Here is a 128,997-nt window from a genome sequence, read left to right as displayed (position 1 = left end):
TAACCCAAACACAAGAAACAACTGGAAACAGCTAGCTGTTAAAAATGATCAAATCAAACACTGAAAAAAGTTGTGGTCACAGTTTTATGCTGTAGCCTACATTTCTGGTTGAGACTAGTTGCGGCCTAGCTAGCTTTACCGCTATCATCTCATTTAATTGTTGACACGAAGGCTAAAATATATTTTAAAAAAAGGTTGAATAAAGGAGCTAGAGCTAGCAGACAGTTAGCTAACCACAGAGTCTATAAAGGAGAGGAGGCGTTGTTGCCACTAAGCTAACGACCTTTGGGCTGTATTCTAGCTAAATGCTATCCTTACACACATTCTGCTTTGATCATCACTCTTGACAAAATAGCTAATTTAGAGAAATGTTCAGCTCTTAAAGATGAAATGTGTGTTTTAGTTTGTAATTTAGAACTGTTTTACATTTTTTGTTTTGGGCCTTTTAGCTTTGGTTAAAAAGAAAAGGCTTACATTGTTAGTCATCATCATCAAGAATGGGAAGGATTTGGTGGTATGGCCCTTGTTAATTTCTATTTTTTCATGTGGCTCTAATGAAGGCAATGTTAAACGACATCAAGGAGAAGTGTGATAGTATTGGGAGACAGACAGCTGGTTCTGCTCATATAGGATTATTCTTTGCTGTATATACAACATCTGAAATGTGAAAGGTTGGTATTTGTTTACTAGATGTCAAAGGAAACAGGTGGCTGGAAATCAAAAGGCTAGAATATTCAAACTGCATCTAAATAAAAACAGGTTGGAAAATCAGTATGTGGGCTATAGAAAAAAACTGTGAAGAGCTTGATTGATCTGACTGGGGTTTCAATCAGACTCATGTCGCCTACATATGATTATCCGGTATGAAGACATAATGAGGAAACGTTGACGGTAGAACAATAACGGCAACAACTGTAGAGGCTAAATGTGTCCACAGCAGGTTAAAGCGTGTTATACAAACTCTGCTATGACACCTATAGTGAAGCTGTAATCATGGCAAGGAAAATGTTGAGACGTCAAAACTCCCGATACAGCTTCCCCCTGCTTTCACGTTAGCTTTAAATCCGCCCACACTGTGGACTAACAGGTTACTTAATACAGAGGTTATGAGCATAGAATTAGCTGACTCTTCAGCTAAGCCTACTTGATGTAATTTTTTACCACTTTGCATTGTGATGTGTTCAGGTGGATATACTCGATGAGAGCTCAGGCCACCATTCATGTGAACAATACTGTGCTGTTCATTCACAGCCATCCCTCTGAGCAGGGCAAAGAGGGAACTCATTAAGGAGCCGCACAGCCTTTCTGCCAACCCCAGAGGTCTGTTTAAATTTTGCACCTGCTCTCCTGCCAGTTTCATCTTTTATGAGGGGAAATTGCTGTATTTGTTTCTCAGCTAAATGGCTACACTGCTCCTTTAGTTGTTAAGATTAGCCCAGATATAGGCAAAAAAACATGAGGGCTCATTAGCTCTGCAAATTAATTTCATATAGGACAATGATAAATGCATTAATTAAAGTACTATGATCGATTCCTTACATTTTACTCAACCGCTCACAGTTTAATTTACATACTTAATATTATAGGATTTAGAAAATATGTATTAAAAAAATGCATGAAGAAAGGGAGGAAGAGAACAAAACGAATGTTTTACACATTGTGTTTGCAGGCAGTTAGCTTATGAGAAAGAGCTCATGGATTGTTTCAGTAAAAGGAGAAATGGATTAGGCTACAACAATTCAGACAGAACAATTTTACAATAATCCTTAAATATTAAATAATGATAAACCATAAAAAAGTTTCCAAGACATTCGCCACTGTGGTCATGTTAACATGCAAACGTTAGCATGAAACCTCACAGAGCAGCTAGCATGGCTATAGACGCTTAGACACCGTCCAAAACGACTCACTACTTTTTTAATAGCATTTTTTTTTCAGCAGGTAATGTACTACCATTATTCTGCCCTTCAAAATGAAATATCCAATGCTTGAAGATTTATTTATTTTTAAGTGCCGTGATTAATGGTGCAGAGAGAAAACATTTTTTTGTTTTTTTATTGTATTTATTTTGCATGTGAAATAACTATATGACCCTCTAAATTGAACTCCACGGATAAGTGAGTAGGGAGTACGGGTGAATAACTTCAGACACAACCATAGCTTTGTTTCAATCCACATCAAATGTTATTACAAATATCCACCAGAAGTCCATATCTGAAACTGCCCAAATACACTTGACAAGATTACAATGGCATAAAACATTTTTTTTTTAAAGTTGAAATCCTGCAGAAGCTGGAATCAGAGAATGGACACATTTCTTACATTACAAGATTGGATAATCAGCTATTGAAAGACTTGACTTTTCATTTTCCTTTAATTGACAAATGGAGCAGCTTACATCAGCAATAGAGACGTATAAGCACTCTAGCATTTACAGTCTACAGGGACAGCAACAAGCTTGAGTGAACCAGTTGAGCTCTAATGAGCACCCTGACCCTGATGATACATCCAATGATAGATCAGCTTCATTATGTATCCATGCTGCTGTGGACAGGATGATGGTGATGGCCTGGTCACTGATCCTACATTAATTCAACTCCTCTGTGAGAGCTCTCAGATAAATTCAAGACCAGGGTTCACTCTGTTTTTCTGCTGAACAGGATTTTTGTGCATCTTTAGTGACACTGAGCTCCTTTACTGAGCTCAAAGACATGCTGCCAGCTGTGTGCTTTTCTGCTCCTGTCATCAACCTCAGCCATTTACAGTATTAGCCTCCCACAGGATTTATGCTGTAGCGCTAACAACCAGTGTAATTACGAATATGAAAATGTGCAAAAAATTAGAGCAAGAGGATGATGTGCAATTGTAGGAAATATGATAATGAGGCCTATTTCCAATTAAAAGCAAAAAGACAGAGCGTGGGTTGAAAATTAAGACGAGAGAAACCGTAATGAGCTAATAGTTTTCTGTATTTCTCCTCTAATCAACCATCAGTGGCAGCCTCTTCGTTGCACACTAATGAGTTAAAAATGGCTGAAGTTGTGGAATAAGAGCTGCTTTCTTGTCCTCCTTGTCGTTACCATGCATGCCACTTGCTGGAGGTTAATTCTGGGGGGAAATTTGCCGCAAGTGCTTGGACTGCTCAGATACGATTCAAAGTGGAAACAGAGAAGAAAGGAGATCCTTTTGGCCTCCCAACACAAGCGTGGGTGACTCCTAATTGAGCGGAGAGGCTGTTTTGTGTTGTTGCTCCTGTGGAGAAGCTCTTCTCCCTGGAAAAGCAATTCATGCCGCTGCAAAAAAAAGGGCAAAAGAAACACTAAGAGAAGCTCAACAGCGTCCTTTAACACTGGGACAAGCTTTTTGTGAACAAAGTGTGTTCCACAGCTTGTCAAAAGATACAACATCCCTTGCTCTCTCTACAGCTGAACCCTACTTGTTGTGTTAGGACGGTATATGTTTAATGTGTTTTATGATGGAGAATGGCTTCACCTTCTACATTAACACTCCCACCCCCGTAGCATATAAGGACTAAATTCATCTTTTTTTAGCCATTAACTTCTCTCTGAGTCGCTGAAAAATGTTGGACTGAATAATTAGCTGTTCCAAGGTTCTTCTTCTGGCTTTATTGTTCATGCATTATTTATAGTGGCATCTGCCTGAGAGTTGTCTCTGTACCGGTGAAGCTCCTTTATGTCATGCTGCAGGCAGGGCGATAAATGCTGCCAGTCTGCTGCTGTGTCCGTCTGAATTCAGAGGAAAAGCCAATGCTCAATCAATGATAAAGCATTTTAAAAAACAAACAAAACCATATCATTGCTTACTGCAATTTGGGAGGATTGGAATTGACAAGTTGCTGGTATGCCTTCACAATTATATGTTGATAATTAGAATTCATTTAAAACATTATATGTACAGTACACAACCATTTATTTACACTCAGCATGAAAACAATCGAGTCATGTCAGATAAAGTTCCGGCTAGCCATCAGGTAGCCTCAAATTACTTTTATATAGATGAAGTTAGAATGGTATATTTAGCTATCAATAGGTGGATGAAAACCTTATAGTGAAGAGAAAAGCATTAGTGTACTGTGCTATATTTCCTTCAAAGGTACTATAAAATATGATCCATGATGGTGCACTTCTTCTCTAGGCTGCAGAAAGTGAAGCTATGCGAAGATCCTGCCAATGTATGCTTTTTTCCGTACACTTTTTTTCCTCGTGCACCACTGAGAAAAGTTTGAACCAAAAAATATTTTGTAAAAGAAAAAAATGGATTTTAATTCATCCTGCAGATGACATTTTAATGGTTATCAATCCAATAGTTTTTAAGTATAGGGAAAGACAAAATAACTGTTAGTTCCAACTCAAGTGGCAACCTCTGGCGCTGAAAAACAAAGCCTTAAATTAACATGTTTACAGCCCGATTAAAAAAACAAAAGAGGTCTGATTAGCTCATGTCGACTGGCACACGCTGTACGGGGGTTAAATTTTTTGACATGTCATCTGTTTTGATTTCAAGACAGGATAAGGAGGATAAGCGTTACCCTCAATAAGGTGTGTAGCTGACCTGATTGACAGGTGGGCTCGGTGTAATGGTTTGTCGAAAGGCTTAAAACCCTCAGCTTCAGCTCTGAGTCTGTCATTAGGTTGACTGAAAGTTGGGCTGAGACAGCATTTCCAGCATGGCGATAGCCATCAATGAGTCTCTAAACCCCCCTGCAGTAACAGATGGGTGTCATCTCTCAAGTTCCGTCCATTAATATTTACAGTCTATGGTCCAACCATACAATAGTTGTTGAGAATTGCCATCCCTGGAGCCGCACTGCAAGTCTAGTTGAAAAAAAGAAAAAAAACTAATGTAAACGTAAGAAAAAAATATGGAAATGACCACATATAAAATAATAAATCCAACTTGCATATTTCTTGAAAATACAATACATAATGTAAGTGGTTACAGGCTCTGAAGATCTTTCAGATTATAATTCAGTATAATTCAGTAATCCTTTTTTATATTCCATATATAATATTCTGTACATAAAGAGCAAAGGTAGCTTGTTGATAAGAAATACCCATTCCTTTCTGTCAACTGGAAATTGAAATGCCACTTGACAACAATGACATCCCCTATCTGTTTATCTGCATTGACCTTTTGCTCAGAGACAGGAGGCAAAAACCTCCGTTTACCCTTCATTGAGTAAACACTTCAGGATGGCATTCACATCACTCTCCAGTAAAAGTATTGTCAGGGGACCTGTTATTTGAGTGTAAATTATTAAAACTGAAAAATAAACTCTGCAAATATAGCTGTGCATATAAGCCAGTTGGAAATATATTTATCCTGCGGAAAGAAAATAGTGGTGTTTATGAAACGAGTGTGTTGTGGGGCCAACATGATTCACCATGTTCACACAGGAGCTCTTCCTGACATCACGCACGCCATGGAAGCTTAAATAATATAAATTGTGTATACATCGGGAATCAGAAAAGTCCTTGTCTTTTCAAAGATCTCACATTGACCAGAAACTTAACAGACAATGAATAATGAAAATGTAGAGGGACATCTGGCCATACAGTTCGGCAACCAGCCATTTCAAGCTAACTTTACCAATTTACCCCTTTTCTATCAAACGGTCATGCTAGATTTTAACAATTAATTGTAACACTAGCTGTAATAGTAGCTAATGAAAACGTTTTACTTGAAGTTTATAACATTACAGTATGATGTAGTGTAACATGGTAAAGTAGGAGAGGTGTGTTGCTGCTAACTGTAATGTTAGCTTGGAATAGGTTTAGCGCTAACCAGCTGGTGAGTTTTACCTGAAACACAGCAATGTATTTCCAATTTTTTTACACTAGGCCTATTAATTCGCTTTTCAGGTGCACTCCAATCTAAAGTGATGAAATGATATTGATTTATAAAATTCCCTAAGCTAAGACTTCCAACAACTTGACACACGGGGTGTTTAGGCTTTCTGTCTTTAGCTTGCCGTCAGAGCAAATTGGCTGCCAAAAAAGTGAATATGTTGCGGAGTGGATGGACCTGCACTAAACTCACAGCCTGACCAAACAGAGCCATATCTTATGTTCACTTCTACTAGAGAAATAATGTAAGGTGCTCAGGTTCAACCTGGCATTGATCAAGTCTTTGCTTTAGGCTACAAATCACTCACCGCTGTAACAGCAGGGCAGGTACTGTACAATATAAGGCCAGGGCAGCTACAAAAAAAAAATCAAGGACGAGCTCTCGCCTGAGGAGAATCTCCCTCTTTGATTGTCTTCTGGTGTGTTTGATTTTAATGTTGGACACGACGGGTGCCTTTTCGTCTTTGGCTCGACTGTCCCAGAGCTGCATGTGAAGGCGCAGGGAGAGCCGAGCCTCCTCTCGGTATTAACTGTCTGAGAAAGAAGGAGGTGTCAAGGACATGCTTGGAAGGGACTGTGATCCTGTCTGTGAACAAGCTGTATTTAGCATGTGAGGCATGTGAAGGATATTTGTGTTTGTGTGTGTGGGAAGGACGCTGTTAATTTGTGGAGTTGGCAGCGTAATGGATACAAACTACAAAGTCATATTGAAATGACCTTAATCAAGGAATTCATATAGAAGAGATAGTGTGGAGAGCAAAAGTGCTAATAGCTTTTTTCTCAGTTGAAAGAACCCAACAGAATCTAATTTATGTGAGATGTAGTCCTTTTCTAAAGCCATAACGTGACATCTCAATGTGGCTCCCTGTTTTACTGTAATATCCCATTGACACTGCTGGAGATTAGCATTATCAGCAGCCACAACAACCCAATTTGTTCTCATTGCCATGGCAGACGGGGGGAATTAAATGTAATCAGCCAGCTAGCATATTTAACTTAGCTATACCCCCTGTGAGCTGTCTCATGCAGATCCCCTCGGCATTTCAACCGGCTTGGTAATCATCCGTTTCTTCTCCTAACCATGCTGCTGGTTTCTAGACTCACGTGTCTGACAGTTTAAATAGAGCTGGTTGGCTTCAATGGACCTGATGTCTTTGTCTGACATTCAAACAGCAGGGGGATCTGTTTAACTTAGGAAAACTGAAAATACATTCATAATCACAGGATCATGTGTATTGTCATTTTTGCAGGATTGCTGACACATGCTGGTATTGCAGAACATTCAAATGGTTACACAGCTGCTCAGTGTGAACGTCTTTATGCAGGTTCTGTTTTTTTTGGCAACCACAGATCAGTCCAGTTTAAGGAAAATGGATGGATGGGTAGATATAGTATAATCTCTTGAAGAGGCTTGGAAATCCCTCAAACATATTGGCAACAGTCGTTTATATCAAATGTAAATCAAATCAAAGAAACACAATTGGGACTATTTTCAACAGTGGATTAATACACACTTGTTTTAGCCTTGTTTAAGGCTCTGAATCGCTGCCCACATATTTGATTTTTTTTATCGATTATGATATTTCTGGATTGTGCCCACTGAGAACCAGGTGGGGAAACAAATGACCAATCAAAGCTCTTAAGGGGGCGCTGGAGGCGCAGTGGTAAGTGTGCGCCCCATGTACGGAGGCTAAAGTCCTCTAAGCGGGTGGCCCAGGTTCAAATCCCATCTGTGGATCCTTTACCGCATGTCATCCCCACTCTCTCTACTGTACTATCTCTCCAATAAAGAAAAAATAATAATAATCTTAAAAAGCTCTTAGATTGGATTTAATTGGACAAACATGCATTAATTGCTATCAACCTATAGCTACATTTAAAAAAAAAAAAAGCGTGGACAAAATCAATGCAGCTGTCGAGCTTGTTGGTGGTACATTGACAGAAATAACAACTTGCTTGCAGAAGCTTATTGGTAACATATGAAAACAGATAGAGAGATTCCAATTTAAAGTAAAACTAATCAAATCAGTTAAAATACTCAACTTTTGTCCATTTAGAGTTTTTCTTTCTTGCTGCTTTTCAGTTTTTTTATACTTTGAATTAAGATTTGTAAAAGAGAAGAAGACTGTCAGCATGTTTTTTTTAATGCCTGAAAAAAATCTGAATCACTCACAGCTCTGTGGTAGCTTGTATTTTAAGTAGTAAAACTTGCCTGCATGGCTTGTTTTCTTCTTTGACGGCAACAAAATAAATGTGTTCATCTATTGGAGCTGAATATATTTTCTTTGCCTCCCCTAGATTCGATATTGATTTTAGTTTCCTGCTGTGGATAAGTACGCTAACACCAAACAAGATTGAAGCTCATTCAAGTATTTATGTATGCCGATAAGTTTTTGTGTTTGGAGATCGATGATGATAAATCATCAAATGATAAATGCCAAAGCGAAAAATAACACACTGGCATCAGGTATTTTTGTTTTTGTGGAGCCACATGCTTCAGCTTATCTTATCATATTTTTATGTCCTGCTACTATTGTATGCAGAAGCAGCATGGCTCAGCACAGCAAAAAGACGGCCCTGCATAAGCTGCGGGTTCCCTGGGGCATCTGTGTGGAGCTCAACCTGAAGGCTCGCCTCTTCTCTTTCTGCTTCTTTGTTTTGCAAATGTTGGGGAAGGGGGGGAAGGGGAGGGGAGGTAGCGCTAAGATGCTGCAGAGACTTCAGGGTTCTGCTTGGATCAGCAGCAAGGTCCAACAGAATCCATTTTTTCTGCATCTACTCCATCCTCCTCCTCCTCCTCCTCCTCCTCCTCTCCAATTACTGCATCTCTCAGAGCATGCAACGCCCCGATTCAAATTCAGAGTCTGCTACAGCGGTGTGAACCCCGGCCACTGTTTGATGTGTCTCTTCATCAGTGATTGGAGACCACAACTAACGGGCTCCTGAGAATGAAAAAAAAAGGGTCTTTTTTTTGTGATGCAACTTCCTGAAATATGGTCTTATTAGTTAAAGGCATCAGCTTGGAATAAAATCAAATCCTCCTGTCAAATAGTCTTAATAATTTCAGACTCTTGTTTCAGGTTGGAAAAAGGCTTATTTTATATGATCTTTCCATTAATCTTGCTGAGCCTTAATAGAAGGAGTCTTGCCATAAAGTTGAATCATCTGCATTGTCTACAGTCAGCCTGATTAATTCTGCATTTCAGCACAGTGCAAATGTCTCAGATGGATGCACACTTGACAGTCGGCAACTCTGTGGCTTGGGCTCGAGAAAAATTTGCCCTTCAGTGTGCAGAGACGGCTGCAGATTGTGCTGTGTGCTGTACTGCATTGCAGGCAAGCGTCTTACCTTGTGAAAAAACATGTGTCCTTTGCCTGCAGGCCCCCAAGCGCTCCAGCTCGGATGATCAATTTGATCCAGCTCTATGTTGCTCGGCTGCGACTTAATCCCGTAATGCTCTGGTGTTTGTTGCAATCAGGACACCCGTTTTCTCTATGTGGGTTTCTTATTTTTTTTCTTTAAATTGCGATGAAAAATGGTACGCTTCTGTTGTTTACAGGGCATGTAATCAAGTCAAACTGCCTGTAATACAACCCCTTGATCGTGTCAGCGTGTGTCAGAGCAAACATGGTGCAGAAATCTTAGCCCTGTCACAGTACCATTACAGAAAACAGTGGAGTTGTTTTCTATACATACAAAGGGGAATCATTATTGATATACAGGGGTGTGAAAATGCACCCTTGGCTGTTTCTTCTGATTCCAGCCTCATGTTAAAGTGAAAAGTCTATGTTTTGCCACTCTAAAGCCAGCAGGTTCAGGCTGAGAGACTCGCAGCATCATTTTGGAACACTCTAATGCATTTCTAAGTGGTTCAGTCTGTGGTGGGCCTTCGCACATTAGTGTCTCTCCCCATTCCTCCCGACGTTTTCAAAGATATCGGTGGGGAACAAACAGAGAGAGACATTACCTCCACCACTCAGGGCCCAGCATGCTGACTCCGGCTGCCATAATGACATGGCAAAGTCGAAATGCACTCCCGCTGCTCCCCGGTAACTACAGAGCCGCTGAGGGTGGATAGTAGATTGACGAAGAAAAAAAAAAAAACCTCAGCCTGTGTGCCCTTTTAGCTATGAATTTAAAGTTACACACTAATACAGAGATACATTAATCACAGAGACTCTTATAACTTTTGCGGATGGCGTGCGGGGAATGATGAGCTGACAAATGTCCTGCCTGTCAGAGAGAACACACACCCGAGTGATGACACGGCAGAGTGGAGCAATCAGCTGAGGAGAAGCGTCCCGTTCATTACAAACATGACCCAGATTATCAGTCCATCCATCAGCCCGTGTTTACCCAGTCACAGCCGGAGTAAATGACTTCATGAAGCTGCGATTAATGACAACTGGAGGAAATGCAAAAATGTCCAGATCATCGTTTAACCCCGAACTAATACCCTGCTGCTTCAGTGATGTCTCAACTGCAAATATCACCTGCGGAATATCAATGAAGAAGGATGAGGCATGCCGTTATTGCCCCGAGAGAGAGCTTTCATGTGAAAAGCGGAGCATCTCGTATAACGTCAGAGTTCAGCGATATTGTTTTTTTCTAAGATAGTTCAAACACACTGTGAGCTGTTAGGACAAATCTGTGCAGACATCTGAAAATCTGCATTAAATCAATAAACTCGTGGTAGACATTTGAGTTTGCAGACATGAGTATCTTAGACGAATATTATGGCTTTGTAGATGAGCACTGATATTGCCATTGAAGTTCTGAAATTAAATGGTGAGACAGCCGAAATCCAAATGCCATCATTTATAGTAAGATTTTCTGCTCTTTGTGGCAAAGTACAGAGACCAACAAAGTGTGTTCTGGGTGGAAGTCAGAGGGTGATCAATGCGGTTCAAACAGCACAGGACCTTAGCACAGGAGTCAGTCAGGGGTTTGAGTCTTGAAGTCAAACATATTAATAGTATTTTGCACTGAAGTCAGCGTTGTAGTTTCGATGTGTCCTCGGGAAAGACACTTAACCCCAAGTTGCCCTTGCTGCTTCGGCGATGAACATGTATGAATGGGATTAGTTACTTCTGATAGTCACTTTACAAAGCTGTGTGTGAATCGGCGTGATGTAAAAGCGCTTTGAGTAGTCAGATGACTAGAAAAACGCTATTCAAGCTCAAGTCCATTTACAAAGTCCAGAGATTCCATTTAGCAGTTATGAATATAGTTTTTCAGAGGGATTAGTTTTGGAACCAGAATTGACATAAAGGTTGATAAATGTAACTACGTGCTTGCCAAAAAGATTGCCTTTACTCCTGTTAATAAATCAAAGTGTAGAATGAACAGTTAACCTTTGAATAGAGCCACACCAGCTGACTCCACCTGTAATCAGTCTTTGGGCAAAACCAGCATCAGTAAGCTCTCAGCTAGATAATAAGTAACCAAAAAGATATCAGTCTGTTTTGACTTTGTCAGTAGATAAGGATTAACTTAACGAGAATGTATACTATTCTCTGTGAATAAGAAATATGATGTTCTGTAAAGGATGAGCTAATCAGCTGTAGATGATCATGGTCTCATACATAATAATTATGTCCGTGTGCGTATGCAGATGTTTGTGTGGAGGTGTTGTGATCTCTAAAGTCTTCTGTCCTTTCAAAAAGCTCTTGACTCCGGCTGGGTTCGATTTCAGATGTTTCCTCCATTTCCAGCACATTCTTAACAGCAGACACGAGCTGAATCTGTGTGTGTGTGTGTGTGTGTGTGTGTGTGTGTGTGTGTGTGTGTGTTTAAGTGTCCTTTAGAAGATAGACTGTACCGATCCTGTCATATTACAGGGACAGATGAGCAGCGGTGATAGAGCGAGCGAGCTGCGTGCACGTGATGGATCATTGCAGCGGGGCGAGCAGATGCAGATTTTCACCGTGACATTTCTTTTTCTCTGCGGGCGTCTCGATGAAGTGAGGTCGAGCTCCGGCGGCTCTCAGCTTCAACACTATAACAGACTCTCACAGCCTTCATGTTTTGAGTTTTTTTATTTATCTTTTGTAAATCCTCTCTCTGTAGATTTATTTTACTAATAGATCACTGCTTTGTTTGTATGTCGAGTAAGAGGAGTCAAGGAGGCAGGGCGTCTTCTGTGAATAGCACTTGACCTCTAATGTTGATGCAGTGAAGACACGTGGAAATATAACAGCTCCTCTACCATTTCAGACATTTTTATATAACATTGGGATCATTTTTTATTGAAACATGCAGTACTCCTGTTTTCTTCTACTACTAATTTTGTAAATGAGCCACAAAGACACTTTCCTTATAATGTCATGAATACATTAAAGAGATCCCAATACTGGAGTGTGAATGCAATGCAATGCAAAAAGGATCAAACAAATGAGAGCTAAGTATTTTCCAAGGTTACTTTGGCTACTTGGAAATATGCAAAACCAACAACTCAGAGAAGAAATCTCAGCTGTGCAGCTGGATTGTAGCAACAGGTTTTCGAATGCAGACATGCTGCCCATGTCTCTTCTTTTTTTCTGTGCTAAATAAGTAAAACATCAGTCCTCAAATGTCAGGGGACTTGACATTTGTATAGCCTGAACCAGTGAGGCTTCATCAGAAAATACAAACTGTGAGAGGACTTGAGAAATAATGGTGAGAGAAGAACAACGAGGCATGTTGAAGGCGTGAAGTGTGAGAAAATCCTCCAGACAGCCACAGCTGAGAAAATAGTATTTAATTATTTATTACAGTACTAAACAAACAACCGGCTCCATCTTTACTCATGTAATGTTGCCTTTAGTTCTATACATTTTCAATTACAGCTTTAAATGATCTAATCTCTTGACTGTGGACACACATTCTTTCTGTTTTGATCTAACTTTTTAACCATTGTTTTCCAACTCTGTCAAAGCAGATTAACCACCCAACTCTGACCAAAATGTTTTATCTGCCATAACTAGACTAGTTCCCCAACCGTGGCTATATTTTGTTTTCTTGTATCCATTTTTTTTCCCAGTAGAGCTCAGCCTTATCCCTCCATCATGTGCTGCAATTGGCTCTTACTGCAGTACTTTGATTGGCAAGTAAAGTCAATAGTTATACCTGTATAACACAGGACTTCAAAACAGGAGACTGCTGTTCTTGTACCGTGTGAAAACCAAACTTCTGTATTGACTTTATATTTCAACCTAACCATGATTGTTTCCAAAACCATTATACATGGTGAACTGTGTGGAGCAGTTGTAGTTTGTGAGGTATAAGTACCAGCATTACTTACTACTTATCTCAGATTTGGATACTGTAAATCATTAAGTCATTTCTGAGACAGTACAATGGTGATTTCCTGCTTTCATCAGTGAAACTGAGTATTTCTCTAGAATGACAGAGCTCATTGGTTTTGGCAAACCTTGAGGCAATGAGCATCAGCCAATCATAGCGCAGTACTATAAGCCAATGACTGCCCATCAGGAAAAGATTTGGTAGCGATCATAAAGAAATGGTGGGGATGGTGCATGTCGCTTACTCATATTAGAAAAAAAGCAGAGCTATAAGCCCGCTAAGAAGCAGATTGACTCAAGAGGTGGACCTCTTGTTTTAACAGAGGATCCAATGCTGAACTGCCCTAAACTGCATTTTGTCTAATGGTCAGCAGGGGGTGGTTTCAATGATAGAAGGAAAAAGTCAGATCGAATGCAACAGGGGTTTAACGTGACCCCACTTTCTTTATTAAGAGACTATTTCTGTCATAATTTTATGCTCTCTATTGCTTGTTTCAAGTTCTCTTCAGTACAGCTTTTTTTTAATTTAGTGAATTATGATCTCGTTCAGAGTAAAATTTACCATAAGGAGTGGTATTCTTCCGGGTGTGTCTACCTGTGATGAACAAGTAGATACCATGATGACCTGTCAATCAAAACATAACTGGGTATATCAATCCTGTGGTCCAAATATGGTCAATTCTGGTTCTAGAAACAAAGATGGTGATGGGCAAAAATCTAAAGTTGAGGCTTCCAAAAGGAAGGTTAACAATCCAATTAAAACCCACTTCTTATAAACAGTCAGTAACAACGATGGTGTAAGAATGAAAAGCTGAACTCACCCCTGTGGTTGTTGCAGAGCTGGTGTGTGTGGAGTGAACATTTTGGCAGCAGGGCTCCTGATAGGTGTGCACATGTGACGTCGGGGTCGGGTGGTTCAGGGTTATCTGTGGTATTTATGTCACCAGCAGACGGGGGCTCGGTCTGGTTGAGATAGACGTTAACTCGGAGGAACGCAGTCAGGCTCGCGGCCAAACGCTGTCAGCTTAATACCAGCGAGCGGCCCAGGAGGAGCAGCCACAGCATCTGGATAGTCAAGCTCCATTAGCCTCCAGGCTGTGTTTTACACCGGCTGCATTACAGTCCTGTTGACAAATGGCATAGAAGGTGGTGTGCGTGCTATGAATCACATAACTCAGGGGACCTCCACCATGAATAACATACCCCTGGTCTCCCTGATCTTTCCCCCCTCACCCTGCCTCCCTTCTGGGCTGTTGTCTGGGCTCGTAGCACCAGTCTGGCTGGGATTCAGTGGGACAGCATTAGTTCTCAACCTTGGTGAAGGACTAAAAAAGCAGCCTGAGCCTGGTGTCCTTGCTGTCACACTGCTGCAGGGAGAAGATAAGCACTGAAGCCTTTAGGACACACTATGAGGCCCCTATCCCATTGGCCCCTGCAGCAAAGCCAGCAGGACACTCAGAGAGCACTCATTTTGGGTGACTCTCTGATTCTTTACCTTTTTCAGTATCTGATTTAAGAGCTTGGCAGTTATTTAACTCTTTTTTTTTTTTTTTTACTGCTGTGCCACCCTGAAAGTCCAACGTTACAGCAATAACCTTTAAAAAAAATGCCGTGTAATGATGCAGATCTAGAAAGAGGAAGGGGGTGTTGACATATTCAGAGTCTCCTGTGACCCATCAGAGAAATCCTGCAGGTTCTGAAGACCAACCTGCGATGTTGCGTCTCGTATATGTTGCACCTGGACATTTTCACTGCTGCAGAGAAAACATTTACCTCCTTTAGGTGAAATCTAAAGTCTGCCAGCGACTCTGTGATGAATTCCCGCCTTTAAAAGCCTTCTGCCGGCTCTTTGGCTCGTCCTTGTGCGGCCTGTAAATTGCACGGAGTGATATATTAAGTAGACAGGTATGTGCGGGAGAATTAGGTTTATTTACTGGGTTGAGTTGCAAAAGTAAAACCATGCAGTGCTATATTTCTCTCCAGCGCAGCGCAGCATTGAATGATGAAACACATGGGAAGAGAGAGAGAGAGAGAGAGAGAGAGAGAGAGAGAGAGAGAGAGAGAGAGGTTGTGGTAGGTATTGATGTGTAATGCCCTTGGACCGAAGCCAAGACAGTGAAATGAAATGAAAGGAAAGCAGTCACTCCCCCTGTTAACTCAAGGTTGTACTTAACAGGAGCTATATCTGTCTGCCTTGTCAATGGTACGCTGAGTAAATGTACTCTGCGTGTCTATGAAAAAACCTTTAGATCACATCCCCCTGTTGACTTTGAAGATTCCCAACAAATTTTCTTGTATATTTCCAATCCTGATGCTATATGTCAAAGCTTTGCAAAACTTCTAAGCAGGCAGGAAGCTGGCATTTTTTTTTTTTTTTGCATTTTTTTTCTTGTAAGCACAGCCGCAAAATGAGCCTTTTCTTTTTTTTAGAGATCAGGACCCCTGCCAGCTCATAGAAGTGGCAGCGGATCATCCTCGGCTAATAGGCGCTCATAATCTTCTGTGAATGTCTTATGTCGTCCCCGGAGAGGAGCGAGACTAAGGCGTGTATTTGCAATCAGCGTGCATTAAGGGCTGACAGTTTAACTGCTGCCATAACTGTAATAAAACAAACCCCTGTTTGCATACTGAATGAAAACTGTAAAGTGTTTTTATAAATCTCTTACAATGCCTCTCTCTCTCTCTCTCTCCCTCTCTCTCTCTCCCTCACTGCTGCTTGTCCCCACTACAGGAAGTGGAGGTAAGTTGAACAATAAACTGACTTTCATTTGACATCTTCTTTATGTTGTAAGTGTCACCTGCTTTATGAGTAAAAGTCCATTTTAGAATAAAAACCGGTCATTCCACCTCGTTGTCTATACATTTCTTTATGACTAAGGTGAAATTCATTGATTCATTCATGCTTTATTTTTATCTTGAGGAATGAGCGCACCTTTTAAGTGACATCTAGAGTACATTTACAAGAAATTAAACTCATACACAAAAAAATGAAGCAACAAGAAACCGAACGTGCAGCGAAAAGCAGAGCACAGTTAAGAACATTTACATTTTATGTGCAGAGTAGTTTTGTAGCCATGGTTTAAAATGGACCTGCAGGGATGATTGTGTTGAGTTCTAATGTGTTGTGGGATATTCTAAGTGCACGGCGTAAAAAGTATTAGGTTTTTCTCCTAAATGTAGTGGGGACTTGGAGCGTTAGCTAATCTTGAATGCTCCGAGTAATGACTGTTTAATGAGGAAGTGATAGTGTGCAGAGCTGATATGTCCTTTGCGACATAAAAACCAATGACATTTGAAACAAAATTAAACAGATGAATAACGACAAATCTACGTGTACAGCAAAATAGTATTTACTGCTTCCCAGAAAATAAGCAGAATTAGCCTTAATAATAATAGATGGTTTCAGGATTTGAACTATATCATTCTTTTTACACTCCTAGCGATCAATTCACTCCAGTTAAACAAGTATAAACACAAAAATACCCCCTTAACTCTTCGCCCTCTGCACAATATTTAAGATGCCTTTGGCTCTTCTTGTTCAGCCTGACTTGAGAGCTCCGTCTTCGTGCACCCTGGAGCAGAATAAGACGAACAGACCTGATCCTCAGGGTCCTCTCTGGGCCCCGTGCCCAGTAGTAACCACTTTATAGTTGATCCTCTCCGTCCTGAAACACACACACACACAGAAATGGGTCAGAATGGATACACAGCAGAGGGACACCGAATTGTATCATCGTTCCAGCGCAATGCCGCAAGGGACACAATCTAAGAAATGGAGTTAGTTTGCAAATATTCCCTCTGCAGCAGTGCAGGAGTAAGTTAGTCCAAGTCTTTTATGATTCTTTAAGTTCTCAGAGTCTTTCCATTTCCTGCATAATTAATGCTAAAAGCAAGTTCTAGAACCACAGTGACTGAAAGCAACATTTTGGAAGGGGATTTATGTAGAACATTTCAAAACAAAAAAGGTTTCAAAGTCTAATGGGCAGGCAAGTTCTTGTAAACATGTAAACACTTTCTTACTTTCATTTAATTTCACAATGTGTACTTCATGTTGAGAACAGCATTTGATAGAATATTGTCAATTCAGGGTCTTTATAGTGGCTGTCCTTGACTTGTACTACTTTGCATGATTCTAAAGTAGCATTCGGCTATTAAAGATTGGCAAAAATATAGAAAGCAAAATATTTAGAAAATCATAATGTCTGTAATAAATATTTTTAAAAACTTCCTGAGCTACGTAAAGCTGTGTGATTTATTTTTATGAAATTCCTATAAGTTGTTAAAAATGGTTTGTGAACTAGAGAGGCATGAGATTGTAATTATGCTGTATGGAAAAATTTCAGGAATAGTTTGACAGTTTGATAAAGACTGTTGCCACTCTTAAGCTAGTTTGATAATTATTCAGCTGTAGACTCAGCTTGGCTCAATATAATCCCTGAAAACCTGCGAGAAAGAGGCATCGGACGCATAGTGGTTAGTGATCATGTACCGTGTACATAGCTGTGTTACTCCATGCTGGAAGCCCGGGTTCGAGTCCTACTGTCCCCATGGCTCCTTTCCCGCGTGTAATTCCCCACTCTCTCCCCGACTCCAACTCTTTCCGCTGTTCTGTTCCTACAATAAAGGCAGAAAAAGGCCCAAAATAAATCTTAAGAAAGACAAAAAAACCGGATGAAAATAGTTTTGGGCCTGCAGCTGTGTAATGGCTCCAAAGGGCCTATTCAGACTACCGATTCAAGGCACAATGTTTACGTCCCTGTAACGTTCCGCCTTCACTTTGAATGTCACTGGGGCTTTATGTGGGGGATGAAGTGTTCCCCCCTCTGTGCTGGCATCACACTCTGAAAGGGTTATAGTCTACATAGCACAAAAAGCCAATTCATTAACACCTCATATATCTTTCTTATGTATATGTATAACAGATAATTTGTCATTATACAGAGCTAGGCTTTCAGGCTTTATGCTAAAATAAGATTTTCAGGGTTTGGAATTGTGTCAGTCTTTTCGTTTAAAAATCGACCAAAACCTGTTATCGCCGAACTTGGTGATTCACAGTTTTCAAGTTTCCACTTGACATTGAAAGTATTTTACAAGAAAACAAGTTTTTCATAAAAAATGTAGTGCATGGGAAAAGATAGGGAAACCTTGGATGCCACAAAGCTTTTAAAGAGGATCTTGCAAATGTCTTACAAAAGTCTTTTCCAGAGTTTCTTGTAAGAGCACACTGAGTCTGTCTGATCTCCTCAGAGAGTTCACACTGAGTGTACAGGCCTCTGGGGGTAAAGTCACCTCCAGGAGTAATCCTATAGTGGGGAACAAGAAGAAGGATCATTTATGATGATTTCAGGCTGATCCCTGGCTCAGGTGAGGACATCAGGTCTGAAATCAACTCTGCATTTATGTTAGTAAGGCAAAGGTCTAGCCTTTAATGATCAGACAGAAAACAAGTATATAGCATGATCTCATCTGCAAATCGTTATAAAAGAAGTAAATGCACATTTTACACTTTTTAAGAACTGAAAAAAGTGCTGCATTTTTGTTTGAATTAGAAAGTGCACACAACAAAAGATCTATTAAGTATTGTTCAAAACTTACATTTGAAAGAGAGAGATGAAAACAATTCATTGATCGAATATTTAGTTCTATTAAACAAAAACAAAAACAGAAACAAACAATATATCTGGGAGAAGTTAACCAATATATTCAGCCAATGTTTTTTCAATCGTTGAAGATTTTTGAAAAGTAAACTAGAGGGTCATCTGCAAAAAGGCGAACTACTGTATAAAGGAGAGATATTAGCAACAAATGACTTGCGCAAGAAGAAGATACAATCTCTTTTTAAACATGTTTTCAAATGTTTTGTTTTGTTTTGAAAAGCACTTATTAACATTCTTATGCCAATATATTATTTATCTGAACTTAAAGACTAAAATATAGCTCAATCATTAAATGGAACATTAAGAAATCATAGAGTCAATGGACGTCACAAATTTGAATGAAACTATAGGTTGAAAATGGTTTTGAGTACAATGATGATTTGCTTTCCTTCCACTTGCTTTATCTTGAAACATTTGTATTCAATAGCAGGGCTGACTATATTTTAATCATAAAAACCATACTTCACATTTACATTGTCATTGGTTGTGTGTAATTAATTTTCTGTATTATAATGCACCTCTGTTAACTTCCATTATTTTGCTCTTCTACAACAGCATTCTTCTTCCATTGCTTTTCCCAACATGAATTATTTAATCCATGAACGCAATAATCTTTTGTCTCCAGGATGACTACATCAAGAACACAGAGGAGAACATGGGCTCTGATGAAAGTAAGTCAGAAAAACAAAGATTTTGTGTGTGTTTAAAAGGATTTTCTGAGGACAAATGACGAAGGCTTTGCGGTTTTGTTTGAAGTTAAGTCTGTTTTCCACTTACAGCCTTGAGTGTTTCCTATTGTACTTTATGTAAAGACAATTTGCGCAGGCTTTCAATATGTAAATTGTTTTACTTAAATGGCACGTTTCTAATGCATAGACAGAAAATGCTGTATTTTACATTCAAACAGCATAATCAACGCTAAGTGCTGTCTGTCTTTATATATCGGCTCTACACAGTAAAATAGTAGAACTCATTTATTGGAGTGCCAGCTTCTCTTAATTGCAGCAGTTGTCTGAGGTCATCCAGTGTGTGTTGAGCGCTGGTCGGTGGTTTCACAGCTTGTAGAGGCTGAGAATGTTGTTGTGATTCAGGGAAAGGAGAGGCTGAGCCTTCAGTCGGATCCATTAGCTTGAAAAGCCGCCTATAATTGCCTTTGTTGCTGAGGGCTCAGCTCAGAACTCCCACCAGGCGCCACTCACCTCCAGAGGGTCTGTTTCCTGTTTGAAATAAAGTGTCACTTTTAGAAAAATCAGCTGTGGAGGATGAATAAAGAATATGTGTCAACATTCAACAGCATGTTTTTTTCAGACAAGCGTTCCTGTTGTATCGAACAGAAATGAAAAAAGATTGAAGAAAGCACCACATTTGGTCAGTTTAAATGGTCAGTTAACAAAAAAGCATTTCAAAATCTCAAGGCATTTTTTTCCCAATTAACCTGCTGGCTTCTCTGAAATCCACTTTTTTGTATTACATTCATTAGAAAATATATTACAAACAGAAATTGCAGAAGTCCAAAACATGACCTGGGTATCCTCTAGGCAAAGAGTTATTCCAAACCTATCTTATATATGTCTCTCCATAATTCTTTAATGTTTAAACAACCAAAGACCAAATAAGCCATACAAGCTATAAAAGTCAAATTTGACAATGATGTTTTCTTAGCCTGTTTCTTCAGCACCAATAGGACCAAAAATTCAGTTGTTGAACGTGTAAGATTTAAAATAACAAAAAATCACAGAGGTTAATTTAGGACCTGTTTTTTTTTTTTAATAAAACAATGTGTGAATACAACAACACAGACACAAGTGTTCAATAATATTAAACAGATATAGCCCAGTAATAGTCAAGAACAAATGAAGACAAACCATTGTTCACGGATTTAGTTGTACCATTTTAAGTTGTGTCCTAAAGAAACCAACAGGGGAGTTTTGCAGACCAAAATTCTGGAGGGGCACAATTAGAGCAGGAAGCACGAGGTCTTTAATTGAAGATAAAGGGAAAGAAAATAATGATGCAATTATCTGCAATTTGACATACTTAAATAATTTGGTGTAGGTTCTCTTAAAATTTTTACTAAATTGCTTTTTTTCATCATCTTAATATGTAGGAAAATGTATTTTTAAATTATTTTCATGTAAAATTAACGTTTTAAGGACAACAATCCAAGGATAAGACTATCCACAACATATATTAATTAAAAGAAGACAGATGATTAAGCTGCCTATGAAAGAAACCAGTATGTAACCTGTAGACAAACACTAATATGTGTTAACTATTCAGTTGTTAAGTAGTTGTTGGAGTTGTTAAATACAGTGAATATGTTAACATGAATCAAACTAGATTGCACATTTGTCTGGTTGACAGGGATAGGGCTCTTTGGGTGAGCAGTGTGTACTTGCTGATGCAGGGTCAGAGGTCAGGCATGCTACCACAGCCACATTGCTTTACTTAAAAGACACTAGTCGTGTATCAAAGGAGTAAGATGTTGGAGAAGCAGCTCAAGACATCATTCTAGTCCTCTGTTCTCCCAGCAGTGGGAATAACTAATGTAGTCTGAAGAAAACGCCTCGCTTGCTGTAGTGTGGGCGATGTTCATTTGAATACCATTGATTTCATCCCCGTCCCAACTCCCATTGGGACTAATTCTGCAGACCTAATTGATCCAGGTCCTCTTCGTTGCAAATTCAACGAGACAGAAAAATCTCAGACGAGGTGTAGGACTATCTGCAAGCCCCGGATTGAAAGCGAACCTAAAAGTAGACTTCAGACACCTGCTGTGCTTGAATTGATAGAGACATCAGCTCAGCTCTGCAGAGGCTGCCTGTTTTTTTTTAAAGGTACCATTTCAAAAAGATACCGCTCTGACTTCTCCGAATTGTTGCCATGTTTGACCTTGACATCCTTTGTGTAAGCAAAAATCATAAAGCTTATTTTGTGCAGGGAGAACATTTTTAAAAATGAAGATAGTTGTTCTTCAATTTGAACAACTTCAGAATATAATTCAGACATGATCTTTCAAAAACTGTTATTAGTGGCCAATTAGCATGTTGAATCCGCTATGATTTAAAGTAAATAAAGTTACAGCTTCATTAGCGTCGAATAAAAGCTATGGGCCGCTCGAACACTGCAACCACCAATTAAATCTGACGGTATAAAAAGTCTTCTAGGTTGACAGTAATTGCAAATCCAGTTGAAACTAATTTACTCAGAGCTGTCAAATGGGTCTGACTTGCTCATGCTTTTAATATTTATCGGGGCTAAATCTTTTCGGTGTCAGACAGCTGGTACAATTTCTCTGCAGCCCAATAACGGCTCTTTTGCGGATTATCTTTTCTTTCTGTCCAGAGCCACTTATAGGTAAAAGCTCGTCTGACAATTTGAATGTAGAACAAATGGTTGATGAAGGCCTTGATGGAGGATTCTGTCGTATCTCCAATTCTTTGTCCTCATTGACGTGATGTGAACACAGACAGCAGGGAGAAAGCTCACCATTGACCACATAGCCTATACACACAGTGGTAATTTTCCTCTGCATCAAGCTCAGGTTGGAAGTATTCTGACATATTGTTATAACAGCAACTGAAAAGAGAGTTACCTATAAAAAACTTAGACAAATTGGATTATATTCAAAACAACATAGCTAACAACAAAGCTAACATTAGCCTACTATTTGATAGTGTTGCATCATAAGATAGGAAACATACATAATAGAGTCCTTGCTATTTGTAATGTTTACTAGCTAACACTATTGTGCTAGCTAATGTAATAAGGAAGGGTTTGAATGCTGACATTAGCTAATGGGTTATCAGATATGTAGCCTACTTTTTACACATGTTGCTGTTCATGACATAATATATCTTAAATCCAATAGTAGTAAGGAATCTAACAAGTTGTAATAATTTGACCTATTCCTCCATCAACATACTGTCTCTAATCATTAGCGGCATATAGGTAACAACTAATGTTAGCATTCCAAGCTATCATAACAGTTAGAAAGGTGTTGCTTTTTCTATTGTATTTTGTAACATTACTTAGCGGTTTTTGTTAACATTTAACAACTTCCTACATTAGCTACGTCAAGGTTAAAACTAAATATTTGATAACCCATTAGTTAGGCTACTTTCACAACATTTAGCTTATATCCTGTTAGCTATCGTTGCTGAAAGCTAACTACCATTCCATAGGAAAGGTGAAGTACTTGCTAACTAAATTTGCGAGCTAACAGAAATGTCCTAACTTTTAGTAGCCTAAGTAGTTGATTGATTTTTTTTGTTCATTGTCCTTAGGGATTAATTAACCTGGACGCATTACATGATGATGACGATCAGACTTTGTGAGCCTATCTTTTGAGTCCAGACATATGAGGATAATCCATAGAGCTTTGCAAACTGTGTGTGAAGTCAGAGGATAATGACTGTGAATATGGTGAACTGATGAGAAGGCATCCATGTTCTGTGTTTTTCCCCCCCAGCATTATGATAAAAAAAATACTCTAGGAGAGAGTGGACACGGGCTCAGTGCAGCCCACCTTTGTTGACAAGATTTCAGGTGGATTTAAAGCCTATGATGGCCCTGCCGGTCCAACGTGCAGGATATAATCAAAAACCAGAAGAGCAGGCGAGGTGGAAAGCACACTTAATCTTCAATGCAAATTACAGCTTGTGTTTGGTTTTCAAATTCAGTATGTAGGAGTCTTATAAGAATACCGTGTGAGAGCCGTCTATGATTTTAAGCGCTTGCCTGGAGGCAGACTTGAAGGTGCTCATAAATACTGAACATATGAAAAGACGGCGCATTTGAAATTATGCTAAAAGTACCAGGCTTAGTTTCTATGGGAACATACAATAAAGCAATATTGTGCACTTCTTTTATCATTACAAAGGAAATATCAGCCAGTGAAAGGTTAAGATGAAAATGATTAATAGGATTATTTGCAGTGAGTATGAGTTGTGAGTCATAGAATTATATTCTTAGTTTCCTGGATACCTCAGTTTAAGACTGCTAAATTTAAAGATGCTATAACCCATATGAATATATTAATATAAATATTAATGATGAGGAACTAATCTACTGACCTGTGTGTAATATAAAACAGGGTGTTACAATTGACCAAGTGAGAACAATGATTACAGCTTCTCTTAGCTATGCAGCCTTTAACAATTTTTAGTTTGTTTTGGTTTTACCAGAAGCAACCGTTACAATTTTGTGTCATTTTCTTCAGCGCAATTTCCGGCTGCATCAGGAAACTTTTCGGGAAAAAAGGGTCAGCATTACCTGCTCAGCACTGAACTGCTGACAGTTAGAGTTAAAAGCTTGTTGGCGAACATAGTGGACGATTTAGAGGCTTAAAAGCTCCCATGGTCCTTACCTCAGTTGGAGGAGACCAATGAAAAGTCATTTTAGCCTCTAAATTCACATGTGGAGCTGGAGCAATTTTAAAATGTGACTGTGGTTCTGACTCATGGTAAACACAATTCATACAAAGTGAGAATATTCTCAGAAATGAGTAATTTCTAAAAAAAAAAGATGTCTTCCTTAAGCCAGTGAGGATTTTTATGAATCATATGTACATCTTGATCTTAATTGAAAGCCATCTTATTCCTGGAAAGCATTCATTATGTCTCACTATGGTAACAATCCAGATTCAGATCCACATTTTTGATGATTGAACTGATACATAAAGAGGATTGTGGAGCTCTGGTACCTGTGTGTGCTCTGTGAGTTGGTTCTTCATCATAAATGAAGTCTTTTCAGTGAGGCGTGTGGTGCACAGACAGACTCTGCTTTCTGTGGGAGTGGACAGCAGGTACAGCGACTGCTCAGTGGCCTAAAGATAATAAAATGGCACAAAAGAGAGGGGGAATAAGGTAAAACAAAAAGAACCCATAAAAGTTGGTTCCCTGCCACCATAAAAGTTTATGGTCCATGACTGTTAACAAAATGAAATGCTAAACCTTACATGACAGTCCCTGTAAGATGAACCAGGAGAACGCCTGTGGAAAGCCTGAGTGATGACTTTAACTAAAGAGAAATGATGTGATCTGTTGAGGCGTACATAAACTATGAGACATCATTACTCTCTAGAGTATAAAAAATCACAATAGTATGTATGGCGACAGTTTGAGGTGAATTTGAAAGGCTTTGTTTGTGTCCTAAATCTAAAGAGAAACGGCAGACAAATGTACCAGCAGCAGTACAGCCTGAGTATAACTCTCCCGCTGGGGTTAAATTATGACTGAGCAGCTATCCAGATAAAGAGAATAAAAGTCAAGCTGTGACAAAATATGGTTTAAGAGCGACTTAAAAGTTTTATTCAGGAATCAATTTTTCTGTGAAGCTCTTTGCTGAGCTCAAATGCTTCTTCTTGTTTTTGTCTTGAGTTCATTCCCAAACCAGAAGTAGCTTTTACTTGAATGGATTTTCAATTCAATTACTTTAATAGGAGAATGACACTCATTGATATGAATTCAGTGTCTCTTTAATATTTACTAGTCATTGCTTTTGATATGGGTCAGTTACTTTGGGAGCTTCTTTTAATGGTCTATTTTGGAGTAAGCGATTGTTTGTGTAGCTCTGTGGTTGAAGCTATTTTACAAACAGCACATGGTTTCTTTGAACCATTTGTCTGTGAAGGTAAGCGGTGGGATTTTCTGCATATATTATAACAGCACTTACTGGTAAAGTTTAAGCAACTTAAAATAATCGATATTCCCGTCACTACCTTCAGCTGCAATCTCCCCAGGCTGAACTAACAACCATGCTGGCTCCTTTGCACTCGCCGACAGAATCAAAATAATAAGCTCTGAACTAGGGCTGGGCAATTAATCAATTTTCAATTTCAATTACAAGTTAGTCTTCCCATGATCATGAAAAAGATAATTGAGATTAAACAATTACTGTGCTGCATGCTGTGTTGCCCTCGTTTTGTCCAAAGGCTTTGTCACGCATGGTAAATGTTTCAAAGAAGGTTGTTGTTACAATTTTGACCACAAGAGAACATCATGACTGCCTTAAAATCATAGTTAATTTATTATTCATTTATACTGCGTGTATTATTATTTTCAAGCCAGTCTCAAGTGGACATTAGAGGAACTGCAGTTTTTGCTTTCCACCTTGGCATTTTTCAACATTGGAGGTTGCCACTTGGCTCTGACGACATGTCTTTTCAGCACCCTGTGCAGCAGTGCTGAAGCATGGTTTCTATGTGGTACCATGTCACATCAAAGTATGCTGGAGTGGATCACAAGCTAGCTGGAAAGTTGAGCAGAACTCCCGTCTTTTTATGAACTCCAGTCCCCTGCTCAAACTCATACCTGCTCTTACAGAACAAAACCGCACCACTCGCACTGAGCCTCTTGCAGGTATTTTCGGATTCCCTCTGAGTTGTCATGTCATCCACTGATTCCATACAAGTCCACTGTTCCCTCACACCGCTCAGCTGTAAGCATCGGAGTATCACCTCGTCTTGGGCTTTGCAGGGATGTGGTTGGCAGCAGCTTCGTCTGTTGACCGTGTTGACTACAAAGCAGCTGCTCAAAGCTGACTCAGGATTTCACAGCTTAAATTTCTCTGGGCAACCGCCGCTTGTCACTCACTCTTAGATTTATCAAAGCTGAGTTTTTTTTCCGAGGCCTCTCCGGCAGGGTGGTAAATGAACTTGGACTGTGTGACATCAAGTTTCTGATGGCATTGACCAAAGGCATGAGGAAGGTGGAGGACGCGGTTCTATTTCCATCTCAATCCATCAGTAGGAAAGAGGGTGGCATTGAACATTTCAACCCTCCAAAGACAGAGAGGGAAGAGAGGAGGGGGAGGAAGAGAGCGAGGAGGGAAGAAAGGGGGGGGGGGGGGAAGGGAGAACCAGGGAGACAAAGATAGAGTGCGTGTTTATGTGTGACAAAGAAAAGGCAAGGCAGGGAGAGACAGGGATAAGTTGACACGAGGGAAGTGAGATGTGACAAACCGAGAGAAAGAGATGCTCAATCAGTGCTGTCAGGTTTTCTCGCAATCACAGACAGCCAGTGGAGACTGCAGGTTGTACTACTGACGACGAGCTGCCTCGCTAATGACAGCAAGGCGCCCATGTTTTCAGCTATAAAATCAATGGGCTCATTTGTGCACTCTGCTACAATTTTCAATACACATTGAATAATATTTATTGCACACAATTGTGTACAAGATAGTTTCATGAGGATGGGAGATGATATTTAATGGTGTTAATGTACAGAACTTGCACAAAAGCACATAAAAATGCTACTTTTTTGCCACTTACTTCCGATCAAAAGCTGGTACGTGTGCTTGTGAAAGGATGTGTTAAAAAAACAGCCATGAGCTCTGTATTTTTCTCCTGCAGGTGACAAAAAAATAGAGAATTACAGAAAAACACCTTAGGTTGGACTGACATTCTGGTTTCTTAGTGTTTTTCTTTTGTTTTTGCAGCCGTGGACACCACCAAGGACCCTTGCCAGAACGTGAAGTGCAGCCGCCACAAGGTGTGCGTCGCTCAGGGCTACCAGAGGGCCATGTGTGTCAATCGCAAGAAACTGGAGCAGAGGTAGGCGGGGTGTTTTGCCCTAAAGCAAGAGGGAGAATTTTATTTGTTGTTGTTTGTTTCCAGGACATGTTGCCACTCTTCAGATGATTGTCATGTGTACAGGACAGACGTTTCTGTGCTATTCATGTCAACAACCTACTGTAGAAGTGTGTCACTTAAAGGTTTTCGGTGTCTGCTTGGAGAGGTATTGATTGAACTCAACAGTGGCAGATAGTGTCAGGTATCCAAAGTGATGTCAGCTGAAACAGTCATGCTAAGCAGTGACTAATAATTATGGGAATGGAAAATGACTAAATTGAACACATACAATTGACCCTTTGTTGGCTCTCTGATTGCTGACCACCAATCAGAGAGCTCCCTCACATAGCAACCGTTGCTAAGTTACTTCCGGTTAGATAACTTTTCGCCTGGGCCGAGTCTTTTCAGTGCGTCGCTGTGAAATTGTGATCTTAATTTTGTTACTAAACATGCAGCTAAAGGGTGTGCTTGGTGAGTCACTTGACTGCTGTCTGCAGAGCTCTGATTTTACCAAACTAAAATGAATACCACTTAATTCACAGCACTGAAATGTTTAGCTGAGGTTAAATATTTTGACCTTAAAGCCAATTTGTATAACCAGATATTTCACTTTACTTTATTTTTTGATCTAAATCGTGTGTAATATTTTAATATTGGCAGTAAATACAGGCTGGTTAATTTTTTAGTTTGAATTCATAAACCATTCAACAAACCCGAAATGTTTTTGTTTATGTTAGACCAGTTTCTTTTAAAGTTTAGCTTAATTTCATTATACACCAAGTTGGACCTCATGCCGTAAATCATTTTTAAAGTAAATTGTTTTGGGGTTGTAAATTCAGAGGTATTTAAATTCTCACATGAATTATTAAGCATTCATTACATTATGAAATCGGGCATTATAATGGACAAAATGAATTTGGATGCCTCGCTTCCAAAAAGCAATCTTCTTTGGGTCCAAAGAGATACAAGCTTAATGGGTAAATGTCAAGGGTACAAACCTTATGATTTATTAATTCATAACTAATACCTGGATCATCATGATTTAATCTAATGCATGATATATCATGAACTCCTGTGACTCAGTTTTGATTAATAATGAAGCCGCAATTACTTGGTTTAATTACTTCAACCTACATGGATCAGTAGTTAGTGAACTCATACATTTATGCACTTAACTCTGATTCAAACTAACATCATTGAATAAGATGAAAGTGGACCAAGGCTCTTCAGCTCAGTGCGTTTGAGAAAAATAGCCCATAGAGTTTGAGGGGCTTTGATCAGCTTCTTCTGATATTCTGTGTTTCTGTTTACCCCCAAACCTTGTCTTAGGTCTTTGTTTATGCATTGGTGTAGTGTGTTTACAATATGACCAGAACTGAAAGCAGAGTTGATCAAATCCTTTGCTCATGTGTTATACCATAAATATGATTGGCTGAGGGGTAAAAAAAAAATCCATATCTGCTTTGTCGGCCAAATATAGGATTTTTGGACAGCTTGGATATCTCCCACATGACCAAAAAAACTGCAAAGCTGTCAACAGTGTGGTGCCAAATTGGCTGCCATAGTCTAAGTAAATAAAACCTCAAATATATAACACAAACATAGTGATGCCTTTTTTTTCAAAAAGCAGCACAATATCCCACCCAATTAATTTGCACCCACTTTTAACATGATAAAGAACGGTTTTATTAAGTAACATAGAATTTACATTGTGATTGCTTATTTCTATATTGACAATAAATCCAGCTGTATATAAAGGGGTGAGGAGTCAACAAATACAAATGGATCGACTCCCATCAGCGACACGCTGAGTTCACGCCATTGGTTTTGTTTCCCAGCCTGCTACTTTGACGCTTTCACTGTGAGTGAACCTCACAGTGCTCTCACAGTGTCTTTTCAAAAACAGGGGGGGTTAAGTTGTCTTCAGCTCTAATTGAATTCACTGAATGCTACCTGCTCAGCACCAAACAGCAGACAGACAGCAAATAGCCCGGGAACATAGCAGAACACTTAGCAACTGAAGGACCAAGAGACCAAAAATAGAACATAAGGAGAGTGAATATGGGCCTCAAGATGTCCAGAAACATGACTGCTAAAGTAGTTGCTATGTGCCTGCTGGATGTATGAATATTAAACAACAGTTTGCTAACAACCTTGTCATATCTACTTAAAAGGTGATAATTTGCTGTGTTCACAGTTTGTTTTCACTGTCCCCAAGTGGCAAAACATTTTTCATCACGTTGAGCTAATATGGACTGGATTTCCATTCATTTGGTATGAAAGAGACCTAGCTGTGGTGGAACCGTCTTTGAACGATATTACATAAACAGAATGATTATCCTTAGCTATAGTCGTTTTTATTTTGAGCCCCCCTAAGCATTATATCATGTGAATGCAGTTCAAATGTTTCTTTCCCAGTTCTGAACCACCACACAAACCAACACACAGACACACACACACCTGTAACACTTCTGCATTAAGTCTCATGATGTGTGAATCAGGAAGCAGAACAAATGAGGTAAAAAAAAAGAAGAAGAAAGGTATTTCTGTGGTCAGAGTTGAAGTCAAAGTCAGGGTTACCATAGTGAGGTTGAAGAACAAAAGGCTTTGATGAACAAAAAGTATTGATTGAAAACAGACCGCAAGTCTTAAGAACAGGTAAAGACGAGCACAACTAGAAGAAGACAAGAAAATGAAGGCTATGTCGGCAGTCTGACAAAGACTGAGTCAGTGCAGAGCAGTGTGTGATTTGACGTCGCTTCACAAACACTCCGAGACACATGCACGCACACAGCACTATTTTCGCCCCGCTGTCTCTGAAGCTTTCCCCCCTCTGTTTCTACCTCCGATGCCAGCTCAGCAGCGGAACATCTTTGCCCCACTATTTCACTTCTGTGACATTCACATTGATGGTGGGACTCGACAGAGGTGTAACAGTCCTGCCTTAATGCAAAATAGTAAAATGGTAATGGTTTTCTAGTCTTTTACTCAAATCACTTTTATAAGGTGCTTGTCTTTAGCTTATAAGCTAATATTCAGTATACTCAACAGTGGCCATTTTTCCTCTGACGTCATGCTGTAAGGAGGAAAGCTCCATTTTTGTATTTAAATTGGAAGTTATCACACGACTACTTGATTGATTAGCAACTACAGAAAGCTTCAGATAGTGTCAATCCAGAGGGACACTGGGCAACACTTTAACTTAAAACAACATTATGATAGCTCTTAAGTTAGGCTATGTACAGCTGTATCAGCGTAGCATTCAAACAATTCCAAGCTAACTGTACTGTTAGCTAGCTAGCATAACTGTTAGCTATCGTATTCTGCAACACTTTCAAATCTCGAAAGTGGATGAGTGTTGTTATTTATTTATTATTTGTTATATTTGACCTTGACCTTCATACAACTCTTGATTTGTTAACTAATAAATGTAGAAGCTTTTAAAAAGTTACAAAGTCTTATTTTGAAAAAACTGAAAAGAGTTCATGTTGAAATGACCTCAAATTGAATAAGCATTTTGATAAAAGGGGAGTTTTAGAAAAACAACACACAAAGACTTATGAGTTGAAGTTTTACACATTAGGCTTTTAAACCGTGTCATATAGTTTTTATTATATACTTTGGTTTAAAGGATTTCAAATGTGTCTCCTTCACAAAGACCCTTTTTAGTCCTCTGATGAATCCAACTGAAACGTATTTATCAGCTCCCTTTGCCCATTCATTCTGCCCTGACTGAAAAACAAATGAGCAAGGTTGCAGTCTGAAAAGAATTAATGGAGTGAATTATTACTACCTGCAAAGTCTATCTGCTGAGACAGGCATTTATCTTTCTCTCTTAAGTGCTTCATTTACGGAGTCACTCCAGAGATGAGAGAGACTGTGTCGAATAATGGGGTAATAAGCACGAACACAGGCACGCTAAACCATCCCAGCGTCATTAAGAAGATACCTGAGAAGTCGTGCTGCTTGTGCTCACTGAACATGCAGTCAATCACCGATCGAGCGGAAAGCAGGGGAGATGGATTTTAAGAAATGCATCCAAGTAATAAGTCAATGGAGACTTTTTCTTCCCCTTTTTTTAATCAAGGATCTTTGAGTTCAGCCCATTGAGCAATTTGCGTGATCTTACTCTTGACAGAAACAAGAATATGTTAAAAAAAAAAAAAAAAAGTTTCTCTCTTCATTATTTTTTGCTTTATTAAGACTTGTGTGTCAGGATGTAGTCTGAAAAGGTGAGCATAATCTGCTGCAGGAGAAGAGCAGTTCCTCTGCTGTTCTATCATCTTTAGAGGATAAATTCAACCGCCGTAGAAGACTGATCTGTTATTCTTCAAGCCAAAATACCTCTCTGTCAACAAGTTTCTCGGAAACAACTTTCTACAAAAGAAATAGTCTGAATCTAAACGCTGTTGACAGAGTGAATCAAGGTTACCTTTTCTACAGAGACTGTGAATTTTTAGCTTCACTGGCAGCATGAATCCAGGGGAGGTGACGGTCGTCAGTCATTCCATCACTTTGAGCTAATAGCTCAACAACATTTGGAGTAATTGCAAAAACATTTTGAACAAACATTCAAGGTCCTCTGTGTATAAAGCACCCTGACAATGATCTCTACATTTACTCTCTTGCAGCTGTGAGAATTATATTTTGGAATTTTCTAATGAAATGTCTGGAAATCTTTAAGTTTGTGCTGCAAAAATCATTATTGTTCGATTCATTATTCATTTAAAAAAAAAAAATCTCTGGATTTTATTCCAGCATCATCTTAAAGTCAAAATCTTACCTTTTCTGATATTTTGGTTGATACCCATAAATGCTCCCATCAGCATGAGCTTACTTTATGTTGCTAATTGGCCAATATTAGCACACTACATTTAGATGTGTAATTTGTTAAACAGGTCGTGTTAAGCAGGTTTAAGCCTCCAGAAAAGACTACCACTTCTTAACATTAAATTCCTGGTGGTAGCCTTGTCACTGTGAGCTTGTTGGCATGCTGACGTTAGCGTTTAGCTTAAACATTTACAGCCTTGTGGAGCCGCTGTCCTGTGTCAATTTGTATTTCCTTGTATTTTGTTGTTTGTAATTTTCAGAACTGCAAGCAAAATACACAACAGTGATCTTATCTTGGAGACATAATGTCTGTATAATTATTTTAAATGATTTTTTCTTACTTTTTCTCTTTCATGTTCAGAGTAAAACAACCCTTGCAGTCAGAGGCCCATGAAGGCTGCAAGCCTTGTCCTGTTGCTGCCTCCACCCCCGTATGTGGCTCTGATGGACACAACTACGCCTCCGAGGTAACGAAAATATTCCCCTCCAGCACACCTGTTTGAAAGCATTCACTTCTATATCAGATCATATTTCTTTTTTTGCTTTATTACTGAAGCCTGTCGCCATAAGATCCCTTTGAAAAGAAATGGAAAGTAGCCGTGTCATCGCTTTAAATAATGAGAGGAGCCCAGTCAAGTGCTGTTTCCTGCTGGGCTGACATATACGTGGGCGCAGCGGGGCAGCACAGTTCATCACTGCTCGCGGGAGGACAAGTGCATCAGCTCAACGCGGCCGCATGATTAATGACTGACGCCGTTTTGAGTGGCATCACCGAACACTGGCCGCTGCCAGGACTCTTTATTGATTTATGTATGGTTTTTAATTTTGACCTTGCATGAGAAGGCAACGGAAAATGACGACTCATTCTTAGTGCCTTTCTCTGAGTGCAGTGTCTCATCTGAATGAGCAATCTCTTTTTTCCTGCGGTCACCCCATCAATATTTTAACTGCATCCCTCTCTCTCTTTCTCTCCCTCTCTCTCTTTCTCTCTCTCTCTCTACAGTGTAAAATGGAGCAGCAAGCTTGCCTCACAGGCAAAGACCTGAGCATCATGTGCACTGGCTTTTGCCCCTGCGCCACAACCCCTGTTTCCGTCACAAATACAGACTCAAAGCGTGGCAAGTACCATTACTTTACCTGCTCTTATGAAAACATCTCAATTAAGTGATTCACGCCGTCCTTTCTCCACTATGCCGACACATGACTTGAGTTCAAAGAAAAGAAAGTTCTGATGCATACTGTCGGCAGGAATAGCTTCCTATTTGCCCACAAAACCAATCAACCCAACGCTCAAGGTTTTGGATCAATACTCAGCAATGTCCGAGATTACTGTTATCCAAACATCCCCCATGTGGGTCAACTGCTCTTTCAATCATGTAGTAATTAATTATTTAGAGTGTACACTATCTATCATTGCAGCCAAACAGTATTGATTGTGCAGGCGCTTGGGTATGTGGAAATGCCAATTGATCAAAAGGATGAAATTCTACTCCTGCTTAGCCTGCGACTGAAAGTGGATTTATATTGGATGGCAGGAATTTTCTGCTGAAGAGATTATTGCAGAATATTTTCTTTGAAAGGATCATAGAGTTGTAAATATGGCAGCATGAAAATTCCACCTCTAGAGCTGTACATCAAGGGAAACGTTTCATTCTGCGCACTATGCTTCTGTAAGAGCCGTATGAAGCAGCGCCGCTTTGTTGGAAGGTGAGTCAGATTGCTGTTAAGTGTCTGCCAGGGTTTTGAATACATGGTTTCCTCTTTTTTTTTTTTTTGCTCCCTTAGAGAGCTGCACAGGCCAGGACCTGGCAGACCTGGGCGACCGCCTCAGAGACTGGTTCCAACTCCTTCATGGAAACGCCAAGCAGAACAACTCTGGCAAGCTGAGAGCTGGCACTGCTTCAGGTTAGAAAACTCACAAAGCGGCTTTAGTCTCTCGAAACTTACAACTCAACAGTCTATGCAAAGAAATGTGGTATAAACACAAAGAGACTAAAGTGCTATGCTAATTGTTTCTGACAGCGTTGGACAGGAGCCTTGTGGCAAGCTGCAAGGACTCCATTGGCTGGATGTTCTCAAGGCTGGACACAAACAGCGACCTGTATCTGGACCAAGCTGAGCTGGCTGCTATCAACCTGGACAAGTACGAGGTTTGCATCCGACCCTTCTTCAACTCTTGTGACAGCTACAAGGACGGGAAGGTCTCCACGGCGGAGTGGTGCCTCTGCTTTTGGAGGGAAAGTAAGTAAAGGAAACTCCACTGAAGAATCATGAAGGCTCAGTCTATTTTAGGTCTTATCTCTGAATGGATGAATTAATAGCAAGGTTACGTCACAGGGGAGCAGAGGGTTTGCCTTGGTTTCACCTTATTTAACCCAACGTACCATTGAGCAGAAAAAATAGCATGATAGAGCTGCTATGAAAGGGTCCAAAGAACAAGTATTTAACAAACTGATTAACTGGGTGTTTATGACTAATTCGTTTTGATTGAGAATAAGAGTTACTCATGATAAGGCATGTGGCAGAGTGTAGCTGTTTGTCAGGGGGCTGAAGATCCGCCTCAGCTCCAGCTCTTTGCCTGGTTTTCGGTTGAAGCGAAAGTTACTCAGGTTGAGACATTTCCAGTATGGCAACCCCCATCAGCAGGGTTCAAAAGCGCCCTTCAGTAACCAATGGGTGAAGTCACTGAGACATATGCCATATTTATATTCAGTCTACGCTAGAAACTGGTTGTGATTAGCTTAGCTTAGCATAACGACTGGAAGAGGGTGCGAAGCTAGCTTGGCCCAGATCAAAAATAAGAAAAACTCCTCCTAAAACATAAACTTTTATTTCTACAGTTCCGATCCTTTACAAATCAAACAGAGTAGATACATTTGTTCTTTTAGTTGTGACCTTTAAACAAATGTTACGATGGAGCTAGGCTAGCTGTCGTCTCCTGTTTCTGTCTATATTCTCAGCTAATTGCCTTCTGGCTCTGTCTTCAGATTCATTACAGAGATATGAAAGTGGTATCAATCTTTCTATCAAAGTCCCTGCAAGAAAATGTTCAATCATGTTTTCCAGAAATGTCAGACTATTCCTCCTGGTCTGAAAGCCTGCAGGCGGTTATGTTACAGCAGTATTTGCCAGACTAATCAAAACCTTTAAAGCACATTCTGGTTGTCTGTTGCTTCTCTTCTCTTCAACCTTTTGGCAGTTTGCACTCATGCTTGAATTCTCCCTACATGCGTCTATATTCCACCAACTGTCCAGGTCTGATGATATTCTGAGACATGATCAGCCACTCAGCCCCCCCTGCTGAGAACAATCTCGGCGAGGCGTCTTTGATCTGACTCATCTGTCAGATTGCCAGAATCGCTTTCTGGCAAATCGAAAAATGTCCTTCTTCGCAGCTTCTCTGAACTCTGCCCACAACCGAGTTTTGTCTCTCCAATTTACTACAGAAAAGAAGACTTCGCCTAAATTTAACGTACCCCTGAAAATACTTCTTTAGCTAGACAGATTCTTTTGTTACTAGTTTAAATCAGTGCTTTCTTTGGATGTGGCCACAACAGGCACCAATGACTTTCAGATCACATCAACATTGAGGAGTCACCTCAGAAATGTTTGAACAGTGTTTTAATGTCCTTCCCAAAGATGCTGGTGAAAGATTGAGAACAAAGTTTACCCTCACCCGCTTGCTTTGATTCGCCTGTACTGTACACATCCCTTTGGACAGCCCAGTAACAAAAAGCATCATTGTGCTCAGACCAGACAAACTTAAAGAACTACCTCCTGGTTCCTCTGTCACTGATCATGTGGGTGTTGAGGTTCCACACAAACATAGTTGTCTTGCAATATGCAGTCACACAGATGTTTCTTTGGCGAAATAGCTTCAAATCTAATCTTTTAATTTTCTTTTCCCTTTTACATCTAAATGCACGATGGAAGAATGTAGATGGGTATATCATGTTTTAATTGCTTATTTGAGGTCATATAATTCCCCAAGATTTAACGGTTGTAGAATTCATAGATGTCTTTTCAAACTCAAACCCTTTAAAGGAGTAATCTGTAAGATATCTACTGAATTAAATCATAAAATGACCTTACTATATCTTCAGACATTAGGGAAACATGCTATGTTGAAGTGCTGGCTTCTCTGACAACAATGCAGCAGCCAGTATGTCCTCCTTCTATGTTTCGATTCTGGTCCTGAATGGTCTGTATTTGTTTTGACCAGAGAAGGTAGGCGGTTTTAAGGCTCCCACACACGGCCGTTTTGGACACCCCTCGGTTTGCCGGGCAGTAACGGTAACCCAGGTGTAACATAACTGATTCTACACAACCTATAAAGTCTTAGCAATGTGGTAGAACTAATCCAAATATTTTTTTTAAATGGAGAGAGGTTAGAAAGCAGAATGGTTTCAGGATTCCCACGTGAGCATCAACTCTAGGGAGAAGGGGATGGGGGGGGGACAGTTCTGTCCAATGTTTTGAATTTGGACTACAGTACCACTTTTAAACTCTAGGTGTGAGAGTTACATATTGCGCCTTTAAATACAGACTTTTAGTACCGGAAACACCTTCAATACAACCTAAAATGTGTGACTGGTTTACAGCAGCTACACCAGTTTGTGTACCAATTCTTTAAAGTTGTTTATTTCCAAAAAATGACTTGATTTACCTGATTTCAGATTTGAATGGCATGTTCTCCTCTCCATTAATCTGTAACCCTAGAAAAGTTGTACTTCTCTTTATTCCAATAAAAACATTGAAAGCTTTGTTCGCTTTACGGCTGCAGGGATGTCGAAAGCACTTTCTCAGTTATATGGAAACACTGTATGCGTGGTTAAGAGAAATGTCAGACACAATGATCCCAGAATAAATCTTAAAAAGCCCCTTGGTGTGCTTGAATATTCATGTTGAAATGAAGTGGTCTAAAAAAAAGCAGTATTCCTGACATTTTGTGTGTTGTTAAGTGTAAAATGATCAGTTATCTTCATGGACTCAGTCAAACCTTCATTCACACTCACAGGGCTATTGAAGCTTTGCACATGTGCTGTATCTACATCTGTGCTATTTGACCTTTGCAGAGCAAACACAGGATATTTCTGGCAGTGATCTCATTTGCACACTGATTATGCCATCGATCAGGCATTTAACCTGCATGCAATAGATTTCACTGGCTCCCTAATCAATTTTTCATTATGAGCTGGTGATATTTAGAAACTGCTTCACACTCAGGCTTGAAATTGTAATGTTTAAATGATAATGTTTGGACATAAAACGTCACACCACACGTTTTTTAAAATTCCTTTACAATGAGGTCTCTATAAAGAGATATTTTTATTTTTTTAAGGGCTCATTACAAACTGTTTCATCTTCTTTGTTTCTTTTTTCCATCTGTTGTATCTGGTCAGCTTGTTCCCTTGTCTTTCTCAGACTATACTCAACACCTAAGCTCTCAACAGTCGATTAGGCTCTTGAGGGAATGAAATACAAGACTTCTTAAACAAATCAATACATAAAAAAAAGGTTAATAATGAAGAGCATTGATTGGGATAATGTTCAAGCAGAACAGATTGAAGTAAGTTCTGTCTGTCATCACTCTCTTTTGTTTGATTCTGACAGAGCCGCCGTGCCTCGCCGAGCTGGAGAGGATCCAAATGCAGGAGGCAGCCAAGAAGAAGCCAGGTAAATGCATCGATCATTCAAGCAGGGGCGTGTCCAGAGAACGACCTGGGGTGGCATGGGCCCTCCCTGAGAACTGATTTGCAACCCCAAGTGCCAGCCCATAAACTAGTACATGGTATCTGCTTGGTTAGAGGCAGGACTAATGATCAGACAAACTGATTGCGTTAGGCCCTGTGTCCACCTAGCAGGTTTTTTTTTGTCGAGCAGAAAAGCGCTGTCTGTGAACATGAATGTGACTCTTTCACACAAACACTGCACTCCTGAATTTTTCTGACATTGTCTGGGTGGGCTTCATGTGTAACTAAATCTGATCACCTTGACTTTATGCAGATTTTTTTCAGCCAACCCCCCTTAGTCTGCATTAAGTCAGGATGAATTGATGTGTGAATACAGCAGGTAATAGCCTGGAACATTCACTGCAAGCAAGTGGGTGAAGCAAAGACGTCATTCATGTTGAGCAGAGTTTCATATTTTATACTCTATTATTATTATCTATTTATACTATATTATTTTCGACTGTTGAGTTTGTCCTGTAGACAAGTTATTGTTCATGTTTAAGTCTAGCCTAGAAACAATCACCACTGTGGAAAACCAATAATCTAACACTGTGACGCATACAGTATATGGAAAATTTCAGGAACCTAACGTCCTGAAATTTAATTTGTTAATGTGTAAAAGGAGCTTATGATACCTTAATGTGAGTACTGATCTGATTATTTGAGACAGAATCTGTAAGAGAGTGCTAATGGTATAATACGATGTGCGCACACATACTGTATGCCAGCAATCACCTAGAAGTCTGCGCTCAAAGTGGGCCACCCCAGTCAAAAAAAAGGGGACACAACCTTCCATACGACAATCGGAAGATCAAGACATGTTTGAGTGAACGTTTTAAATATAACCCTTGCATAAAACACCTTTAAGGCAGGAAATCGCCACTGACTCATTCAGATCCTTTCAAAGTCAGAATGTGCTACCATGCGGTGCACCGTCTAGTAGCTGGTGTGTGCCCCCGCACTCGCTCCGGGTCTCAGGTGTACTTGCGTAACAAGGTGCATCGAGCAGGCGAGAGGAGCAGGACGAGGCTCATTTAGGAGATCAAAAGTGCACGGCTATAGAGGGATTAGACCTTAATCAGGCTGATGGTGGGGGAGGGAGGATGCAGTGGTGGGGGGGGGATTAGCTCTCTGAGAAACCCTATTCCATAGTATCTTTTATTTATCCCGCTCTACATTCTGCACAGCTGCTTTTCAGTTTTCGGCTCAGAACACAGAGATGTGAACTTCCATCCCTGAAGCCTACTTGTCTCATTGTTTGTGTTTTTCGCTAGATTTCAGAGTCGGAAGGGGGGAGGGGGGAGGGGGGAGTCAGGAGGGGTGTTGGTGCTTGTTAGAGAACTTTGCTTCGGGTTTGACAAGAGGGTCCTGAGGGAGGCTAAAACAGAGCAGCACTGTCACCAAGGCTGTCCCTGCATCTCAACACGCCACTCTTAAAAAAAGAAAGAAGAAAAAACATGCAGACACTCCGTGTGAAATAACATCCAGCTGCATATGAGAACTTTTATAAAACAAATAGCGAAGCTTTCTCTGTCTCCATGGTATTCTCTCCATCTCTATCTCTATCCTAACTAAGAAGTCAGCATGAGGCTGCTACATGTGCTCAGTCTTCAAGAATCATTCCTGTGTGTGTGTGTGTGTGTGTGTGTGTGTGTGTGTGTGTGTGTGTGTGTGTGTGTGTGTGTGTGTCCTTGCAGGGACATACATCCCCAGCTGTGACGAGGACGGCTACTACAGGAAAGTACAGTGTGACCAGAGCCGAGGGGAGTGCTGGTGTGCCGACCAGCATGGGGGAGAGATGATGGGCACCAGAATCCATGGGAATCCTGATTGTGGTAATAGAGGGGGCACTTTAGGAAACAGATATTTATATTTATATCAACGTACACAGCAGGAAAATCCTTCTTCTTAAGGACTTTTTTTTGTTTGGAACTGATCATATTGGTGTCATTTGGCTCTTTGATAAGAATAATTGAGTATCATCTGCATAACAATACTTTTAAAATATAGTTACCATTGATGAACAGAAACTCTTTGCATTTGCGGGACAAATGATGCCCTTTATAACTAAATATGATCTATATTTATCTTATTTTGAAGTATTATAACAAAATCGATATTTGCATACGTTCCCTTTTGCAGATGAAGTCGCTGGATATTCTGGAGATTTTGGGAGTGGAGTGGGATGGGAAGATGAGGAGGAGAAGGAGGCGGAGGATAACGGAGAGGAGGCAGAGGAGGAGGAAGAGGAGGAGGGCGAGGCAGACGATGGCGGATACATCTGGTAGAACTGTCTGACCGCTCATAAGAGAGAGAGTCAAGTCGCAGCTGCTGGTCTGAAAAATCTACAGGGACGGCTCTCTCCTGACAGCAAAGGATTTTGGGATGGGACTGGGGTGTCATGGAGCTGTTTATCATCCTGGTGCGATACGTGGTGCTGGTCCAGTGATTACACAATGACCAGTTTTTGTCTTAGATATGTGTAATTGCTTCATTATCCTCTCTGTTTTTTACCGACAGAGCTTTTTGTTTTGCTGTCCTGAGAAGCAGGACCCACCGACTACTGCAAAATAGGTAGCTATAAAGTCCATCAGAGTTCCTTTCTTGTCCAACGGCCATCTATGCATATAGAGATTACCAGTAATTTTGTATCGTGCAAAAAATTCTCTGAGTATTACAGACGCCGTCACACTGGGATCGAAAGAGATCAGAATCAAGTGAGGATTTGACATAAAGGGAAATATGCTTGTTTGCTTTTTGATCTGATGTTTGATGCAACCTGTGGTTTAAATATGAAGCTAAAGTTAGGAGAAGCGTAGCTCAGTTTAGCTTAGCATTGTTTAGATCTTTAAAAAAAAACAATCCAAGCATTGAAAGCTCACTTATTAACTTTTTCTCATACCTTGTGTTATCAGTACAAAAGCATCATTTTGTACATGCATGCATGTTGTGTTTTCTTGAACTGTTCACTTTATACAATACAGGAAGTCTCTGCATCGGGAAAACGAGAGAGAGAGATGATCCACTAAAACACTACACACATTTTTTTTTTTTTTACAAATCAGACATTAAAAAAAAGGTGTTGGAGAAAGGCTCAAAAGATACTTTGAGGTGCTTTCTGTTACTTTTGGATAGAGCTATGCTAACTGTTTACCCCTGGTTAAGTTCATTAATGCTAAAGTAAGGCATTTACCAGCTTTCAAGGGGTCGCTTTGGATGATGAATGGAAAATGATCATCTTTATCTGAGTTTACTCTTGGCTGTAGAAAACTCTTATTTGAATCTTACTGCTCCCAAACATTAATTTCAGTAACTTTCAGTAACAACCTCACTATACACTAAATGCACAACTAAATTGCAAACAGACAACATAGCATCAAACTGGTCAACGAAGCGACGCACTTAGTTGCTAAAGAGATGGATACTTTACCCCAGGAACTATATCAATAATTACATATATTAATGACGTTTTCCTTATGGTTGTAAAAATGACCCCGAGTCAGTGTGAGAGTTGCTCCATGCATGCTTGATGTGTAAATGATAAAATATTTAAATTAAGATGTTTACAATACGGCTTCATATCAACCACACAGACCGAGTTCGATTGAGCTACTTATCCGTGTCAGAGAGTTAATGGGCATATTTCCTAAATGTCAAACTTTTCCTTCAAAGCCACTCTGTCTAATGATGTTATGTATTTCCAAACTGATTCTGTAAATAAATCCATTGTAAATTATCAAGTTAAGCAGATTTCAGGTAACAACGGTTTCAAGCTACCTTTACGTTTAAGGTGTAGCTTACAAAGCTCATAGAAGTTTTTCAATATTAGCCTAGTGTACATGCTTTACAAATTAAGTGGCGACACAAACAGGACCTACATTTCCAGTTGGATTTCTTTGATTGAAAACCTGTAGAATGTACTTTAGTGACCCCAAACTGCACCTACAATAGAATCCACTAGCTGCTGTCCTCTGCTAACTCTGAAAACCACGTCAAAGAATGTGCCATAAATATGTTTTCTTCTGTTTGCGGCTTAAAAAAAAAACTGTATTTTGTGTTTATAAAAAAAGAAAAGTGTGCATTACTTGAAGTTCTTTGTGTATACTTGAATTCACATTGTAATTTTTTTCTATGAGATTATCGTTGCCATGTCTTCATTCATGCTATTAGTAGGTCAGACATTTAGTAGTTTTTAGTATTGCATGTTAGGAAATAAGAATGTACTCCTCGGCTGAGCACTTTACTAATAAAGGCACATGGAGCCAAGCTGTGTGTTCCCTTCAATCTCTTCTATCACAGGAATGAAAGATGGTCACCCAGAGAGAAATTAGATTGAGTTTATCGCTCCTGCAACAACCAAGTCACACTCTATCATCCCCTGTATTTAATTATGAGTTTTTTTTGCAATAATCCTGCTAGAAAAAGAAAGGAATGCTGTGCTCATGGGTGCCTGGAGGGAAATTAAATGAATTTGATAAAGGCAGGTTGATTTTCACACTGTAAGGTAGCGAGGAGAGGATATGTATCACAGACTGCAGCTTTCCGCTTTCTCTTACCTCAGGAAATCAAATTTCTTTTTTGCAACTTTAGCGTAGGCGCTTTTAAAACAGATGTTGAGCACTCTTTCCAAGAAATAACAGTCTTCCTTAAGTAGATTATACTTCTTTTAAACTTGAGTGTAAATATTAATCATTTTCTGTTCTAAAAAACTTTCTCAGGAACTTTGTGTCCCCACCAGGTGTGCTAAGCTGATTACTAAAGCGTATTACGGCTAAAGCTGCTAACAGCCGCAATTACATCTGATTATGTTTAACAAGGCATTAAGTAAATACAGTTTCATCATCAACAACAATAATGGAGCCTGCTGTGGTAAACAAGAAGCAGAATCTGAGTCTCTAGCAAGCAGGTGGGGATATTAGCAGGGGTTGTTTTGGTGTTCAGATTTCACCTCATCCTAGAAGACCAAAAAACAGCCACATGGCAGACTACTAAATGACCATCAAATCTGTAATGAATGGACCTGTACTACTTCATTTTAGCACAAATAGCAGTGCAAAAGTCCCAAATTAAAGTGCACGACTAATATTCTTACGTCAAACATTGTAAAAAGTAAAAGTAAATGCTGGGTACATGATTGTATTTAATTAAAACTCAGAAGAATTGTTATTAGTGCTAATGCTTACATCACTTAACTGCAATTTATTCAAAACTAGAACTTGTATCATTTAATATCTAAATTACATGTACGACAGAAAAAAAAATTGTGTTATAGTTATTGTTTTTCAAATTCAAAATTTAACATAAAAACCAGTAGTGCTGCAAAAAAAAAAATCCCTTTGAAATGTAGTGTAGGAAACTAAAAGGTTTCTTTCAATTGAATTCCAGGAACTCTAAACAGTTTTGTTAATGCAAAAGTTGTCCCCAAACATCCTGGTACACCATCCATTAGACATAAGGTGTTATTTACATTTTAACAAGACCAAGAGTCCAAAGTCATACAGCCTTCTGTGAGATAGACTTCCATAAACCAGGCGTTTGAGCTGACTCCTACTGTCTGCATGCTAAGTAACACACTTGTGCTTAAATTGACCTTGTTATAACAATTTATGTCAGGGAGATCATAAATTTGTGAACCAAAATTCCATGGGAGTCCTCCAAACAATTGTCAGTCTATCTATCCGGTAGATGTTGAGATATTTGCGGTGACAGGCAGACAGTGAAGGGCAGCTAAGAGTTATGCAGTAACTTCTCTTAAAGAGTCTAAATAAGCCTAGAAGCAGAGTGATACATACAGTGCAGTTTGTTGAAATAACAATGCACATCAATAATTAAGCTTGAAGATAATCAATTGTTATGGCAAGTGAACAAAAAATTTGGAAAGCGATTGTAGAACCAAACCTTGTTTCACCTGCTAAAATGTTTTTCCCCCTTATCTGTTCATATCAATGAAAAAGTAATGAGCTTGAACTATTTAGTAATATCCTGCTTTTTTAAAATTACATTTTCTTTATTCATAAACAACATTGTAGTGAGCTTCAACATTTTGGTTACTTATTCTTATACCGTCTGGAATTAAGAGAGGTGACCCAGGATAGAGCCTTGGGGGACACCACAGCAAAGTGTGACACAAGAGGACAACTGTCCTCCAAGCACAATAGAGACAAGCCACAGTATTGGTCAAAGCTTATGACCTATTGTGTCAGCTTGTTTATTTTAAGATACACCCCCCCTCAGGTTTTATTCACTTTCTTTTTCTTTCAGGTCCAAAATCAGATTCTGAGCAAATGATTGGATGTGACAAGCACCGAACAATGAGCAAAGGTCATTAATGCAGTTTCTTTTTACCAATGAAGAGAGACACTGTTGATTATTTGAAAACCCTGCATTTAAAAAAATGACACATGGCGAGTTGAGTCCAAAAGAGGTTGATTTTATTACAACACTTAAACACTCATCAAATAGCTTTATCATAATGTGTGGATGTTGTTTTCATGTTTAAAGTATTTGCACAGGCCAGTGCTACATATAAATAATTTAAATTTATATTCAGTTATAAATAACTCACATACATTATTATTACAGCTAAAGGACAGCCACTGTACAAACATTTACAACTGTGTTATACATCATTTACAGGAGTTGTGCTACTGGCACAGAACACTTCTAAAAGGAAAAGCAGTTTGTTTGCATGCATACTCTCCAACACTCTTGGTATAAATCAGTTTCATATCTTCTAATCTTAGTTACAGTTATACCTGCATTTTTCAAAAACAGAAATGTTGTCCGTAAACAAGTGATGCACAAAACAGATAAAAGTGTCTGTTCCCCATAAACATTTCTAGTTTAGCAAAATAAGGATACAGGCCATAAAAATATGCATGTTCACATAAAAGGGCGCAAAGGACAAAAATATGTTGGAATCCATAAGATTAAAACACAATTTTAATTTTTCACAAATAAAGTTTAAAAGTGCACTCTCATATCTTTACAGATAATCAAAAAGCACACCTTCTGCCTGCAGCACTCAACCATGCTACAAGCTGAATCCATTTCTCCATATTGCTCAGAATAGAATAAGGAACTAAATAAAAAACAATATTAAGAGTTGGTGTTCATGAACAGGCTCGTAAATAAGGTTGTTATTACTCATAAAGAGTGGAGTTAGATTGTCTCTTCTACATTACCGTTGGCCATTCCACTATCTGCTGTTTTAAGGGAAATGCATCGGTACTTCCTTCATATTATAATAAAACAAGAACAGCCTGTTTAAGGTTTCATCTGAGTTATCAAAACTCAAAATGAAGAATTATTTTAGTCAAACTAACACACCTCATATTAGCTGCCTTCAACGCAACATGAAACAGCACTGAACAAACTCCATCATGACACTGACACTGAGGTGCAGATTATCAAAACTCATCAGTGAGTGGCTTCATCTGGCTCAATTAATTCCATCCGTTTTGCCTGTATTTGTGCGATGTTCTGTCTTTTCTCCTTTTTTTGATTCATTTCCGAATGATTTTGTTTTGACTCAGTGTGAAAGAAATCTTTTGTGCAGTCTAATTCTTTCCCCTCGTAATTCTTAAGTAATTACCATACATCTTTGGCTCTGTGCTTTGAAGGCAGTGGCTTCTATTAAATTAAATTAATCATGTGTGTTTAGTTATTTATCTTTTTTTTAAAAATCTCAACCTGACCTTATTTATATGATGTCAGAAAAGCTTTAAAATACCCAACGAAATAACGACTAACTTAATTCTTTAGATAGCTCAGTTCCTAATGAATCCAGTAAAGGGCTGTCAGTCTGTTCCATAATAAATAAAGCAACACGGATATGTACATATCTACATGGTTGCATAATGTATGACTTCTCATTTACATTTCATACAGATTTCACATTAATAACACAGAAAGGACAGACAGTTCACCATGAACCACTTTTTAAAAGTTTGCATAGAAACCTTTAAATCCTGAATAAATGCTTGAAGTATTCAAAAGAAAATATGCTCTTCATTATGCTGTTTGAATTTTGGGCTGAGTGACACTATCAAAGGCTCGAAGTCTTTGTCATGCTTTGTGAAAACGTGTCAAGAAAAATCCCCTCTGGTTACACTTCAATCCGGCGTGTCAGTCGATGTACTGTGATAACCATCTGAAACCTTCCCCGTAGCCTTGCTTTTTCAACACGCTGCACATGAAAATCTCCAGCGGTCGGGCATTCAGCTCCTTCAGGGAGACATTTCCCTGTCGATAACAACACAGATAAATTAAGGCTCAACACATCAGGTACCACACAGACACACAGTGATTATTACTCTCTGATTAAAAGACAGGCTCTGTGTTCTACCTTTCCTGTAACTTGACCATCAAGAGCAAAAGCGCCTCTTAGTCCTCCTTCACTGATGGCCTCAGGGCGGTCAATTTTATTACCCAACACCAACACTGGGACATTAACTATAGTCTCATCTCCTAGAAGAGCCTGGGAAAAAAAAGCACAGTCATCGACATCAATCTACTGTTAACAAAGTACAGATAGTGGTCCGTGGTGGAAACAGCTTGTATTGGTGGTGTTTAAACTTACATCGAGTTCAGTCTTGGATTCTGTGAGCCTGTCGTGATCTGCACAGTCTACAAGATAGACGACTCCGTTTATAGCAGGGAGGTAGTTCTTCCACACTCTTCGAGCTGCCCGCAAAGGAAAAACAGATTGTGAATTAGCTCACCAACAGCAATATGACAGGAAGCTGTGTCCTTAAATGTCCCTGTGTACAATAGTTAAGAGATACTTGAGTAGTGGTATGTTTCTATACAGGACGTCTCAATGAGTACATTTGACTAAATACCCATCCTGACAGACATCAGCCTAGATAGAACATGTGTTGGAGCTTTTTCTTATTTCAGGATTTATATTTGTGTTTACAAGGAAATACATGTTTGTTTTCCATGATATGTAAAATCCAGTCACAGTTACAGCATAAGAACTCATCCCCATTCCTATGCCTTCTCTCTTCCTGCTCATTTCCTGCAGCATTGGCACATCCTTTATATTTCCATTCAATGTGCTCAATGATCTAGGCTCACTAGTTCCATTAGAGCTGATCTGAAATCACACATCGACACTGCGATGGCTGCAGAGACACCATGTGGCAGCAACGAGAACTGAGATTGGTCCTGCTTTTCTTCAGCATGTTTACTGATCACTATAGAGATGACTTGTGCTGAAGGCAACATGGACAAAAGAAAAGGTGATGATGACTCTACAATTGAAAGGTCCATCACTATTGGCTGAAATGAAAAAGAAGTCACCTTGTACATGTCCTCCCAGATCAAATGTAGTGAAAGTCATCCCACCGATTGTCAGCTCTTCAGATGCTTCAGGGAAAGATTAAAAACTGTTTTTAATTCAGGTGCTTTTTGGTCTGCACAGAGGAACTTGTGAGGCTGGAAATGTTGAAGGAAATACCGATATATCACTATCACAATGTCAACACATGCAAAGATATCAGGCAATTCTTCAATATGACACATTTGCAGTACAGTCATCTGCTACAAAAGATGTGTAACGGGAAACTAGATGAAATAACTTTCCCAAACTAGAATCATTTAGTGTTGTTGGTATTCTTTAAGAACAATCACAGCACTATTTCAATCCTTCCTTACTTGGATGCAGCGTCGGCACGTGTTGGCCCAGTCGGTCATCTTTCAACATGTGTAGAAGAGTTGTTTTGCCGGCATTGTCCAGGCCCAGGAAAACCAACTTCCCACTCTTTTTGTAAAGACCTGGAAGAAAGATTTCACAAATGAAAGAACAATAACCTACATTTTTAATCAAAGGCTTAATGCCCAGAGGGCGAACATGACCAAAATATTAACATTTCCCTTCTACAAATACTGGTGGTGCTGCTACTTCTATTCTTGCAAAACTGAAATATTCTCCAACACTTTTTACTCAGTGCAAAGCAGAAGACAGAACTTACCTAAGAACTGTAAGACACTACTAAACCCTTTGTAGATCCAGTCAAATAAAAACGACATCTTGTTGGTTTCTGACTAAAACAAGAAAGAGGAGAGATTAGCAAACTTCATTTGAAACTATATGTGAAAACAAAAGGAGCATTAATTTGGTTGAATATTTATGTCACAATGCAGACTATACGGGCTGTAGCCGCTGATGTTGTACTCGGCTAATTACACTTCTCATGACATAGTTTAACACTTGATGTGATTGAGTGTGAAACCAAACTAACATTTTTTTTTGGCTGAAAAATAATTGAATGTATGTTTTGTCTGACAGGAGAAGTCTCCATTTCATTGGAGCTGATGTTTCAGTACATACTTCACATATAATCAGTACACCCAGCTCTAATTATAACACATTAGATTGTATGGTAAATCTTTTGTGCAGTCTAATTGTTTCCCCTCGTAATTCTTAAGTAATTACCATACATCTTTGGCTCTGTGCTTTGAAGGCAGTGGCTTCTATTAAATTAAATTAATCATGTGTGTTTAGTTATTTATCTTTTTTTAAAAATCTCAACCTGACCTTATTTATATGATGTCAGAAAAGCTTTAAAATACCCAACGAAATAACGACTAACTTAATTCTTTAGATAGCTCAGTTCCTAATGACTCCAATAAAGGGCTGTCAGTCTGTTCCATAATAAATAAAGCAACACGGATATGTACATATCTACATGGTTGCATAATGTATGACTTCTCATTTACATGTCATACAGATTTCACATTAATAACACAGAAAGGACAGACAGTTCACCATGAACCACTTTTTAAAAGTTTTAAAATACCCCCCAAAAAATATATATTTGCACCTAATTACATGTAAGAATGGGGAATAGAATACCAGAGTTATTTATGAACTAAGCTAAAAAAATAAGTCAGAAAAACATGCCACAGTATTATTTTAGAAACTAGGATGTAGTATTTTGCAGATTAATAGTCCAGCTTTCCAGCACACCTCTTGGCTAATCATAGCAGAAAGGACAACTAACAACATTAAGACAGATGGAATCCACTTAGGTGGTCCAAGGTGCTACTACAGTGTTCACCCTTACTCTGTGAAACTTAATGGAACTGATTCAATTTATTTCAGACATAGCAAATAAAATCAAACGTATGAAAAATACAAAACAAAATGAAAAGCACGAAAATACAATAAACAAAAAAACAATGTTCAAATTATTTCACAAAAAAAAGAAAAAGAAAATTACATATATTCAATTGATATGCCTGAAAAGGAGTATAAAACTTATTTAATCCCACCCCTTTTCCACAGCTCAATAATTAATATTTATTAAATTAAATTCCTGTATAAGCTCTCTATATATACAATTTGCTATACTATTATTACTATTATTATTATTATTATTTATATATATTTTTTTCCTTCTTAATGGAACTGAGCCACCTTTAACTAAATCTATTTCTCCTGTGTTTATCTCCTATAACAGTGTCATAGCTGTCAAACGAGTATATGGCGTCTTTACATTAAATCACACAAAAAAGGTTTTAAGATAGATGTGATGTCACAGTTCAGCTCACACCTGCTACCTGCAAGCTACCTGCAAGCAAAATTGTGGCTATTGTTTGCAAAGCTTGGATACAACAAAAAAAAAGCAAGGTAGTGCATGCAAACACCTAGGGGGTTGCACATGTTTTCGACTGTGATAATGCATTCAACCATTTGCACGCAACAGGTTCTGTTAAACGATGGACCTGTGGTGAGACTAGCTATCTATAAAGGTAGAAGTCATCATCGCTCCTGGCAGGTATGATAATCACATTTTTTTTTTTTTTGCTTTGCAGCTACATTACAACAGCTAGACGCATGATGTTTACAGGTGTCAAGAAAACTGTGAAGCCTCTACTTTAGCATGCTGTAGTATGCTTAGTAAATCCACAGTGTTTACGGCATACCTTCTCTGAAGCACATTAGCTAACATTAAAGCTCTGGTACTTTCTAGAGTCTGACATGTGTGCGTTTAAAGCCACACGGAACTCTCGCACAGTTCATTTTAACGACTGCCAATGACACAATATGTTATATTGTCCTTCTTCATCTGAATTTGTTCTCTACCTTTGACGTTAATTGACTTACCCTCTCTGCACGCCCCGGTAGCCTAGCGCTCGGTGGTGTTGGTGGTCTCCTTGGAAACAGTCAATCTCAGTTCCGCTTCTGCGTCTTCTTCTTCTTCTTCTTCGTGACGTAGCGTTCAGTATCCGTGTACTGCTGCAGTAGCGCCCTCATCTGGACGGCGGGGAGATTATTCCTCCAGTAGATAAATTATGTAGCCACTCTTATTTATATTATTATTATTATTATTATTATTATTATTATTATTATTATTTAACTCTTATCTTTGTAATATAGCAATAAGTAAGGTCTTTTTACCTGCTCTTTTGTAATGTTAACAGACAAAGAGTAAGGTATTTTACCTGCTTTTTGTAAAGTGTCTCGAGATAACACTTGTTATGAGTTGACGCTATACAAATAAAAAATTGATTGATTGATTGATTGATTTACTAGTCTGTGCTCCAGCATCGTAGGAGAAATGTGAACTGGTGAATTCGTAGTACTTTCTCAGGGAATGTGGAGGTGGAAGTGTTCAAAACCTTTACTCAAGTAAAAATAGAAATACCCAACTGATGAAAAACTTAACCACTGTCCCGAAGTTAGAAACCTACTTAAAAAGTATTTGGCTTAACAGAAAAAAATTAAATTCCTATCAAATTAGCTCTGAAGTTAAACACATACTTTCTTAACATCACATTTTATAGTTTTGGATTAAATTCACATCAGAAAAAGAAAATACAATTCACAAAATCATGTGATTATTTGGTGTTTTTATTGTAATGTTCTCTCAAGTCTGAAATCAAAGTACGGACCCTAAAATTAATGAAACATTGAAGTAACACACAAAAAACAAGCAATTTTTGACAACAACAGACATAACAGACAAAAAAACGTGAACAAAAAAAGCGACTAAATGTGACATAAAGCGACATAGACCCAGTTCATTCAGATCATGGAGTGATGTGATGTGTTGAGTTCATCAGATCAAGTTAGGAATGAAGGATTTTCTTCTTACTACTCATAGTAGAACCATTTGTCAACTGAAAAACAACAACAACGAATGACATTTTATTTTCAGAAAGTAACAAAAAATAAAAGCTGAGATTAAAAAAACAGAATGTACAAATGCCCACCTGAAGTTGGAATGGGATCTTCAGCTCCAAATTCAGATGCCTGTAAAAAAAAAAAAACATCAGATGGTGTTATTTTCTGCTGATCATGAGGATTACATGTACGTTTCTGTGATATAATTCAGAGAGAAATCATAAAGTACAGATGTTGCAAGGCTGTTTGCTATATTATAAACGCTAGTATCCGGTTTGTGGAAAAACTGGTGTAAATTGATAGATTCAGTCTTCAGAATTTCTCTGGCTTTTTACAATTTAATCGTGCTCTCCTCTTGTTGGAGGACTTTTGTGTGTTGCCAGTCCATAGAGCACACTGTTGTGAATTGATAACACACCATATCAATATTACATTTTAAACTGGTAAAATGAATAAAAAATTAAAGCAGACTTACAGACTTAACCACAGCCTCTGCATCCCCTGTAGAGCAGTGGAACGGACTGTCTGAGACACTGGTGTTCATGCTGATTTAAGATACAGACAGAAAAATAAATCAGTTTTAATACCAAAGGACCTCAAAGGCATTGCTCACATTACAAAAAATCCACTTTTTTTAATGCAGAAAGACCACTATTTCAAACTCTCATGTCTGTGTTCCATCAATCGATGCTTGAAAATAATGTTAAAGCTCCTGAGGAACTTAAAGCTTGTTTTCTCTTTCAAACCAGTGTTATTTAACCAACATGCTCATCCTCCTTTTTTTAACAGTCAAAGGTATCACTCACTTTATAACTTTTCTGTGGATTTTTTTTTTTTTTAAAGGGCTGTTTCATCAGCATTCAGTTAATCACTTAGTTTGACACCCGTCCAGCAGTGGTTTCAGGTGTTAATAACAACAATATAGAAATTCTCTTTCTTAATGCTGATGGTCTTGTTTACTTTTGAAGATCATAAAAAGACATCAGTATTAAGTTTAGTCTACTTCATAACCAACCTGAAACTCCTCACAGTACCTTTAACAATGATATACATAGACATATGAACAATATGGAGCTCACTGTATGATGTTAAGTTAAATTCTGAACATGAATCAAACGCACCAATTTAGCTCGCCAGCGTTGGTCTTCTTGGATATTAGTGCCTTCCAAAACTCATGGGTACTCTTGATTGTTTGAATAGCAAAATCCTGCAAAAACAGATTTCAGTCAGAAAAGACATATTTACTTCATCAAATAGATATGCTCAAAAGAAAACATCAATATTCAGGCTATATCTTGTGCTATCTTTTAAAAATTGTTGATTCTAATCTTCCATTTGTGATTTACTTCTTTATTCGACACAACTGTTTCGTCATGTAAAGTTTAAAACACGTTCTAAAGCACAAAAACACGATAAAAAAGTTTGAAAAGTGTACCCTGTCCTTAAACTCTCCGTTGAAAGCGAACTGGTTTTCAGGTTTCCCGTCTGGAACTTTGTATCTTTTGAACCAATCAAAAGTTGCCTCCAGGTACCCGGGCTTGAGTCGTCTCACATCGTCAATGTCTGCGATGAATCAATGAAAAGGAGAACTGTTAAAGTCTGAAAACAAACCATTGTAAATGAAGGCATACTTTTAGTGCCAGAAGCTTGTATTGTACGGCGTCTCAATAATGAAAAAAAGAAATCTAAAAAGGAATGAGAAAAAACATTTGAAAATAAAAAAGGAGTAGTGTTTTATTAAATCAATAGCAGAAAAACTAGGTTAAAGAGTTTTTTTTTAAAAAAGGGAAATGTTTGAAACCCTTAATTTTACATTACTCTAAATAAAAAATAAAAAGATTAAGAAAAAAACAAAACAAAAGAAACACCTGCCCCAAAAAAATATACAAAGAATAGACTCATTTGTATAGATTATGAAATCATATACTTGAAATAGACATTTAAATCTTTGCATGAAAAAAAAAATTCATATACTTTGATATTTGTATTTACGTTTCCAAATGTGTTCACTTTTTTTTATTTCTCATGTTTTTATGAATTTGTTTTTACTACTCAATACCAAAATGTATTTTTACTGTTCTTCGTGAAGATGCATTCTCTTTTTTGAAACTCCTTTGACTCCATACTTTTACACGTTTAGCCATACCATTAAAGTCGGCGGCTTCAGGGTCCTCTGTGTTGATCACAATGACCTTCCAGTCTGTTTCTCCCTCATCGATCAAAGCCAAAGTTCCCAACACCTTCACTTTGATTATTTCTCCTCGAGAACACACCTGAGAATTAAAGACTTGTTTAAAAAAAACCCGCTGAAAATGACTCGGTCTCCCAAAAGCCTGTAGTCAAATTGTTCCAGAACCTTATTTCCTATGTCACATATATCGATAGGATCATTGTCTCCACAGCAGCCCGTGTCACTGTCCTTATGGTTGGGGTCTTCCCACGTCTGTGAGAGGGAAAAATCACAGGTTTGATGGAGCAGAGAAACAGTTTTCTGTATTTTGAGTCTGATCAGAGTGAGAGACTTGCCTGTGGGATAGCTCCATAGTTCCAGATGTAGCCTTTGTGAGGAAAAACATTAGCTACAAATCTGAGATTCCCCTTCTTCAGGTCTTGTTTCAGTGGATTAAGAGGATCTTTGGTGGCAATCTGATAAAAAAAAAAGACCACCATTAGACTTAAAACAGAAGGAAGCAATGACCATGTGGTCACTGTATGATTTGAAGTCATAATCAATTAAAATAATGCAACATATTGCTATTAAAAGAAAAAAGTGTTATACGAAATATCAGTATTGGAGAGCAGATTCTGTCACATTTATCAGCACATATACAACGGGTAGAACCCTATCATTAAAAACACTTAGTTAGCACATTTTCTGATTTACATCTTTTTTAGGAGTACATACCTCCATCTTTGCATTTGTCCATCTTGGGACCTCGATAACGGCGTGGAAAATATTCTGCAAGATCAACCGAAATACATCATTGTCACACCAAGAATGTCAAACTTATCCTAAGAAGACTTACGCATAGCTGTGATTATGCATTGAAACATAGACCAAAGCTTCGCAACACAAAATAAGAATGAAGCTGAAAGGAATAGCTGATGTCAATAGTCTGCTGACAGTGATTTAAAAAAATGTTTAAGCAATGGAATAGTGTAACTGGAAAAGTGAATGAGCCCTAGATAAAATGACGTATTGCTGGAGAAGCACTAAACTTTCTGCAGAGATAACTATATCCCACATTTGATATGTAGCAGTGGTTCTCAACTGGTGGTTTTGGACCCAAAAGTGGATTTCTGAGCCATTTGCAGTGGGTCACAAATGTGTCCCTGGGGAAAAAAAACATGTGTACAAAAAAAATGCTGAAGTGCTTGAAGTCTGAGGTCCAAACCATAATATCTTTCATTAAATAAAATCTGATTGGTTGAAAAATATCAGAGACTTTAGTCACAGTTTCTCATTAGGGAGTTGAGAACCACTGAGCTATAGAAGGCACTTAATGGACACTCTTAAGCCTGTGATGTGTATTGTATTTCACCCGAGAGGCCCATGGGCAGTAGTTTAATGGTGCCATCTTTGCCTGCACTGAACGTACAGGTACTAAAGTCAGTTAAGGACACACACACTTTGCCCCCAAGGTGGTGCTGAGAAAAGCAGCTCTCTACCACTGAAGACAAATTGGAAATGGCTTTTTGTCGAAAGTCTCCTGAAGCAGGAATTGCCGCAATTGCAGGGCAGAGGCATAAAAAGCTGCACAGATTCTTCCATAGTGCCTAAAGTGACTCTCTTTGATTACCTGGAGTAAATTACTACACTTTAAAACTACAAAATGGTGGTTGTACAGCAATTGCCTGCGATAAATAGTAGAGAGCATGAACACAGCACGAATCACTCAACAAGCTTTTTGTACTTCCCTAAAGGTACGAATACAGATCTTCTTTGTAGCAGGAGTTACACATGATGCTCACCTCAGCTTCATTTGCGTAGACAGGTATGTCATGGAATGGAGAGATGTATTCACCTGCTGAGTTTTCTAATGAAAGAAAAAATGTGTTTTTAAACAACTACATATCTTTAACGCTCCAGTGAACTGAAAAGTGAGAGCTCAACAATTACTTGTCAGTTGTCAATACAGCTAGTAGTTATTGCTAAAGCTACAAGCTAATCAAGCACCCATGCATAAGCCAGGAAGGAATACTGTAAGTCCCCACTAACACAAAAAATAAGAAGTGGTCTTACTGAAAAACACCCTGTAGTCCTGAGTGTTTGGCCTGCCTCTCTCTTCGATGGTAAAGCTCATGTCTGTTGTTTCTGAAAAGACTCCCTCTGCGGTCTGAGCACTAATTCAGGGAACTAAGAAGCTCCAGACTGACAGACAATCACTGAGGCTGAGGCACCAGGCATGCGCCCTACTTACATTAAGCCATGGTTAGAGACCTGACACCTGCCTGCAGGTGACCACAGGACTGCAGTACGGACAGATGATGCAGCAACGTTAGCTTCAATATGCAGCTCTGTGGTTGTTTTATTAGAATTTGTGGCTAGCTCAGTTAAAATACCTCTGAGAGAAGCACAGTTTTCTCAGAATAGGATTCAACCACTTATCCTTACTTATTACAACTTTCTCTGTGGCTGCCACCGGTTTTCTCACGGCATGGTTGTAAAGTTTGTACCCTCTTTGCATGTTGAGTGATTTGTTTCCATTTCCATCATGTAACCCTGAGTGGCTCTTCAGAGCTCTTTTCAGGCAGAAACAGATGGAGCTGACTGGTGTTAGCAGTAAACCAATTAACAAGGCAGGATTAGCTAGCATGCTTGTTCTTTTCTCTGAAGTATCACTGTGACTACTGGATAACATACTTATTTGCCATTTTTTTTAGAAAAGTGTAAAATGATGTTACCTAATCTCTTTTTGTCTTTAATCCATAGCCTCTACCTTGGAAGCATGGTTAATACTGGTAATGACTCGCCTTTACTTGATTCAAATGTTGAATAACAGTTAATCCTGGTACCTTATGTAGCCTATCGGTTAGCTTTTATTATATATATATATGCATTATCAGGACACACAAGCAGGGCTTGAATAAGTGGCTTGAGCGATCTGGCAAAGGCTTGTGGGAGCCACTACACAGCTAACATGGTGCCATTACATTTGACGTGTGAAATACATGTTTATTATAGCACTCATTTTACGCCTCCAATGAATACAGTGTTTATTACATCATGTCAGAATGATTACCAGGAAGCTGGCTAGTTGAAGAAAGTGCAGTTTGTTTTGGAACACATCACATTTCATCTAAAATTAACTGGTGAATACAATTAAAAGGTTGCCGCAATGAGAGAACTAATATTTAGATCTGTAAACTACGAGTGAAAGGAAAACGTCAAGCACTTTCTTTGGTACTGTTTGATCAAAGAACTGTGAGTCAGAGAGGTCATTATTATGCCCACAAGGTCAAAAGCAGGGCAGCAGAGGAGTCACGTGACACTTTAAGCCTCACACATCACTAAATATTACTCTTGAACACAACCTGTTCCTCTTTGGCTCATTTGTAGGTTTTTAAGATCTGAATATTATAGGATTTCACCCAGAAAGGGCATGTGAAAGACAACTTTAATTACTAAATGCCTCAATCTGTCACAGTGCTGCCTTACTCTTCTTCCACAAAAGCTCTTAATAGCGAGCCAAAACATCAGCTTATAGCAGATCCAGACGCAGCAGATTTGCTATTTAAAGAATTCCTGAAAAGCTCGAGCAAAACACTTTAAGCCTGTGACCGTGGAGACTTATAAGCAGAGTTATTCATTTAAAGAGAGATTAAGGGCTTGATATGTATTTAGGTGGCTTTCAGTCCAAACAAATGTCTTCAGAGCTTCTGGTGTGCTACTGGGCACCAGACAGTTTCAGAAAATGTTGCTTATGTCTGGATTTGGTTCACTGTTGTGAGTATAAAACCAACATGCAACTCAAGGAGAGCACTTTGTGTGTTCTGATGGCTTAGTAATGCCTTTATTTAGAGATAGGAATGTCGATAGAGTCAGAAATCAGGGAGAGAGAGAGAGTGGGGAATGACATGCCGGAAAGGAGCCACATGACAGATTCGAACCTGGGCCGCCCGCTTGAAGGACCACAGCCTCCATTTATGGGGTGCGCTCACTAGGCTACCGTTGACCTAATTGTTGAGATTTTTTTTTAATCAAAAATTATTTAATTTGAAAGCTTCACTTTAGGTTCAGATAGATGCTCTTACAAGGATGTGGACCTCTATGACTTTATTTTAGCTGTCATTTTTATATTGGGGGTTCCATTGACAAACCTCTGGAAACACATTTAATCATTTTCCATATTTCCAAACAGTCACCTGGTGCCACCTTTTCATCTTGACGATGAACATATCTGGTACATCTGGCATATGTATTAGTGGTTTAGGAATGTCTTTCAAACTGAACATTTTCAGGAAAGCACTTGAAAGATTGAAGTGATGATTTTCTGACACTTTTTTGTACCAAGTGAATCAGTCACTGTAGATAATTATTTCTCTACTGATCGAAACTGGAAAGAAATTAAAAGTTGAAGTCCTATTTCAAACATTCACTCTCATATAAGCCACTTATGTTTCTGCTCAAAATATTGACTCAAGCACACTATAGTTTCAGCGATGAATCTCTCACCAGTCAAAAAATATGAACGCCAGACTGCATTGTTTCAAGTCCATACATTTTAATTGTAAAAACAGTTTAATACTATCAAAAGTAATAAATAAGTCATTCTTTCTGGCTTTTGTCTGAACTCAGATAAAATCATGTCAAGAAAGAGATATAGAAAGATGAGATTGATTTCACCTCAAACAACAACTTCATAATTTTGTATCTGAATCGAAGAGGACGCCATCTTGACACACCTCTGTTTCCCTTTCTCTTGTAAACTAGCTTTGATATCTTCAGCTCATCATCTTAAAGTATTGTGTTTTTATCATCTTCCAATCTTTCAGGCACACTTAAGCATCCAACTGAAGTAGTTAAAGGCACGCAGCATCCAGTCTGTAGATATGTAGGGACAAATTTTAGGACTCTCTTGTCATCAAGATGTCAAAACTGTTGGATGATTGTAGAGCAGACTGAGTGTTTGAGTCCAACGGATTCGACTTCATGTTGAGCCACTTCAATGCTGGCATGTTAAACAACTTATCCACTGGTATCTCTGTAGGAGAATAAGAATAAAAATACACTCAGACCATGTCATTTAACAGCCGAAAATGCTTTGTGATATTATATTATTCTTACCAGAGATGCTATTTCCCTCCAGGTTAATCCTCTCCAGTGTGGCTATTTCTGTGAGCTTATCAGGGAAGATGGAGAAGCTGTTATTAGCCAGATTGATGCTGGTCAAGTGCTCCATTTCTCCCACGCTGTCAGGCAGTTTGGTGAGGACATTGCCCTGCAGGTCCAGTTCTGCAAGACAGTTGAAGATATTAGTAAATTGGGGGGGATTGCTTGACTGTTCTGTAATCAGGGAATAAATCCAGCCGGCAAACACAATCTTGTCTGAAGAATTCACTTCTTTCATCAAATATCTGCAGATTGTTATTATCCCCCACCTCTCAGCTCAGTGAACGTTGAAAAGACCTTGCTGGAAACGGACTTCATCTCATTGTCGGCCAGCGTGATAACACGGATGTTTCCCGTGACACTCCTCAGCACCTTGAACACACCGTCAGGGAAAGAAATGAGCTTGCATCTGGAAAGGTCTGCAGAGAGAATAACATAATGATGACATTATTAAGAATAAAATAAAAAGTTAAATGTTAAAATGCATAACTTCCAGACTTGTGGTTAGTAATTTGAGCAAAAATAAATGAAACCTCTGTCACCACCTGCTGGTGAAATCCAAAATAACATTTATCAGGATAGTGAATCAGGGTGTTTCATTCATGAGAGAGTAAGATATATAGAGACATATGTGATGAGAAGAGTCTTACCCAAACTATCTTTCCCCTCCTCAACTGTTGCATTGATCCTTCTGGCCACATTTGCTACTGCCTCAGCCATGTTTCTGTTGGGACTGTTCCTGGAGGAGAGGGGGGGACAAACGACAAAACACATTTTATACACATAAAAGATGTATCACAGACATGACACAACATAATTACATACATGTATCCACTGTCAGCTCCATTTAACACATGCAGCTAAACAACTGAAGCACCAATTTGTGTCCATTTATCACATCAGTCTTTTGACCTATTTCCTGTAATTTCCAGGAAGCTGCACCGACACACAATTATTTAAGACAACAATGCAAAAAAACCCAACTAGAAGCTTTTAATCAACGTTTTCAGGTTCACCATATGATACATAGACTACTTATAAAAACACTAACAACTTGAAATGATTAGGAAGTGCCCCCTGTAGGCCTATAGCCTATTCTTTATTGCAATGCTTTCAGATAATTTCAAGGATAATAATAATAAGGGAGTACTATGTAATATTCTGAAGAAAAAAAAAAGCTTTATATCCCAGTCAGTTTAGTAAAGTGTAGAGTAATAGAAGGATGTCTGTCTCCAAAACACGTTGTTATGGGTGCCAATTTATTTCAGTTCTGGTTTACAGAAGTGTGATATGACAGTATGTTATAACATAACAGCCACAGCCCAACACTGCTATCCTAATACAAAAACAACTTGTTGACCCATTCACAGCCATTACTGTTCATTTTAAACCAAGCCAAGAAGCCACTTACCCAAACTAGCACTTAGCAGTGTTAACAGAGCAAGACAGCTGCCAGAGTTAGCTCCGGCAGCTAAACGTCAAATTTGGTGAGTGTGTATTTTTAGACCCGGAAAGACAATTCAACTGAGTGCTGCTCCACTCATTGGAAAGTTAAAAATAAAATAAAAACATCACTAACACCAAATGCAGCAACGTTAGATTAGACTTGCGTTGTACATGTAAGGCATATGTAAGGCTACTAGCAAAAAGCCGGTGTTATGGTAGCACCATTTCGATGGGTAGCACTATTCGACATAACACCGGCTGGAAAAATATTTATGCAACTTCATCAGAGTCAGTGCTGCGCTTTCAAGTTGCAGAAAATGAAACTCAATTTTGACAACGCAGTAAGTTATAATAATTAAGGTAATTGTATAAAGTATTACTTTACAATTAGTATTCGGTATACAAGATGATTTTTTCACACATTAAGTTTAATATCCAAATCCAGCTTTAAAGGAAATATAGCCTATGTGGCACTTAAACCAGGTCGTTGTTAAAGACATAAGGGATTAAATGAAATACAATTTGACATGCCAATGTCTTTACATTAGATCTCTGACTACTTTTTGTTTTTAGATATTTACCATCAGAAAAAAATTGCCTTACAGTTAGTTGCATTAGGAAGTTAAATGTTGTCTTACCTGTGAGTCCTGTTTCAACTAGCCTATTTCCAGTTTGAACACTGCCATGGTTATGGCTGTAGCAAATTCCTGGTTCGTCAGTGTATTATTCAAAGGACAATGAGTTCTCTGGCTTCACAAGAATAGTTTACCATTGTTACAACTAACTGCCAGTTTATAGTATTTGCTGGATATTCCTGTGCTGGCCCATGCAATGCTGTGTTTTTTGTTGTGGGGTGTGAGTTTGACTATGGCTCAATGTGGACGACTGAAACACTCTAAGACTGGAAATGTCCAATGTGTATGTGTTTTGGTGTGTTTTCTTTTATATGACACACAGCAGTTTCAAGTCAAGGTATGACGTGATGTTTATTTGTGGAAATGTCTGTAAAAAAATGTGTGTTATATCATGTTGGGACTGCATGCACAAAACCAGTCAGCTCTGAGGAAGCTGAGCTATTGGATGGATTTAATTATACCGCAATTCATTTTTCTATAGGCTACCTTACTTTTAGGAATACATGACATAGCTATTTTTTCTTACCCAAACATACTGAATTTCAAAAATAAATCAAGTTTTTAAACCTTAAGACAAGCAGCTTCACCTGAGCTTGTATCAGGAATTATTAGACCACAAAAAGGCCGACTAGAATCTCCCAGAAGAAAATCAATGCAAGCTTTTAACACTTTCCAGTCTTTGATAAATACTTCTCAAAGCAACCCTTGATAAAAAAAAAAAAAGTCCAAATGTACATAAATACATGTTTTTAATATATACAATAAATATACATTAATTTACAGTCAAACAAATGGCAGTGTACAATAAAAAACAGTGCTGGAATATACAACAATATTGTCACATCATTTACATTAATCAAATTGATAGGGCGGGATAAAGTTGTACACAACTGCACACATAGGTGACATGCTGTTGTTGAGTTTGAATTTCAGCACATTTTAAAAATATGAATTGTTCTTCACAAATCAGAGTCCACATCACAACTGGTAATTCCATCTCTGCACACAGATCCATTCCAATCTTACAGTGCACAGTGAGAAATATCAAAGAGCATTTTTCTTTATTTTGTTTTTCAAATCAAGCTAAGTGTTTCCTTTTGTTTCTTCAGAGCTGGTTGCGTCTGCAGGCTGTAGAAGCTGTCACTGGCAGCCACACTCATCCACGATCATGTCCTCATGATGTCGCAGTAGCATCTCTCCGTTCTCGTAGTACAGCATACTTAATGGGCTCATTTTGGTGGGGGCGCAGCAAGGTGAAGCCACTCTGTCAGGGTGGTAATGTTTCAGTAAACTCTGGTTTAAAAAAAAAAAGAAAAGAAAAACAGAAGAGATTTAAAGATTATTCCAGTCTCAAAACATTTACTTATTGTTAATAAAGATACCAAGACAGAAAAAGCAGATACTAAGACAGATAGATAATGGGCTTTAACTTATGGATACTTCTGTTATATATTGACATGCTCGTTTTTGCTGGATTAATAGTTTTTTCTACAAAGTATAATCGTAACATAACACAAGCAATAACCCAAATAGGTTTATCAACAACATATTTCATCAAATTGGGATGAAACCATGTGCAACAGCGGTTTTTCTAGTGTGTGTGTATCAGAGGTGACACCCTATCTGCAGCAAAGTATATGTATAGTAAATCTTAGATAATGCAGTACACTTGGGCAGTAAATAATATGACTGGGTGTTCAATACATGGATGATAGATAGATGGATAGGTAGGTAAGAATGTAGGTAGATAGATAGATACATAGACGGATGGATGGATAGATAGATACTCACTTGCATGTAAGCATGATTTGTTGGATTGAGCTCTTCTCCAAGGGGACCAGGGCACGACCCTTCACAGCGGTAAGCGTTGTATCTTTTAGGAAAGATGATCCAGGACCCCCAACCAATTTGATTAAAGTCTACATGCAGGTCCACTCTGCGACAGAGAGGTTTTTCACCCTCTCTTTTGGACGCCTGCAGACTTCTCGCCGTTTGTTCTCTCTGACCCCGTTTGCTCCTGCGCCTTTTTTGCCTGCGGGCCTTTTTGATTTCAGCAGGGGACAAGAACTTGGATTGTTCAGCTGTGTGGAGTAAGCTCGCTTTGACCTTCGAGTTTTCATCGGAGCCCGTGTGTGAGAAGATGACCAGCAAGGCCCGGTCGCTCACGTCCTGCTCTCTTCTCGAGCTCGCCACATAGACAGAATGATCATGAACCCACAGGCCCCTCTTTGTCTCCACCGCCTTCCTTCTTCTGGACACTCTCTTGTGTCGTATCCTGGCTGTTGATTTTTGCCTGAGCCAGCTCAACAGAGGTCTTGTCATGTTGAACACCTTCCAGCTCTGCGATGAAGTGACCAGTGAAGACTCGGTGAGCAGCCCCACCAGCTGCTGCTCCTGGCAGCTCTTGTGCTGATGGCACGTCTGGTGATAAACCTCCACGCTGATGTTCGCAGGGCTCTGCGTCTGAGGAAGTCTGATTCTCAGCTCTGCTGCCTGGATCTGTTTGTCAGCCAGCAGAGCATGGAGGTCAAATGTTGCTGCCCAACGCTTGTGTCTATACGTCAAACCTAGTGTAGAGAAAAGAGAAGAATGAAAATGATTATTAAGGCCAACAAACATGATTAATATCAGAGTCATAGCACGGTGTCTCTCTGATAAGAGAAAATCAATTAAAATGTATCATTCCAGGGAAAGAAAAATCCACCTGTTATGCAAAGAAAATACAGAATCATGTTGTATTGTCACAATGAACTCAGTTACAGCTAGACTTTGAAATGTGTTTTCCACATGCTATTTCCTTCAGTGATTTAGGAATGAATCCGGACAGTATTCGGTTGTAAAAAAAGAGACATATAGAATAGCAATGTTCTTTTTTTAAAGTGATTGTGTAACTTCAGAAAAAGGCCCACCCATGGTGTTGAGATTGAGCAATATGGCAGTACATTTTGTTTTGTCTTCATCTAGTAAAAAGTGGCAATCTTCTAAATGAAATAGGACAGTAGTAGTTTTCCTTTGAAGGGCATCTATGCTGTGATGAAAAATTCATTTTGAGCCCGCCAAACACTTGGTGGTATTTTTTTTTCTCAGTTTTTGTCAACACATGTTTAACATTTGTTTATAACTGTTTTTCTTTCAGGATGGTTGTATCCCGAGTGAGTGCTATTTTGAGGGTAATTATGATGAATCATTATTAGGGAATTATATTATTGATGCTGTTTTCTATCCGACCTCTGTTTTGTGATGCAAAGAAAACATCGCAGAGAATTATAACTTCCTTTGATAACTCCTCTGACTTCATGATCAATGCTTGTATTAATGCATTTTGGGCTTCTTTCAAACAATCCATTGTTCTGCAGTAGGTAAGCCTGTGCTGCACCCACATCTGCAAAGAGCTCCATTGTGATTTAAAGGACAGGTGTGGCTCAAATTAATCTGAAGGATTAAAGCATGTTAAACATTTCAATTCTGTATTGTCTGGTGCATTGGCCCATTTAGCTTAGACCGTTGATCAAAAGTGCAAACCGTGCTCGCTATTAATCCACTCAAACCGAACAGCACGGTCGAAACCAATCATTTAACACATGCCTGCTTGTCCTCCTGGCTTCTGCATATCCTCAGTCAAACAAATAGGTAATAACTCTGACACCTAGCAGCGATGTGGAATTAAATTCAACAGCAGGGAGGGCTGTCCTCTCGTTGGCTGCTTGTGCCATTAAATCCCGAGCTCTAATCTAATCAAGCCAAGTGTGAAAAAGAACTAAGGGAAGTTGTTGATTTGCCTTAACAAGAGATTTGTATAGGGGGATGTCTGGCGAGGTATCTAATCAACATCACCTATTTAAGCGAGAGGAGGTTTGCTTTGAGAATTAGACAGAAAAGCGGCCTTTTCACACGCTGATCCCAGCATGGTTATTCAGATACTTGACTGGGATGTGGATTCAGACCCTCTGAGGTCGTCTGGCACGCAGCTTTGACAGGACAACACCTCACACTCACCAAAAAAAAAACAAAAAAACAAAAAAAAAAAACTAACATATCAAGATGCTTTTTAAATAATCTGATTTAACAACACCTCCATAAAATGACAATTTCTTCTTGTGTTCTCTACTTCAATCCACCATATTTCCCCCCTCGCTCGTGTAGGCTACGTCTCACTTAATGCCTCAATTTTTCGAAGAAGAAATAAACAATTTCTTACTTTTAGCCATTACACTCTTCACTGTGTCTGCTCGCTTTGAGGCGACTTGCTCCATAGTATCCAAAGGCCTGGAAAAGTTGGACTTGAAGTTCCTGTACAGATGCATCATGTAGGTGGGCAGGTGGTACCCGGTTGCTCGGTCCATGAGAGAAAACCGCTCCAGCGACCTCATATTTGAAACTCCATCTTTGGTTTTTTGGACCCCATGGGCCACCAGCACGAGCAGAGATGCGTTCAGCGCGAGAGCCAGAGGTCCCAATGAGCGCATGTTTCGGACCGGTTAATGACAAATTCCTCTACTGGGAGATTAGGGGTGTCTTATATACCTTCACCCACCCCCTTTCATGTTTAACAAGTAGCTGAGAACATTAAAGGAAATTGACATGCGTCCTCAAGACTTGTTACCTGACAGCTCATCAACCATTCCCTTGGTAATGAGGCGCCTGGGTGCTTGTTTACAAGGAGAAAACTCCCTTTGTTTGCACCATGTTCTGCAGCCCCATGCCCCATCCTTGGATAAATTGTTCCACTTATTTAACTAACACTAATTGTTAGGCTTTCCCAAAGTGTTTAAGGCAGTCTGAATGTAGTCTGAATTGGAAGGAATTGACGACGAATGGACTGGTGTATGAAATACCACAAAAAACATTAACACAAAACACATTGTCGGGACAGGTTTTGAAAGCAATTTGAAACCATCGTTATAATATCAGTAGGCTGTTGTAAAATAAAACGTAGTAGCCTACGTTATGACATCATGCGTAATTATTCTCTTTCTTTAGGCTACATCAGGCTATTTTATATAGACTAACTTTAAACTAATGTGTAGTAGGGCCTACCAAGAAGAATCAGAAGAAGTCACTGCTCAATATAAGTCAGACCTAAATATCATTATAAGCAGTGTTAGAATTAAACCATTATATCGCTGTTTAACTTCACAATGTCCACATGTAGGCTAACATTATAAACAGTTTATAGAAAGGTATGGCAGTAGCCTAAACATAGGTCAATATTGAGTTTTTAATCACCGTTTTATACTTTATATGATGGGGGAAATTCAAAATGTCCCTTACACATTTGAAATGGACATTGGTATTTATTTGTATTTTCAAGGGTATGATACTCTAAAAATTTTTTAAAAAAAGTATTTGAAGCTTTTCAAAACTTCTGTCTACATATTTTAATGTTCTCACACACAAAAAAGGAGCAATGCCAAAATATTTTCTGTTTCATAAAGGCATATATTTCAATTATTTATAGTACATGTTTTATAATATATTTGATATCTTTATTATGGGTTTCATACTTTAAATTCAAGTTTATTGACTGTTTAAAAAAAATAAAAATTGAGTGACTTAAAATTCAGTAAAGATTTGGACTTTTTTTTTTTCTTTCTGTGAGACCATCTGAGAGCATCCGAGGATGACCGTGAGCTGCGCATGCGCTGTCCGCCTTTATCCACATAGCGAAAATCTTTCCCCGTAAATTTCCTGAGAAAGGACGAAAAAAAAAAAAAAAAAAATCAATGGATGCTTTTTTTCTAGCGGTGTAAACAGAAGGCGGTGCACCTCGGCTACATCATCCGAACTGGAAAAACCGAGCGCTGAAAACATGACTGTTACTGGGCCGGAAGCCTTCCCACCTACCGTGTACTGAAATGGTGAGTTTTAGCTTTAAAGTTTAAGGGTCTTGTTGCACGAGCCAGGGGTGCCTAAAAGTTTCACGTTCATACCGGTTCGGATGCTAAGACTCTGTACAGCTTGAAAGACGACATTATTGATTTGCATTTTGACGTTTTTACAGCAGAACTCTTTGAACAGGAGATGATATGTTCATGATGTGAAGTGTTTGTGTGGTTGGTGATGGGGGCAATACATGTGCTTGGCACCCCCCACTCTCCATGCCTGCACTGAATCGAGCCAGTGGTTTGGGCCAAAAGCTTCAGGCAGAAAGAAATGATAGCATGCTAGGTGAAACAGGAAAGCTCCATAGAAACAAAGACACTTGCAGAAAAAACATGAAGTTATCGATGTATTGTCTTTAATAAGACTCAGCGGTTTCTCTTTTTACTGTTATGAAAAGTGTGCGTGAACACAACATTTGCACACATGCGCAAATAACGGATGTACCCCTAATAAATATTAGAGTGAAGATAAAACTTAGAGACATTGAAAACTTCAATTAGCAAATTCACATACTCTAACAAGACTTTAGATATAACCAAGAAGGTTTACCAAAACTCCACTGAGAAATAGTAAAAAAAAAAAACTTTGCTGCAACAGTCAATAAACTTGAATTTAAAGTATGAAACCCATAATAAAGATATCAAACATATTATAAAACATGTACTATAAATAACTGAAATATATGCCTATATGAAACAGAAAATGTTTTGGCATCTATTGCTCCTTTTTTTGTGTGTGAGAACATTAAAATATGTAGAGGAAAGTTGTGAAAAGCTTCAAATATTTAAAAAAACTGGACTGAAAAAACAGCTCCAGTCTCCAGAGACGTTATTGGTCCTCAGTTATAAGACTATAAAGTACTTTTTTTCTTCTTTTTTTTGAGTCAAAGCCATATGCGCAAACTGATTCTTTTATCATTTCTTTTTTTTTTTTTTATAAAACCAGGATTCCTGACATTTTGTTACATAAAGTAGAAGAAGTCTATAGAGGACAGTAAGACAAAGCACATGATCCCCTTTGATGTGCTGCAGCCCCGGCCCTTTTGTTTGATTCAGCCGTGTGCAGCTGGGATCAGTCTCCTCTCTTCATACCACTTTACCTCACATCCTGGGGGAAGACAGAAACTGGCAGATCAAACTGGAACGTCACAATTAATCAAGAGGGAGAGCGTGAAAACTCCTCCATGAATGGACGCCGTGGATCATAACTGATTGAGCTTTTTGGTCACGCTTTATTCAGACAAGTTAATCTTCCCAGGGTTTACTTGAGAAGTTGCCGATTTATGCGTCACAACCTTAGGGATAGATCTTTACCATATGTTAAACCATTATGTCAAAACAGGCAGCAATTTAGGCCAGATAAACCCCCTCATGTCAAGAAAAATGACAAGAAAATGAGCTAATAATTTAAAGTCTTTATGGTCGAACCAAGCCGTAAAGTGTCCGCTGAGTAGTGACGAGCTCCTTTATAAACAGATGTATGAAATAGTTGATTTGCAATAACGAGTGCTCTCTCTCACTGGCTTCATTTATTGTGATAACACCTTACTGCAATAGAATACTCTTACCACAAGGTGTCATATTTCATCATTGAGCTGATCTTTTTTTTTTTAATCACTTTATTGCAAAGGTCAAACACAGTCATCATTCCACACAGTTACCTTTTCAGAATGCGTTGCCATGTACGTACATCTTAGCTGAAACTTAAAAACAAAGAACAAAGCAAAAAAAAAGACAACAGAAGCACAAATGAATGGATGTTAAAGACAACCTAAATATATCTGATCTCTCATTCCGTCTCACCAGGAGTGTGAGTGTTGTTTGTATGTATTGAGGTTTTTTTTTTTTTATTTTTTTTTTTATCATAGGAAAAATGAGGATTTCTCTCGTAATGCTTCAGGAAAATATCCAAAAAGTGTTCCACACATTCTGTATCTAAAGAACAGAAATGTAAACACGCTCAAACTGTTCTAAGGAGTTGTACTTGTGCTGAAAGGAGACATTGTATTTCCTTAACTATCTCTTCTTTCCTGTTGCTATTAAAAGCTTTTAACAAATTGGCTTTTTTGCTGGGGGGGGGGGGGGGGGGGGGGGGGGGGGGGGGGGGGGGGGGGGGTAATAAGACAGACACCAGACCTGAGGAAGGATTTGGACAGGTGATATTAGCAGCATGCTCCTTTTTTTTTTTTTTTTTTCCCCCCATTCTGGTCGTTCAGCAGAGGAAGTTTTCTCTCGTGTCACAGGAACATCCTCCTCATACTTCAAATCGCGTTCTGCTTTATCGCCTTCGAAATAAAGATACGGAAGGAAATGAGATCTCCCAGTGAAGTGACTTTGACGACTTCTTGTCCCCCCCCCCCACACCCCTTAAAGAAAACGAAATCAAGTGTCAAGATTGATCGCTCGTAATGATTCATTCATGCTCTTCTGAGGTTTTTTTTTTTTGTTGCAACAACATCAGAGTCTTGGGGCCTGCATGCGCTGCTGCAGGAAGGAAGGAACAGGTGTGGCAGCTGCAGATTTGACATCCATATCTTGAGAAGAACTCGTTACTTTAGCAAATAAGCTCATTTTGGACTTTAATCTCGTGACGGGACTGTTGAATACACGTACTTTAGTGAGAAGTATTCCCACAAACAGCCACTCACAAGATAGCCTTGATGTTGCCTTTTTTTTAAGCGATGTCATTTTTGCAGAAACCGTGACTTTTTTTTTTTTTTTCTTCAATGTAAGCTTTTGTCTGTACAGCTATCATATCAATGGCCACTGTTGTGTTGCTTTATAGCGCCCACAGGCTGTAACAGGACACTCAGTGCATGATGAGGTCCTGTGACATCGGGGTTAAAAGAGCACACATCCCTCCGCAGCTCAACCTGGAGCTTAGAATGGAAGTATTTGCCCAGCTGTAAGCCTGTGTTTGCCTTCAACATTGCACGTGTTAACTGCTAATGAATGGAGTAATTAGCGCGTCGTAGTGAATTAGGCTTACGCGACGTCCTCTGTTCTCACTGATTGTCCGCCTCCCATTCCGGCGGGTCTACGGATCAGTGCGAGGTTAGCAGCTGCAGCCGAGTGTAAGAAGTCTGATAAGTGCAGGTTTTTAATTTTCTGTGTTCGAGCGTTGCTTAAAGGTCTTCCATGTGTGGGAGGCACTGTGCTGCCAGGAGGCTCCGGTAGTGATTGAACTGATGAGTAAGCCTCTCTCTCGGTCCGCCTCCACATCCTCTTTACACACACACACACACACACACACACACACACACACACACACACACACACACACACACACACACACACACACACACACACACACACACACACACACACACACACAAATCCTGGCATGAGTGAGCAGTATTGCACCTCATGCACAGGGGATGCACGCAGAAAAGTAACAACAGACAGAGAGCTTTGCAAACCCCCCCCCCCCGCCCCCCCCTCCCCCCACCTACCTTCCTCCTCCTGAGTTGCTGTCTGGGATCTGTCCTCACTGAAGGACACCCTCATTGACTCGCTTTATGAGGACGCCTTAATGAAGCGAGACCGCCGCCTGCTGTAGTGTGACCACGGAGAGAGATTGGCTCACAGATCAGAGGGAGAGAAACCAGCGAGGAGGATGTATGACTGAGAGCGGCGTTACAGGCTACAGGAGGGCTGTCATTTTTCTTTGTTGATCTTTTTATCCAACAATTCATTTTTTTTAACCTTTTTTAGAGACTCGAGCGACTCTCAGATGGAGGACTGATCAGCTCAATGTAAGGTATAGTTCTGATACTCCTGTGCTATGACATTTACGAGTCCGGCTGCCGGCTTGTGGTCGCGGAAACATGTCATCATTTTTTTGTCTCTGAAGGCTCAGAAAGGAAACATACGTTGTTGTCTAAATAACACTTCAGATTACGGGTGTGATTTCTCACTGAGATTTAGAACAAAGCTTTGCAACCTTGTTGGAACTAAACGCAATTTACTGTCTCATACTACTTCCTTTTTTTTTTTGTTGCAGAAATATCACACTGTTCTACTTCCCCCAGTCATGTTTGATATCCACATAGCTGCACAGATTACATTCTTCTTGGCATGTGATGCCTTTATTTCGCTCCTCTGAAGTGTTTATCAGCTCTCATTCCTTTAAAAAAAAAAAAAGCGGACCTGCGCCTTGTTTGACAGGATTCAAGTTTCCTATGCAAACACATCCGCCAGTTTTAGAATGTGTTTGCACACAGAAACAAGTTTGCTGCTTCAGTGTGAGTGGCAAGCGAAAGGGCAAAAAGAAAAATGCTAACAAGTCGGTGTGAGATCTGTCCGTGGAGAGGGTCTTTGACAAGCGGGAAGGCTGTCAGTTGGCAGGCTGGTGCTGACAGAATATTGCGGCCAGACAGAAAAGCCACATTTCTGCAGCCTTGAAATCACAAAGGGGATACAATTGTCGGCTAAAATTGAAATAAATTACAGGCAGGGCGGCGGGGGGGATTAGAAATAGATTTGCACTCATTTTTTTGCAGCCCAGTGTAAGGCTGTGATGAAATAAAGAATGCTGGGGGCCAAAGGTGATTCATGTGATTTTGTGTCATGTTCACTGCAGTAGCAGAGTTGGTTTCAAGAAGTCCTTGGAGATTTGGCTCTGTTAGTGTGGGGGGGGGGAAGCTCTTCACAGCCTGTTGTTGTACAGTCAGTGTCTGTCCTGCAGTGAAATAGCTGTTTAGGCTATAGTTTTGGAAATTGCATCCTTGAACAAATGAATCACAAGGCTTCCCCTTTTAGCCACAATCTCTCTTTTAGAGCGGTGATTTCTGTTTCAGAGCTGTGAGTTGAAACAAAAATAACCATGACAAATTTCTTGAGCTCTTCATTGAAAAACAATAAAATATATTTTTTTCTGCAGAGGAAGCACTGAGCTCATTTCCGCGCCTCGCCGATATTTTTCTCGGGAACTAGAGCGATGTCCTGTGGAGTCACGCTTGTGTGTAACCCTTAAACCTCACTGGTGAAATATGTGTACAGCTGCAGGGAGGAAGTTGAAGAGAGTACAACTAAGCATTTCCTGTCAAGGTGTGCACCCTCTTCCCTCTGCTCTGGGGGTGTGTGTGTGGTTTGTGTTGAATGGTGGGGGGGGGGGGTCTTAGTTTCCTGTGATGAGTGAGAGACCGCTGGCCATTGTGTGGTTTCAGGTTTGATTACAAAATGTTAAAGCTTTCAATGGAGTTCTTTAAATTAACTTTTTGTGCAAAGCCGGATTGTCTTTTCCACTTTCATCAGAAGATCTCAAAACTGTACATACACATTGCTTTATTTGGCGTACATCAGCCTATTTTATTCATCTACTTTTGCCCTATTTTGTGCAGCCACGAGGCTTTCAGACTTGACATTAGCAGACTGAATGGGTTTGCCGCCATGGAGACCAGAAATACCCAGGGTCCTTGAATAAGATGAGCAATGTTGCCAAGTGAGCAATCTGCATTTGAATTCTTTTTTTTTTCCCTGCAACGTTTGCAGCTCTCTTCGCCATGTTGAAATGGGAAAGTCCTGTTGGAAATATCTCTGTGCCCCCCCCCCGTTACAAAAAAAAAAAATTGACACCAATCTTTCCCCTTGTACCCCTGCATCTCCTGTGAATGAAGAGCGCTCTGCATCCTTCCTCAGTGGCCACCTAACAGATGCATCCTGCAGCTGCACGCTCCTTCCTGTCTGTACTCAGGCGCTTTTGTCTGAAGACGTTGCTACAGCAAAATTGAGACACCGGCTGAATTTAAATGGGGCAGCCCTGAATGGAGCCACAAGGCTGATTTGCTTGCAGAGGATTGCAGCTTCCACGGTTGTTGATTCTTACCAATGCAATCAGAGATTTTCAAAACCAGCTTCTTCTTTTTTTTTTTTTCTTTTGTATCCACTTTTCATGTTGTGGCCCCCCTTTTGTCTGAAACTCTGAATAATAAATCCTAGTTGTTGTGTTGTTGTTGCTGCTTTATTGGCCTCTCCAGCAGTGTGACGCTTCTCTCGTTGACATGCGGGATAAACAGCCTCTCTGATGAGTTGCCTTGATTGGATCTTCAGGAGGATGTTTATGACTGAGGGCTATTTCTACTCAGGCCTCCGCCCCGGCTGCCTGCCTGCTCAACACTATGCCAATGCCAATGAAATCAGTGTGTCTGACAAGCTAGAAACGACTCTGTATCGAGGTGTGTGTGTGGTGACGGAACTACAGAAAAAGATAGAGGGTTTTCTATAGAGCAGCTAAACTAACAATAAAAAGCACTGCATCGGTTTAAAAGGTGCATTGGGTTAGGGTTAGGGTTGGTAAGTTACTTTCAAATTGAAAGGCTTTATTTCATTTGAAGGCCTATAAAACTGCAGCCTCTTTCAGGAAGTGTGTCTGTAAGCTTTTAAACGTCTACAAATAACAACGGCACATGGGATATGAAGTTCTTGCGTGGATGAGGACATTTGGAGAGTCTGTTGTTGTCAGTGTTTTATAGCCTTCGACACAGCCACATAGGAACATGCACATTATCATGCATGACTGTGGTGGAGGGTAAAGGAAACCTACTGATTAAATGTCCTTAAAGTGACAGTGATTGAAAAAAGAAGGGTTTGCTGTGTCGATGCCCTTCACTGAGAGGAATGCACACACTGTTAACTCTGTTTTTAGGCCAAATAAAAGTGAAGGATATCCTGAACACATCTCATATCTTTGGTTCATATTAAACCATAACTTTTTTTATGACTAGTACAGAAGACTTAACACTAGGGCATTTTTTCCCCCCTTTTTTCGATGCCAGGTCAAGTCGGATACACTCTTAAAGCACACACCGCAAGTTTTAATCCTTGGGTTGCACTGTAAAACACAGCTAGACTTTTGCATTGGACAAGAAAAAAAGTCCTGGGGCTACGATTAAAATGTTTTACTTTTTCATTTAAAAAAAAATAAATAAATAAGAGATCAGAAATGCTGAGATGCTGGTTAAGCTCAGTTAGTAGAGCGGGCGTACTGAAGCTACAGTCCCAATCGCATGTTCGACTCCCCATGCCTGTCGCTATTCGAGGAGGCGCTGCTTGTCAACGGGCAAAGGCAGGCAACTGCTTGGGGCCCCAGACCAGTAGGGGCCCCAGAGGGCTTCCAAACTTTAAACCACAGCAGCCCAAAATGGGCAAAGTTTGCAATGACAGTAGGAAACCTCCCGAAGAGGGCCCCTTCTCATCAGCCCGGATGGAAACTGGTAGGAGGGCCCCCCAAACTGATTTTAGCCTTGGGCCCCAACGGACTCTAGAATCGCCACTGGCTATTTGGTGCATGTAACCACACCCACCCTCTCACCACATGTTGTCACTCTCAAGATGTCATAGCAAATAGGTAAAAAGCCCCACCAGATCATTTGTATTTAGTGCAACATTTTTAAATAGTTTAAGGTTTAATTTGCACATTTTTTTGAAATCTTTTCTTGGCCCTCTTCCTCTGCATGTGATTAATTGTTTAATGTAAACCTGACCCCAGAACAAGCGTCGCTAGCTCCTTCTATTGGCATGGCAATAGTGAATGGAAACTCTGCTCTTATTTCAATGACGTTCTGTTAAATTTAAAAACGATGTGTGCTAATTTTTTGATTGACACTTGGAGAAAACTGACAAGAGTAAAATGACAGTATTGAGATACAGAATGAGTCTTTTGTTAAGTCTTTCAAATGGCAGAAATACTGTTAAATGGTCATTACAAAGTACCGGAGACAGTCATCCCCCTGGAATCATATATGTTACACTTATATGACATACACATCCTCACATTAGTAAAGTTGTAACCAGTGAATGTTTGGCTTTTTTTTGGGATAAACGAGTAAGATACATTCTTGGTCAAAAGAGTAATATTAGTGTGTTCCTTTGCACTGCCTACTGTACAGTAGAAGTCAACTGTGTCGTCTTTGTGCACAGCCTGTCCCTGTGAAAGCGAGCTGAACTTTAGCCATCTGGCTGCCAGATGTACCACTACTTCCCCCGGTCCCCTCCGTAGAGACTTGAGTCTCTCGCATGAACCTACTCCCCGACATCAGACAGGAGATAGGATGAGGAACGATGAAGACGCTTTCTGATAGTTCAAACACTGCTCGAGTTTTTTTTTTGTTTGCTAAGTGAGTGCCCAGGCAGCCGGGGCACTGTGAGCTCCCTCAAGGGGTGTTTCCCACTGGCCGGGGGTGGGTAAGAGGAATCTAAAAGAGGGAAGATTTCTTCTTTCTCTTTTTTTTTTGGATGTGATGCCAAGTTCTCACACTCCTTTTGGAACCATGGCGGATAACAAGCAGCAGAGAAAAGGATCTCGGGGCTCAGATCGCTCGTCATCTCAAACGTAAGAAGAGACGTTTTGTGGATTCTCTTAAAAGTGGAGGCGTTTGGGTTGTTTTTCTTGTGTTACTTGCAGGATTTTGGCAAGAAAAAGATTCTTTTAGTATGTGGTGAGGACTCAAATAGATTCAGGCAGCCGGGGCATAGTACTCTTGAAAACTAAGGTTCCTTTTATGGAGCTTTTATTGAGATTCTGCTTCTGTTTTCTCTTTCCTCCTCTGTAGTTACTTCAAAGTAGCGTCTACTTAACTCAATGCAAGCTGTAAAAACATTTAAGTCATTGCTTCTGTATTTTTTTTTTAAAACCATGCCAGGAGACAAAGTAACAAGCACATCAATATGTTTTTGGTGCAGCCATTGTGCTTGTTAAAAGAGAATCTCCTCCACCGAATCAAAGGGTCTGGGAGTAAAAAGGTTGACCTGCCCACTCAGATCCAGACGCAACAAAGAGAGGAGAGTAGTGGTGACTCAGCCGGCACTCCTCTCTCTCTCTCTCTCCGCAGAGCCTCTCTCTGCACAATGAGCGTCCACTCTCCTTCAGAGCTGAAGATCACACAGAGGTGGTTTGAGCCCAGTCGACCCTGAGGTACCCCCTCAGCTGCGTCATATCCACACGGTTTTGATGTTGCAGCTGCGGTGTCACAGAATCGTTAACTGTTAAGTTTGGTCCTTGGTGCTGCTTTTTGGCCTCAGTTTTCCTTGATAATCTTTGGTTGTAGCTTTCTGAAACAAAATCACTACATGGGATAAGTGATTCTTTTTTGGGGGCCATTTTTGCCTTAGTTGAATGGGACAGCTAAAGAGACACAGAAAATGTTAAGAGGAGAGAGCGGGTCAAGATCACATTTCAAACCCTTGGCCTCTGCGACGAGCGCTATAGCCTCTGTACATTGGGCACGCAACATATCCATTTTGCTAGGGCTGGGCGATATCTCAAGATATATCGAGCAAAAAAACGAATGAAATGAATAACAAAACACCCAGCTGTCTGTTTTTAGTTATTTTTCAGGAACATTTTTATTTTTTAATTTCTCAAACAGGTAATGTTTTTTTCATTTCGTTTTAAATGTACAGTACATGTGGACATTGTGCAACTGACTGTTAATAAAAGACATCGATATATATCGAGTTTCACCATTCAGCTCAACGATATCAAGATGTCAATTTTGGTCCATATCGAGACCATCTGGTGCCCCATGTTAAGTGATTTTAAGGAGAGGTGTTCTTCCTCATACAGGACTCATTTGTGTTTCCCCCTGCAAAGCTATCTGTTTATTCAAAGAGGAGGAAGTTTAATGGAAACCTGTAGCTGACTCGCGTGGGGGTCCTGAGTGCTCCGTATCAAAATAAAAATACTGCCTCGCGCTTGACTCCAATCCCATGCAACTGTGTAGAGAAATTAAATGAATGGTGAATTTAATTTCCTGAATTAATGCTTAATTTAATATCATTGACTCACTCGATAAACACTTCCACGCCCTCACAAATTTGCTTCTGGTTCGTGACATGACTTATCACAAAACTTGACCAGGTTTTTTTTTTTCTGGATTCAGACACCTTCAAACATGTTCCATTTATTCTGCTTTTGTTTTTACACGATGAATCTAAAAGAAGACCTTAAATTACAGTATCTTACCTGTGAAGAATACGAACTACATTTAGCTGCTTGACAAATCATTACAAGTTAACCACAGCATGAATGTTCAACATTAACACAAACTTTTATGAAGCACTATTTGACACCCATGTTTAAAATATTTCATGTTTACGGCGTGGCTGTTATTCAGACCAATTATATCACCAAAGTTTTTGATATCAGCAATGTTTTTATCCTCTATATAAAGCTACTGCGCGCTAATGTCACTTTTCTATATGTGGTATTGGCTTGACCGCTCTATTGCAGTATGGGAGTGGCAGTAGTCGATCAATCTAATACTAAAGTTTTCATTTGTATACTTTAGGGCCAGTTCAAAACAAGGCAGGTCTTGATCGTACTCTTTGGTATATCATTTATAGAGACCAAACATGAATGTTGAAGTTCTTGACTTTGTCTGTGCCGACAGAACCTGCTCACCATAGACGGGTTTTTTAGCTGAGCGTCATGGAGGGGTTGTATGAAAGTGCTGTGTACCGTACCGCCTATGTTTGTGTCTTTTAACCACATAATCACAGGCAGAAACTTGCTCATGAAAAATATTTGGCAATTTGCATAATAAGGTGTAAATGTCAACGTTTCTGTAAGAACTCCTCTCTTGGCAGAGATGTCCAGGGTGACAGATGGCTCTTACACACTGCCAATTGAACGTGGGATATTTACACCCCTATGTTATGTTTTGCCTGCAATTTGTAACGTATGAAAGAGATATGTTTGGGCAAAGTTGTTCTGCCCCTGATCCTCCATTGAAGTTAGTAACAGAGACGTAATTGGGGGGGGGGGGGGGGGGGGGAAGAGACGGTGGCAATGTGTAACTTCAGACACTGATGACGCCTGAGTGTGTATTTATGTGAAGCTCCCGCTGTGTTTTCACACACTGTGCCCCTCAAGCGACCGCAGCGCCATAATACAATGTGAATTCAAACACTGGGACACCAATTTTATGCCGTTACTGATGCAGTGTGTAAATTGAAGGCGTAATGACGGCAGAACTTTAATTCACATCACAGTCAGTCAAGGACTAGAGTAAATACATCTCCTGTTTCAACTTTCCCTATTTGTATTGGCTCGGCCCCTTTTTAATATTAAGATTCTGCTGAGATTCCTGGCTAGCTCCACTATCTCAATGACTCTAGTAAAGGAGACCCAGTGTTTGATTTTACACAGCGAGAGAGGCATGATGTTTTAACCACCATTACGCCTTTGAGACATGGCAAAGGCTTAACAAAAGTACAAAGTCCTGTTCTAAGCTGGCAATGTAAAAGGGGCTAGCTTTAAGCTTTGATAGATCATCTTTGAGTGTCTGAAAATAGATATTCGAAATCGATAGTCTTGGATGGTTACCAAAAGAATGGTTCCCAGCCAAGCTGTAGCCTGCAGGGGAAACAATCCCTAAACAATATCTGTGCATCTCATGTTTTTGTATTTGTGTGTCAATTACATAATATCCCCTAATTCAAGATTTTATTCAATTCATTCAGTGTTGAAGCCTTTAGACATCACCCCAAATATCTTTTCACACATGAGATATGTCTTGTCATCATAATGCTGTCATCCCCCACATGTACTGTATGCATTGCCACTGTGTTTGCGTGCTTCCTGTTTCTGAGACCTCCGCGATGTCATTCACAGCTGCTTGTGGAGCATGGGTACAACTGCCAGTGCCGCACCACAGCCTGTTTCCGTAGCACCGCCGCTTGAGAGTGTCCATGGCAACGGGATGGCCGACAGCAGGCAGTCTCTGAGCATGAGCCCCTTTCAGACCGTCAACATTCACAACAACAAGGCCAAGTCCATTATCACCAACAAAGTCGCACCTGTCGTCATCACGTAAGTCCCTCCCCGAATCCACGTTCTCACAATTGTGCGTTAATCCTCTTTGATCACTGCTAAGACAACCCCCACTTCCCAATATCCCCACCCCCCCAGTGTAAGTGTTTGCCCCTGTTATCATCTCATTTGTCAATCCTGGCCTGGCAAACAGCAGCTGATAATTGAATTGACCCCCAGACCTGCTGTTGTTCTTTGTTTTTAAGGTATAACTGCAGACAGGAATTCCAGATTCACGATGACATCCTCAAGACCAACTACAAAGTGGGTCGGATATCAGACAGCATGCCCGAGCACTACCTGGTGCAGGTGAGTCCTCCTGCCGCGCTGTCGCCGGAAGACGTGGATTCATCTCACTTGCCTCTAAGCTCGTCTCACATTCACATTCATTTGTCCACATTGCAGAGCGACACAGGGACATTGTCATGCGCTGTTTTATGATGTGGGGGTGACCATTCAAACAGGAATGTTGTCACCCTCCTATCAGGGCTTTGATGTGCTCCATCACTTCTGCTCTGTCTGTTGAGGCAGGCAGGGTTAACACGCGGCTTCTGTTTACATCAGAATCTGAATCGCATCAGGTTTATTGTCGAGGGGGTTTACAAGAGATTTGTCTTGGGGTTTATTTGAGTGGCAATAAACATAGAAGGGACAATAAAAGTTAAAGGCATGTGCACAGCAAAGAAACATAAATAATAATAATAAAAAAAACAATGCTTTCTTTTTTATATGTATTTTAAGAGCTGAGAGTTTGTGCAGGAATGTGTAAAAGTTCACAGTACAGGCAAAATATATTATGTTATGTACAGAGATAATAATGTGTCAGCAGTTTTACATGCAGTGAGATCATGTCTTCATTAAAACTAAAACTTGTATATGCTTGTCTTTTTCTCCTATTTCATCAGAACATCTGCACTCAGCTTTTTTTTTTTTTTTTCCTCAAATAACATTTTCTGAATTCAGATTTTTTGAAAACACTTTCCAGAATGGAGGGCTTAATAAAATACAACTTAAGGCCAAAGTTCAGAACGAAAACAAGTTAGGAGAACTTTGCAATATGTGTGTTCACTATTGTTGTGTATCTAAATGAGCAAATTAATTTAAGGGTTAGGGTTAGGGTTATTTTTTGGTGTAATGCTATGTATTGTAAAGTAAGCCATTGCTGGATTTGAAGGATTTCTCCACATATTAAGTCACTGCTATATGACCTTCATTAACCCTCTCCCAACTATTTTTCTTTTACTGTTTGGAAAAACTTCTCAGAGGGGGGCTGTGTGGCCATTCATACATTTCCATATCCGTGTTTTGACTTTTCTTTCATGGTGGATGATTGATGTGTATTCAAGCAAAAGCTCTATTCCAACGTTATTGTTGGTATATTTCCTCAAAAACTCCCTCTAAAAAGATCCAAAAGATTGATAATGAAACACCCAAGGGAGGATTTGTTGGTGGTGGAGCTCCCTAGTTAGTCGTGATCTGTTTATGTTGTCAAGGCTGAAGGAAACACACAATAATAAATGGTGGCGACATGGGGGTGACGACTGTGTCATGTTTGGTATTGGCAAACTAAAGAAGCATGAGGTAATATATATTTAACCATGTTCTGATTTTTTTTTTAGATGCTGAAATGTGGTAGTAGAACAGAACATGCAGGACATTTTCAAACTAGTGTGTTGGCATTTTCATTCATCAGAATTTAAAAATGCTAATACATTCTCCAGCGGAAGCTTGGAGTTACACTATGTCATGCTTCTAGATACTTCTCATACAAGTTTTTTTTTTTTCACTTTCCAGGGGGAGTACTTCATGGTGCAGGATGTGTACAGCAAGGCAGATGTCCTAAATACCACGGGGAGCTATGGGGCGCCCAACTTCCGGCAAGTCAAGGGATCGTACCCGCTGTATGGGATGGGTCAGCCGAGCCTGAACGGCTTCAAACAGGTCCTCCAGAGGCTCCAAGCGCAGGGACACGAGGTTATATATTTCATGTATACGGACACAATTCAGACAAATACGCAAACACAAGTTCCCTCAGATTCTTCCTATGCTAACTTGTTGTTTTCGTGCCCTTAATTCCTCTCTGTCTGATCCTGTGTGTCTCTGCTGCCTGCCCTTCCTTCTATCTGTGTTGTCTGTAAATATTTGAGGAGTCAAGTGCTGAGAGGAGGCTGTGGCTGAATTGTGGAACTGAACAAACAGAAAGTTGTGGTCGTGTGTACCAGTGGAAAAAGAATCTCTTTGCTTACTGCAGCAAGAAAATGTACCCTAATTAAAATGAAATTTGCAAAATTATACTTCAAGCCTCTCTTATACACTTACTTATGGGCTGCATGTTATAAGACGACTGATTGTTTCCAGTTGCTCTTGGAAGATAGTAAAAGGAAACAATTATTTTCCTAAAAAGCTATTATTTAAATTCTCTTTTTTTTTGTGCTTTTGCAACTAGGAGGTTATATTTTTCTGTGTGAGAGAGGAGCCGGTGGTTTTCCTGCACAAGGACGACGACTTTGTGCCGTACACCCCCAGGAGGAAGGAAAACCTGCATGAGAACCTTCACGGCCTGGGAAAGGAGGAGCTGGTGGAGCGCCTGGAGCTCACCGTCAGGAAGGAGGTGATGAATTACTCAGCGTCTGCACAGAACACAGGTTTCAGACACAATGCCGTTGACACTAAGCAAACTCCTGCAACCCTTTTCCCGCTACAGCTCCATGACTTCGCAAAGCTCAGCGACAACTTCTTCTACGTCTACAACGACATCGAGTTCTTCAAAGATGAGCCCCAGAAGATCACCATCACATGTGAGGAGGACATCCACGTGACAGAGGAGGTCTACAAGAGGCCCATGTTCACCATGCCGGCCTACAGGTTGTTTACATTGTTCCTTTATTATCCCTTCAGCTCACACATGCAGTTTACATGCGTCTGCCTGCTGCAGAATAAGCAGGGCAGGTTATAAATAGTGGTGCCTGTTCGTGCGAAACCTTGTTGCCATGCTGTTTTTTTCTTTTTAAGAAAGGGGGATGAGGTGTTTTTTTTTTTTTTAAATTTAAGATTGCAGCATCCTGTTTGCAATCTGATCGGCAGCTGATCACAACACTTGTCCGGCATCGTTTCTGTGTTTGTAACCAAAGAAGAAGCAGAAGTTTTTTTACAGTCTGGAAATGCAGCTGGTGCCTTTTTAAAAAAATAAAACAAAATAAAGAAAATCCCATTATTGTAACTTTTTTTTTAATCATCATTGAACTTTCATGACATTCATAAACCACAACATGAGGAAGCTCAGCTGTCTATTCTAGGTCAGATGTGTGTGTGTGTGTGTGTGCATCATGCTATGACCTATATAAAGGCAGTATTTACACAACACAGGCGACAGATCAACTCGCGGTGACAATCCTCTTCCCACTGCAGGTACTACAGGTTACCACTGCCAACGGAAGGAGCGCCGCTGGAAGAAGATTTTGACGCGTTTGTTCACATACTCAGGGTAAGGTTCACGTAAAAGCACAAATCATGGCAACTCTCCACCTGTTAAATAAACTGTGTTTGGCTGTGGGATCTTGTTTTGAAGTGCAATGAAGTTATAAATGGCTAGACTATTTAGAGAGCTTCTGGATAGTCTCACTCAGGACAGAGCAGCTTTTTTTTTTTAAGAATCCGACTGTAGCCTTTGATTCAGTCCTGATCGTGTAATCAGTCATGAATAAGGATGATAGTAATAGAATAAATGGCTGAAACCTGCAGTCTGTACTCACTTAATATCTGCTCTTTGATCATCCGCTCTGTCTGGTTTCCGTTCTACCCTTCACTCACACAGGATGTACTTCTCCTCTTGTTTTGTCCTTTTTTTTTTGGACTGACTACAACCTGTGTAGTTCACGGACTTTGGAAAATGTCTCTTTCATCCCTCTGAACAGTGTTTGAATCAGTGCATTTGACACCTCAACATTCAATCTTTCCTTTAATTACTAAACTCCATTGGGGGGGGGTCTTTTTAAAAGATTCCAGGGAGGGCAGCCCCTCATATTTTCCAGCACTATTTAACTTCCTGGATGTTCCCTCACTTCCTGTTTCTGTGGATTATAAAAAGGTTACAAAAGAGCAGTTTCCTCATTTCAACTTGTATATTTCCCCAAAAAAACATAAGGGACCAAGAAGACTTGGTTTGGAGATTTGCAGCTAGAGATATTTATGCAAAATTTGACAACATAAAAACATGGTCATCCTTAGTGCAACACTGTAATGCCATGTCACTCTTTATCTTTGTTAGGTGATTTAAAACCAGGCCATCTGTTGTTGTTTCCCTTCTTATTTGTTTTGTCTGTTTTCTAGGAGAGCACCAGCTTGTCTCGGGGACACGATGCATCCCGACGGCTGCCCGCTCTGCTCTTCAGCTGCCAGGTTGGAGTCGGACGCACAAACCTCGCCATGATCCTGGGCACACTGGTTATGAACCGTCTGAGGGGGGATTCACAACCAGAGCTTCAGTAAGAACTCGAATAGATCACGGGACATACAATACATTTCATTCAGGAATGTTTTTTTTTTAAGCTAGATGAGACAGAAGTTGACTGTTTGCTTTTGTTTTGTAGAGCTGAGGAGGCAGCAGCTTCAGAGCCTAAACCACTGTTCCAGGTCATCCAGACTCTGATCAACAAGCTGCCTAACGGGCCGCAGGTCATGGAGGAGGTAAGCAGATGAACCTCTCCTTTCGTAGTTTGTGGATTAAGAAAAAGTCACAGAGATAGCATCTGTAGGTTTTAACAGCAATTTCTTTGAGTGTCTATTGACTTAAAATGTGTTTTGTATATTTTATACATCACTTGGTACTTGTCCATCACTGTGCAGATTCATGTTTTATATCTGACTCCCTCTAGTTAGTTGTTTAATGTATGTGAGAACAATGTAAATCACTGGAAGTAGGGCTTCAGTGTTTTTCTGATTGATTTTTTATAAAGTATTCAATTCACCTTAAAACATTTCAGGAGGGTGCCTTTAACTATATGTCCTCATTAAAATATTATTTATTAAGATGTTCAATCTCTAATAAGGTCAGTTTAGTTTGAATGTCATTCTTATGGACCAAAAAATACTAATTTGTCTGAACTCAAAAATGTTGATAATGTGTTTTTTCTTTTTGACAGGTTGATCAGGCAATCGGACTGTGTTCAGAAATGCACAACATAAAAGAAGCAATATATGAGAACAAGAGTAAACTGGAAGGGATTGGAGAAGATTATAAAATTCAGGTAAGAAATGGTCCTTTTTTTTTACGGGGTCTAAAAAAAAAACTATTTTTGTCTTAAGAGTCAGTAGTAAGTGACGTAGATTACATTTGAGCTCAAGCCGATGCATTTATGTGCTGCTAAAAATCCCAATTATGAGCCAGAAATCAAGGTGATGATGCTTCAGAAGTCCCCAGAATGTGGGCCCTCTCGCTTGTCTGGAAATTAAAAGGATCTTACACGCAGGTTAAGAAGAGGTGTTTCAGTAGAGAAGCAATGAAACACTTTTCAGAGAGTGATGCTAATAAAACATTCCTCTTTCTTAGGGAAGCAGTACCAAAGACTACTTTCTCAACAGAACCATGCAGAGCTTGGAGCGCTATTTCTACTTGATTATATTTAATGCATATCTACACGAACAGGTACTGTAAACACATTTTCGGGAATACATCTAAATACAAACTGCCACAACCCATAAAAGTATATTTAGAGTTTTAACTGTTCTATATTTTTTTTGCAGTATCCTCTTTCCTTCATGTCCAACTTCAGCCAGTGGATGTGCTGCAATGCATGGCTGTACAGGTTACTGGCCTGCATGAATGTATCAGAGCTGTCAGCCCCGGCAGAGCTGGTCACCAGAGGAGCTCGGGTCCTGGTAAGAAAATCAGGCGTTGATATTGGATAGTTCTTGATTAAATCTGTAATGCAAAATCAAACCCTCGATGACTGAGGACACACTTAACTTGGATTTTTCTGAAGCTTTCCTCATCATCTTTTCCTCCCGATATTTCTCATAATATCTTCTCACTAAATCATGTAATCATGTATATCTTCAAACACACTGTACAATATATTTATGAATCATTTATGAGGACTTGTTTCTGCACAGGTTGCTGATGAGCGTTTGGCTCCCGACTTGCTCAGCACAGTGAAGGAGATGAAGGCGGTCAATTTCAGACGAGTGCCTAAAATGCCTGTGTATGGAGTGGCTCAGCCAACATCAGAGGTGCAGCAAATTCACTTATACTGTCATGTTATTCATTCAAAAACAGGAAACACTTCAAATGAAATGAATATTCAACATTGCCTTTAAGGATTGAAAAGGGTATTATGTCTTCTAAGGACTACCACATCTAGTGAGGATGATTTGTTATACAAAGAGCCATTTTTAGGGCAGAAGAAACTATGACTTTATAGTGACTTTACACATCTCCAATTCGTCTCTAAAATGCATCCCTGTAGTTATGAATATTCATGTGAGTACAAATAGACTCGAGAGGAATGAGTCATGATGATTTCAGACACACTTGCACGCCCACCTTAGGATGCTTGAGCCGGACGTACAGCTCCTTTACCGTCTAATCATAAACTTGTGCCGCTGCATGTGCAGGCTACCGGAGCAGTTTTGGCTCATCTGACGGATGAGAAAAGGAAGCACAGCCATGTGTTGTGGGTCAACCTGCAGGAGGAGCTGGTGCTAGAAGCGAACGGGCAGATTTTCACACCAAGGGAGCCTTCATGTCTTGACCAGCCCATTGACGTCCAATCATCTGCTCCACAAATAATTGAGGTAGAGTAAAAACTGTGCTTTCAAGCCACTAGTCAAAGTGACAGTCCCGCAGTAATAGTCATAGTTCAGGTGAAAGTGCTCTTGTGTCTCCTCCTGGGCTGTAGAAACTGGAGACGTCTTTGAAGGAGGAGGTCCTGCGGGCTCAGAAGTGGCTTGAGGTGACGTTGGAGCAGGAGAAACAGATGAAGATGTTCAAAAGCTGCCTGACTGTCCAGGAGATCTTTAACCAGCACAAAAGCTCACACCAAGGCCTCGACTACAAAAGAATCCCTCTGCTGGACTGCAGCGCACCTAGGGAGGAGGTAAGGACGTACAAGGATGCATTAACACACACATACTTGTCCTTCTGTTGCTTGTGAGGAACCTCATTTTTTTTCTCATCATGATGCTCATCCGTCATCTAAATCTTTTCCCAACCTGGACATTCAAACAAAATCTCTTTCAAAGATTGTTGAAAAGTGAGAGCTCGTCCCCACTGTCCATAATGTCCTCTATTCGAGGTTGGTGAAATACTCATTGGTCCTCACAATGATAGATTTGTAAGTACACACATGCAGGCTTAAGATGCAGAATTTCCTATAGGATAGCTTGGTAGATGTTTGTTACAAAGAAAGGAAGCAATGAATGGGCCTCGGGGTCCCTCTAGTGGTGAGGAATGTGATTACTGCACTGATTTCTTCACGACACAATAACAAGTCAAATGTAATTAGGTTGTACTTTTTTCACTAACTAATCTGTTGTCTTTTATCACTTTCTTCAGATTTTGTAGAATGCCATAATGTGAAGTTTAATTCATAGAATTGTGTATTTAATTAGTTAAAAGGTAGATTTATTTAGTAAATACTTTACGGTTATTTATAATATATGCAAGACATCAACTTTTTTTTACTAATCTACTATAGGTAGATATTGTCATACATGTCATTGTTTTCCTTGTGATACATGTTATATGAAGAAATACTGTAAATGGATTCTAGATGCGTGCTTTTGTACATGAACTCTGTGTGTCTGTTTTTTCTTCAAAGGATTTTGATAAGCTGTTGGAGGCCATGAAGAGCTCCTTGGCTGAGGACTCTCACTCTGCCTTCGTTTTTAACTGCTCTAACGGCAAAGGCAGGACCACAACCGGCATGGTTATCGCTGTTCTGACTCTCTGGCACTTCAATGTAAGATGTCTCCATGAGCCTTCTGCATCTTGATCATTAAGCATTTCAATAACATCAACATGAAACTACTGACATGTTTTCATCATCCCAAATATATACAATTTGTCCTTTCCACCTGCAGGGATTCCCGGAGTTTGCTGATGACGAGATTGTGAGTGTTCCCGATGCCAAGTACACAAAAGGGGAATTTGAGGTATGTACACTTGGTCTATATTTCCCAGTTTGATAACATATTAGAACTTTTTAGTCTCTCCTTTTTATCAATAATTCTAATTCTGTGGTTCATAATCATCAATCAATCATACAAATTTTATTAAGATAATGTCGTAGACAACTTGATTGTTGTTTTTAATTTCAGGTTTCAACCCTAGAAGTGTTGCAGATGCAATTTAATTTTCAGTTTCATGTGTTCTTTCAGTGTCATCATTAGTTTTTATTGCAGAATTTAGCAACCATTTTCATATTAGTCCTTACACAGAGACCTGATATTGAAAATGGTTTAATTGCCAATTGGAAAGGCCTGACTTCTTATTTTATCTTCTGAAGAAAACCTATAATTTTCATTTAAAAATTTCAAAAATATCAATATATCACACTATAATCAAACTACAGAAACGATGGGAACCTTTAATGCTAAGAAGTTGGTTGCTAATGAGCTCACCCCAGCTACGTTTCCATTGAGCCGTAATATTCTGAATTTTATCAGTTTAAAACTAAACCAGAATAAATGCCATTTGAAAAATAAATAAATAAATAAATCAGAAAAAGCAAACCCAAACAGATTCTGCTGAAGGGGGTGGGTTGTTAAATCCTCTGTATAAACTGATAAAAGAAAAAGCATGTGAACACCTGATTACTCTTTCTGTACAAGTGCTTTGATTGGACGCATTCCCGCTGACGCACAATGTTTGAAACTATTGTTTGATTAAAAGGCATCAGTTTGTTAGGGCTGAATGGTAGCCCCTCGAGAAAGATTAATGTATTGTTTATTCATCACTTTAGCGCATTTAATCTAGCTCTTCATAATAAATACATACAAAATACCAGTCTGTAATAGATCACCTGCTGTGTAAACAATCATATTCAAGTCTGGATGAAAAAATATGCATGTTACTACAGCTACTGTACCAGGATTTTTTTTTTCTTTAAACAAACTCACTTAATAAATCCTATCAACACATTTAAATTATCTCTAATTAAGCTACTAATTACTTGGTACGTCATTCTGGAAAAGCAACACATTAAGCAGTTGTGATGAATATTGTTAAAGGTTAAACAAATAGATGCTATTATACAAACAACTTGAATTCTCTCTTTGTCAGTGTTGTATATTAACTCTGGTGATCTCAAATTGCTGACCTTTATTGCTGTTTTGTTGGGATTTTTTTGTAAGGCAGTTCAGAATAAAAAGAGAACAGACAGTAACTTTTCAAAGCCCTTTTCATTGATGTGGCTTGAATTTGTGGAGGCTTTAACTAGTTATTTTTGTATTTCTTCTTAGGGTAGCAACAAACAGCGATGCATGAGTTATATGTTTGTTGTATATGCTGCTCCCTGTTCTTGGAATCGGTTGCAAGATACTCTAAATCTTCGGGAGCTGGTTTCCTTGGGTGTTTTTAAAGGTCTTCTTAATGGATCAGGAGGCGGGCATATCTGACTGTAGATGTTTTGACAAACTCGTATTGCCCTTTTTGATCGCCTAGTTGTAGATGATTTATGACTCATTTTGATTAATGTTTCATATATTTTGTGATTCCTTTTATTTATGTTAATTGTTGTTTAGTGTTTTATGTCTGAAACTCAGTTGATTCTGCTGCTGCCTGGCCAGGACGCTCTTGTAAAAGAGATTCTTGAGCTCAATGAGACTTTTACTGGTTAAATAAAGGTAAAAAAAAAAACGTTTTGAATCGTTTGCAGAGCAGCCTTTTCTAAAGTTCCTTTTTTAAAATCAATCTCCCTGCCAGACAAAAATACATGGTATACAGCTTTATTAGAAAAGCGGTTCTATGTTGCTGGTCTTTTTTTAGCGCTCCAAACTCTAAGTCTGCACCTGTGATTGAAAGTTCTTGTCTAAGCAAAACCAGAAGCCAGAGGCGTTTTCCTCTGAATCAAGAAAAACTCCCGGCAGCTCTATTCAGAGTTGTGAAAATGAGGTGGTGGTTGGAACCTGCTGGCCCTGTCCTAAATACTGTAAACATGGACACACAGAGAGAGGCCACATTCTGCAGGCACACAATACCGCATGCCAATCACAGCAGAGAGTCTACCACAGTTTCTGGGATACACAGAGCGGTCACCACGGAAACCTTGTCTGCTTCGAATTCAGCCTCTCAAGGATGTTTTATGTTGACATCCACATTGCTTTATCTGCCAAAGAGGTGCTACAATGACTGTGAGGTCCAAAACACTGTGGTACTGGTGTTATGTAGAAAACTAGGTTATCCTGTTATCCATGCACAGGTGGATTAAGCTTCTTTAAGAAAATTATAACAGCAGGTGGCAAATTCTCTAAAGAGGCTTTTATCAACAATTTTTCTACCATAAAACACTCTTCTTCTTCGGCTCCTATCAGCTTTTTGAATCCAACAGCTTGTTGTTCAGCCTTCAGCCCACATCTTAACATATTTGGTACGTTCTGATCTCTCTCGTTACATTGCTGTCAGCGGAAGCAAGCAGTTGTTTAAGATAAAAAAAAGCAGGGTAGATATACATTGCTTCATCTCTTTTCTTGTTGAAAGGCATTTTTTAGAATAAAGATTTAAGAGGACGTCTCAAAACTAGCCTTTGATAACATAAAATCAATATGAACACATTTTCTAATGTAACAAATCCAGTGGGTCAAATGTGCTCATCCTCAAAGTTCCTTACTAAAGGACTTATTTTTGTCACCAGTGCAACTGCCACTTGCTGGCCATTAGAAAGACTGCAGGTTGAGGACACTTTCACATTAAGTTAATATACAAAGAGGCTATGTCCACTTCTTAAATACGGGGGGGGGGGGGCTTTAAAATGTGTAATATTGTTAATCTGTTAGTGCTAAAACATTTGTTTTCCTCGAGTACCTTGTGTCTACTGCCCCCAGGTGGCCAAAAAAAACCCCAATCATGACTAAGCTAATAACTTGAGCTAACATTTTCTTTAATCTTTCCAGTGCTTTAAGAAATGATTTGTTTTTTTCTCCATTGCTGAAGTAGGCACTATAAGTAATTTTTTTTAATTCATTTTGGTTTATGGTGCAAACGGTCAATACATTACTGGAGCTTCAGTTTAAGACAGAAAACTGCCTCTTTTTTTTTGCAGTTTGTCAACTTGATAAGAAATTCAAAGCATTTTCCGTTTTATCCCACTATTTCTAAATATTGTTTGTGTGAGCAAACCATTTAAGAAGAGGATTACAGGGATCAGTCTGTGTATTGAAAAATACAATTTATATTGGATAAATAGAACAAAAAAAGAGAGGTTTAATGCAACATAGCACACATTGTGTTTTGTCTTCCCAGAGCACTTTCAGGCTGCTTGCTGATAATGCTGCTGTTATAGGGTTTATTTCTGTCGCCTGTTGTCGTCCTCACTGATCTCTATCCATTTGATTTTCTTCCCTCTGCCTCCTGCTACCTATTAGTATTTTCATTATTACCGGAGTAAACAAGCTGCACACGTTGCACCAACAAAGCTTGGTGCTACACAATGTTGATGGAAATCTAAGCTAGGTCAACACGGTTATGAGCATGCTGAGACACAAAAGCACCAATAATTAAAGTAGGTCATGCCTGACAGACTGTTCTATAGTTTTCTTTTACAAAGATCACATGATTGCCAGTGTGTGTCAGGTAGTAAGAGTATTTCAGATGAGGGTATTGTAGAGATCTCCACAAGTCAGTAGAGTTACAAACCAAACTTGAAACACACTTGTTAGCGTTCAGGGAAGCTCAGACATTCCTCACAGGTTGCTGCAGACATGATTGTGTAAAGGAAAAACAAATATATAACCATAAAATCCAAACTTGAGGAAAAGCAGTGTGTAGTCCTGAAATGTAACTCTTGACTGACCACGATATGACGGGGTTATATTGATGTTTCAACCTTTAGTTACCATGACGACCAATATAGACAAATAATATTTAAAGAAACAGTACACAGAGAGGCGATCGTTGCAATTAGGGCTGGGAATCTTTGGGTGTCGATTCTTGGGGTCACGATTTGATTCAGAATTGATTTCCGATTCAATACGATTCTGGATTCATGGATCCATGGATTCAAAGACTATTTATGAATTAGTACATATTTCGGGATCTACTCCAGTCATCTGTGAGACTGGCTGAATTTGTTGTTAATCTATTTGGCATTCTACTGAGTTTAAGAGCTAGCCTTAGCAGTTAACAGGGAGTGACTGATTAGTTGTGAATAGATTTAAAATCTTAAAAGAGAAGAATCTCGATTTTTTACATACATCCATTTTTTTCCCCACCTCTAAATACAATATGTTATTCCAATTTGACTAAAGTATATATTTTGTAAAGGCACAATGACACCACACACTCATTTCATACATGAAAGGCAATTCATATTGCTTTAAAGAAGGCATGAAACAACAACTACACAAATAAAATGCACTGAAACAAACAAATTCCAGGCAAGAAAAGTTACAGGTTACAGGTGTTAAAAAGGTATTCGTGAAAAAAGTTTAACAGATGGGATTTGAAAGCTGTTTTGTCCTTCAAGATACTAATTGACAACCCAGTCTAAACACAGGAGAGATCAGGTGACTTCAAGGAGCCCGGACAGCTGCTAGATAGACCTTTTAGTTATGATTGTTTTGTCAACAAAAGTCAAGAATTAACTTTGAAACTCAACCTCAAAGCTGACATCATTAAGACACTTCAAAGAGGTTAGAAAAGGTGAACTTTTGAGATTTAAAACACCAAGACATCTGGTCGGATTGCATCTGCTGGGTAATAATTTATAGTACAATAAAAGGCTTCAAAACCGCAGTGAAAAAGCCCGTGTTTGAAGGTTATTTTCAGCCACCTCAAAATTAATTAAAAGGATGAAAACAGGAGGAAATGCAGTACCCTTTTTCTTCTGCGTTGTAGTTATACATAATGTGAATTTGCCCTCAAAAAAACAAAAATGCCAAAGAAACAGGACAAATAGAGAAAATGTATTTTGTATTTTTTACACAGCAAAAAAAAAAAGTTCCAGCAAACAATGGCAAAGCTCCAACTTTCCTCTGCAGATGCAGAATATGTGTGTGTCACTAATTTAAATACAATAAGGCCATGTTAGGTCGGGAGGCAGACATGCTAGAGTTCTCAGTGTTTGTTTAACAGTCTTGTCACAACTGTTTGGCTGGAGACATGCTGTATAATCAGAGTCTATTTCTGTTGTGTAGGTCGTCATGCAGATAGTGCGGCTGCTCCCCGACGGCCACAGGATGAAGAGAGAGGTGGATATGGCCCTGGACTCCGTCAGCGAGACCATGACCCCCATGCACTACCATGTGAGGGAGATCATCATCAGCACGTACAGACAGGTAAGGCGTAGCTCCCAGTAGTGCTCATTACCCGGTCCCTTAGACACAGGACATCAAATAATAGAAACAGGTACAAAGTTCAGATATAGTAGTTCATATATACACAAACCCCCCCCAAGATAAGTCAATTGTATGTATCTTTGTGAAGACCTGTTTGATTTTTGACTCTGTGAGTGTAACGCTTGAGGACATCGTAGGCCTTTTTAAATATTGAAACACGTTTCATTATAATTAAGGTCATAATAAGCTTTAAGGGTTAGGGATGATCTCATGCAAAAAAAAGTTTTAAAAACAGAAACAAAGAATTTCTAAGCCTTCCCCCTAGCTGCATGAACTGTCAAGTAAATCCTCAAATGTGCTGCTCCAAAGAGGTTAGCGAGGGTTAAGATGCAGTTCCACATGAGCCCCATAGATGGCGTCAAGGACATATTAAGATGTCTTGGATCCCAGAGAGATGAATGAGAGAGTTTCAGAGCATGGAACATGATTGTGGTGCTCTTTAACTTATTTGTAATACTCCATTGGGTGTAAATGGGAAAATAATTGATTACATTTGGATTTTTATGCATGACCTGTTGATATTTCATTAAGCATGCCTGCTGTGTGGAATAATTTCTAGTTATATTGTGGCTGTCGCTCACGGGGATATTAATGGTATATCATCTTAGTAACAGCAGCTTTGTTTTCTACTTGCATGAAACGTGCTTGAATGCCAAGTCCATTCATGAGCTGAATTTATTAAGTAACCCTTTTTTCTATTTTTTGTTAACCACAAAGCAGAAATGTAGGAAAGTAAAAACACATGAGTTAGAGAATTTGATCTTTACATTGTGAAACTAAACATTAAAAGAAGCTTGGACTTCAGCTCAAAGAGGTTTCCGTGATATTTTGGATGTTTTGTGTTGTGAACAGGGCATAAATAGAACAGTCTTGGCTTAGATTTGGGTTTCAAAGCTCCTATCTAGACAAGGTCTCTCCTGATGCTGCGGCCTCTGCAGGACCACGGCTCTGTTTTAGCCATTTGTAATGCAGACTGTAATCATTGTGCCTCTGTGCACCGTCAGCCGTTCTCAGCGTGCTGGAGGCACCCGGTCCTGTCTCCGCTCTATCAATGGGCCTCATTGTCCTGTGAACCTTGTCTTTCGCCTATATTCTCTCTCTCTCCTCACCCCCCCCCCCCCTCTCTCTTTCTCTGTCTGTCACTTCTGATGCCAGGCTCCAGGAAAAGGCTCTCTACCAGCTTTCCTTTAAATTAATTAGCTAATTCATAAAATAATTAAAAAAGTGTTGTTTATATTTATATATTCTACCCGTACTTGTATTAGTGGTATTGTGGGGTTGTAAGGCCTAACAGTAATAGTATTCACATTGGAGTTCTGGGACTTCTTACACTAGGTCAGATTTCCTTATTTAGTTAATGTTGTGATGGTGAGTGTGAGGAAGCTGTGGGAATCAAAATACATATTTCTGTTGCTATTATGTAATCAACTAATTGATTTATGGATTGGTTGAAAGAGTTGGTTGCTTTAATACACAACGCAGCGTACGAATGCTTCAGGTAAAACCAAAGAAAGTCAGAGGAATGGTGTGCTCTCAATGTGTTTGTACAAAATTACAGATGCACCAACTCTCTTTTTGTAATGGAACGTTAAAAAGGCAATTTAAACTTTAAGGATTGCTAAATGTGCAAATGTTGCTATGAAGAAGTCCCACAGGGAGAGAAGTGCGACGGTTCAGTCAAGCCAACAAGCTTTAAGTAAACTTCTAATGGTGTTTTCTCTCGTGCATGAAACTCCTTTTTGTCATCCAGAAATTATTTTGGATGCACACGGCATATGTAATAGCCAAGGGCCGAATTTTTCAGTCCAACTTCACCCGGAATTTTACCTGCCAGCCTGTGGTAAAATTTCTGCATGAAGTAAAGGTGAACCAATGTGTAAACGTAGCTAGAATTTTTAAAGGAAACGCCGCCATGAGCGAGTGGATGGGACTTGGATGTAGAAGTCACACGGCAAGAAACCTGTGCGATCTTTGCTCACGTTACGGAGCTGCATAATACGCTCTTCTGCCGGGCAGTAAGTTATTTTCCATTGGTTTGTTGGTTCTGTGTAAATATCCAATTAAATGTAAGATTAGCTCTGTCTCAATTCGGCGGTAGCGTCCTTCGAAGGACCACTCAGAACTTAATGAAATGAGACGGGGTGGTCAACGGAGGATTCCCTGTTGGCATCACCAGCAGTCTGAAGAGCTTATGTTGCCTAGCAACCTCAACAGCTGAACTGAATAGAATGAACTGATGGAATTTAAAAAACATTTGGGCTTTTTGTGCCTTTTAATGGAGCGATAGGACAGTGGATAGAGCTGGAAATCAGGGAGCGAGAGTAGGGAATGACATGCCACAGGTGGGATTCGAACCTAGGCCGCACGCTTTGAGGACTATAACCTCCATACATGGGTCGCGCGCACTAACCACAGTGCCACCAGCGCCCCTGCTCATCAGACTTTTAATCCTTACTGGAATTTTTTCTTGGTCTCATTTAATTATGAATAATAGAAACGACAGCTAAAACTACACAAAATTTAAACAAATTCTAATAAATAAATAAATGAATTATAATTTAACCCTGCTATGTCAGACCTCCGGTTGGCACCATGTTCCCCTTTCAGCCTCTTTCTTCCTGCCTCAACCAACAGGCCAGGTGATAAACAGTGCCAGATGTTAGAAATCGGCAAGCAGCGGCAGAGGAGAGAGGGGGGAAGAAGAGGGGGGGAAGAAGAGGGGAAAAAAAATCTCCCCACTCCCTTTCTCTCTCTCTCTCTCTCTCTCTCTCTCTCTCTCTCTCTCTCTTTTGGTAGCCCTCCCCCACTTAAAGCACCCTCCTCCCATTTAACAGTGGTTGGAAAATGTGTCTTTGATAGAGAAAAATATATTTACACTGGGACCCGAGCCCTCCACCAGCTCCCAGAGGGGCCTGGGAAAGGGGAGGGTGGTTTGAGGGGCAAGGATGGGTTCTTCTTGAAGGTGCCTGTAAATCTGCACTGCCAACCAGGCGTGAGCTAGCGTTGTCCTCTATCATCAGGGCCGTCTTAATGGAGAGGTTATTTTCTCCTCTCCTCCTCAGGAATCAGTTTCTGGGGCCTTTCTCTCCACTGGTTACCAATTTGAGGGCGATAATTGCCTCGGGATCTGTGTACACTGTTGTTTCCGTGAATTGAGTTTATTCATAGGTGTGTTGGATTTATTTTACCACAAGAATAGAATACATCGAGTATTTGGAATAATTTTTGAGGAGAGCATTAAGTTTGATAATAGAAAATATATAATGGCTTAGATCTTTAGAAAAATTCTATACACAGAAAATGTTCGGGAGAGCTTTAACTTAAAAGAGAGCAAGTTGCAGAATAAAGACAATTTAATACACCATTCTCAGAAACCAAACTTCTTATCATTTTAAATGTGTGAGCAACATCACCTATGCAGGTAAAATTCATAGAAATAGACCGAATGAGCTGTAAATCATGATTTATGTGTGTGTGTGTGTGTGTGTGTGTGTGTGTCCAAAGAAAGGCCCTCATGGTCTGGACGGGGCAGTGGAAAAATATATTTGGAAAGAGGAGAATGCAAGCGAGCAGGTTTTCTTGAGGAAAGGTCGGCGATGTCTTACGAGAAGAAGAAGCTGGGGAAGAACTGGGTTGACGGCGGAGGACGGGGCCGCCACAGCTCTGACAGCCAGATGAATGTTGCAAAAAAAAAGACAGGTGGGGTGTTAACAGAAAATAGTAGATTTGTTAGGTGAAGTAGTATCAAGGCAGTCATGATGTTCAGACCACATGTCTCACTGTACAGCCCTGCAATCCCAGCTACCTTTACTAGCTTTTAATGGCCCGAGGGTTTTTGTGTTAAAAGTTTTCTTCTCAATTAGGACGACCACTTGACATAAGTGGCCAACAAGACGGAGTAGGTGACGGCCAAGGGAAATATTGGCAGGAAAATGAGCCCACCTGAACCAGAGACAGGTTCTTCTTCTTCTCCCTGCCTGTAGTGCACGTTGCCTCCAAGCTCCTGAAAAGAGGCTTTTATTTAGAGTCCAGCACAGAGCGGTGGAGGTGGGGGGGGGGGGGGGGGGGGGGGGGGGGGGGGGGACCCAGAGGTTGTTGTTTTTATTCATAATTTCCAGCGTCTCACATGCCAATGCCAATAGCTGTGTTTGCTGCCGACGTTTACGAAATGATTTATTTTGACTGAATCGCAACTGAGCAGGTGCATGCAGCTGAGTGGTTTGGACATGGACAACATCAAATCTCTGTGCCCCTGTTACTGCGCAAAGTATCGGGTTATGATGCAGTTATTCGTCTATATGTGTTGCAGTACATGTAATGGTAAATAAAGCATCTCTGGGGACTTTCCAGAGGGGTTTAGTGAGCTGGGGAGGGGCTGCAGCTGCTTCAACTCAGTTTCTATTCAGCAGCCCACTATTTTTAGAGAGTTTCCACTGCTGTAGAGGACTTAAATGAATATAATGCATCCAGGGAGTGTGTAATGTGTCTTCTTACTGTATGTTCAACATGACAGTCAACAGAAAGCTGCTGAATTCACCCCATTGTTGCTAAAATCATTGTTTTTCCGTCATTTATGGTTTCTGTTCTTATCTGAACCCTGAACAGTAGTTTGTGGTTCCTGTAGCCGGCTGTTTGATGAGTTTAATGACAGATTTCTTTATATGTCCTTGTAATTCCAATGTTCGCACAGTTTTGTTGTTGCAGCGAGTGCTTTGAGTGAGCAGCGCATTTTCACGCGGAAAGGGAAAATCAAGGTAAATCACCTGCTGCACTGCCCTGCTGTAAACATGGCTTACTTGGTGAACAATTCAAACCCCCATACAATTATGATACTTATAAGGCTACTTAGAATTCAAACTTTTGCTGCCACAATGCTCTGTTCGAAGTGAAAGCGCCGTGTAGGCAATTTGCTCTTTTGTTCCCCTGTCGTTCACATAGCGCTGATTGTTAACATGTTGTTAACGATGCTCTTCAATCAGAACTGTGCACAAGCTGTTCTGACTCTGCATTTGGCTGAATTCTTACATCAGTTAGTCATCAAATGTACCCCTTACTCATGTAATGTTGGTGAACTAAACCCTGTTGGAAACCCATCAGAACCACAAAATACCCTGTAATTTAAATAGAAACTTCTCAAAAACCAAACATTTTAGAACTCTCATTAAAAAGTAGGACTTATTTCAAGGCTTTTGTGTGCGACTGCATCCGCTTTAGCAAGAAGCAGGACAGCAACCTGATGATTGACTATAGTTGATAGCATAATTAACATGTTTATTTTAATTTATTTTTCACTAATAATAGAGGCAGCAGGCTTATTTTGTTGTAATTGTTTAATTACTGTTGCCTTCAAACAAACAAAAACACCAGTATCCTGTTGGGTTTCTTGTGTTCACCCCCAGTTTTTATAAATCATTATTTTAAATCCATAATTGTTCTTGTCCACCAATCCCTGAAGAAAAGTATCTGAGAGCAGCCAGGTTTTAATGAGCCAGCTCTGTTTTTTTGTCGACCCAGATTACGAAAGCAATTAGCTGGAAGTCACTGTCGGCTGTGAATGGCTGCAGGGAGCCCTTTGATTCAGTTATTTTAAAAAGTATTTCCCAGTGTTTACAGGCATTAGCTAATTAGTAAATGCCAGAGACATATCAAGATTAGCCTCTTAATTGCATGACTTACTTAATTAAAATGAACCACATGCATTGTAACCCAGTTGAGTACACTCAGGTTCTTTGCAGCCATGGCTTTAGGTTTATTCTAACTCAGTGCTCATGATGACTGATGCTAGCACATGTTAGCACACTTACGATATTTTGGACAACAGACATTACTGATTCAGTGCTTTACTTTCATTTCCTGTGCTGCTCATCTTCCTATTTTAATGTCAATCTTTTATTGACTTGAACATCAAATCAAACTTTGTATGAAGAAGACCAATAATCAAGGCTTTCTCACATTAAGGAAAAGATGCTCTTTCTTTTAAATTGTAATTTTAAATTCCAGTTCTTGAACCATTTCTTTGCCTTAGAAGTCATTAAGAAGTACTGCTATATGATACTCTCACACACAAACCTAAATGACAAAAAAAACAACTATAAAAGTCAAGTTTTATACTTGAAGAATTGAATGGAGTTTGCAATTATAAAGATGTTTTCACACACACAAAGCTCCTGAAAAGTGTGAACACAAACTGCCATACATTTCATCCAGACTTTTATCTGGCGGCCTCCTGGAACATTTGTGCTTGATGTCGGGGGTGAGCTGATGTGTGCATGCTGCTGGTAAAAGTCAGAAAACTTCACCATGGGTGACTAGTAGTGGAGATCAATTTTTATACTTCATCTGGTGCGATCCATATTAAAAACTGTCATTACAGGGTCGGACTCTCTGCCCCGATCTGGGAATAACTTGTACCTTTTACAATGGCAGTGTCCTTTTTATATCATGTCCTGCCTCCTGAAAGACGCCCGCCCCGCCCCCTCCCCAAACCCCCCAACCCTCCCCTTCCTGCCCAATAGCAAAGACGTCACAAAAATGTCAGCTGTTTGCACTTGTGATGCTGCAGTCCCAGCAAAAAGTCCTCTTTTGTCGCGATAGGGTTGTTTTATTTATTTCACATTCTCCCTTTGACTCATATTACATGTTCTATATGCTAGAAACAGCATATATTTCCCTCCTGCTCTTTCCCCTCATACTCTGAATACAGAAATGCCCTGGCCTGCACCTTTGGCCTGACCTTCCTAATGTCCCCCACCCCCCCCCCCCCCCTTCTTAACCACTGGCCCCAGGACAGAGCTTACCAAGTACTGCCACAGACGGGCTGCACATTTCCTGCCCCCACATACTAGACGTGTCATTGCCCGAAGGCCCACAGACCGAGAATAACTATTCCCAAAACCAAGCATGAGTGTTTAAACATGCCCCCAGTAACTGTGGTCGTGGTATCTGACAGATCCTGCTAAGCACCAAATCATTTCACAAGGAAAAGGTCCACCTTTCTTGTCTGAGCTTTCACACTAGCTTTAGCTCCCGGCAGTGTACAAATACCTACCGGAATACAACCCCAATAGAGACGTCACTTAAATGCCAACCATGTGGGATATGCAGGAGTCGTGCCTGGGCTGAGTTGCCCCAGGAATTGCACTTCAACAACGCCCCAGTTGGGAAGCCATCTTTCATACGTGAGGACAGTTTGAGCAACACATGAATCCTGTGTTAACAACGCCATAATTACTCCCAAACAGCTCTCACAGTCAGCGGGACATTCAGACCATACTCGTCCAGTGTATTGTTCTTTTCTTGTTTCTCGCAGAGGGATATCACAAAGTGTCTTCTCTCTGCATTCTTTTCTTTTTTAAAGTCATGATCTTGATTATATAGATTTGATTTGTACGGGCGTTTAAAAGCTGCGAACAACTCTCTGCATGAGTAAACGGTGTGCACGAAAAAGGTTCATAGCCTAAATATATTCCAAACTTACAGGAACTGAAACAGCTGCTAAAACCCATATGTGTTGCTGTTTCTTGGACTCATGTCTTGAATGGCATAGTCAAAGATCACACTCTTGATAGAAAACAGAATACAGATAAAGTAGCTCCTTAAGGATTTGACATTTACAATACAACTTGAGGTCTCAAGTTGTCTACATTTTTCAGCAGCATTTGGTTTCATTTCTTTACAGCCAAAAAGCATCTGAGATTTGTTTAATGAATTCAACACATTGGGTGTATCGTTGTCATTGATGACTCTCACTCTCTGGTTGAAAGAACAGTCTTGCCAATAACAACATTGTAGTCATGATTACAAAATGGTCATCTCATGTGCCATAATGGCTTGAGAAAGACTGTCACAAACATGCTCCGTTTATGAGCACATAGCCATGCTATAAAAACTCACTTTAAAGGACTAACACAACCCTTACACGTGCAATGTTTTTGATTGACACGACAAATTGGAATTCAACAGCTTCTGTCAGTGCAGGCTTTTTGTTGAGCTTCAAATGTCACAGAGGACAGATATATCACTACTGATAGGAGGTGCAAATATTCCCTTTTCCCAAGTGTACATAGACAAAATGCCAGCCAGAATAATAATTAAAGCTAATATAAGTCAACGTTAATGTCAAATTCTTATTTTATATAAACAGTAGATCACATGACCATTTATGATCCACAGAGAATTAACACCCAATGGAGCCCAATGGAAATCAAAGGAACATTTCAGGTCATTGTTTCCTTTTTTTTTATCGGCTGCTGTTCCCCATATAAGCTGTAATGGGTGAAAAAGGAAAACATCAGTGATGTGCACAAATTACATTTTTGGCTGCCAGCAAGTGACCCAAAAGATTACCTATTGCAAGTTGAAATGAATTTAAACTGCTGGTTTAAGCTAGGTTCAGCAACTATTGAAAGAACTTGCAAAGTAAGCTAGGATAACTGACCCAAAACACATTGTGGCACTGCCTCAGGACAAGGCAACGTAAGCATTTGGGAGAGGAATGCAGGGCATCCCTTACATCATTAACTGTGTCCAACGACCATAAATGGATGGTAAATAGACTTTATATATTAGGCCCGCCCCCCTAATATAATGACTGCGAAAGAAGTCATTCAAGGATACCTCTCCGATAGAACAGGACAGCTGTCATTAAAAGTAACGCATGAACACCAAGATTCCTTAAAGTGTTTGTGTCGGCGTCCGTCTGCCCGCACCCCCCACCCCCCCAAAGCTGTAAACCTAGGGGAAACACTGAACAGCCATGGATTAATATATGATTTTTTTCATTTAGAGCATTTGATTCATTGTTAGCTGTTGCTTAAGAATTTAGCCCTAGGGGGCAACTGACAATTTTTCAGGGTTAATTCGATGCCTGTTTTGATGTCATGTTGATAAAGTGATGGAATATACGACCAGGGGAACGTATATTCTGTTCTATTTTGAAATTGCCCAGACTTTCTGTGCATATCCTTTGTCTTTCTTTCTGTCTGGGTCGATCTCTGCTGTCCAACTTGCAGGGAGCTCCGTCAACAATAGACTCAGAGCAGAGCATAGTGGCGCTGCTGGCGTGCTCCAGAGATGGAGGCTTGCTGTGGAAACAGGAGCATTGACTAGAGTGGTAGGCAACAGCGGCTTAGTGCGCGGCGGTGACGGAATGTGGTGCGCACGGACTATATGGAAATTTGCAGTAACTAACAACATGTTCTTTTAATCTCTGTGGCTACCTAAATCGAAGAAAGAAAGCCATCAATACATTTGCTTTCTATTAACATCCACCTTCACTTCAAAGTAGAATTTGTGACCCAGAGAACAGTAAGATTAGAAGAACTCCAGTGGGTTTTGAAATGTTGAATGTTGGATTGGTTTGCACTCGAGGACATGTCATTTTAATGCTCTCGTGTCGGGGTTTGCATACACAAAATATTTTTATAGCTCAGTAAATGATTGACTCTCAGTGGGAGTCTCCAGTGCTCTGTTGCCAGGCATGTGAACGTACAGACTGTACCATAATGCGTGTGGTTAATGTGGGCAGATATTCCAGTCTCTGTGTAGGCTAAGTTGATGAGCCCTGTCTCCTCGTGCGGCTTTTCTAATCTCTGCTCACCAGACACGTGATGAGTTTCTGCTAGTCTTTTGTGTGAGGAAATTGAGTTTTTCTAGTCAAATGCCTCAACTATTGATGATACAGTGAATTCCTAATTTTCTTGGTTAGTTTGAAGGCTTATTTTTAGTTTAGACACTTCAGTTCTGAACAAAGCTCTTTAATATTCAGTTTTATTTTAATATAAAAGTTAAATCCATGTTCTGATAGAGATTAGAATTTACAATATTTTGCCTCTGACGTAATAAAAAGCCCATGGCTGGATGTGCAGACTGGTTGATGGCAGATCGACTGTATACAGACTGGTTGATGTGTATACAGTATGTGGATCGACACAGATTGCCCCTAAAATCCACCTCAACCTCGCCTTCATGGTTTAATCAGCGTAGTGGGGCTAAGCGACTGGAAAAAGACAGACGTAGGATTGGAATCTGTGGAAACCATTAACATAAAGGCATCTCCTCTAGCCTTCCTCTCACTTTCTGCTACACAACTCCAAAGGCCCCTCTGTAAAAAACGAAGTCCAGCCACCATCTTGATCTATAAAGATCAATTCTGCAGCTTGAAGCCAGATGACATATAAGTTAGATTTCTCTGCTACCGGCCAACCTGGCAGGCGGCACACTAGGTGAACCACCCAGTGGTCAGCTTTTCCAAAAAAATTGCATCACATGTGAAAAAGACAAAACATATGTAGACTGAGAAGAGAGAGAAACTGAGAAAATATGAAGGAAACAGAATGTTAACATGATTCTTTTACACAGTTCCTCATGTTCCTTTATTTGAGAGACGGACACAAAAAGATGCCAAACGTTTTAATGACACAGTGCCAGTAATGATGATATATTACTTATATTATATAGATATTAGATTATATATTAAATGGCTCCATGCATAGATTAACCATGGCAACAAACAGGTATTTTAGTAGAAGCTTAAAGAATTTGAAAGAAAAGTAACAATAAGTGCATTCTGTTGTTAAGAATAATAATAATAATGTTCAATAAGTTCGACAGTAATCTAAGCAAACTGAGATTTATTGATGCATGTCAGTAATTTCAAATATGGCTATAACAGCTTCTTTAGCTTGAGGAATCCTCTTGTGGATTCAGCACACTGTTGGAGAAAGGGAAAATATTCATCGGGATGTTCTCGCCCAGTGGTAAATAATACAATATAGTACAGCATCCTGCTAATTACACAGATACTGATTCAGGAAATTAATCATTTACATGCAAAATATGGATTTTGGAAATCATCTAATTGATTTAAAAATAATTTTCTTCCACTTAAACATAGTTGGAATCTGCAGTTAGAGCTGTGGCTAAGCTATGGTCAACTCTGTAGCATTGTTAAAATGTACCAAACTAGCTTCTTCTACTCACAAACTGAAACTGAACATTTACACTGATGCCAAAGTGACACAAGGTGAACAGGCCTACACGAACCAGCGCATCACCTGATTGACTTTGTCTGCATTGTCACAGTCAGAGTCTATTTCGGTAATAAGAAATATTGCTCTTATTGGTAATCGGATCCTTTGGACAAAAGGACAAATGGTACATGAGAAAGCTGCTGCATCCGGTATGATCTGTGACAACTCCAGAGGCCAACTCTATGATCAAGCAGCTGAGAGAAATGCTACTTTTCATGTTTATTAAAGCTTTGTTTGCATTATATACTTTTCTGGAACTTACTGTGACATTGTTCAGTTGAGCATAACGAGCACAGTTTGATCTATCCTGGAATAGAAATTGTACAGATCATTAACCCTTCTGATTCATGAACGTATGCAGTCGTCGTCTAAATGGCAAGATAGAATAATGCACCCAGGTGTGGATGAGTCACCTGAGAAATCCATTTGTTGCGTGTGCGTGTGTGTGTGAGAGACAGTGTGGAACTAGTTTCAACACAACTTTTAATCTAGCATTCTTTTGATTGTATATCCACTGTGGCATTCATGTTATACATTATTCAAATATGACTGGACTGAAGTGAACGTCGGCTTGAATACTTGACTTTGACTTTTCTGTACATTGCGTCTTGAAGGCATGTGTAGGTAGCCTGTCCACTCTAGACAGGTCGGGGTTTGGTTTAGGATTTGGGTGGGAGGTGTTCTTGCAAAATCGGATGAATGGCTGCTTGTGTTAACCTGGGTGGGAAGGGCCAATATGGATTGGCCTTTTTACCTCAGCAACCCCATCAGCTGGTAATTGGCACCATATGTCAAGCGGTTGAACTTCTCCGTAATGTGCACGTCTCAGTTCAGCCCACAGAAAAGCTTGAGCATTATCATTTGTTTGCTACCGATCAAGGGTTAAACTCAGGTGCTGCCTCCTGCATCGATGTGTTACTTCTCTACATAGATGCCATTTTTACATTTAACTTTATTAACTGACAGCTAGTATGGATTCAGAATAATTACATTAGAATCAATGGCACTCGTTCATTTAATAGAAGAAACCAAGATTTAAAGAATACATTTGACTCCATTCATGTCAACATTTTTCTTAAGTAATCATTGTGATGTATGGTTGTCAGAGGATTTGTTCTTAAATGGTTGAGTAGTTGTTTTTTTGGAAACAGGCATGAATTTGTTAGGATATGTGCATCTATGTTAACATGAATGGATATTTATTGCATTGATCCTCAGGGGTCAATATACCCCCAATTCTTCTACTGGGCGTAAATGATATATGCAGGATGGTGTAAATAATAAAACTTACAAACACACAAATAGGATTTCACAAGGTTATGGTAGTCTGTTTTTTTTAACAAGAAATAAAAGAGCCAGCTTAGAGAAGTCTCAGCCTTGTGGACAGACAACAAAGTTGTGTGATCTCTTCATTTGTCTTCTCTTTCCCCTGACTGAACAACCAAACACAAAGCTCTGTTTCCATAAAACATGCTCAGCTGGCTAAATGGCTGCCAGTAAGAGAAGATTGGTAATGCTCTCAGACACCACACAGAAACTTGTGGCAAAGTACCATCCCAGCAGTCCACATAGACATAGACTGTGTAAACATGGACATAGTCTCAGTGACATCACCCATTGGTTGGGATAATGGGCTTTCAAATGGGATTTTTTTGAATGGATGTGTATGTGGCTTCTTGGGCTTTTGCAGCCATCCCCAATAGGACACTTGATAACCTGCAGGGTTTTTACACTTTATCACTGGCTTTATTTTAACAACAGAGGTTTCTGCTTGGTTCCATGGCTGTAAAAAAAAAATGGGCTTTTGCTACATGATGTAACAGATTATTTGGCATTCATGCAGGTATAAAAGATTAATGACATCTCAGAAACACAAAAGGTGCTTTTCAAATCGTATACTCAAATTATACACTAAAAGGCTGATATTTTTCTCGCCGTTCATGCTGTAAAAGGTTAAAAGATTAGAGGTTGTAAAATGTTAATGCTGTCAATGCTTTTAGTACAAATGGAAAAGAGAGCTTTGGTTCTGTAAGACATTAACAGAAATATAAATTTCCCACCTAACACCCTGTTAAGCAAAACGTGTGTTCTTAATGCAGTTTTTTATCATATACTTACTGCCCAATGACATCACCATTTTTACATCAGGGTCTTATATTTGCTCAACACTTGGGACCCTTTCATGTGAAACACCATGACTTGAGGTTATCCTGTTTACACAAGATAGAGGCAAGTGCGTCTCATAGGTGGGAAGTGTTTATCTTTAATATACCTTCAAATGCAGGCTGCAGGCAAAGACGCCTATCCGGGGATTATTTTGAACTCCTGTTTCAACCTTGGTCTTTGAATTTAAAGGCTCAAACTGCAAAGAGCTTGCCTAGGGCTAATTCACACACAAACAGACATCCAGTGCAATTATTTTGATGAACAAAGTGAATTGTCTTGTATTTGATTGCTTCAGTGGCTTGTAGTTTAGTAGCAACAACAACAACAGTTTTTAAAACCTCCTATTCTCTATCTTGTTGGGCGTAGGAGGAGATGATTGATTATGAAGCTAAAACCGGAAGACCTTTAGCTTAGCTTAGCATGAAGATTGGTCCCTGGGGGAAACAGCTGGGCTCCATCTAAAAGGAACACATTATAACTTCAAGTACCTTGAAAGATGATAAATCTTCAAAGGGGTTAAAATGCAATTGTCAAAGCTTATTAGCAAATTGTTACAAAAATAATGTTAAAATGATGAATTGGCGTACAATAAAGTAGCAGCAGAGGAGAACACTTAGCATGCATCAAGCTATTGGTAAAATAAAACGTCACACACTTTTAAAGATAACAAACCAACAATTTTCTTCTCATTCATCAAATAAATGATCAGAAAGTTTACAAAAATTAGTTGGATTTAGCTTAGCATAGCAAAAAGACTAGCATCAGGTGGAATCAGGGCTCTTTTCATGAGAAAAGTGAACTCCAGGTTGTTTGAATAATGACTTTCTAAGATGTTTCTTGGCATATGACATCAATTTAAAGAAATCGGGTTACCAATCAACCAGTTGAGGCTCCAGTCAGTTGTTGATCTGCGCCAAGAACCCAGCACATAGTTTTTAGATTCAGGATTTGTATAAGATACAACATGCTTCTTTATGAGCTCATTGAATTTATGTATTTTTTTGTTGTTGTTATTTTTCAAACTGATCCAGGCTGCCTGTTTTCCCTCTATTTTTAGTCTAGGCTAAGCTAAATGTATTATAATAACTGCCCACAAAGGCTCCGGCTTCATATTAAACTGGAAGAAATGAAAGTAAAATCAATATTCTCACATCATTTTCCAGAACATCTCAGTATTCCTTTTATGCCTGCTTTGAAGATGCGAGCATCACTTTCAAAAACACGCCACATAAAAGTTCTGCTCTCTGGTGCCTGTGCTATGGAGAAGTCGGTACATTTTCTTCCTCACAGGTGTTTTTGCAGTGATAACATACCGGTACTGTCCTCCACCCTCAGTTTTTATTGTCTACTTCTCTGCCTTTCACATCAACCTCGCTCACAGCGCTGCTCAGCACAAACAGAATTCCTGCACTCTCTTGATATTGGTATGTGGTCTATGTTTGGCCTCCCTTTTACTGTTGGAATTAAGGCTTTCACCTTTCAGAGCTGATGAGGCCACTGTACCTTTCTTTAAGCCTCTCTTTTTGTCATAGCAGTTTTCACCTCAGAACATAAAAATACCTTTTTCTTTTCTTCTCACAATGCAGAGAAGTAGATATGTGTCGGCACTGAACAGGATTTTTAAGCCCTTAAAAATGTTATTGAAGATAATCCAAAGCTTTCAAGGCAGTCCCTTCTAAATGGAATGGAAATACTCTACTCTGTTCCTTTACCACATCTTTCCCTAACATCGTTTTGTGAAGGAATTTCTGCACGAGAGGCCGCTCAACCACACATATGGCTCAGTCTTACGCAGGCAGACAGATGGCAGCCGCAGCATTAGGATTCTGCAGATTGCAGAGGTGTGAATTATGTAATCTTTGCGAACCGACTTGAGCGTTTGTGTGTTCTAAGCCGAGTTTTTGGCCACTGCGTGTGCATTAACAGCTGCCAGGCTTTGGCACTGTGGATTTTCAGGCTAAGAGTTGAAATGCTGAAAAGCCCCCTTGGGTAGCAGGGCGCTCAGGGTGATCAGGTTCACCTGCTCTGCCACTGTGGTAAATGTTAACTGGGAAAGATCAGAAAAGTGACATGTGTGCATGCTGTTTTTCTTCCACTGTGAGCTGGGGAGAGTTGCTGGACAAAAGACAGCACATCCTTTGTTGGCAGAGGTGTAGTTTTCTCCTCCGCTTGGAAAACTGGGATCCAACTAAGGCTGTTTGGGAATGGACAGGAAACCCCACTCATCCCCCCCCCTCTTTCTCTTGCGTCATTCAGCTCTGGAATGATCGTATTATAGCGCGCTGTGCACATTTCAAATTACCTTGAGTACTAGCCCACCTACTTGGTGAATTTTCTTTCCCTCTGTTCAGCCCCCAGAATGTCCCTTCTTCCCTTGATATGATGCAAACTATGAGCAGGAAAACAGCAGCCAGTCCAACAGCTCTGTGAAGGCTCATTGGGATGCAGACAACATTCTGCTGAGAGAAACTGTTGACACTTCATCAGGCTGAGCTACATCTCGTCCGCCGCTTGTGACTTTCTTCTCAACTTCGATTGACATTTTATTTGATACCCGCTCACACCTTGCACTTAGCCACACAGGCATACAGCTCGATGTGCAGACCATTTCACCTGGCAATCAATGCTGTAATCAATTAGAAGAAAATGTGCTCCATAGATAAAATAGGAGACGAAGAGTGAGAAAAACAACTTGACACGGTGATGAAAGCCTGTCTGCATGCACCTTCTAGCTGCTCACACCCTGTAATTGAAACGCGTACTAATTATTCACATTACTTCCTGAGAAAGAGCCTGTTAAAGTGCTGTGAGCTAACGTATGCTGATATAGCTTAATCAGAAAATATTTGATTGATGGATCTATTTCATTTATGTGGACTTTTCGTAGGATTTCTCAACAACTTTGTGTCCTGGATTGGCCTGCCCTCCATGCTGTAAAGTTTTAAATAGACTGGTGAGAGTATTGTTGTCTTATCTTTGAAAATGATGGACGGATAACTTCCTCTTATCATTCTGACCTAACCATGTACACGTTGGTTGAACAACAACTAAGCATACTATGATGGATAATGCATAACAGTGTGCATTGGGTGTCATTTTTGATAAATGGTTTACCAACATATATCCTTCCAAATGTCAAAACGTCCGTCTGCAAGTGCGAATCTGAGGCAGATGTAAGGAGAGGTGAATAAATATTGATATGACAGGATGTTGTGCTTTGAGAGCATAACAGCTTAAACACAGAGCAGGAATGAGGATGTTATATAAGCTGATGCACGTTTGATTTGATGTCATTCGTTGTAGTTTCATCACACAGTGACTTATCCACCATGATTAATCTGAAAGTGATGAGGAAAAAAAATGTGATTACTGGTGTCTAAATGGAGAAGCTTTGTGCGCCCCAGTTAATTTGCTCCATACAGAATTATGTTTTATGTCTTTGTATGAATTGTTCTCTTCTTTTATTGACAGATTGATTAATATCTGTATTTGTATTATGTCAATAAAACAAGAATAGATGAATTACCCAACAAAAGAAATGAGAAGAAATGAAAAGAAAACCCATTTTCAGTCTTAGGATTCAACACAAAGTAAACAGTGCATCCTCAAAAAGATGGTGATGTCATCCGTTGTTAGAGGAAAGTAATATAATGTGTCCGCTTGATATACCTCTATTACATTGTTTTCTTGTTTTTTTTTGTTTCTTATCTCTGTCCTGTAGATCAAAAGTGGTAAGACGGAGAAGGAACAGCAGCTGCTGTTAAGGAGCCTGCAGTACCTGGAGCGCTACATTTATCTCATCCTCTTCAACACATACCTGCATCTAGAGAAGAAAGACTCGTGGCAGCGCTCCTTCTCTCACTGGATGGAACAGGTAAAAGATGTCTACCTCTACCTCCTCCCCACTTTATTCTCATGTCATCCTTTATTCATACCGCTTTTCCCGTGAGGGGCTGCAGAGAGATCCAGCTGTCATTGGACGAGCGGCGGGATTCAACCTGAACTGGTCGCCAGTCGATCACAGGGCTGATATATATACGGTGTATAGACAGACAGAATGTAGAGTCCTCATTAACCTAACGAGCATTTCTTTGGACTGTGGGAGGAAGTCTGAGCACCACACGCATGCACAGGTAGAACCAATCACTGCACCACCGTGCAGCACTTTTCTTTTCTTTTTTCTATCTCACTTTTATAATAACAGACGTGTTTTTGCTTTTGGATGAATTTTCTTAACACTGATACAAAGAAAAACAGGGAACATAACAGAGAACTTTTACTTAACAGCAAGACAAACTAATGACATGTCCTCTAAAACAACAACATGGAGTGTATTATATTGCAAATTGAACTCCACAAAATGAAAATGTCAATTAAGTGCTTCTTGATGAGCCATACAAGCTGTTTCAATTAAGTCAGCCGTCAGGAACTCGAGGAGGATAGAAAGACTCGTTTTGACCTTAAACTCTAATTTTGTGCTTTTCATTCTCCACTCTGCAGGTGTACGGTTGTCTAGTTATTGCTGTTTTATTAAAAGCAGGGAGGCTGGGGGAACAAATAATTAATTAACCACTAAGGTGTGCAGGAATAATTCAGGCAGAAAAAAAAAAGAAGACACGGACCTATTATCTCCCCCCCCCCCCCTTCACAGAGTTTTTTTCTCCAAGAATTTACAAGCTGGTTCTGGTTCTACTATGGCCAGCTTCTTCACACACTCAACTTCATAATGTCTCAGCTCTGTGTTTTTGTTGGTACATTAATCGTTTGGCCAGCTGTGCCCCTACAGTAAAGTCGAGAATTTATGTGCATTCCAGACAAATGATTAGTCTGTGAGTGGTACCCAAGACACACACACACACACACACACACACACACACACACACACACACACACACACACACACACACACACACACACACACACAAGCTCACATGCTAGTTAAAAAACAAGCAGTTATTGGCAGGTTGACAAAACTCATAAAGTGTGATCAGGTAAATGCTGCAGCTCACAACGTACATTTTAATGTAAACAAATCATACCTCTGTGTTATATGGCTTCATTTATATTCACATGCGTTTGGTTTTAATTACAAGGTGTTAGCTTTCCTGTTTTTATCCCAGCTTTCACACCAGGGATCAACATGTCATTTTTTTTAACTGAATGAAGAAATTCCATAACAAAGACAGCATCAGCAGCTTAGGAGTATGTTTTTCTTTTGGCTTAGCGATTAAATCTTTTATGTTAGTATTCTCACAGCACCGACATTGAATGTCTGGAATTTATGCTAAAAGCAAACAAACAAGCCTGAATCGTAATCTGAAATCCTGCCTGCTATTTAGCAGGTATTCTATTTTTCTTATTTTCCAGCAGACAGTGTGAAGAAACATGGCCAAGAGCCTGGAATATTTGAAATTTATGAATGAAAATCTCTTCCCTTCTTTGTCCTTATCGAGCTGGAATAAACGCAAAGCAAAAACACGGAATTCCAAAATAGTCCAGAACAATAGCTGTGAAAACAGTTGTCAGAGAAATATGCACAGGCAATTGGGGCATATTCTTCCTGTTATGAATAGCAAATATATGTGGTGCATCAGAGTGACTCCTAATGGCTCAGATATGCCATGAGAAAATAAAGACATGCTCACAGGGATCAGGAATGCTGGAGGCTAAAGAGTGCTTTTCACTTTAGGATATTTGAGTGTTTTATCAACTAGAGAGGCTTTCTTTCCTCGTTTTGAATAAAACTGCTGTCATGTAAGAAAAACTCACAAAATAAAAACGTCCCAAAGTTTTTTTTTTTAAATCAATAAAAATAAGATGCCAGTGCTTTTGTTTTATATGTAGAAATCCTGCAATTTTGTGTGGAGTGGAAGGTATACACTCATCGGCCAATTTATTAGGAACACCTTGACAGTACCAGGTTGGACCCCAGAACTGCTTTAATTCTTCTTGGCATAGATCCAACAAGGTGCTGGAAACATTTCTTTAGAGATTTTGCTCGATATTGACGCGATAGCATCACACAGTTGCTGCAGATTTGTCGGCTGCACATCCATGAGATGAATCTCCCGTTCCACCACATCCCAAAGGATCGAGATCTGGTGACTGTGGAGGCCATTTGAGTACAGTGAAATCACTGTCATGTTCAAGACACCGGTTTGATATGACATGAGCTTTGTGACGTGGCGTATTATCCTGCTGGAAGTAGCCATCAGAAGACGGGTACACTGTGGTCGTAAAGGGTTGGACGTGGTCAGCAACAATGCTCAGGTAGGCTGTGGCGTTTAAATGATGCTCAGTTAGTACACGGGGACCTGGGTCGTAACAAGGGGTCATTTGAGTTACTGTTGCCTTTCTATCAGCTCGAGACAGTCCGGCCACTCTTCTCTGACCTCTGGCATCAACAAGGCATCTCATAAACCCTAGAGATGGTTGTGCGTGAAAATCCTAGTAGATTAGCAGTTGCTGAAATACTCAGACCAGCCCGCCTGGCACCAACAGCCATGTCACGTTCAAAGTCACTTAAATCTTTTTTCCCCATTCTGGTTGCTCGGTTTGAACTTCATAAGATCGTCTTGACCATGTCTGCATGCCTAAATGAATTCAGTTGCTGCCATGTGATAGGCTGATTAGATATCTGCAATAACAAGCAGTTGAACAGCTGTACCTAATAAAGTGGCCGGTGTGTCTATATATATATATATATATATACTTAACTATATTTTTTATATTTGAAATAATGTACACAATCAGCTATTTTCATCTCTGCAATAATTGCTTATTATATTAACATCATTTAGGAACTGAAGAATTTTAGAACATGTGATTTATTTAAGCTGTACTCATGGAATTAGTGCTGATTTGACCTAGACATCAAGTAAACACGGAGGACCTTTTGAAATTCTACAATCTGTGGAACAATGAAATGTGTCTGTCTGATTCTCTCCGCCAATGTGGTTGATAAAAGCACTATTTGATTTATAAACCCAGAAACAGTTTTCTTCTGTGAAGGGAGGCTCAGAGTTTGGTTGTAGATGTTGATTGTGACGCCGGAGATGATTGTGATCATCTTGTTCGTCGTACATTTTGATTGTGATGCTGTGATCCCATCATAAAGTGACCCTCTCCACTGATTCAAAGTTTTCCAGATTAATTAAAAGCTTGACCACACATCTGACTGAGCCCTCGCATGGAATAACCTCAAACTCCCGCTGACAACAGTGTTAATATGCTGGAAACCTGCTGGGCGTGCTCTGTCACTGCAGGCTGAAACTCTTGTGATGATCTATCAGTATTTTAAAACTTTATTTTCAACTGGTTTATAGCATTTGTATTGTTGTACATGTATTTTAATGTATCCTCATATCGTGTTATGGAGTTTTATGTAACCGAATGTTGTACATTTTAATCTGATTGTTTACACAAAGGCCCAACTGGGGACACAAGTTGGAAATTAGCAATAGCTGTATACTCTTTATGCAGCACATCAGTTTCATGCTTTGTATTGAAATTATGTTAAATTGCATTGTCCCTATTAAAATAAATACATTCACATTCAATCTCATAAAGAAAATCCACTTACTCTCACTCTGAATGAAGCTGATTCAAGAATGACATCCTTTGCTCACAGACTGGCACAGTTCGTCTTAATTAGTGGGCTGCTTGGTGCACAGTTGTAGACTCTGATTATGTTCGTAGGACGCTCTGTGACTGATTAATATTTTGGTGCAGGATTATTTGTAATTTTTAGTACACTTGAATGTCATTACCAAGGTTATACTCGTAGACTGTATAAAATATGGACTTGGTCTCAGTGACATGATTTCTGAAGCAGAATTTTGAAGCCCAACAATGGCAGCCACCGTGTTGGAAATGCTGTTTCAATCTAACTTTTGGTCAACCTAGCAACAGGCAAAGAGGTGGAGTTGAGGCAGGCTGTTAGATTCCTTGCAAACCACTACAACTGGCCTGCGTGTTGAGTCAGATGAGCCATGTCCCTAATTCTGCATAACTCAGCATTTCTTAAAACAGATGGGTTATAATAAGAAATTCACTCCTTGTGCATTCACATTGGCAGAAAACTCCTGATAAACTCCTGCTGTATGTGTCAACACAAACAGCCAAATGTTTCACTCTGATTGTACCCAGAGTTTCTCCTGCCTGCCTTTATTTTCCGCGGCAAGTTATTACTGTGCTGCAATTTTATTTAAAGTGAAAGGGCTGTTAAATCAACAGTCACTTTACACGTTGTACTGCTCCCTAATTCTCCCATATATTAGTTACTGTGTGGAAGTGTGGGGGAACACGTACAAAACAAATACAGAACCAGTCTTCATTCTCCAGAAAAGAGCCATAAGAATTATAACTAACTCCCAACTACAGAGAACCAACCAACCCACTCTTCATCAAACTTAAAACACTGAAACTCAAGGACTTGGTCGACTTTAAAACAACTCAAATCATCTCATCGAAGTTAATGATCAGATACCGAACAGTATCCAAAAGTTTTTTTCAGCAGAGGGACAGTAAACACAATCTGAAGAGGAATACTTATGTTAAAAAAAAAAACAGGAAGGACCAACATGAAACTACACTGTATTACAACGAAGGGTGTTAATTTATGGAACAGCTGCAGTGATGGAATGAAAACAATGTCAAACATTTGGACAGTTTAAACACATTTTCAAGAATAACATATTTAACAAATATAAAATTTAACAGTCAATGGGGAAAAATGGAATCAGTATCAGTTGTAAGGTCTGTACCGTCTACCAATTAATGTGTGTAATACATTATATCTGTTGCTTTTGTTACCGTACTTCGTTATCTGTATTATTCAACTTTATGTTTTTTAAAGCTTAGCCTTGGATTAATTTATTAAGCTAAAATGATAAAAGGGGTAGGACTGGATAAATTATTTAACTTCATCCTACACCCTTTTCGAACATGGACTGGTTAAGGAACGAGCCACTACAGAAAGTATGCTTTGATTGCTGTTTGCTTTGTTTGTAATGTATATTTTTATTTAATTTTTCAAACATGTTCGAAATAAAAAAAAAATAATAATAATAATTTTAAAAAAAAGTCAAAGTGAGCTGCTGTGAGAATACAGCTGGAAATAATCGGGAGAATTCACTAGAGCGAGTGGGAGGGTGTGGTGGTGACGTTTATATCCTGTGACTAGTGCACGAGCCAGATACGATCTCAGTGAACATACTTAAACAGCTGCATTATGTTTTCATTTCGCCAGACGGTTCTTCTCCGCTCTTTTGATATAAAGGACAATATTCTCATTATTGTGTCGTATAGCGGACTCTGGTACATTGTCTGCCACTTGTCCGCGTTGTTTTTTTTTTTTTTTACATCACGTCTTGTCTCAGGAGACGTTTCCTCCCACCCCTCCCATCTTACAGGGATAGTCTCCCGCTGTGAGGAGCGTGTGTGAACAGCCAGGTCAGGAGAATTTCAGGAGCAATCTTCCTGAGATGATCTAGATATTTTCAGGGGTGCATATGTGAAAACGGCTGTTTCTGGGTCATGCAGCTGTAAATGCAAGTGAGCTGTGTTTGCTCTAGCTCCTCTGGAAGGGCTTGTGTGCCTTGGGCTTTCTTTCACCATGCCTTTTATGGTTTACAGTGGAAAGGCAGACTCAGAGGGCAGAACAAACACCTAGCTGTGGGATGTCACCTACCTGGGGGAGGGGCTACTGCCCTTTGTGATGTCACAAAGGGAAAATCTTTAAACGGCCTGTTTGAGCACACATTTTCTGAAAAGTAGAGCAGGCAAAAGACATAGTGGACGGACTTTTTTTTTCTCAGAATTTGGGACGTTAATAGACAGACAGGGACATATGAGCGTTTGAAAAACATGGTGAAGTGAACACATTTTCTTATATCACCTTATTTTTCAAAGTAAGTCTGATAAGCATCTATAGCTGTTGACGTGGACCTTGAGAATCACATCATTTTAGTCTTGTTGGCATTAAGTGCAAATCGGAATGTTTTTCTCTAACATGAAATGCATGTAAAAGTTATGCTATGCAGTCATTAAGGACGACAAAATATATTTTGACATAAAAATGAAACTTTGTGTCTATAACATCAATCCTCTATATGGTTTATTTTGTATTTCATAAAGAAAAACTACGCTTCCCTTTTATGAGTTTGCTCATATGTATAAATGAACCGCGCTTGGAGTTGTCTGAGAATGACGACTAGAGTCTGGTGACAGTAAGCAGAGCTGTCAGAGAGAGTCGCCTTTGATGCAGCCTTAAAGACATCACTTACGTCAATACTCATTAGGCAGACGGAGCAACCGGGGAGGAGCAGGGCCAGTGAGGAGGCACTGGTCTTTCCCACCGTCGGCTATCTCAAAGGCTGCACATACTGGGGCCTGTGCAGGGGGACAGGGAGGCCTCTGTGCCACACATCAAAACAGCTGGAGTGACTGATAGGGTACCTCTCCTGCAGGCATCTGTGGTATGCACTGTACACAAGTCCTGCCATTGTGTAAAAGGGACGTGTTTTGGATTAGCAAACATGGATTTCAATTCCAATAACTCCTCTGATGTTTCGGCTCTGATCTCGCTACATGGCCACGAGGCAACTCGGGCTAATGATGCCGGGGACAATATTTGTTCAACGTGTACAAAAGAGTCAATAAGTGGGATTTACTTGAAATATATGCAACATATATCGCCTAAAAATAACATGCAGCCGATTCCTGCGTGGTTATGCAGCAATTAGTTTTTGTTTTTTCCCTCAAAACTTGCTCCTGTGTTCAATTAATATGACTAATCACAGCAACATCATAAAGGTTCGTTTCCCCTTAACAACTTAAAGCCCTGTTGACTTTAAAAAAAAATGTCAGCTTATATATTTCTTTCAATATGCAAAGCTGACTGCTGCATCTTTGTTCGCAATTAGCATCTTTTATCCGGCAGAGAAACAGCATTTAACACGTGCAGTTCTATCTGTGTTCAATCAATCTGACTGATCAGAAATAAACAAGGTGAAATAGGTCAGGGGCTACTTGTCAGCTGGCACAAACGGCTGCCCTGCAGGACTGGGAACAATGTGCTCCTGCTTTTATCTGCCGCAGAGATCAAACTAGTCCATGAATCGACACATGCAAACGCCCGGCGTGGGATGTAAACTCGCCTGGGCTGCTCAGATCTCAGATCAGCCGGGTTGTGTAACAGAGGCTTCAATTGCACGACAAGGGAAGGTGATGACCCCCTTATCCGCCGCCGCAGGCGTTCACAGTTTGTCATTAAGGATCCTGCTACGGTCACTGGTGATAGGCTAATGATCGTGCCTTTAGGGTCGGTTGGATCAGATTGGTTGGGCGGCTTGCCAAGGTTTTTTGCTGCAACTGGGCCACTAAATACATCGCAATACCGCGGTTAGTGTGGGCAAAGTGAATCACGTGTGGCACAAGTCTACCCCCAACATATTTGTATTCAACCATTTTCATTGTTTAAACGGTTTTCTGGTCTTTTATCTAAAGGTTATGTGATGTCACGTTACACAGACACAGAGAATCACTGCAGGAGGACCTTGTTCAAATGCTGCCGAGTTGTTTCAAAAAGTAGTGTAGAAAAACATAAATTAAATAATATAGTAAAGGAGGAAAGAGGCAATAACTTGTGGGAAAAATATTGAGGACGGATCACGTAATCCCTGAGGACAGAATGAACAACAAGATGTGCTTTCAACTCGCAAAACAAAGGCGAGGTATTTGGATGTCCGAGTGTCCGTCCAAGCTGCCGCTGACATTCTTTGTCGTCCTTTGTGTAAGTCTCTCATGAGGTCAGAAATCAATCAGAAGATGCCATCTGATCTGAAAGCTAATGCCAAAAAGAATGGTCGCCACGGCAACTGTCAGAGTCTGATGGAGTCAAATCTGTTTCAGATGAGGTGCAGTGTGACTTGGGGACAGTTTGCCTTGAAGATGTAAATCTATTTATTTTAGTGGGAGGATTGGCTCAACAGTTCTTTTGGTGTGTTTGTTCTGGTTTTTTTTGGCTGAACACTAAAAATCTGCCAATCAAAGAGTGTCTGGGGGCTGTCATATTTTGATAAAGTCCCCCCCCCCCCCGATCCAAACAAGCTGAAAATTGCTTGTTGTCCAAGTATTTTTCTGAGATGCATAAAAGAGGAGACAAACTGTCAAAAATCAAAACATCAACAAATGAAATCAAGGATAAAAGCATCGGGTTTGGCATAAAGAGTCAGCTTTTTACTGGTGTGTTTTGAGGAGTGATTGAAACTGAGGCACCAATCCAACCCACCTGAATGAGAGCATCCAAAGTCTCGGGGCTCTAGAAGAAAAAGAACAGTAACCTTTAGATTTTAGTCATGTCTCTGGAATGAATAACAGCCTTTTAGTTAGACGAGAGAAGAGCAGGTCAGAAGTATAAGGTGCCAAGCCTTAGAGGGTCTTATTAGAAGACATTGTTAAGTGTTTTGAAATGTAAAATTCCGGGGCGCTAGTGGCCAGGGGGTTAGAGCGCACGCCCCGTGTACAGAGGCCGTAGTCCTCGGAAGTGGGCGGCCCGGGTTCAAATCCGACCTGTGGCTCCTTTCCTGCATGCCATTCCCCGCTCTCTATGTCCCTTATTTCCAACTATATCTTCTGTCCTATCTCTACAATAAAGGCACACAAATCCCCCAAAATAAATCTTTAAACATTTTTTTTTTTTTTTTTTAATTCCATCTAAACCCCTCAACCTCTGCTTTCTGGAGATTTCGAACCTCTTCACTACACCACCTAAGGATGGGGCCCCCCGTAACCCGACCATTCGCCATGTCAGACTCACTCATCGTCTATTTAGACAGCTGGGCTTTGGAGGAGATGAGTCAGGTTAAGTACCCTGCGCAATGGCTCAAAATCCAAGGATCTCTCCTCAGAGTCACATCCACTGAGTAATTGTTCCGTTGCACCCACTCACTCTTCCCCTGCAAAGAGCGCATTCAGCTGGATTCCAAGAACCTATCGGTGGTCCATCACTGCATGGTTTTGATTAAAACAGTTATAAGACATGACAATACAAGCTGCTTGAGTATTTTCTCACACAAGTACTTTTTACAGGATTGGAAAAAGTTGTTTGTCATATCTTCAGAGCAGACGTTTTCAGCGTTACATGAGATCTCCTGTAAGATTTGATTTTTGCATAGTCAGCATGTAAGTAATCTAACCACACTTTGTGGTGCTTTTTGCTTATTTCCGCAAGAGCCTGGCCAGCTAAACTATAATCTTTGTCAGGGGAAGTGATATCTTGATACTATTATTCCTGTTCATTGTTCCACTTTTGTCCGGCTCAGCGTTCAACCTGACGGTGCAATTTTTTAAAAGCATCTTCGTACTGGATTACCTCACAGCCTCCAGAACCAGACCGCAGTCATATTTCAGTTTTGTGCCCTTATCCACCCGGATGTTTACTCCTCCAGCACATTCCTCCTCGCCTCCAAATCTGCAGACTCCTCGACTGCCTGGGGCTAGGAGAGAGAGAGAAGTGAAATTTGCTAAGAGTTTTAGGCCATCTAACCCTCCCCTGAGTCATTCTGTGAATGTCTTCTCGGGTCTTACAAACTCGACAGCAGGCAGCGGTGAACGGTTCCAAACTGAGAGTACAGACTGCAGGAGATAACTATTCTGCTGCTTTTGCGGACAATTTTAATCTGAAAGCATTTGAAAATCAAAGTCTCTGTCTGACCCTTTTAATAGAAATTTCAGTTTTGTGGCCTTTCATTTTCCAATTAAAAGCCTCTCCTGCAGAGCAAACTTTGCAAGCTGTCGCACTCATAACGAGGTATTGAATCTTCAGCGTTTTGCAGGGGAAGTCTGTGTCTATTTGTATTTGTTTGTATTGTTTTTGCTTTATGGCCAGATGTTTCTGGTTGTCCGTGGTGCTCGCCATCAGTCTTACAGTGTTTGACAGCCACAGCAGAGCATGAGTCAGCGTGACCGGCTGCTTCACACGAACACACAGCGCTCCCTCTGGGGACGTCTCCCGCTGTTCATTCGGTACTGACTCAGGCAAAGAAACGCTAAATAACACACCGTTTCCATGGTGCTGTTCCATCTCTGTACTCAAGTACAATTATGAGGTAGTTGGATTAATGTTGATGCTAATTTCCTTCTTTTCACGTGTAAAATCGACACGAGGAGGCTCTTGAAAGTGTATAAATATCCTTCAATAGGAAATTAGCTGTATTTCTATAACCCTTAGTGATCACTCACACATGGATGGCATCGAGTGACCGTGCCAGACTGAGCTCACTGCCTGAAAACAAAGTGTACAGTTCACTTAAGGACACATCATTATGTTGTCAGGGGAAAATAGAGGTTAAACTGGGGTTCTTCTGCCTACTTTCAAAGACTAAGATGAACTCTGGATGCATGTTTTTATGCAGGATGATGCGCTAACTCCTACTTTGTGGCGATGATTCACTCATTAGAACTCTTCATTTTGCTGTATCTGTAGTTTCTGGATTCAGATTTTATACTCAAACCCCGTCTGTTCAGTGTATGAACTAGATGTGGAGTCCTTGATAAGGTGCTAATAGAAAGAAAAAGTAGCTTGAGTGAATGTTATATCCCTTGCATTAAGTTAACCCTGTATGTATGGCTTCGCGTTGGGTCCTTTCTGCCCTTCAGAACACATCCATGAAAGCCTGAGGCGGGGTGAGCAGCAGCCAAAACAAACCCCTCCAGGGCACAGGACGGTGTGGGCATTAATAGCAACATGACATGGGTCAGTGACAGAAGGAGAGACTGAGAAAGAAGGAGATGGCCGCCGAGCTGCTTAGGCAGAGAGTAGAACATTTTTGAATCAGAAGTCTTGTACGAGGTTTTCCAGGAATCAGCTGAGCCATCAGCTGGGCTGCTTGAGAACGGTTGATATCAGCTGGTGCAGATGGGATTGTGAGCATAAAAACCCTTTCCACAATTTACCGGTTTGGCATCAATAAAGGACACCTATCTTTCTATCTATGTATGAATCAGCGTTTTTTTAGTTAACTCAAGTCTAAATGTTAAGTAAACATTTCATTCCTTGGCTTTCTGCTTGTAATGGAGTCATTTTAACTTGCGGTGTTATTTTCTGACTTTAGAGACGGATTTAAATTTCTCTACCACCACTTCCCGTTGTTTCCAAACCCGCAGTAGAGCCCTATTGTTCCAATGCAACAGCTGCACATGCAGGAAACCATCAGACAACATGCTTGAACCGTTAAAACGCGGTGGTCAGAGCCTTTGTGAGGTCATGGCGGACGAATAAAAGAATGACTGGCTCGCTGTGTTTGCCTCTTCATTAAAAATCATTTTCCTGTGTTTCTGTGATCTTTTAGGTGGCTGCCAGAGCCGGAGTTTATGACATCCTCAACCAGCTGGGCTTCTCCGAGTTCGAAAACCCGAGGGACACGCCGCTGGCCAGGCTGCGTTACCGCTGGCAACAGAGAAACATTCAGTCACTTCCTTTCCGTGGGGAGTTCATCTGAGAGGGGATCACTGTGAACAAACCAGGACAGTTCTGTGCTAGTCAGAATGAAAGTTGTTATGCCTTCTTTATATAATGCATGTCTTTACCTAAACATTTTTTTTTTTCAATCTTACTGCAATGTTAACATTCACTGTTTTTATGCTGATTTAAGCAGAATAATACTTGTATATTTAGAAGTTCATATTTGTGCCTTTGCCTTGTTTCTGCTAGAACATAGAATTTCATTGAACTAATATTTGTAACATTATTATTCTTTTCAAATCAAGCTTCAAGGAGACACTTTTAAACTTCTGTTGGGACAAGACCAGAGTTAAATATTGTTATGGAGGAGAGAAATTCCACTGTGTTGCCAGCCAACAATTTTGGCTGCATGTCACAACTGTTTGCTGTTGTGCGACCTGATATTTTTTCCTGAGCCCTGTCCTTTTCTCCTCAGCACACAGCTGTCATCAGTGGCTGTGCATTTTGCTTTCTGTTTTGAAGAGGCTTCCCTGTGTACATATGAAGGCTGTTGTTATTTAAATGTTAATGCTACCTTTTGGTTTTTAAAGCTCACGTTGGTGGATGTTTTTGAGGAATGTTGCACAAAAGGCTCGAACATATCTCTCAGTGTAACTCCAGAAATCTTTCCATCCGTTGTACCTGCTTGTTTTAACGTTAATTTTTGTTTATCATGATACAGGTACTAACAGTAAAGCATGTCAGTATTAGATTTTTTGTTTGTTGCATTTTTTTGATTTTACCTTAGAGCTATAAATGTGTCCGTGTATTTTTGTTTTATAAACAAAAATTGCAATCGTAACACTTTTCTTATGTGATGTTGACGGACCAGATATGTGATCGTTTTTATTCCGCGGCATTCTTCCATGCCAAAACCTGGAGCCTACATTACCCACAAGGCAACTTGGCTATAAACTGTGGTTGGGGCTTATGCCAGAAACGGCCAATGTAGCCCACAGTTGCTAGCCTTAACTAGAGATGAAGAGTGGCTAACTCTCCAAAGTTGTGTTTAGCTCACACAGCAACCTCCAGACAAATGAAGCTAAGTACAAAAAACCTGCAGTTCCTTGATTGTCCACTTGAGGCAAGCTTTAAATTCCCCAGAAGTTACATACAGACCTATTACTAAAACGCCCATTTCTACAGCAGAAACTGAATTTGGTGTCATTAGCTCATTTCTATATCAGCACACACTACTGTTTTGTTTTATTTTTTTATTATAACTCATCGGTTGTGATTGGATGAAGGATATGAGGGTGTGGCTGATCTGGCTGATGGAAGGGCAAGTTGTAGCTGTATCTCAGGTGGTGTAAGGCCCATCTCAGCTTGAGCTCTTTGCCAGTTAACAAGTCGTCCCAAAGAAAGTTTGAGACAGCATTTCCAATATGGCGACCGCCATCGATAGACTTTGAAAGTCTGCTTCAAAAACTAATGGGTGAAGTCACTGGGACAGTTTACGGCTGTGGCGATGAATCAGATTCCACTCAGCTACCTATAAAAGACTTCCTACAACGATTTCACACGTCCGCTCATACTCCTCCACACTTTGACGTGTGACGTACAGTAGAAGGAGTTCCTCTTCAGTTATCTCGGCTCTCGCAGACTCCACTACCACTGGCAGGATGCAGTTATGGCGCACAGCCAGGCCTGCAAATACTTTGTGCAAGTGGGGTTATAATCACTCTTGACTAATTGACAGGGCATACGTACGCTTTAACACATCTTATTCATGCTGGTGGAATAATTGGAGGGAATCAAAAAGCTGCGTGATTGATTCCTTAGATCAATAATTAATTAATTCCATTGTTAGCCAAACGGAGCAACATTTACGCATTTGTTATTGTCCAACACATTCCTCTCATTGTTAAGAAATTCTACATGTCTGGAATGATTTTAACTGTACAGTGTTTCCTTTTCAACACATTTTTTTGTTTTTACTTTTTAATTTGCTAATAATTTGTTTAGTTGTAGTGTAACTTTAAACTGCAAATGTGCTTTCAAAATCATAATTCCTGCCTTAAGCCCACAAATCCAGAAGAGAAGACATCCTTCCTTTTAGATGTCACATCGGCCTTGAAAACCTGCTCTGTATATAATTAATGAAATCGAAGTCCAAGAGAATTACTCTAAAACTCTGATTTTTATGACTTAAAACTCGGCAACATACACGCGCAGAATGTAACACTGTGATGTGTTTGCTATATTTTCCCTTTACTCACTTTATATACCATTCTTGTACTATTTTGTTGGGGGGGGGGGGGGCTTAAATAAAAGATTTCAGAGTCCATGCCTTCCTTTGGTGTCCTTTTATTGCCAGGAGAAACAAACTGATCTATGTGTGTCAGGGATCTGGCTTGGAGGATTTTCAATAAAACAACACCGTGCAACAGAGTCAAATAATCGTCTCTTCCCTCCTCAGCTTCCTGTCTTTTCCCTTCTTATCTCAGCCTTATCTTTTGCTCACTACGCTAAGACTCCACATGGATATCCGGACGGCCTCTTTGTCTTGTGTCAATGTCAACCTCGGGCAGCAGAGCAGGTTATGAGCAGGACGCAGAAAACAGATGATTGATTGTTGGGCTGAAGTCTTTCTAACATTTTCCATATACAGTAATAAAGAGCTTAGGCAGATCAAAGGACTAATCTGAGTTTCCTTTTGATGTGGACAGGTAAGGTCTTAATTAAAAAAAAACAAAAAACATGGCGAGTCTCTTTAAGAATGGAGGCCTGTGTGGGGATTAAAAGCTACTGGCCGGCACATCAGTAGAAGCTCACTTGGCTTCGCTGGCCCGCTTTGAAAGGCTGATATCCCAGATCACTTCCCGTCTTGTAAGAGCATAGCAGGCTTATCTCTCGGCGCACGGAAGTTGTTAGGATTTTATCACACCACGGCCTATCCTGGATTATTGTAAATGGAAACCAAGTCTTCCAGATTGAAAAGCTTCTTCTTTTAAAATTTATTACACACGTTTCTTTTCTAAAATGATCTCAGTTTAAAGGCGTCTTTAGCTACTGTCTTTATCGGAAAATATACAAATATACGAACCTTTAGAATGTCTTAAAGCTCCTGTGAGGAGTTTTTAAGTCATAATGAAACAAAATCAAATGAATACTGGTGCTTCTGCATGACTACCAGAAGCAAACAAGACCATCAGAGATAAAATTGACGGGTTCTAATTGGGAACTTTTTGTCTCTGAAACCACTGCCAGGGGGTAGGTGTCAGACGTAGTACGGTTAAATAATGCAGCAGACTGTTTTTTTTTTTTTACAATTACCACAGCAACTATTCACAATAAGTGACACTGTACAGTTGGCTGTTTAAAGAAAGTGGTAATACAGTATTTGTCAGAAATCCTACCAACACACGTACAGGATGTGATCAGCTAAGGTATAAGACATACTACTTTTTCCTCAGGGGAGGCTAAAATCAGCACAAGCTTTAATATAAAGAAAAAATTACAGAGACATTTTTTACCATACCAGACACCTTCACTTTATAGCCGCAAACAACTGGTTTGATAGTGCGTTTTTTTTTTAGAAAAGCCTAAATATAACATGATCATCTATAGAGCCAAATTAAGCATGGAGGTCAAAGTAAGCCTGTCGTCTTTATATCAGATTGAATAACCATGTCCACTGAGTTCAATTAAATGACCTCGTGCTGTGAATTTTAAATCATTCTTTTAAGCTCATAGCAGGTTAAAGTCTGAGATTGCAGAAGTTGTTAGGATTGTATCACACCATGGCCTATCTTGGAATATTGTAAATGGCAAACATTGCATTTGCACCCATTTCCTTTTTACAACTATTCAGTTTATGGGCTGATTTATCCCTTTTCTTCTGATGAAAAGGATGGATGCATAATTAACAAATGCTTTTATATTTTTCTTTACTCTACCAACAGAGACAAATAGCTTAAAACAACATTTTGGATATTAAAAAGGGCTATTCAGGTGCATCATACAGCCAGCTTGACTCCAGGTCAAGATAAGACCAGGACATGGGGACCATGCTTGGATGATATAGCGGCCCCTTCTCCTTTGAAATCCCTTCCAGACTCATTGAGATACTCCCCAATGTGAAACTCAAGCTAGCGGTTCTGCAGGATCCCAAGATTAGGGCGGACAAAGAGCGGCTTTGAGAAGAGAGCGGCCTGAAGGGATGTAATGAACTTCATGTGAAAAGCTTCCCTCTGCAGATGAGAGAGCTGCTCCGGAGAGGAGGCATGATGCCGGTGTGAGGGGTGCACGGGTCCACTGGCGTACTCTTGGATTGTTCTTGTGAGGATAAAGGCAGAGTTACAAACACCTCTGAGACTCAAGTGTGCTCTCTGCCCTCTCAGGGATTTCATCAATTATAGCAAAACCATTACAAAATATATTAAGGGATCTATTTAAATCTGTGTTGGCAAATACACACCTAGGTACTTCTGAAAGGCTCAGTATTACACACTCTACTGAGCAAGGTAATGAAAAGTCTGAGTAGAATTGATGGAGATCTTTTGAGCGCTTTTTCTCCCTGCATAAGATCTTTTCGGTATTTATCACATTGATTAAATTTGTGTTACTTCAAGACTTTCATTCAACCTATAAATGGCTCGTTATCTCAATGATATCAAAGTCCTTTTCTGCTTGATTGTTAACAGTGTCAATAAATGAGCCATGCCCAATACCAGTCAAATACGGCTTCACATTAGTATGAATGTGTTCCTTCAATCAATTTTGATAAGAACCATTGAGTCTGCATAGTAGGGATTTGTATTTTACTGTTACTATAAATTGTCAAAAGTGAGCGCTAATAGGTCTGAGTCAGCCTGGACTGAAGTGACTAACTTTTGACATCTAGCACTAATGTAAAATGTGGATTGCTTTCAACCCTTCTTTGTTTCTTAATTTCAGAGGTAACTAATGTAAGTCAGAAAGGACTGAAGGCACAACCGCAGACTCTCGCTCAGAGGGCTACAGCCAGTAGCCAAGCTTAAAAGAACAACTTGACGCAAAAAAAGGAAAAAGCTAGCTTTAATCTGTCCAGATCACCAGCGCATCAAAAGCTTAGTTCAGGTTTTTTCTGGGTTATTTGCGGGACTATATATTTTCCGGGTGCAGTAATTTCCTGGAGTCTCAGCTAGTTTCCTGGCAAAGTCAGGACAATAGGACTCCATCAGATATGACAGGACTGTCAAATCACATTAAAAAAAACACCAGTACGCTATCAGTCTTTCATCAGATGCACCAATGTAACATCCTGTGGCTTCATTAGTTTCAAATTACCCGACAACGCCCTATTAAGTTACCTAAAATACTCTTTTGTTAATGCCTATTTATTTCTTAGCTAGGCTAATTTGTAAACCTGTGTGAATATTTTTTGCGGACATTATTAATACCTGTGCTTTTACTTAGAAAGGTTGAGGCCGGTAGAAAAAAGGCAGAACGACGGTGCAACGGTAAGTGTGTCTTCCAAAAACATTATTGATAGGCTACGTGGCTTATTGTTGGTTAAGAGCATGGCTTATAATGGCAATAGGTTTGCATATATTTAGTTTCTTATGCTGATTAATTAGGTGTGATTTTTTGACCTCCTTTTGTTGTTTTGAAAAGTTTGAAGTGCGTAAGCTAGCAAGGATGCTGCATTAGCTTTTTAAACAGGCGTTTTATCCAGAAGTGCTACCTCACGAGACGTAGACCAAGGGGTGAAGCGCATGCGCACCTTTTCCAAAATCCAAATGAAACATGGTCATGTAAAAAAAGCATTTAGCAAAAAAGCACTATAGTAATATATATTGAGTGAGTTTATAAAGTAGGTTACAGTAATATTTGTTTGTGTTCCTTTTAGCTCTTAAGGTGTTTATGAAGATTCTGCCAATAAAAAAAAATAAAAATAATAATAATAATAAAATAAAGCTTTGAGAACCATTGGTCAAAGACTTTTTTTTTAGGAACGTGGTTAAGATTGGAAAAGAAAAAACATTAGACCATAACGAGAAAGACAGCTATTTTTTTTAGAGAGATAATAAAGATACTTGTGGGCCATCTTGCCTTTACTGCTATATAGGAAAGGAGAGAGTAAGGAAAGGACATGCAGCAAATGTTGATGGTCGGAGTTGATGGACTGGCCTCTGTGCATATGGCGCACAATATAAACCCTGAACTATTTGGACTGCATTTCATTTGTTGAGTTTAAGTTTTCTTCCGCAACTTTTTTTGTTCAAAGCCATGACGCTGATCACTCCTTAAAGATACAGTACATGTAATGCTTTGCCCATGACGCCAAAGATCTCCCAACCTAAACGGTATACTTTAACCCAAACCCTGATCTTTCTCCGATCATATCTTTAATTTATATACATAATTCTCCGAACCATAACTTTGCCAATTCATAAATGATATTCATCGTTCCACGTTTGAGGGATAAAATGCTATTTGTGTTACTGTTGAGAGCAAGAATTATCTGACCTTTGGCAAGAAAGTAGTACGATTACATTCCTAATGTTGTAAGTCGTTCAAATGTATACAAAAAGTAACTTGAAAAGGTTGTTTGTGGTTGTAAAGGGACATAAAACATTAAGATCATTGTAGGAAGTAATGATTAGACCTTTGACACAATAAAACAGAACTGCTGCAGCTGTACATAGACACAAGACTCCCACACTCATTACAGATTAATCACATTTTCCTATACAGAAAGTCAAGTGAAACTCAACGAGTCCCTCCCGGGTCATAACTCAGTGCTCGTTCTGAGCCGTTCTGTCTAAAAGCCTTCTATCCACACAGGCAGAGGACCATAATAACAACGTATCCCAGTCGCTGGTTTGTAACTTGGCAAATGCAGATGCTCCTCTTCCCTCAAGCTGCCGGGCAGACCAGCAGCTGCTTTGCATCTCCCTGCATCTCAGAGATGAAAAGTCACATATTTTCTCAGCACGCTGGCATGGCTAGACCACATTACAGCACACACTGAGGCATCCACAGCTCCACAAACTGTACTCCAACTTCTCCCCATGGGAAGACGGTGGGAGAAGCTTGATTCGTTGCAGCTACAGCCTCAACGTCTAGGAGAACTACTGTTGGGCAGATTTCAACGGTCTACTTCTGATTTTTTTGAAGTTTCACTCAGCAGATATTTTGAGTTGGACTTTGGGGCATGTTTCTGTGGGGCTATTTTCAAGTGTTTATAGTACAGTAAATCCCATTGACGAAACATTTCTCACAGGAAAATCTGCGGTGACACTTTGATTCAATTTTAGACAGGAGTGTATTAAAGTTTAGCTCTTAATCTGGCGTTGTGAAGGACAGAGTGTTCTAATGCAAGCACTGTAGTAGAAAATTGTTCTGGTGTGTGGACATAACCACAGGCTGTGAGTGGAGCTATTCATTTCGGAGGGGAAAAAACAAGGCTTCTAATTGAATACTATGCTATATTGTGGAATTTTGTCCTGGCTTTAAGACACAAATGAAGAAAAAAAACAAAAAAACAAAACAGAGACCAAACGCTATGGATGGAAAAAGAGCATAAAACTTCTTACAAGTCAGTTAATGGTTTCCATCTTATAATGCTGTGGTTAGTTTCCATAGCTTATTAATGCACAACTCTGCATCTCCATCCTTGGGGGGATGAGTGTGTAAAACCCACACCTGCTCTGCATTGGCCAACCTGGGAGTATGGAGGTAATTAGCAACAGAGTCAGTGTGTGGGGGAGGTAACACACACACACACACACACACACACACACACACACACACACACACACACAGAGACTGTTGAGTAACAGTGCAGGGAAAGAAAGTGCAGTCTAGACACCTTTTCCCGTTGAAAAAAAAAAATAAAGGAAGAAAGAAAAACTACCTGGAAGTCAGAACTCAGGGCAAACCCGGCCCCCGTCTCTTCCTCTGAGATGGATTCCAGAGTTGTTGGTTCAGACGTGAGCACGAAGAGCTCATGCCTGGTTAAATCGAAAAACTGTACGAATGGACCAGGGCCAGAGAAGTTCAGTCATCCAACGTTTGAACAGACCGCCGTTCCACTGATGAAACTTTTCTCGCCTTCTACGCGTCTAATGGTGGTGTTGGATGTGTCGCTTTGCTGTAGATGGATCATACGCTCACAGTGAATTCTGCACGGTTAGGCCAGATTATGGAAACTGGTAGATTCAAACTGTGTGAGGCCATCAACTCTGATAAACAGGATTGTCTTTGTTGATGCTAGATTCAAATCAAAAGCACACAGGTGGTTTAAAGTCTGATTCAGATTTGTCTTTTCACAGAAGCACTTCACATATAGAGTCAAACTTTCTGATGTCTATTTTGAAATAACATGTGACAGTTTCGTTTTAAGCCTGGTGGATATCAACTTTATATATATACTTCAAAATGCTGAAACCTGATATAAGCTCTGGCTTTAAGGCTTTTATGATGAATGTTTGCACACACAAAAAAAATCCTCTAGGTTACCATTACAGCAGCTAACACAGCATCAGGGGCACGTGAGTGTGATTTTAGGATAGAATTGAAAGTAGAGTGAACTTTTCCTTTAATCTTTTCTTTTGTTTGTGACAGTTCAAAC

At 39.8% G+C, this 128,997-nt stretch overlaps 6 protein-coding genes across 15 annotated transcripts; 2 read left to right on the top strand and 4 right to left on the bottom strand.

The window, feature by feature from the left end:
• Positions 1–19,321: 19,321 nt before the first annotated feature.
• Positions 19,322–40,804, top strand: LOC132955172 (testican-2-like). Of its 2 annotated transcripts, none has more exons than XM_061027922.1 (9): positions 19,322–19,479; positions 27,248–27,362; positions 32,572–32,677; positions 33,214–33,328; positions 33,996–34,115; positions 34,233–34,451; positions 37,824–37,886; positions 39,640–39,777; positions 40,085–40,804. In XM_061027922.1, the coding sequence occupies exons 1-9, from the start codon at positions 19,407–19,409 to the stop codon at positions 40,228–40,230; spliced, it is 1,095 nt and encodes a 364-aa protein (XP_060883905.1). In that variant the 5' UTR covers positions 19,322–19,406; the 3' UTR covers positions 40,231–40,804. The 2 variants fall into 2 exon arrangements, with proteins under 2 accessions (XP_060883905.1, XP_060883906.1); XM_061027923.1 differs by having other exon boundaries at positions 33,214–33,332; positions 34,000–34,115.
• A 3,552-nt stretch (positions 40,805–44,356) lies between these two features.
• sar1aa (secretion associated, Ras related GTPase 1Aa) lies at positions 44,357–50,079 on the bottom strand. Of its 2 annotated transcripts, none has more exons than XM_061027924.1 (7): positions 50,058–50,079; positions 47,920–47,992; positions 47,603–47,722; positions 47,249–47,314; positions 46,524–46,627; positions 46,290–46,421; positions 44,357–46,186 (listed from the first exon to the last, which is right to left on the bottom strand). In XM_061027924.1, exons 2-7 carry the CDS (start codon positions 47,975–47,977, stop codon positions 46,070–46,072), a joined length of 597 nt encoding a protein of 198 aa, XP_060883907.1. In that variant the 5' UTR covers positions 47,978–47,992; positions 50,058–50,079; the 3' UTR covers positions 44,357–46,069. The 2 variants fall into 2 exon arrangements, with proteins under 2 accessions (XP_060883907.1, XP_060883908.1); XM_061027925.1 differs by having other exon boundaries at positions 47,920–47,988; positions 50,058–50,078.
• Positions 50,080–50,786: 707 nt separating this feature from the next.
• Positions 50,787–55,745, bottom strand: ppa1a (inorganic pyrophosphatase 1a). Its single transcript, XM_061028841.1, has 11 exons — positions 55,321–55,745; positions 55,050–55,114; positions 53,983–54,036; positions 53,604–53,723; positions 53,434–53,520; positions 53,224–53,350; positions 52,513–52,640; positions 52,199–52,284; positions 51,553–51,622; positions 51,167–51,206; positions 50,787–51,073 (listed from the first exon to the last, which is right to left on the bottom strand). The coding sequence occupies exons 1-11, from the start codon at positions 55,379–55,381 to the stop codon at positions 51,048–51,050; spliced, it is 864 nt and encodes a 287-aa protein (XP_060884824.1). The 5' UTR covers positions 55,382–55,745; the 3' UTR covers positions 50,787–51,047.
• Positions 55,746–57,782: 2,037 nt separating this feature from the next.
• On the bottom strand, positions 57,783–60,541 carry lrrc20 (leucine rich repeat containing 20). Of its 4 annotated transcripts, none has more exons than XM_061028617.1 (5): positions 60,495–60,541; positions 59,061–59,149; positions 58,680–58,829; positions 58,366–58,533; positions 57,783–58,282 (listed from the first exon to the last, which is right to left on the bottom strand). In XM_061028617.1, the coding sequence occupies exons 2-5, from the start codon at positions 59,128–59,130 to the stop codon at positions 58,146–58,148; spliced, it is 525 nt and encodes a 174-aa protein (XP_060884600.1). In that variant the 5' UTR covers positions 59,131–59,149; positions 60,495–60,541; the 3' UTR covers positions 57,783–58,145. The 4 variants fall into 4 exon arrangements, with proteins under 4 accessions (XP_060884600.1, XP_060884601.1, XP_060884602.1 ...); XM_061028618.1 differs by lacking the exon at positions 60,495–60,541 and adding an exon at positions 60,015–60,082; XM_061028619.1 differs by lacking the exon at positions 60,495–60,541 and adding an exon at positions 59,822–59,990.
• A 482-nt stretch (positions 60,542–61,023) lies between these two features.
• Positions 61,024–65,004, bottom strand: ndr2 (nodal-related 2). The gene is made up of 3 exons (XM_061028256.1): positions 64,690–65,004; positions 62,283–63,058; positions 61,024–61,784 (listed from the first exon to the last, which is right to left on the bottom strand). Exons 1-3 carry the CDS (start codon positions 64,955–64,957, stop codon positions 61,632–61,634), a joined length of 1,197 nt encoding a protein of 398 aa, XP_060884239.1. The 5' UTR covers positions 64,958–65,004; the 3' UTR covers positions 61,024–61,631.
• Positions 65,005–66,158: 1,154 nt separating this feature from the next.
• pald1a (phosphatase domain containing paladin 1a) lies at positions 66,159–122,724 on the top strand. Of its 5 annotated transcripts, none has more exons than XM_061027712.1 (21): positions 66,159–66,349; positions 70,088–70,128; positions 77,988–78,185; positions 78,392–78,494; positions 79,980–80,159; positions 80,632–80,796; positions 80,890–81,050; positions 81,594–81,669; positions 82,515–82,669; positions 82,775–82,871; positions 83,327–83,431; positions 83,734–83,829; positions 83,928–84,062; positions 84,297–84,413; positions 84,798–84,977; positions 85,082–85,279; positions 86,003–86,143; positions 86,265–86,336; positions 91,536–91,676; positions 108,654–108,806; positions 120,286–122,724. In XM_061027712.1, exons 1-21 carry the CDS (start codon positions 66,347–66,349, stop codon positions 120,433–120,435), a joined length of 2,667 nt encoding a protein of 888 aa, XP_060883695.1. In that variant the 5' UTR covers positions 66,159–66,346; the 3' UTR covers positions 120,436–122,724. The 5 variants fall into 5 exon arrangements, with proteins under 5 accessions (XP_060883695.1, XP_060883696.1, XP_060883698.1 ...); XM_061027715.1 differs by lacking the exon at positions 66,159–66,349 and adding an exon at positions 69,812–69,991; XM_061027713.1 differs by lacking the exon at positions 70,088–70,128 and having other exon boundaries at positions 66,160–66,349.
• Positions 122,725–128,997: the final 6,273 nt, after the last annotated feature.

This window comes from Labrus mixtus, chromosome 21 (assembly GCF_963584025.1).
Source record: "Labrus mixtus chromosome 21, fLabMix1.1, whole genome shotgun sequence".
Lineage (NCBI taxonomy): Eukaryota > Metazoa > Chordata > Actinopteri > Labriformes > Labridae > Labrus > Labrus mixtus.
This window is presented reverse-complemented; position numbering and strand designations above follow the sequence as displayed.

Coding starts and splice junctions, on each gene's coding strand:
- sar1aa (XM_061027924.1), bottom strand. CDS start 47,977: ATGTCGTTTTTATTTGACTGGATCTACAAAGGGTTTAGTAGTGTCTTA. Junction 47,723..47,919: donor TAGTGTCTTACAGTTCTTAG/GTAAGTTCTGTC, acceptor TCTTTCTTCCAG/GTCTTTACAAAAAGAGTGGG. Junction 46,422..46,523: donor AATCCAAGACTGAACTCGAT/GTAAGTTTAAAC, acceptor TTTTTTTCCCAG/GCTCTTCTAGGAGATGAGAC.
- lrrc20 (XM_061028616.1), bottom strand. Junction 58,534..58,679: donor AACGTTCACTGAGCTGAGAG/GTGGGGGATAAT, acceptor ACTGTCTTGCAG/AACTGGACCTGCAGGGCAAT. Junction 58,283..58,365: donor GGAGGGAAATAGCATCTCTG/GTAAGAATAATA, acceptor ATTCTCCTACAG/AGATACCAGTGGATAAGTTG.
- LOC132955172 (XM_061027922.1), top strand. CDS start 19,407: ATGAACGCAATAATCTTTTGTCTCCAGGATGACTACATCAAGAACACA. Junction 19,480..27,247: donor GAACATGGGCTCTGATGAAA/GTAAGTCAGAAA, acceptor TTGTTTTTGCAG/CCGTGGACACCACCAAGGAC. Junction 27,363..32,571: donor CGCAAGAAACTGGAGCAGAG/GTAGGCGGGGTG, acceptor TTTCATGTTCAG/AGTAAAACAACCCTTGCAGT.
- ndr2 (XM_061028256.1), bottom strand. CDS start 64,957: ATGCGCTCATTGGGACCTCTGGCTCTCGCGCTGAACGCATCTCTGCTC. Junction 63,059..64,689: donor GAAGAGTGTAATGGCTAAAA/GTAAGAAATTGT, acceptor TCTCTACACTAG/GTTTGACGTATAGACACAAG. Junction 61,785..62,282: donor CAAATCATGCTTACATGCAA/GTGAGTATCTAT, acceptor TTTTTAAACCAG/AGTTTACTGAAACATTACCA.
- pald1a (XM_061027711.1), top strand. CDS start 74,614: ATGCCAAGTTCTCACACTCCTTTTGGAACCATGGCGGATAACAAGCAG. Junction 84,978..85,081: donor CTGCTCCACAAATAATTGAG/GTAGAGTAAAAA, acceptor CCTGGGCTGTAG/AAACTGGAGACGTCTTTGAA. Junction 86,337..91,535: donor ACACAAAAGGGGAATTTGAG/GTATGTACACTT, acceptor TCTGTTGTGTAG/GTCGTCATGCAGATAGTGCG.
- ppa1a (XM_061028841.1), bottom strand. CDS start 55,381: ATGAGCTTTACCATCGAAGAGAGAGGCAGGCCAAACACTCAGGACTAC. Junction 54,037..55,049: donor TCTACGCAAATGAAGCTGAG/GTGAGCATCATG, acceptor TTGATCTTGCAG/AATATTTTCCACGCCGTTAT. Junction 53,724..53,982: donor GGACAAATGCAAAGATGGAG/GTATGTACTCCT, acceptor TTTTTTTATCAG/ATTGCCACCAAAGATCCTCT.